This window comes from Neovison vison, chromosome 1 (genome assembly GCF_020171115.1).
Source record: "Neovison vison isolate M4711 chromosome 1, ASM_NN_V1, whole genome shotgun sequence".
Lineage (NCBI taxonomy): Eukaryota > Metazoa > Chordata > Mammalia > Carnivora > Mustelidae > Neogale > Neogale vison.
The window spans coordinates 88,329,682-88,452,275 of NC_058091.1; the positions used below are offsets into that span (position 1 = coordinate 88,329,682).

At 53.8% G+C, this 122,594-nt stretch overlaps 3 protein-coding genes across 7 annotated transcripts; 1 reads left to right on the forward strand and 2 right to left on the reverse strand.

The window, feature by feature from the left end:
- The first annotated feature begins 9,095 nt into the window (after positions 1-9,095).
- Positions 9,096-25,044, forward strand: MDFI (MyoD family inhibitor). 3 transcript variants are annotated; one of them, XM_044250690.1, is made up of 5 exons: positions 9,096-9,296; positions 10,863-10,949; positions 18,741-18,923; positions 21,860-22,084; positions 24,719-25,044. In XM_044250690.1, exons 2-5 carry the CDS (start codon positions 10,874-10,876, stop codon positions 24,973-24,975), a joined length of 741 nt encoding a protein of 246 aa, XP_044106625.1. In that variant the 5' UTR covers positions 9,096-9,296; positions 10,863-10,873; the 3' UTR covers positions 24,976-25,044. The 3 variants fall into 3 exon arrangements, with proteins under 3 accessions (XP_044106625.1, XP_044106636.1, XP_044106631.1); XM_044250701.1 differs by lacking the exon at positions 9,096-9,296 and adding an exon at positions 9,304-9,862; XM_044250696.1 differs by lacking the exon at positions 9,096-9,296 and adding an exon at positions 10,710-10,728.
- A 26,993-nt stretch (positions 25,045-52,037) lies between these two features.
- Positions 52,038-105,111, reverse strand: TFEB (transcription factor EB). Of its 3 annotated transcripts, none has more exons than XM_044250710.1 (9): positions 104,956-105,111; positions 58,505-58,736; positions 58,162-58,416; positions 57,560-57,637; positions 55,719-55,839; positions 55,570-55,626; positions 54,885-54,960; positions 54,142-54,289; positions 52,038-53,186 (listed from the first exon to the last, which is right to left on the reverse strand). In XM_044250710.1, the coding sequence occupies exons 2-9, from the start codon at positions 58,712-58,714 to the stop codon at positions 52,698-52,700; spliced, it is 1,434 nt and encodes a 477-aa protein (XP_044106645.1). In that variant the 5' UTR covers positions 58,715-58,736; positions 104,956-105,111; the 3' UTR covers positions 52,038-52,697. The 3 variants fall into 3 exon arrangements, with proteins under 3 accessions (XP_044106645.1, XP_044106644.1, XP_044106643.1); XM_044250709.1 differs by lacking the exon at positions 104,956-105,111 and adding an exon at positions 59,449-59,458; XM_044250708.1 differs by lacking the exon at positions 104,956-105,111 and adding an exon at positions 58,820-59,261.
- Positions 105,112-106,481: 1,370 nt separating this feature from the next.
- Positions 106,482-115,100, reverse strand: PGC (progastricsin). The gene is made up of 9 exons (XM_044237271.1): positions 115,000-115,100; positions 112,402-112,552; positions 111,984-112,101; positions 110,968-111,086; positions 110,119-110,318; positions 108,677-108,799; positions 107,887-108,034; positions 107,395-107,493; positions 106,482-106,715 (listed from the first exon to the last, which is right to left on the reverse strand). The coding sequence occupies exons 1-9, from the start codon at positions 115,056-115,058 to the stop codon at positions 106,563-106,565; spliced, it is 1,170 nt and encodes a 389-aa protein (XP_044093206.1). The 5' UTR covers positions 115,059-115,100; the 3' UTR covers positions 106,482-106,562.
- Between the last annotated feature and the right edge of the window lie 7,494 nt (positions 115,101-122,594).

A 122,594-nucleotide genomic window follows, 5' to 3' on the forward strand; every position in this document is an offset into this window, starting at 1 on the left:
TCTGCCCATGGGAAGAATGGATGAGAGACGGGAAGAGAGAAGCAGCCTTAGCCACTGCTGCAGGTGATTCCTGAACTGGAGGGCGCTGGGGGAGTCACTTCAGCAGGCAGCCTTGGTGGGCGCGTGAGGGCTCCCTAGGTGCTGCTCAGTGGCAGCTGCCCCCGCTGTAGCAAGAGCAGGGGGGTGGCGCTCCCAGATGCTCAATGCCAAATGAAGCCTGGGGGCTCCAGCCCAGGGGTGTTAGCCCCTTCCCAGCCTCTGAGCACCGCCTCCTCCCTCCCAAGACACCTGTGACCCATTCCCTGTATGCAACCGCCTTCTACCTGAAGCACCTAGAATGGTCTCTGTTTTCCTGATTGGACACTAGTTGTTACAGAGGACAGAAAGTGAGATGATAAATGTGAAAAGGCTCTGTTTCTTATTACTACAAGGCTCAGAGCAGAAGGGAAACTCCAAAACCTAATCTAAACTCTCTAAAACCGAATCTAAACTCTCACTGACTTTCCCCCCTAGTGGGACCCTGATATATTCCCACCCATCAGTGTGACTGCTTCAGGCCAGACCCCCTGCCACCCCAATGGGAGACCATGGGCATCTTCAGGAACCAGGACACCCCCTTCACTTCCAACACCTTTTTCACCCCCTGCCGTCCTGTGTGATTCTTATGGCTATTTGGAAGTGCTTTCTGATTACCTGACTCAGTCTGACTCTGTGTACTTCCCATCTGTTTTGCTTTGTTTGTTCTCTTCCATAATGTCAGACTGCCCTCAAAGACCTCTAGACTCAGAACAGGGCTACAGAGGAGGATAGAATCCTTGCTCCCCACCTCCAAACACCACTCCCTGCAGAAGCCTGACATGCTACTTGAGTGGTCCTTCAGATTAAGGCAAATAATCTTAAATGAAGTTTTCTGGGAGGCTGTGACTCTCCCAAACATGTATTGGAAAAACTATGTTTCTTTGAGGGGGAGTTTTCTGGGGACAGTGCCCATGGTGTTCATCAGATTGTCAAAGAAATAAGGACTCCAAGGAAAGCTACAACCAGTAGGTTAAGACCAGGCTGTCTGTCTATGATATCGATTCCTTCAGGAAGAACAGTGCTTCATGGCCCCCAAAGTGGGATTCAGGAAGGAACACTTGTTTCCATTGACTTCTATTTATACCACATTTATTCTTCTTTTCTCTTTGTCTCACCTTTTTACTTTTCTTTTTTAATATTTTTACTTACCTATTTTTTAAGATTTTCTTTTTCAGTAATCTCGACGCCTGATGCATCGAGATTTTATATTGACACAACAGCACAGGAATATAATGTGTAAGTCAGTAGACACATTGGGACTGGCGTTTAATTTGTTTGCACTGAAAAAGTTGTCCTGTGAACAATTTGGAGGAAGCAGAAGGGTTTATATACCCACGTTCACTGCAGCACTTTCCATAGCAGCTAGAAGACAGGAACAGTCTGAGTGTCCATCAAAAACAGGGATGGGTAAACAATGTGGTCTCTCCATACAGTGGAATATTAGACATAAAAAGGAATGAAGGTCCAACACATGTTGGACATGACTGATCACATGGATGAACCTTGACATCATGCTAAGTAAAATAAACCAGATACAGAAAGACCAATCTTGGATTCCACTTACTTGAAATATCTGGAACAAGCAAATTCATAAGAGGCAGAGAGTACATAGGAGGCTTTCAGGGGCTAGTGGGAGGAAGAAACCAGGAGTATTTTTTTTTTAAAGATTTTATTTATCTGAGAGAGAGACACACACAGAGAAAGAGAGTACAAGCTGGGGGAGTGGGAGAGGAAGAAGCAGGCCTTCTGCCAAGCAGGAGCCCAATTCAGGGATGACCCCAGGACTCTGGGATCATGACCTGAGCTGAAGGTAGACACTTAACCAACTGATCCACCCAGATGCCCCCAAAGAAAGAAGAGTACTATGTATTGAATTGTGTCACCCCAAAATGAGGTGCTGAGGTCCTATCCCTGGGTACCCCAGAATGTGAGTTATCCCTCTTATTGAGAAATAGAGTCTGTGTGGACTGAATGAGGTGGAGGTCATTAGAGCGGGCCCTAATCCAATATGACTGATGTTCTGGGACATTTGGACACAGAGACACACAGACACAGAGGACAGATGATGTGAAGACAGGGACAAGGCAGCCACATGACTAGAGTGATATGTCTCCAAGCCAAGGGACTCCAAGGATTGCCAGCAAGCTCCAGAAGCTAGAAGAGGCAAGGGAGGAATCCTGCCTTGAGCTGTCAGAGAGCGTGGTTCTGCTGACACCTTGATTTCAGACTCTGCACCTCCAGAACTGCAGAGACAATAAATCACTATTGTTTTAAGCCACCTAGTCTTTGGTACTTTGTCATGGCCACCCTGGGAAGCTAATACAGGGAATTACAGCCTTGGAGGGACAGCATTTCTACTGGGAGCCATGCAAAATCTTTGGAAATAGATAGTGGTAATGTTTGCACAATATTTTGCATGTAAGGAATGCCAGTGAATTGCACAATTAACAATAAAAGTGGAAAATTTTGATGTTATATATGTTTTATCATAATTTAAAGCAATTAATGATGGAAGATACCAAAAGTCTTTGAACTGTACATTTTTTAAAAGATTTTATTTATTTATTAGACAGAAATCACAAGTAGGCAGAGAGGCAGGCAGAGAGAGAGAGAGGAGGAAGCAGGCTCCACGCTGAGCAGAGAGCCCGATTTGGGGCTCGATCCCAGGACCCTGGGATCATGACCCGAGCTGAAGGCAGAGGCCTTAAACCACTGAGCCACCCATGCACCCCTGAACTGTACATTTTAAAGAGGTAGATTGTATGGTATATAAATTACATCTCAATAAAGCTATTAAAAATAGTTTGTTTATGGAGAGGCGAAAGACCTAAAACAGCCAACACATTGAAAAAAAGTAAAGTTGGAAGACCAATGCTATCAACATCAAGACTTGCTATAAAACTACAGTGAGCAAGGGGCTCCCGGGTGGCTCAGTCAGTTAGGCATCTGTATTCAGCTCGAATCATGATCCCAGGGTCCTGGGATCGACGGAGCCCTGCACTGGGTTCTCTGCTCATGGGGATCCTGCTTCTCCCTCTGCCGCTCCCCCTGCTCATGCTTGTGTTCTTCCTTTGTCTCTCTCTCTGAGATAAATAAATAAAATCTAAAACACACACACATACACACACACACTAGAGTGACCAAGAAAGTGTGGTACAGCGGAAAGCACAAACAAATAGAACAATGGGGCAGAAAAGAGAAGCCAGAAATAGACCCACGGAAATATTGTCAGTTGATCTTTGACAAAGGAGCAAAGATGGATTTTTCAGCAAGTGGTGCTAGAAAGACTGGAAAGGCAAAAAAAAAAAAAAAAGAAAGAAAGAAAGAAAGAAAGAAAAGAAAAAGAATCTAGACACAGACTTTACACAATTCACAAAAACGAGCTAAAAATAAAACCATAAACCTGAATGAAAACACAAAACCATAAACTCTTAGACAGTAACATAGGAGAAAACCTACAAGACTTTGGATTTGGTGAACACTTTTTATTTTTTTTAATTTTTTAAAAGATTTCATTTATTTATTTGACAGACAGAGATCACAAGTAGGCAGAGAGGCAGGCAGAGAGAGGAGGAAGCAGGCTCCCCGCCAAGCAGAGAGCCCGATGTGGGGCTCGATCCCAGGACTCTGAGATCATGACCTGAGCCGAAGGCAGAGGCTTTAACCCACTGAGCCACCCAGGCGCCCCAAATAAATAAAATCTTAAAAAAAAAAAAAAAAAGAATGAGAAGGCAAGCCATAAGCTGGAAGAAATATTTACAAAAGGTATGTTTGATAAAGGACTGCTATCCAAAATACAAAGAGCTCTTTAAACTCAATAATAAGAAAATAAAACACCCAATCAAAATATGGGCAAAAGATCTGAACAGATGCCTCACTGAGAAAGATCTACAGATGGCAAGCAAGCATATAAAAAGATTCTCCACATCCCATGTCAGTAGGGAAGTGTAAGTGAAAGCAGTGAGGAAATACCAGTACACATCTGGTCCATGAGTCTGTCCAATATCTATTAGAATGGCGAAAATCCAAGACACTGAAAACACCAAATGCTGGCGAGGATGTGGAGAAACAGGAACTCTCATTCATTGCTGGTGGGAATGCAAAATGGTACAGCCACTTTAGAAGACAGTTTGGCAGTTTCTTGAAGAACTAAAATACTCTTTACCATATGATGTAGCAATCACATTCCTTGGTATTTTTACCCAAATGAGTTGAAAACTTACGTTCACCTGACCATGAATGTTTATAACGTCTTTATTTGTAATTACCAAAGCACAAAAGCAACCAAGATGTCCTTCAGGAGGTGACCGAGGAAAATAAATTGTGGCACATCCAGACAATGGAACATTATTCAATACTAAAGAGAAATGAGCTAGCAAACCATGAAGACACACGGAAGAATATTACATACACATTACCACGTGAAGGAAGCTATTCTGAAAAGTCTACAAACTGTATGTTTCCAACTACATGACATTCTTTTTTTTATGATTTTTTTTTAAATTTATTTGACAGAGAGAGAGAGAAAGGTCACGGGTAGGCAGAGAGGCAGGCAGAGAGAGAGGGGGAAGCAGGCTCCCCACTGAGCAGAGAGCCTGATGTGGGCCTTGATCCCAGGACACTGAGATTATGACCTTAGCTGAAGGCAGAGGCTTTACCCACTGAGCCACCCAAGTGCCCTCTTTTTTTTTTTTCTTTTTTCTTTTTTTAAGATTTTTGATATTTGGGGCACCTGGGTGGCTCAGTGGGTTAAAGCCACTGCCTTCAGCTCAGGTCATGATCCCAGGGTCCTGGGATCAAGGCCCGCATCAGGCTCTCTGCTCAGCAGGGCGCCTGCTTCCTCCTCTCTCTCTGCCTGCCTCTCTGCCTACTTGTGATCTCTGTCTGTCAAATAAATAAATAAAATCTTTTTTTAAAAAAAAGATTTTAGATATTTACTTGACGAGGAGAAAGAGACAGTGAGAGAGGGAACACAAGCATGGGAGTGGGAGAGGGAGAAGCAGGCTTCCTGCTGGGCAGGGAGTCTGACACTGGACTCAATCCCAGGGCCCTGGGATCACGACCTGAGCCAAAGGCAGATCCTTAACAACTGAGCCACCCCCGGCACCCCTCTAAAAACTATTTTTTAAAAAATCCAAATTCTAGCACTGTCCCGAAAATTTTAACAGGTTTATTTATAATTGAATTTAAAGTTGAATTACCAAAAATTTTAAAAAAAAAAGATTTTGGAGGCCACCGTAAGAGGACATATATATGTGAATAACAGCCCAGAGTTTACTAACTTACCACTTATCACAGGATGAATGGAAAGAGGTCCTGTGTCAGAGGGGAGGACCAGGGATGACCTGAGCCACCTCCTTTCTCCCAGGGAAGATGGTACCCCGTGGAGGGCAGTGGGCCTGGAGCAAGTTGCTCAACCCCTCTGTGTTTTGGTTTCATCATCTGTGAAATGGGAGAAGTATTTGGTATTTAGTATTACTCGACACTTCCTACTGTGAATACTGATCTCAGTTGTTGTTTTTTTCAAAGATTTTATGTATTTATTTGACAGAGATCACAAGTAGGCAGAGAGAGAGGAAGGGAAGCCGGCTTCCTGCAGAGCAGAGAGCCCGAGGTGGGGCTTGATCCCAGGACCTTGGGATCATGACCTGAGCAGAAGGCAGAGGCTTTAACCCACTGAGCCACCGAGGCGCCCCATCCTACTGTGAATATTGAATTGGTGAATTAATGCAAAGAGCTGTTTGTGCCTGTCACACAGGAAGCACCGTGTCATACTCAGAAGCACAGGCACCGTGCCATCGGAAGCTCCCCTCACCTGCTGCTGGGTGAGCATGGAGGAGGGAAGCATGGGCCAGACTGTGAACATCTACTGAGAGACAGCCATGTTGTACCAGGGCCTCACTTAATCCCTCCCCCTGCTGTGAGGTAGGCACTCTCCTTCCAGAATGGGCCACCCAGAAAGTTCAAGCGATTTGCCCAAGATCACATTGCTAGGCAGAAGTGACTGAACAAGGATGTGGACAAGGTGGGGCTCCACGACACCAAACCAATTCATTTCTACTCTGCCACATACCTGCTATCCCCAGTGAACCAATGAGACAGAGGTGGGCGGCAGAGCACCATGTCTCCATGTTCAGCAAGCTGCTTGGAGACGGTGACACCTTAGGAAGAATGTCACAGGTCCCTCCATGTGCTAAAGGCTGTGTCAGGAATTGGAATGAGCACTGCACATGGCCTCAGAAAACGTGGCACAAGCCCCAGCCGCATCTACTGCTAATTGTGTGGCCAGGAGTAAGTCACTTTACCCGGGCCTCAGTTTCCTCATCTGTAAAATGGGTCTGATAACTATCCAGACCGTGTGGATTTTCAAGGAAGCAACAAATCCAGAAATGTCTAGCAGGGGGGCTGGCCTAGAGAAAATGCCCAACTCATGTTTACTGAATGTGACATACCACCAAGAATAGAAGAGAGGGATAGAACCAGCCCTGGAGGATGAACTCCCCTTATTCTATCACATGCCATTTCTTTCAGGAAGGGCGGGGGTAGTAGAGCCCCTTTCCCCACGCAGTGCCCCTCAGGGAAGGAGTCAGGGAGGGGAGCTGGAGGTTCTCAGCTCCCATCCAGCAGCCTCTCCCACTACACACAAACACATCCCCTTCCACATGGCCCTCTGCTGAGAGGTTGCGCCATAATGTCCTGTCCCCCATTCTCCCGGGCATGGCAGAGACCACAGCTGTGGTCCAGCTGCAGAACCCAGCCCAGCCGCTCCCGACGGGCCCTGTGCCAGAGACAGGAAGCCAGGAAGAATCGTGCACGCCTGCTGGACACTGGGAAAGGGTGGACACCACGGGCTGGAACCAGGCCAGGCTTAGGAGTGCATTGTGTATGCAAGACCAGAAGGGAGAGCTGTGCAGGGTCATTGTCACCCAGGATGGTTCCGGGGGGGAGAGGATTAGGATAAGCCCCAGGAGGCTGGAAAGAGCACTGGTTTGGGAGTCTGGAAACGGGATTTAGTAAAATTTTGCCATTCACTCACTCACTCACTCCCTGTGTGACTTGCATTAGCCCTTATCCCCTTAGGCCTCTTGTGAAACTGGAACTGTCTACTGACAGTCTGGAGCAAACAGGATTCTAGGGAATATACCAGCAGACAAGGCAGAGTCCCCTCTCTCCTGGAGTTTCCTTCTGCCAATAAACAAGCAAATGTAATAGAAAACAGGGTGAAAGGTCTGAGAAGATTAGTGGTGTGAGGGGACAGTGAGGGGTCTGGGATGGCCTCTCTGAGAAGGTGATGCAAGCAGAAGAAATGCGGAAATGAGAAAGGAGACCATAGGAAGATCTAGGGGAAGACATTCTGAGCAGAAAGAAGAGCAAGAGCAAAGGCCCTGAGGCAACCACATGAGGCAAGTAGAAGAACAAACACAGGAAGCAGGGAGCCTGGAAGGGAATGAATGAGAGAGATTGGGGGTGAAGGTAGGAAGAACCCATCTAACGGAGGCCAGAGGCCACTGTAAGGACTTGGCATTTAATACTCTGAACTGATCAGTGGGCCCTGGGAAAGTTAGGCCTGGGCTGGGGAGCAGAGCCCCCCTGGTGGTGTGTGTCAGGGGAAGGGGCAAGTTCAACCTCTGCTCATTTACCCTGGGGTCCTAGCCAGATGCTTCAGGAAGAGTGGTGTACAAGGCCTAGAGTGATCGACATGCTTGGCTCAGGTGCACAGTAATGAAGATAAACAATATTTTCCTGGGGCACCTGGGTGGCTCAGTGGGTTAAGCCTCTGCCTTTGGCTCAGGTCATGATCCCAGGGTCCTGGGATCCAGCCCCACATCATGGGGCTCTCTGCTCGGCAGGGAGCCTGCTTCTCTTCCTCTCTCTCTCTCTGCCTGCTTGTCTGCCTACTTGTGATCTCTATCTGTCAAATAAATAAATAAAATCTTCAAAAAAGGGGGGGCATAATTTAAGTTTATTTTAAAAAACAATATTTTCCTGCAATATGTCTAAAAATCAAAATTAATGCAAAAAATCCACAATGCACTAATTGTGAACATTTTAAATCAACACAGTACCTAGCCCTGCACTTGCATGACCCTGTTTCACTGGCTTCGCTCTTTAACCCCAGTCCTGGTTTCAGTAAAACTTTATTTCTAAAAATAGGCAGGTAGCAGGCAGGACTGTAATTTGCTGATTTGTTGGGTTTTTTTTTTAATACTAAAATACTGGATTAAAGCGTTATTTATCTGGGCACCCTTCTAAATTTTGCTTCCTAGGCAAGTGTCCCATTTACCTCACCCTAGTCCTGGCCCTGGGTAACAGTGAAAGGATTGATTTCCACACCCAGGGCCCCAATATTCATCCCTCCTGAGGCTCAGAGAGATGAACAGACTTCTCCAGGAAGCAAGAGGGCGGTGGGGCTGGAACGTGAACTGTGTCCCTTGCCCTGTGGAGGCCACCTGGCCATCACATCCTACCGGGCTCTGTCCTGGAATGTTGATTTTTTTTTAAAGAATAGGCATACGAAAAAAGCACGTGTGCCTTAAATGTTCACCTTGCTGATTTTTCACAAACTGAGTGCACCTGTAAAAGGGTATGTGGTATTCAATTTAAAGCGTATTTTACATTTCCAGCAAACCAAACATACTAATTAGGACTGGGCTAGATTCCTCGGACTTTGAGCTCAAGCAGGCAACTTCAAGAAAGGATGGGGGACTGAGCGGATCCAGAGTTTAAGGGCGGGGATAAAGATTGAGAAGGGGTGCATCACTAGGGTCTGTGGTTGGGGAGGGGACCGTGTATGCCAGAGAAAACGGAAAGAGAAGGGGGCGCTGCCCTGGAGACAGCGTTCCCCGCCCCCTTAGAGGAGGGCGAGGCCCGTGCCGCAGGCCCAGGTAAGCCGGTAAGAATGCAGCAGTCTCGGAGCCCCGGCGCGGGTGCGTCCTGGTGACTCAGCCCTTGCCAGGAAGGGGGCGTCCACTCTGCTCTCCGGAGCTCTCAGACCGCAGCCAGATCGCGGCTGGCTCCCGGGGCGTCAGGCCCGGGTACCGCAGCAGGCAGCCGGGCCCTGGGAGCGGGACCCCGCCTCCTGGCCCGGGAGCCCCGCTTCCGGCCACAGCCACCTGGGCTCCTCTCAGGTCCGCTGCCGCGGGTGGCGAGAGCTCGGAGAGAGCCGTGGGGCCACGGCGGTCCTGGCCACGACGGCGCCGCAGGGGCCTTGGAGCGGCGTAAGTAGCGACCGCGGGGGCTGGAGGAGGCCAAGGAGCGGCCCCGAGTCCCTCGCTCGGCCCCCCGTGTCCCAGCCCCCTGCTTCGGGCCCGGGCTGGAAGGCGGGACTTGGGGAACTGGCCCGGCGCCGGCGCCGCCGCCGCCTCCCTAATTGCTCACTGGCCGGCGTGGTGGGGCGCCCAGACGCGGCTTCGAGGCGGCCCGGGTCAAGTGTGGCCGAGACGCTGGCACCCCAGCGGCGGCCCCACCTGAGGACCATCCCACCGGCGCGCCCAGAACCAGCCGTTGGGGCGCAGGCTTCAAGCCCTCCCCCATTCTCGGGGACCTGACCCCGGGGTCACGTTGAGGGTCCTCGCCCCCGGGCTGCCTGAAGGCGACCCCTCCCTGTCCCCACGGCCCCGATGAGGGAACCAGCTCACAATTCCAGATGTGCCGTCGGGCTGTCCCTGCCTGGAGGGGCCCCTTCTCTCCTCCTTCCCCGAGCACCCGCAACTTGGAAGGCCTCGGATTCCGGTCTGGAGCCAAAAGAAGGGCTGAACTCGGAGAACCTCTCTTTGCCTCCAAAGTTGGTCTTCTGACACGAATTCCCACGCACAGCTGCAGGGCTGGGGGGATTAAGGATGCTCGGGGCTGCTGCAGGACGCGGGAGGCTAGATGGTCACTAACCGGATTTCCCGGAGGGACAGCTTCTGGAGGGGTGGGCACGAGGTCTGTGAGACCCCCGCCCAGGGCGGAGACCGACAGGGTGTGAGAAGGGTGCCCGAAGACCTTGATCACTCCCGTCTTTAGGACTGCGAGATTTGGGGCCCAATTATTCAGACAATTGGCTCGAGGTGGCTGTGGTTAGAGAGGTTTCTCTCTCTCATTCTCCTGATTCTCCGCAAACTTTTGCAGAGTTTAGAGCAGGAGAAGGCGAAGGCGCAGCTCCTCGGGCGGCCCCTCGGGACGCTGGGCCTGGGCCGAGCGGAGATTTGGGGAGACAGGGGCCCAGCTCCGAGGTCGCGGAGGAAACGCGCGGAGTCGGCTTCCTGTGGGGGCTCGGGCTGCGGCGTCCCAGCGGACAGACGTGTCCGGCCCAGGCAGCGCCGATGCCGGCGCTGGAAGGGACTGGGGGAGGGGGGGAGGGAAGGGAGGAGGGGGCGACGGGGAAGGCGAGGAGGGGGCGGGAAGAGGGTGGGCCTGGGAAGAGGGAAGGGAGAGGCGAGCGGGGGAGGAGCGAGGGGGCTGGAGAGAAAGAAGAAGGAAGGAAGGGGGCGAGCGGCTCGAGCTGGCGCCGAAATGGGAGAAAGGAGCGAGTGAGAGGGGAGGGGGCGCGGGGCGAGCGGCGGGGAGCGGAGCAGCCCCTCGGCTGGGGCGCCCTCAGCAGGCGCGCATGGCAGCCCCAGCGCAGTGATCCCCGCGGGCCGAGCCAGTTGCGCGCAGTTTGCTCGAGTAAGTTGGTCGGTGGCCGCGCTGGAAAGTGGGGAGGCGCGGGTCTGTGGTCGAATCACCCCCTGCGCGTCCCCCTTTCCCCTGCTTGCGCGAGGGGAAGGTCGGCCCCGCCCGCTGAGCCCTCTTTTTGGCAGGTCCCGGGCCGATGTCCCAGGTGAGTGGCCAGCGCCCCCCTCATTGCGACGCGCCCCATGGAGCCCCCAGCGCAGCCCCGGGCCCAGGTAGGACCGCGGATGGAGAACGAGGCTGGAAGGGAGTGGGGCAGGCGGCCCAGCTGGGCCGGGCCGGGGGTGGGGAGGGAATGGGGGTTGGGGAAGTTGGTGGGGGGATTTGCTAATTCTCACTCTTCCTCCCTGAGACGCGGGGACACTGTTCTGGGGAGCTTGGGTGGAGGTGGGAATGAGGAGACTGGGTATCGGGGACCAGGTCCAAGGAGAGTGGAGGGCTGGGGTGATGGGGGCAGGGCCGAATGGAGACAGCGGCTTTGCCAAATTGGCTCCATCTACCCCCACTCCCAACACCAGACACACACACACACATACACACACACACACACACACACACACCCCGCGGTGTCTGTCCGTCTGGGATTTGTGTCCCAGTCGTTTCTGCCCAGTGTGTAAATATTTATGGGGGCCTCAGACGGGGCTTGGGGTGTCTGAGTTTCTCTCCTTCCCTTCCCCCAACCCAACGAGAGCCTAGCGCTTCCCGAAAACTTGTCCGCTGAAAGCAGCTCCAGGACCTGGCCCCTCCCCTCCTTGCCATCTTGTCTCCCTCCTCTTCCTCCCTACCCGGGCCTGGCCTGTCGCGGCTCCCACCCTGCAGGCGCGCGCGCTCCCGCCCAGACACACACACACACACACACACACGCACACACACGCACACACACACGCACACTCACTCCAACTAACTGCCCACAGCCGGAGTGAAATGCCCCTACCCCCAATTCGCAGGGTCTTTAACCCCACTGGGATTTCTGCAGGAGCCTCCCAACCCTGGAAGGCTTTGTGATTCCCTGAGGGGTATAGGATAGGCACTCTGGGGCTGTGGCTCTCGTTCTATTTTCCTGACTGTGCCCATAAAGGCTGAGGCTCACAGTGGCCCGCAGTGCCAGGGAGAAGTCAGGAGCAGCTGGGAATTGTCCAGGAGCAGCGGGGTGGAGAGCAGGAGTCTAGGCCCAGATTTCTAGACTTCAGTCCCAGCAGGTTAGTCTCAGTCTTCTGTCTTCCTCTCACCCACCCCCACTCTCCCTTTCTCCCCTCTTTGAGTCTCTGAATAAGAAGGTCTGGTCCTGGACCTCTGACACTAACTCCTTGCATGGGCTCCGACAGTAGCTTCCCCTTTCTGGCTTCTGTCTGCCCATTGGGCCTGTGTGCCTGTTGGAGAGGCTGTCTGCTCCCCAGGTCTACCTGCTGCACACCCAGCCCCAGCCTGGTGGGGCATCTCCTACAGCAGAGCCAGGACAAGTGGGAGATGGCTGGCCAGACTAATGTGTCTGCTGAGTATCCCCGCTAGCCCTCAGATTCTCTCCTCTTGGTGGGGCCCCTGGAGCAGGGACTTCTGGAGGATGAGCTCCTCCAAGAAGTGGACTCCTTTAGCCTGGAAAGAGAGGTTGGGGCGGGACCGGCAAGGATCTTTCTCTGTGTCTGGGAACATCTCTCCCTTTGGCCTCTCTCACCCCTCCTCACTGTCTGGGCCTCTCCTCTCCCACCCTTTCCCTTTGCTCTGACTTCTTTCTCCACTTATCCTTTTCCTCTGCTCTCTCCCCCACTACCTCCTTGCAAGATCTGCTGCCCGGAGTGACCCATTCTGAGTCCCAGCAGGGAGAAGAAGGACTCCACTTGCTGGGGTAGGGTTGGCCACCTGGAGGGGTAAAGCCCTAGGCCGTAACTTGAGGCGCCCCCTCCCACCCTCCAGGGGCCCAGAGAGCCCCCTCCCCAGCCTGGGCTGGGCCAGACAATGTGGCTTTCATAACTCGAGGAGGCCTGGCTCTGCCGCCTTGGGAGAATGAGCCCTGCTGCCCAGGAAGCCCAAACCGCAGGAGACCCAGCCAAAACCCCACAGACGCCTGAAGCCGAGACCAGAATCCCCCACACTCCCTGCTGAGCACTGCCCCTGGGGGGCTGGCTGGTAGGACAGCCAGGGAGCAAGTCACCCCCGCCCTCAGCTGCCCAAGATGCAGACAGGGTGCAAGGGGACTCAGGACACCTCTGATTGGGGCAGGTGGCCAAGCCCCCACACCTTCGGCTCTCCCCAGTGCCTCCTCCCCACCCACCCCTGCGAGCCCACAGAGAGCCTGGCTCCCTAACCCACAGCAGATTTCTGTCCAGCACTGAGGCGTCACATTCCTGCTTTTGGTTCTAAATTGAATTTCCTGGGGAATTGGAGCCTTCAGACCTAAAATAAAACCAACCCAACCCAGCCTAACTGGCCAGCTCAGGCCCTCTTGAGTCCTCAGCCCAGTGCAGGGACTGTGACTGGTGTATCACAAGGATGCATCCAATGAGACCAAATTCTCGCCTCCTTGGGGTTTGGAGCCAAAAGACACCTCTAGTCCTCACCCCCTCATTCTCTCCTTTGCCCCTGCCCTGGGGCATTTCCAGTTCCAAGATTCTGTCCTTAGCAACAGACACTTGCTGAGTGCCCACTGTGGGTGCAGGGGTGAATTGTGCCACCACCACCCCAAGAGATGGAGCTAGGGAGGGCTGCAGTTTGGCTGAGGGGCCCAGATTTCACTACCAAGTTCTCAGTAACAAGAGCATGCTAAGTGGGTGCCAAGTTCTCAGTCGATGGACCACTCTGAAGAGGGATCGTTGGCTTGAGTATCAAGGGAAGGCTTGCTAGAGGAAGAGGGCAAGCTGGAGCTAGACCCTGAAGGATAGGTTGGATTTGGGGAGTGGGAGAGGAGAGGGTTAGAACCTTCTGGTTAAGAAGAATAACGGAAGCATGGGTGGATTGGTCAGAAGGCCCAGTGGTGACCTGGGACCATGGAATGGTGAGGCTGCCAAGAATACAGGTTTCCTGCCCATTCATCAGGCTGAAGATGTAGACTGAGACCTTGAATGCCAGGCCAAGGAGAGACTGGAGTGTTGGGTTCTAGTCACTGCTCTCTGAGCAGAGAGATCTTGGACCTCTCCAGAGGTATTCAGAACTCCCAGGGGAAGCTTGGATCCAAGATAAGGGAGAGGTCTGGGCTTGAGCAACTAGAGTCTTAGAGCGCCAGAACAAAGGTCCTGTGGGCACTTTCCAGGCTTGGGGTGAACCCATTCCACCTGGAAGAGGTCCCCCCATTCTTCGGCCCAGGAGCACCCCTCACATTGGTGGACAGCAGGCAGCCAGAAGGATCCTACCAGGCTTCTGCCCAAGTTATGAGTCTCTTGGCCTTTCCTCTTGGGCTTCTGAGTTTATTTTTTTATTTTTTTTTAAAGATTTTATTTATTTATTTGACAGACAGGTCACAAGTAGGCAGAGAGGCAGGCAGAGAGAGAGAGAGAGAGAGAAGAGGAAGCAGGCTCCCCACTGAGCAGAGAGCCCGATGAAGGGCTTGATCCCAGGACCTTGGGATCATGACCTGAGCTGAAGGCAGAGGCTTAACCCACTGGGCCACCCAGGCGCCCCTGAGTTTGTATTTTTTAAGATTTTATTTATTTATTTGCTTTAGAGAGAGCATGAGAGAGTGAGCACAAACAGAGGGAAAGGCAGAGGGAGAGAGAGAGGGAGAAGCAGACTCTGCTGAGCAGGGATTGCCCCTGCCCATTCTATGACGAGATGAAAGGATTGAGTCCCAGGACTGGGAGATTGTGATCTGAGCTGAAGGCAGAAGCTTAACCCCCTGAGCCATCCAGGCGCTCCTGGCTTATGGACTTAAACAGCACGTTTCCAGTCTCTCCTGGGAGATCTTTCCAGAACTCAGGGTATTGGCTCCAAACCTATCCCATGTTAGGGAAGAAAGTGCATGGAGGCAAAGTGGCTGCTGCCTTTCTACATTCCCCTCTTGCAGATGGTGACCCTAGAAAGAAGCATGAGGCCGGGGCTTTGGCCCAGAGACACCATCAGCATGTGTGACCCCCTGTGCACATTAGACAAATGTGGCCCTCTGGTCAGACGGAGCAGGGATGTGGCTGGGCGGGTAGATGGCACCCCCAGGGAGGTTGGGGCCCTGATTGAGGGCAGGCACCTTTATGCCACACATGAACTGCACATGCATAGCAGAGCCCTTGGCCTTTGCTGGCCACTGCTTCCTTCCAGCCCTCTCCACCTCTCTATCCTCTGGAACACTCCTCTGGGAGCTTCCCCACCGAGACATTCTCCCCTCTGTGACTGAACGGTGGGGGCTCATGGTCACAGGAAGGAAAGTGGGGCTCCTTTGGTCTCTTGATGGTTGAGGCCTGGAGCTCCACCTGTCGTCCAACTTTTCTGCTCTGTGTGCTTCTAGGGAGAGCTGTCTCTTGGCCCCGGGCCCTCTGGATAGGATCCCTTGTTCAGAGCTCTGGTCTTCCCACCACTTCTTAATGCCTTCTCATTCTGTTTCCGTGTCTCTGCCCACTCAGCACGGGTTCCTCTTCTATCCAGCATCTGCTGGGTCACCTCCTGGCTCCAAGAGACCCGTGTCTCTGTGTTTCCAGGTCAAGGTGACTGGACTGGATTGTCCTTCCTCCCTGATACCCTCCTGAGGTACGAGGCTCACCCTAGAACGGCAGGTTCCCTGCAGGAGGGCCTCCTTGGGACCTGGTCTGGGATGTCTTCTTGTTCCCAAGGCCTCAAGGTCACCAGCCCTGTAGGTGACCTACAAGGAGAGGCTGCCAGAGAGTGTCGACACTGGGGGAGGAGGGCAGAGATCGGGACTGGTCTCCTTAAGCCCTCCGTTCACCTTCATACCTCTCCAACCGTGGATGGGGGCCAGGAGAGCTGCGGTCCTGGCTCCTTCTACAACAGGACTGATGGTGTCATCCCCATGCACCCCAGGGACCTCAGGAGGGAGCCTGGGAAGCCACCACGAGGCCCCAGTTCTCTAGGCTCCCCAGCCTCAACATCACCAAACAGCGGGGCTGCAGCTCCCCTTGCTCATGCGCAGCCACCCACCCACCCAGAGGTTGGCTCCTGCTGCTCTTCTGGAAAAGTCCTTTCCCCCTTCTTTGCTGACCCAATGTGGGCACCACCTTCTCTAGGAAGCCTCCCAGACACACACACACACACACACACACACTCGCACGTGCACGCGCACCCCTGGGATGAGTTCCCCAGGGTCTGTGCCTCCACCGCACAGCGTGCCTTTTGCTCCTCGGTGTATGTGACGGCCCCTCCACCCCCACAGACGACTCCTGGGACAGTGACCTCCTCTTCCTCATTTTGGTGTTCCCAGCACTTGACACATTGCAACGTACATCATAGCTGCTTCATAAATGTTAAACCAAACAGCACAGGAAGGGAGGGAAGGAGAGAGGGGGGGAGGGAGGAAAGGAGGGTGGTGGATGGGAAGTTTCATGAATGGCCCCCTGCATACTTCATTTACTCTTGGAAACCCTGAGGGATAAGCATGAGGCCACCAATCTTTTTTTTTTTTTTTTTTAAAGATTTTATTTATTTGACACAGAGAGAGAGCGAGCACAAGCAGGGGGAACAGCAGGCAGAGGAAGAGGGAGAAGCAGGCTCTCTGCTGAGCAGGGAGCCCGATGCGAAACTTAATCCCAGGACCCTGGGATCATAACCTGAGCCGAAGGCAGACGTTTAACAACTGAGCCACCCAGGCACCCCACCACCACCCTTTACACGCACAGAGTCCTAGTAACTCACCCACACTGGCTACTGGTAAAAGCCAGGGCTTGGCCCTTCCAGCTCCTTGCCAGGCCTTTTTCATCGCACCAGACGGGAGAGACCACGCTGCCCATCAGGGCCACAGCCCGGTGCCTCTAGGGCCAGAGGCTGGAACTGGGCAGGCCCCTCCCTTCCTAGAAATCAGGACCACGATCTTCATGCCAGCTTGCCATTAGCCCCCAGGAGCCCCGGCTGAGCTGTAGCCCAGGCTCTGGGCTGGGAGAGGTACCATCCAGCAGGCATCACTCCGACCTCTCTCCTGCGTGTCATCTCAGCACCCCTGCTCTCCTTGCCGCAGCCCTGTGATCCTCCAAAAGCCATTTGACTCCTGTCTCATGAACCCAGGAGCAAGGGGGCTCTCAACTGACCCCAAGAGTGGATGGGGGCTGGATGGAGCCCACACCTCCCTCCCCGGAGCAGCCGGGGTCACCGGGAGGCGTGCCCACCTGTAACTCTGCCACACACCCCCAGAGCTTGCAGGAGCCCAGGGTCCCTCTCCCGCCCCAGCTCCTGTCTTCGGAAATGGCCTGTTGTTTTCCCAGGCAGGTGTAAGCACGTCCCTCGGGCCTGCTGTCTTTGCGCTACCTGTCTGGGTCCCCTAGGGCCTGGTCCCCCTTGCCATGAAGGACAGGAATCTTTGGAACAAGGATTGCTCAGCCCCCCCCCCGGGGGTGGAGCGGCTGAGCCCCTGGCTGGTCCCCTCCCCTCAGGCTGCTCCCAGCGCCCAGACCTGCCTGCCCCACCCTCACTGGCTCCCCGGATGGGGGCCTCCTGCCTCCTCTCCTGGCTGGGCTTCGTTTGGAGACAGCTCAGACATGTCCAGTGTGTGGAGGTCCCTGTGTTTTCTGTGACTGAGTCGGTTTCTATTTCCAAGACTAGTCTTTGTCTATCTCTCGTCGCCCTGGGTGTGTCTCTTTCGGTCATTTTGTGTGGTGTGCACGGGCGGGTGGTGAACATTTAGTCTCTGGGTTCCTGCCCTTTCTTTTCTTTCTCTGTCCTTCTCTGTCTGCCTGTGGCTCTCCTCTCCCTGTGCCCTTGTGGTCTCTGTGTCTCTCTGAGTCTCTCATTTCTGTGTCTCTCCTGCTCCCAACATGTCATGTGGTGGGGCACCCCCTCGAAGCCCTCGTCCTCCCTGACTGCACAACTGGGAGTCTGATGAGAGGCTTGGGCTGCACCCCACACCATGTGATTGCCGGCCGGACCCTGGGCCCCGGGTCCCTGAGCTCACCCTTCCTGCTTACCCTCAGGCCTTCCTACGGCCCTGGTGGCACTGAGGGATGGGAGCCCAGGCCCCTTTCTGCCTCCCTCCCTCACCTCCCATCCCCCCTCCTCTTCCCCTGGGCCCAGGGGGGCCCTAGTCCTGCTGCCTCAGGAGCTGGGGTTTTGAAGGTGGCTCCATTTCTGCCTTCCGCCCACCCTACGCAGAGGGGCCGAGCTGGTCACTGTAATTACATGTGGCTGCGGTCCGCCTCTTCCCAGCCTCTTGGGCCGGCTCCCTGCCTCTCTTCCTGCCTGGCTGTCCGCCTCAGGCCCATCATTCTCCTCACCCCAGGTCTCTGACTCTCCCACTGTCATCCTCTCTCTGACCTGTCTGTCCGTCTCACCCTTGCCTGCACCGCACTCCCGTCTCTGTTGCCTCTGCTCCTGACTCCACCCTTCCCTGCCTCCCCCTCACTGACTTTCTGCTGAGTCTCCTTCACATCCCAGGCTGTCTGTCCCTGGGTTCCTGGGGGCTCCCTCCTTCGGCACCCAACCCCGCCTTCTGATGCTTGCTTTCTCTGCTTCTGCCTTTCACTGTCCCATTGATTCTTTCCCTCTCCCTCACTCTGGATGCCTGTCCCTGCCCCTCCATCACTGCCATCTCTCTGTCCTTTCCTGCACCATGCTTCTCTCCACGTCCCTTTCTCCTGCCCACCTCTGGCCCCTGTCCTTGACAACCACACAGACAAAAGTGTGTGCGTGCACACACTCATGTCCACACATATACACACATACACTTGAGCACTCCTGCCTTGCCTTTTGGGAGTTTTCCACTTTGGAGCCTGGCACCATTGCCAGATAGGGTAAGGGCTGGGTAGCTGGTACAGAGAGGCAGAGAATGACTGCTCATGGCATTCTGGGCTGCGGGAAGGGGACCAGGGTTGGGGAGACAGGAGGGCACTGGGAAAATATACCTTGGTCTTGTGCTTTTTCTCTAGCCCAGATCCCATCCCTCCTGCCTGGGCTAGAGGTAGTAACCGGATCCACTCACCCTGTGGAGGCAGCGCTAGAGGAAGGCTCCCTGGAGGAAGCGGCACCCCCCATGCCCCAAGGCAATGGCCCTGGGGCCCTTCAGCCCCTGGACAGTACTGACCTCGATGTCCCCACAGAAGCTGTGACATGTGAGTCCTAGGGGTCAGGGGATGGGAGTGGCAACATGTAAGGGTCGTGCCAGGGAATAGTATCCCTTGGGCTGGTGGACATGCAGTGGGTGCCCATGGGAGCCTAGCACTGGGCCAGAACCTTGAAGCTTAGGCAACAGAAAGGTGTAGGTCACGGTCACCGTCCTTTTTGTCTAGGAAAGAGACCTCCACGTACAAAATGATCAGTATAACATTAGTTCACAAAAAGGGTGGACAGGCTCCAGGCAATACGGTTCAAGAGCAGAGGGCGTGGGGCCATATGAAAGGAGGAAGAGATCTGGGGGTGCTGAGGGCTAGGAGCCAGGCCCCATCACAGCCCCACCCTCCAGGGTGTTGAGGATGAAAAGGAAAGAGAGCAGTCCCGGGTTACTCTGAGCAGAAAGGAGCCTATTCCCAGTCTTGGCTTAAGGCGTCCAAGGAGGTCCTAGGAGAGAGAGAACTCTCCTCCATCCCCCTCAGGAGCAGGGGAGGGGGCAGCCAGAGCCGTCTGAAATTAGTAAGATCTACCAAATCTAGAGACACATTTGCACTTTCCAATTTTCTTTCCCTGAATGATCTCACAGACTCTGCAGACCAGCCTGTAGTGAGGCAGCAGGACAGCAAGTGCCAAGCCCATTTTACAGATGAGGAAACTAAGGCACACAGCACCACTCAGCATGGACACAGCTGGGGAACTCAGGTCTCCTGGCACAGGGCTCTTCCCTGTGCCTGCCTCCTCAGCTGGCATGGCTCAGCGGGGAGCCGCCTTCAGCCAGGGCATCTGGGGCTAAGTTGGACTCCCTGGAAGTCAGGGTTACTAAATCCTCCTAGCACACTGCCCTCAGCCTCTTCTAGACACACCCACCAGCCGAATTGAGAGAAAGAGGTCAGTGCCGTTGCCACAGAGGAGGGGGCCTGGCTGGGAGCTGGACAGACACCTCTGTGTCTGTGGGCCCGAGTGTTTGCTCTGTGACTCAGCCCCCACGGCCATCCCCATGGCCATGGCCACAGGCAAGCTCTGTGTCTATCCGAACTTCCCAGCGCCCTCAGCTCACCACACACTCCCACCCTCTGGTCACTGTGCCCATGTTTAGGCATCAGGGTAGGGGGCACGGAAGCTGGCCAAGGACTCAGCCTGGTCTCCCACCGTGGGGCCAAGAAGGGAGCGGGATGATTCAGGTCTGGCTGCTTCCCGTGGCCTTACCCCTGTTTACCCAGATGCAGGCACCAGCCACACCTCAGGGCCAAAGGTTCCCGGCATGGAGCTTCTCCAGAGCCCTGTCTCCCATCCTCCTGACTCCCCACCTGGGCCTCAGCTCCTTTCTCCCAACCTCCATCCCCTCCCTGCTCCACTTCCTAGCTGTGCAAACTCGGCCTCTGTTTTTTTGTCATCTGTGAAATGGGGCCAATGACAGTAGACCTATCGAGATGCGTGAAGAAGCTACTCCACAGAAAGCTCTTGGCACGCTGTTGGACCTAACAACAGCCCGAATGTATAAGGTATGAGTTCTAGGACGAGAGATGGTTGTGATAGCAGCTCCGTCCCTAGTCCTTCCTCTCCTAGCGTCTGCCCCACTCTGCGCTCTGAGTCCCAGCTTTTGGCCTCCTGGCTGGGCCCATATCTGACCCTTTCCAGCTGTGGGACCTCGGGCAGGGTCCTGTACTTCTCTGGGACTCAGTTTCCTCATCTGTGAAAGGTGGATACCACCCCAGGGAGAAACTGAGAGGCTTCGTGAGAGAATGGCATGTGAAGCGCTTAGAAGGGGCGCTGGCAAGCAGGAAGTGCTCCATGATGGGAGGTCACCACAACCATCCCGTAGAAGGCGCAGCCCTCTCAGTCAGGGGAAGCAGTGACGCTGCCTTCCCCTCTCCTCAGCCTCCAGGGCCCCCTCTCCCCCATACCTCCTCCTACTACAATATAAACCCAGAGGACTGGCCTGGAGGGAGCCGGGGACCCACACCCTGGTGCCTAAGAGATGGAAGTGCCCAACATCTGTGCATTTACAGAGGGTCCGACCCAGGAGCCAACAGCCCACCTCTCCTTGTCACCTTCTCAGCCCCCTCCCCCAAACACACACACACATACACACACACACACAACCCCCTCTCTTGCAAACAGAACCATGTCATCCAGGTGAGCAAACCTGAGGTAAGGAGAGGGACCGGGTGCTTTCGGGGGGATCCCCAGGGCCAGCTTCCCTGGATCCACTGGTGAAGCTGGTTTGGACTTTCACCTTGGAATGGGGACTCAGGGAGTTCCTGTCCTCAGGGAGCCCCCACCACGGGTCTCTCCCCCTCACCCAGACCCCCAGGGTCACTCCAGGAGACTTATTCTGCCAGCCACCCCACAGAGGCAGCACAGGGCAGGGAAGCTGGGGTGGAAGAGAAGAGATAGAGGGGCTGCTCTGGAGGCGCCCGTGGAGCCCAGGGCTAGGGCGTTCATCTCTAAACAGATGTTTCCAATAAATCACCCAGCACACCAAGGGCAAAAACAGCTGGGGGCTTGGCAGGGGACAAGGTGAAGGTTAACTGCTTCACTGCTGTCCTTCCGCCCCCCCAGCCAAACAGTCCTTATCCCCTCACCCTGACCACACCGCCACTCTTGCCAAAACCCCAGGATCCCAAAAGCAGGAGAATGGATTTCAAGTGGGGTAAGAAGGTGGGGTCCAGGACTCTGAGCCCCTGTGGTTGCCTTGCACCTCTGTTTCTCCTGGAATGAGCACTGGCCTGGGGGTTATGAGCCAGGCTCAACTCTGTTTCCTTGAGTGCCTCTGACAAGTCAGTGCTGCTCTCTGGGCCTCAGTTTCCCCATCTGCAGAATACAAGGCCAGCTAGATGACCTGTGGCATCTAAGAATGAAGCAGGCAAGATTGGGGCAGAGCTCTGGGAGGCCGTGCACCCCCCACCCCCATTAACCTTTCTCATCATCTCTCTAGGCCAGCCTCAGGGGAACCCCTTGAGCTGCACCCCACTAGTGGCGAATGGCTCAGGCCACCCCTCAGAGCTGGGCAGCGCCAGGCGGGCGGGGAATGGTGCCCTAGGTGGCCCCAAGGCCCACCGGAAGTTGCAGACGCACCCATCTCTCGCCAGTCAGGCCAGCAGGAAGAGCAAGGGCAGCACCAAATCTACTGCCTCCCAGATCCCCCTCCAGGCGCAGGAAGGTAAGCCCCCCTGCCTCCCTGGGAGAGGCCTCCCTAGCCGGGCCCCTCCAAGCATGATGGCAGGACAAGCAGCAGCCTCTTCAGTGGGTCGCTGGTTAGAAGCACAGGCTCATTCCCATGCCAGGCCTCCTGGATCTGAACCTTTGGGTGGGGCCCAGGAGACCGGTTTTAACACTGCTTCCAGGGAACCTGGCCAGCTACACCTGCTGGGGAAAGCTAGGCATACCTGCCTTCTCAAGACCAGCCCCTTCCCGCCCATGCTCTCCCAGAGTTGCTGTAACAAGGAATGAAACCATCTGGGCTGAGCCAGCGTAAGCCACTCCATTTCTGGAAACACAATTTTCCTCAAGGTGTAGACCGCCTGTTTCATGAGAGAGGAACACCTGGCAGAGTAAAAGGATGCAGCATCGGATACTCAACTGGGGGCATGGTGAGGGCCGTGTGGGGCAGTGGGGAGGCAGAGAACCCAGATACATCAGCCGTCGTTCTTGCAATATGGGGGTCCCCTGCGGGGCTTCCCTGGGCAGCCGGCTTCCCTGCCCCACCAGGCATTAATTCGGCATGGGGGACGGCTGCCTGGAGCTCAGTGGTGCTTCACCTTAACCGTTACCCCAAAATGTTTAAGTGCCTCCTGCCCATACTGGGGGACTCCGCGTGGTCTTCTGCAAACAGGATTCTGGGTACTCATTTGGACGTAACGTGTTCATCGGCCTTCCCACAGAACAGATTCTGCCCAATAGTCTGAATTACAAAGGGAATGTCCATTCATTTAAAAATGTACTGGGCATCTGCTGGGAGCCAGACACTGTGCTCCGTGCTGGGCACCCAGTCCCTGGCCTCACAAAGCTCACTTGAGAAAGACACATATGTAATCACCATATGGGGTGACACATACAGTGGTAAAGCCACAGAAAGCAGAAAGCACAGAAAGCAGGGGACACCCACACAAGCCCAGAGAGCTGGGGAAGGGAGTCTGGGAAAGCTCTGGAGGTGTATGGGCCAGTCTCAAATGGTGAGTAGGAACCTTAGCACAGACATGAGAAATGGCTAGCTTGGCTAGATTATGAAATTCTAAGTGAGGAATGGGGGGCGGTGAGACTCCACACAGGCAGGGGCTGTGGGAGTGGGAGACACTTTGTAAACTACACTGGTCTTACACTTCATCTGGAGGGAATGGGGTGCCCAGGTGCCTGAGTCGGTTAAGGGTCTGACTCTGAATTTTGGCTCAGGTCATGACCTCAGGCTCAGAGGATCAAGCTCTGCCTCTGGCTTCGAGCTGGGTGGGGAGCCTGCTTCACCCCCACACACTTGAGGTGCATGCCTGGGCGCTCTCTCTGTCTTAAAAAAGTTTATCTGGATGGCAATAGGGAGCCGTGAAAGGATTTCAAACAAGGTAGTGACTTCATCAGATTTGTACTTGAAGAGAACTGCCTTGTTCCATTTGCAGGTAGAAGGCAGGGGTCCCGGCTGTACGAGACCCCAGTCCCTCCACACAGAAATGGGGTGGGACAGTCAGATCCTCCATGGCAATGTGAGACCCCCATAGGGCCAGCAGCCTTGTGGCAGGGGCCCACCCGGTCAAGGGAACTGGCCACTTCTCTGCTTGCCCAGCCCCTGGAAGGGATGCCAGCTGAGCATCTGGGCCGCCCAGTGAGCAGTTCAGAGCATGGGCTCCAGAGCCAGCCTGCCTGGTTTCAGTTCCCCGCTCTACCACTTCCCAGGTGGCTGCCGAAGGATAGGCTCCCACATTCATTCACTTACCATCTCTTTACTCAGCACCTCAGTGTCAGGCGCCTTCTACGGACTTGTATCACTGACTACAAGGGACAAAGATGCCTGTCCTCTGGAGCTTACATTTTAGTGGGGGAAAAGCCGTGTAGTGTGGTGACAGGCGATAAGTCCTTCCAGGAGAGAGGCGAGGTGGGCCAGAGCTAGGGGCTGAGGGTGCTGGGGTGGGGGATGGTAGGTTGCCGTGCCCAGGGAAGGCCACCGCAGAGTGATCTAGGAGGACAGAGTGCAGAAGGAGACCAGATCTTACTCCTAGAGAGGTGGAAGCCACCAGAGGGTTCTGAGCACAGGAGGGACTCCCTGGAGTGAAGTTTTGCAAGGGTACCTCTGGGCTAGTGCATGGGGGGTAGGTGCAGGGAGGTATAGTCATGGGTGGGGGCTGGGGCAACCAGAGAGACGGTTGTTGCTGTGGGGGGTGGGGGAGATGAGCAGAGTGGTAGGATTCTGGGTGTATTCTGAAGCCACTTCTTTGTGCCTCAGTTTCTTCATCTGTAGAGTGGGGCTAATAGTAGTCAGTTGCAAGTTTACATGAGTTTCATTCATGCCAACACTTAGAAGAGTGCGTGGGACATGCTAGCTAGGACGTGGGTTTGGTAGATGAATGACTCAGGGTGGTGAAACGCAGGGACTCAATCCAGACCACCTGGGCTCGGACCCTCGCTCTGCAGCTAACTGGGCAGGTGCGTGTAACTCTGGGGGTCATCAGCCGGAAAGCTGGGCCCCTCACCATCCCCATGAGTCTGAGCAGTGGGAGGGGAGCCGAGCACTAGGCCGGGAGCCCTCTGCGGCTGGGTCCCTCGCCCCCCGGGCTGTCTCACCAGCCCTGTCCCCCGCCTGTGCCCGCAGACTGCTGCGTCCACTGCATTCTGTCCTGCCTGTTCTGCGAGTTCCTGACGCTGTGCAACATCGTCTTGGACTGCGCCACGTGCGGCTCCTGCAGCTCCGAGGACTCGTGCCTCTGCTGCTGCTGTTGCGGCTCGGGCGAGTGCGCCGACTGCGACCTGCCCTGCGACCTGGACTGCGGCATCGTGGACGCCTGCTGCGAGTCCGCCGACTGCCTGGAGATCTGCATGGAGTGCTGCGGGCTCTGCTTCTCCTCCTGACCGCCGCCGCCCCTGCAGCGCCCCTCGCGCGGTGGCCCCGGAGGTGGGGGAGGTGGGGAGGGGGGCGGGGCCAGCTCCGCGGAGGGGGGCGGGGCCGCCGCAGCTCCCCTCACCCCACGCCTCCACCCGGCCTCGCGGTGCCGGGACTCGCAGCCGCGCCCACAACCTAGGGGGCGGGCCGGGGAGGGAGCCGCGCCTGGCCCCACGGCCTGGGCCGCAGAACACTGTGAAAGTGGGGGGGCAGCAAAGGGGGCGGGGGGAGGCGGGGCCGGCGGGTTGTGCGCTCCTCTACCTCTCACGGCCCCTGCGGCCCCGCCTCCCGCCGCCCAGGCTCAGCAAAATGTGAAGTGAAACATCCCAGCCCGCTCTGGGCCACGCCCTTCCCCAGCGTCTTTACCCGACCCTCGTGGGGGCCTGACTTGTACGGTGACCTCCGAAGTCCTCCAGAGGGCAGGGCTAAGCCAGGAGGGACAGGAACGGTATAGAAAATACTGGAAGGGAGAGGGAGGGAATGGAGGGTGGGCCTGTCCTATTCGTTGCTGTAAATAAAGTTATTTGTCCATCTAAGCACCTATGAGAAGTGTCCATAGAACCCCTAGTCTCAAAAGCAAACACTCCCCCCTCCCCGAACAGACACACACAAAGCCCCCAAATGATGGGGGAGGCCTCCCTGCCCTCTGGGGTCCCTTTCCAACTTCATGTTCCCCTCAAGGCAGTAAGGAGAGAGGTACCGACTCCTCACCATTTTATCCTTCTTCACACCAAAGGCATGGGAAGCCCAGGGAGGGAAGAGTTAACCCTTGGCATAGAATTAATTAACAACAGATGTGTTCGGGGTTTGATTAATTAATCTCTTGCTGACTCCTGCTTCTCGAAGCCCTTCTCTGTGATAGCTCAGAGGCTTGGGTGCTGCCTGCCCGGGCCAGCTCTGGCCCGTTGCAGCCTCGGCTTGCTCCTGGGCTGCTCTGGGAGCAAGTATGGCCTGAGTAGGTGGGTCACGTGGCCCAGCCTCAGCCTCCCGACTGTCAGGGGCCTGATGAAGAAAAAAACTGGCGGGACTAGCCGAAGCCTTGGAGACCATGTGGCTAGCACCCTTGATGTCTGTGGGGAGGGCAGCCCTGAGTACTGCAGGGTTCCCCTGGGGGAGAGGGAGCTCCCACAGTGGGGAGGGCCAGCTGGACTGAGCCCTCCCCTCCCCATCCCGGGCCTGGAGGAAGCCAGGAGGGGTCCAGGGTGAGTGAGAGGACTGTCCCATGGTTGGACTGGGATCATCCTGAGGAGAAGACGGGGCTGAAGAAGGCCTCATAAGGTGGAGAAATTGGTGGGCACTGCTTCCAGACAAAGGCTGGAGTGGCCCGGAGGGATTCTGGAAGGAAGGAGGGAGCTCAGAAAAAGGGCTGATGAAATGGGAGTGTCTCAAGGAAGGCCATAAGGAGGAGCAGCCCGGGACTGGGAGGGGGTCCGGTTGCACCAGAAGGATGTAATAAGGGGGGGTGAGAAGGACTGCCCAGACCAACGCTTGCCTCTCTTACACCCCCCCCCCAACAGGTACACAGCCCTCACTTTGCCAACACCAAGGTTTCCCTGACCTCTAGAATCTCGTAGGACACTCAGGACACAGAAAGGAAAGGACCTGTCCAGGGTCAGAGTCAAGACCAAAGCCAAGAGAGAAGCACTATCTCCTCAGGCCCCCAGTGTTCACTTATCTATCTGTTGATCTGAATACTTGTGTTCAGCGATTGCACACCCAAAGTACAAAAGCCTCAAAAGTCTCACTTGTGCATACACAAGCATATACGCCTATTTTCTCTTCTTTCTCTTTTTTAAAATATTATTTATTTATTTATTTATTTGACAGAGAGAGAGATCACAAGTAGACAGAGAGGCTGGCAGAGAGAAAAAGAGAGAGAGAGAGAAGCAGGCTGCCCGCTGAGTAGAGAGTCCGATGCAGGACTCGATCCCAGGACCCTGAGATCATGACCTGAGCCGAAGGCAGAGGCTTAACCCACTGAACCACCCAGGTGCCCCTATTTTCTCTTCTTTTTCTCTTTTACAAAGATGTCAAAATTCTCTACACATTGTCCTGCCCTGTTTTTATCGCTTGACCATTGGTCCGGGGGATCCTCCTTAGCACAGCGAAGTGTGGCCTGGAGTCCCACAGAAGGACCAGCAGCCACCTGGTTACCCAGCTCCTGCTTAGCCCCCTCCCTTACTCCTCTCTGACCAACAAGGCTGCACAAGCAAGCTGTGTCCGTGGAATATTCCTAACAGTGGGGCTGCTGTGACTCTGACAGGGCCGCCCCATCCAAGTGGCACGCCACGGCTCACAAGGCCACAGGAGCGCCACTTTTCGACAGTGAGAAGGGAGGACGGGGTTGGGAGGGGGCTTCCAGGCAGTCCCTGCTCCACCTCAGTTCTCCCCCAAGGCTGGGGGGCCGGGAGGAGGGGAACGGTGCGCCTGACCAGCTTGAGGTCTGGTCCAGGTGGGCAGGAAGGCCCCCTCCCTGGCCCTCTCCCCTTCTGGGGCCCTTGGCAGGAAGAGGCGCCTCTTCCAACCCAAATAGCGATTTCCTGCTGCAGGCTCCGGGCTGTTTTCTTTAGGACAGTGGCTGAAACCCGAGAGGCTGAGCCGGGTGGGGGCCAGTTGGGGCTGGTTGGGGGTGGGACAGGAGCAGGGTTCAGCCAGCCTTCCCCAGTGTGCGTGCGCACACACACACACACACACACACTCTCTCACACTCACACCTACAGACTCTCTTTATAGTCACGTAGTCACATACATTCCACAAAGTCACACACACCACACTTGGACACACAGCACACGTGCATGTGCGGGCACTCGGAGTGCGCAGCCACAGAAGCCACCGGCAGCCCTGCTCTGCCTGGGGCTGTGCGGCAGAGCCTCTCTCCACCCCTCCCCTCCCCTCTGCCTCCCCCAGCCTGGCCCACGTGGCCCTCAGCTGGGCAGGAAAGCCAATGACATTTGTCTTTGAGGCCACCCACCCACCCAGTCCCGCCCAGATACCCTTCCAGGGCAAGCTGTAGTTCTGGAATCTTCTTCCTCTGCACTCTGTAGCTGTTCTCCGTTGGCTCCCCGATCTGCCTGCACCCTGGCTGGTCTGAGCCTGGAGTCCGTTCTAGCCCCAAGGAATGGGGGTCTCTCCCTTGGCCTCAGTGTCTTTGCATAGACCGTAGAACATCAGTGAGACTTGGAAATGTAACGGTTGCCACGGCGTTCAGAAAAAGAGCCCACCTCTCTGGTTTTCCTTCATCTGTGAATCAGGCGACAAGCCCCGTTTTGGCCTGGGAGATTTCTTGCCTGGCCAATCCTCATGGCCTGAGTTGTCTAACCCAAGACAGGCATTACCACACTTGTGCAAGGAGAAGGTGGTGAGGCCAAGATAAGTTGCCTCTGGCCAGGACTGCCCGTGACCACTGGGTGAGCTTGTGTGCCAGACTCAAAAGACTGTGCCCCAGGACTGAGCAAGCAGCTAAGCTAGTGCCTGGCTAATGAGAGGAGGGGTGGACAGCCGGGCCCTCTGCCTGCATGGCTTCCAGCAGCCTCTCTCCATCCTTTAGCACATTTAATTGATGTTCCCGGTGCTGGTACCCAGACCCAGGCAAACTGAGACTCAGGTTCTGCCAATCCCGTAGCTGCGGGGCTGCCAGGAGGGGACTCCCGGAAGCAGCCTCCCTGCCAGATTGCCCGCAACCAGTCATGCCCTGGGGCCTCTGCCAACCGCCCACCGCCACCACCACTGGGAGATGAGGCAACCGTGGGGGACTGAGGGCTGCTCCCCGAGGCTCTCGGGACAGCTGCTGTAGATAGAGCAGTGGGACGGCGGTGTGGTAGCTCCTGGAACTGGCCCTGAGCAGGAAAGGAGCCTCAGGCAACACATGGGGGCAGCAGAGGGTCCAGAGATGGCAGACCCTGCCCCTTGTCACCTCCATGTTTATGCTCCTTTCTATATCCTGACTCGACTGGAATGATGTGCAGACACGGCATAGTGGGGACCCATGACCCCAGCCCTCCTGTTGACCCAGCCATCCCTTCACCCTTCACCTCCTGCAGAGAAAATCCTCCTCCCAGCCTTCCTTGCTCCTCACTGGTGTTACTACCTCTCCCCAAGCCTGTATTGACCTCCACAGTCCACAAAGGCTGCCATCATTCAGTATGCCTCATCCCCTCCTACTGCAAGTGGTAGGACTCTGGGGGCCCTGGGGCATGAGGAGGGAAAGATAGCCGTGTTCATGTGCTGTGTCTACCCAACCTTTCTCGTTTTACCACCTTGAGGCCCCAGGGTCCTCATCCCTGGGCCAGCCACCTTGTCAAGGGATGGAGGGCTTTGATGGGCCAGACCTCTGTGGCCAGGGACGGCAGGAGACTTGGCTGCCCTTCCAGAACCATGTGGGATCCAGGAGGAGAGGCTTCCCAAAGAGGCAGGGGTGCTGTAACCAAAAAGGGGAGAAGGGCTGGCAGATGAAAACAACAGAAATCACAATGCGGCGGGACTCCTGGATGTGGATCCAGGACGGCACCTGGTTCAGGAAGGCCTGGCTGGAAACCCCAAATTGTCAAGGGCAGCTCAGGGCACTTGGCCAGAGAAGAGAAGTCAAGGACGGCGGCCTTCAAATTATCCAAAGCCCAGGAGGAGACTGAGGCTTATTCTAGGGCTCCAGCAGGTAGAGGAAGACCCAGGAGCAGACATACCGAGAGCTCCCAGCCCCAGCATGAAAATGGCTGTGAGAGTGAGAGCTGTCTTGCCATGGCTGGCCTCCCTCTTCCCAGGACTGTTCTGGGGGAGAGGGTCTAGATCGATCCCTCCCTGGGGTTGACGGGTGGCAGGGAGGACAGATGGTGGCATTGTGTCAGGTGGCCCCCTCAATTTCTGCTAACTCAGACCTTCCAAGGCTCCACAGTGCAGACAGAGATGGGCTGATGAGAGAGAAGCAGAGATGGAAGGGGGAGGGGATAGTGAGGGGACAGTGCAAACAAAGTGTCCACAAGGCCCTGGAGACAGAAAAGCCATGCAGGCAGGCTGCAGGGCCGTCCCTTGGCTCCTCCCAAGGTCGCCAGCTGCGGGCTGTGGGGGCCATGATGCCCCTTATCCCAAGTCCCTCCCGTACTCGGAGCCTTGAGCACCGGGCAGCTTGGCATTCATTAGGGGCTGGCTAATGGCTCGGAAGATTGGCCAGGGGCGCTGCTGAATAGAGACCTCGGTGAGATTTATTCCTAATTATCTCATTTGTCTCCCCCCATTACTCTTTATGGCTGGAATTTATAGGGCCATTAGTGGGGCCCAGCCAGGCCAGGACGAGCTTGAGCCTTGAGATGCTCCATAATAATAACAATAACAATGCTCACCCTGGCCAGATTAATGGGGGGTTTGTCTTCCTGTCCTCCCCACCCCCTGTCCTTGCTGCCCACACATCCCTCTCCCCTCTGGGACCCCTGTCTTCAGCGCCAGGTCCTCAGCCACCTGTGGAATTCAAGTCTGTGGCCTCCCCGCCCCCTCTCCACTCCATTTGGGAGCTTCAGGGTGGTAGTAAGGAGTGTGGATTCCAATGGCAATGCCTCTGGGACAAGCCTGTGTTGGTAATGGATGTAGAGTTTGGTTATTAACAGCCGAAAAACCAAATAAAGGTGGCTTAATCTGTAAAGACATGTATCAACTCCTTACCAAGAAGTACAGAGCTAGGTGACCCTGAGCCGGTCGAGAGGCTCCAAGATGACTCTAAGGAGCCTGGCTTCCATCCTTCTCCTCTGTCATCCTCAGCATGGGGTTCACGTTTCTCCTCCTGGTCACAAAGTGGCTACCATAGCCCCAGGCAGCAAGCTCACACACAGTGTCCACACCAAACAGACAAAAAGACAGATGGGGAAAAGAGGGCTTCTCCTCTCACACCTTTCACCAGGGGAAGGAAATCATTCCTGGAGGCTCCTCACAGGTCAGCCTACACCTCTGCTCAGACTGGGCCACAAGCAGTCTTAGCTGAGGCTCCCCCACAGCAGTCTTAGCTGAGGCTCCCCCAGAAGCAGGCCCTAGACAAGGCAAGTACATATCTTTAGAAGGGGATTTCAGGAAACAGCAGCCGGGAAGCGGCAGAGAATGAGACTGGGAGGGAAGGCAGCCAATAAAGGGTGTGTTCATTGGTTACCCCTGTGAACAACCGGCACCCAGTCCCGGAGGACACATGTGTTCAAGGGAGCAGTCGCTGGCAGAGGGCCGTTCCCAGAGGAGTGTCAATTTTCTGGCCCTCGCTACCCAGTTGCACTGCTGAAGGAAGAGTTCAGGCAAAGGGATGGAGATGCAGGCAGACAGAGGTTGACCAGCAAACACTTCACTCACTCACATAAGGCCTGAGCCAACAGGTGGCCTCATCCCCTGGGTCTGCCAGGATGGGCATCGGGACCAACCTGGACTCACGGCTTGGTAGGGAGAAAGGGGCTAGCCAGCAGGGAGGCTGCCATAGGGTCAGCGCAGCCTTTCCCCATGGCCTCTGTTGTGTAGGCAGAATTCGCTGTCCTCAGCCCTCACTGTGGGACATGAGATTCACCTGGTCGGAGAGGATGGTGCAGAAGACAAGGGCCTCTCCAGGAAAAAGACAGAGCTCCTATTCAGTGAATAAATACGACATTGATTATCTATTGTTATGAAACAAATAAACCCAAACCCAACAGCTTGAAACAATAATGAATATTTATTCTTTCACAGAGTCTCTGTGGGTCTGGAAGGTGGACATGGCCTGAGCTAGGTGGGTCAGCTTCAAGGTCTCTCTGGAGGTCGCAGTCAGGACGTCGACCAGTTCCAGTCATCTGCAAGCCCGATGGGGTGGTGGCTCCTTCATACGGCCAACAAGTCGCTGCCAGCTCTGGGCAGGGACTCTCGGTTGCTTGTGTGTCCACCTCTCCAGAGGTCTGTCTGAGTGCCCTCACATCATGGCCAGCTGACTTCCCCCATGAGTGACCCAAGAGACCAAGGTAGGACACCACAATGTCTGTGATGACTTGGCCTCGGAGTCCCCCACATCTTGGAAGCTGGGTACATATATACTATGAACCAGGGTCCACAGCCTATTTAATCTTCATTCAGTTGTTGTTAGAAACCCACGTCTAGTGCTTATCACATGCCAGGCTCACGCAAGTGCTCAGTGCACATGGCCAGGAATCACTCTCCCCATCTTACAGAGAAGAAAAGAGACTTGGAGAAGCGACATGTTCAGGATGGTAGCTCTCATGAGGCCCAGTGCCAGGCTGGACCTCAAGTTTTCTGGCCCTTGGACTTGTCTCATTTCACCACACTGCTTTCAAGAAAGCAGAATGTGCCCAGAGTCAGGGGTCCTAAGCTATGATTTAGACTCTCTGTTCGCTTGCTGTGACACCTGGGCCATCCTGTCCTGTAGCAGACGTTGTTGATTGCCTGCCTATATTCATTAGGATTAAGTCTGCTGTAAGCTTATTTCTCTGTCATATAGATAAGCTTGGAGACAAGGGTACAGAGCTGGGAGAGTGCTCTGCTCCTGGAGGTTCCCAGAGACCCCACGCTCTTTGGAGCTCACCACTCTGCTATGACCCTTGTTCTCATGGTGCACTGTGGTGGCGTTCGCATTCCTGACAGCAAGTGGGGAGAAGAACAGACAGGAGAGCAAAGGGCATGTGCCAGAAGTCTCTTAAAGAAAATTCCTAGAGGCTGCTGTGTGCAACTTCTGCTAACTTCCCATTGTCTGGGAGTTAGTCACACCATCGTGCTCAGCTTCAAAGGAGGCTGGGAAGTGTACTTTATTCTAGTGTACTCTATGTCCAGCTGAAATTGCTATTATTTTGGAAGAAATGGAGAATGGATATTGGGAGATGGCTAGCTGTTTCAACTACCCTACCCAACAGCCTCTTCCTTTTTTTTAAAAACAGATTCCTGATTAGTTCACTCACCTCCAAGCAGCCATGAGCGTCCATGATAGCGGGCCTTGGCTCCAGGAATTAAATTATGATTGATCAAAGTCAATTATATGGTTTCATTTCCTTGCTAGTGATTGATTTTGAAAAGGGTGTGTGACACCATCTTGGCCAGGGAGAACTGAAAGTAAGTCTCAGAAAGCTCTAGGATGTAAGACGGGAATATCCCCATTTCTGCCCTTAGTGTTTATTGTCTGAATGGAACCTAGGTGGAAAGGGCTACCTTAGGGGTATGAAGGGAGACAATCTAGGAGGTCAAGATTCTGGAGTGGAAAGAAGAAAAATATCTGCTCCTTAATACACCTTTGAGCCACAGATTAACCAACCCTGCAACCACAATACTTATAAATAAGGCCTGTTCTGAGTATCGTCCTATGGTAATTCTTATTTCAGCTGCTGTGATTGGACTTTCTATCATGTATAGCTAAAAACATACCGACTTACGAACACCAAACTGGAGAACCTAAAAATAATGGAAAAACTCTTAGAAATATATAACTTACCAAGACCGAACCAGGAAGAAAGAGACAGATTAATTAATCTAGAGTCTAGATCAATTAGGTAAATTACTAGGAAGAATATTGAATCAGTAATCAAAAATCTCTTGACAAGGAAAATCTCTTGTCAAAAATCTCTTGACTGACCAGGTGGTTTTACTAGTGAATTTTTTTTTTAATTTTATTTATTTACCTGATGAAGAGAGATCACAAGTAGGCAGAGAGGCAGGCAGAGAGAGAGAGAGACAGAGAGAGAGAATCAGGCTCCCCGCTGAGCAGAGAGCCCGATGTGGGACTCGATCCCAGGACCCTGAGATCATGACCTGAGCCGAAGCCATCAGCTTAACCCACTGAGCCACCCAGGTGCCCAATACTTAGAAATAAATTTAACCAAGGAGGTAAAAGATCTCTACTCTGAAAACTAAAAGACGCTGATGAAAGAAACCAAAGAACACACAAATAAATGGAAAGATGTCTCACGTTCATGGATCAGAAGAATTAATACTATTAAAATGTTAATACTACCAAAAGCCATTATAGATTCAATTTAATCTCCATCAAGATTCCTATGGCAGTGTGTCTGGGTGGCTCAGTAGGTTGAGTAGCCTTTGGCTCCAGTCATGATCCCAGGGTCCTGGAATCAAGCCCCGAGTCAGGTTCCCAGCTTAGCGGGGAACCTGCTTCTCCCTCTCCCTCTACTCATCCTCCTGCTTGCACTCTCTCTGTGTCAAATAAATAAATAAGATCTTAAAAAAAAAAAAAGATTCCAATGGCATTTTTTTACAGAGTAAGAAAAAACACTCCTGAAACATATAGAACCACAAAAGACCCCAAATAGCCAAAGCAATCCTGAGAAATAAGAACACTCCCTGGTTTCACCCTAGGAAAGCTGTTAAGACTGTAAATCCTAAGAGCTGTCATCGCAAGGAGAATTTTTTTTTCTTCTTTTCTTTTTATGGATTTATACGAGATGATAGGTGTTGGCTAAGCCTATCGTGGTCACTATTTCACAATATACAGAAATCAAACTATCGGGCAAAATACCATAGAGCAATGTAGATCAATTATTTCTCAATAAAACTGACAAACAAAACCTAGTGACTAATCTCCTTCCTTTCTCTTGGCGCTCATTGTTCGATGAGAGGCGTGGAGAGGTTACCCCGAAATCTCACTCCCGGTGAGGAATCCAGAAAGCTCTATGTCTACCATGCTAGTGACAGAAATCCTATGCAAACCAGCTTAAGCCAAAAAAGATTTTATTGGCTCTCATAGCTAGGAGGAACACTCTGGTGATTTGTAAAATTAAAGAGAGATTTTCAGCAATCAGTGGGAGCAGGGGACCCGAGGCTGCCAGGATTGTCTCTCTCTCTCCTTCCTTCTGTTTCAACTTGGTGACTCCTTGCCTATTGGCCCCAGAGTCTACCATTGCAGACAATTCTTCTCCAGGTTGGTGGATTGGGGAGAGAGCGAGGCAGGGTAGGAATCAAATGTACCAGCACAAACTCAATAGGAAAAGTGTTCTTTATATGGTTTGTCAATCCCAAGAGAGGACTCTGAGGGCTCTCTCGGATCACGTGTCTATTTTCTAGATGAATCCGTTGTCAGGAGCATTGGACATATAGATTGATCGGCCTGGATCATCTGTTTACTTCTGTTGAGAGGGGCATGGTAATTGAGTCTCATCAGAATCACATGCATGGGGAGAGGAACAGTCTCCCAAAGAAGGCGTCTTGTTTCTGAAGAAGCAGGGCAAGGTTGCTGGGAGGCCAAAACTGGACAGGTGCATAAGACGTACCCTATCCCCCTAGGAAGAGAGACCCCAAGTGGTTCTTTTCCACTAAAAGTTGCCGTGCATCTTGCTTATACTTTGAGTGAAAATAACCCCACTCCCCAGAGAAGGGCTTCCTACTGAAAACCTCCAGGGACCACAATTTACTGTGACTCTATGTGATTGGCACCCCTTGAAGCTAGACAGTGTAGGGCAGCCCTGAACTTGATCATGCCTGGTTGGACCAGGGATGGGAGGCTGAGCCACGAAGGAAAGCAGCCGTCTTTTGGGCTCCTGTCCTAAAACTCTGCTATCACTTTGGAGGATGGCTCTATGAGTTAGAACCGGTTAGGAAAATACAGAGTATTGCAAATTGTGTGTGTGTGTGTGTGTGTGTGTGTGTGTGTGTTTGGGGAGTGAGTGAGGGGAGGATTTAATACAGGGAATGGGTTTGATAGGTGGTGGAGGAACTAAGCCAGTGTGATGGGGAGGCAACCCAAAGATTAGCAGCGCTGGGAAGAGATGGAGAGAAAAGAGGAGGAGGTGGTGTTACCAGAACCCAGAAGCCAGGGCCACACGGAAGGAGTGACACCCCTGCAGGGGCCACCTGGGGAAGCTGGAGCCACAGAGGGGACACACTGCCTCTGGAGGGGTCACCCCAGGCAAACAGAGAGGGAGACACATATCCTGGCTTCTCCCTTCCTTCTGTCCTGCCACGTCCCTCCAGTGGTCCTCACTGGCTGAAGTCAGCAGGGAAGACGGAGCCCGAGAAACATGAGGGGCCAAGGCTCATCTTCCCTGTGACATGAGCAGAACAGAGGAAGGGCAAGGAATGCATCTGAGGACAAATAGACAATGACAGAGAGAATGGCCGACTGACCCCATCAGATCCTGTCCCTTGGGAAGAGTGAAGGCCACAAGAGGTCATTTTCATGCCGTCTGCTGACATCCAAGTTCTGGAAGGTCGGGTCCTTGCATGACTACCCACCTGTATCTGCACATTCCTAAGTGTCCCACCGTGATCCTCTGAGAGTTCCTTCCTACTCATCCTCCCAGCCTGGACCTCCACAGTTCTAGGAGTCTGAGCCGCTGCTGCCTCCAGATCCAGCCTGGGCTGACCGGATTGAAGCCAAAGGCAGAGTGTCCCATGACTGGGGAGACAGAAAGCACAGGGCAAGGAGGCCAAGCCCGCCATGCCAGCCCAGGGCCAGTGGCCCTTGGACTGCTTCCTGACCTCACTACCACCACGCTGCTCTCCAGGAAAGATCCTGAACTGAAGGCAAATGAAAATGCAGGTCAACATTTGTAGGGTGCAAAGAACAATTTGGAATCTTACACTATCTGATATAAATCTACAGTCATCAAGACAGGAAAATAGATTGATGGAACAGATAGCCAAACAGATCAGTAGAACAAAATGGAAAGTCCAGAAATAAACAGGAATAATTAATTCATTTTTTTAAGATTTTGTTTATTTATTTGACAGAGACAGAGAGAGCACAAGCAGGGGGAGAGGCAGGGGAAGAGGGAGAAGCAGGCTTCCCACTGAGCAGGGAGCTGGATCCCAGGACCCCGGGATCATGACCTGAGCGGAAGACAGGTGCTTAACCAGCTTAGCCACCCGGGCACAGTCAGTTCATTTTCAACAAAGTGCCAATACAATTCAAATTTCAAAGGTGCCAAGGCATGGATGATCTTTTCAACAAATGATGCTTGAACAACAGCAATTTTTAATAATTTTTCCTGTAAAAATTAAACTTAGACCCATATCTTGCACCACATTTAAAAATTAACTCGAAATGGACCATAGGCCTAAATATAAAACCTCAAACTATAAAAGTTCCAAGAGAAAACATAGGATAAAAATCTTTGTGACTTTGAGTTTGGTAAATATTTCATAGATAGGACAAACAAAAAAGCATGAACCATAAAAGAAAACAAATTGATAAATTTAACCTTATCAAAATTAAGATCTTTTGCTCTTTAAAAGACACACTAGGAGAATGAAAATATAAGCCACAGAATGGCATAAAATATTTGCGATTCACATCTGATAAAGCACTTGTATGGAGAATGTATAAGGAACTCTCAAAACTCAATATAGAGAAGACAAGAAACCCAAAAAAGGTGGAAAATGTTTGAAGAGACACTTCACCAAAGGAGAAAGATAGATGACAAATACACATATCAAAAAAAGTTCAACATCACTAGCCATCAGGGAAATTAAAATTAAAATCACAGTGAGGGGCACCTGGGTGCTCAGTCACTTGGGCGTCTGACTCTTGGTATTGGCTCTGGTCCTAGTCTTAGGGTTATGAGATCGAGGCCCACGTTGGGCTCTGCTTGCAGCACAGAGTCTGCTGGAGATTGTTTCTCCCTCTCCCTCTGCCCACTCCTTCCCCTGCCTGCACACACTCTCTCCCTCGAAAACAAATAAATAAAACCTTTTTAAAAAGTCTCTAGGAGATATCACTATGTATCCTTCAGAATGGCCGAAGGGAAAGGCCGGCCAGACCAAACACTCTGGAGGCAGCGGAGGAGCTGGAATTCTCAGAGGTTGCTGGTGGGAATGTAAAATGATGTGACCCATTTGGAAAACAGTTTGGCAGTTTCTTTCAAAGTTGGACATACACCCACCGCATGGCATGGCCGTTCCACTCATATGCGTTTACCCAAGAGAAATGAAAGCTTGTCCATCTAAAGACTCGTACACAGGCGTTCACAGCAGCTTTATTTACAACAGCCAGACTTTGAAGCCACCCAACGTCTCTCAAAAGGTGGGTAGAGAAAGGAACCGTGATAGAGCCTTACAATGGACTGTTACTCAGCGACAAACAGGAGTCAGGTACGGAGACGCGCAGCTGCGTGGCTGAATCTCTAAATAAGTATGCCTACTGAAAGAAGCCAGAGTGATTCCATTTAAGGAAAATTCTAGAAAATGCCAACTAATCTGTTGTGACAGACAGCAGACTGGTAGTTGCCTGGGAGTGAGGGGTGATGGGTAGGGAGGAGCATAAGGGAGGGATTCCAGACGATCACAGGAACCTTTTGGAGGGGATGGATACATTCACTATCTGGATTGTGGGAGTAATTTCCCAGGTGAAAACATATATCAGACTCTATCAAATTGTACACATTAAATATATGCAATAAATATATACACTGGTAGTCCAGTGTGTATCTCAATAAAGCCACTATAGCAAATGAAGAAGGAATGATGTCCCAGAGGAAACTGAGGCAGAACATCCTTGTGGTGAGGGGCAGTGTGGCACCATCCCCGAGCACATGGCCTCGAGAGCCAGACTATCTGGTTTCGGGCTTGGGTTCCACCTCTTACCATTCGTGTTGGACATTATAAACAACATCGTTATGGACATCTTTGAACATAAAACCTTGAAGCACATCTTGGATGATTTCTTTATGTCAAATTTCTGTATGTTACCTAACCGCTTGGTACCTTGGTTTTTCCATCTATAAAATGGGGGTCACAGTGATCTCCATATAGAATTAAATAAGTGTGTGTGTGTGTGTGTGTGTCCTAGAATAGTTTTCTGGCACTTATTAATTTTCTTATCAAAAGCTGGACGGATGCTAAAAAGGCAAAAATAGAGATGACCCCTATATCCTGTGGTGTTGGCTGGTGGTTTCCAGGATGGGCGGCTCTGGAGATCAGGGACCAGGAAGGGGACACCCAACCAGTGGAAGTCATGAGAAATGGGAAGCGGAAGAGGGAGCTCAGAATATCCAGCTTGTTTTCTGGGCAAAGCCCCCAGGATGAAGAAAACCAAAATGTTGTGAAAACATGTTTCTTCCCCAAATTTCATCCTGGTAGAATTACTGGCCAGTAATTACCTAGCAAATTAGAGAATTTACCAGGACCCCAATTAGATACCTGAGGACATAATTGGTCCCTAATTAGAAAAAGTTGTCAAACGGGAACAATTATCTCTGTTCTGTGTTTCATTCTCTCCTCTCCTCCAGCCTAATCCCTCTGCTTCCTCTCTTCATTGGGTTCCCCTCCCCGGCACCCGCTGCTCATGCTGCTGGCCAGCCATGAGGCTGGAAGTGGAGAAGGCAGAGGCTCCTCTGTGCCCACCTCTAGGGCCAGCCCTCGGGGGTAGAATGAGCAGCCGCCCTGTGTTCCAAGGGCCTATTTACTTGTTTCCTCTCCCACTAAACTGTAGGTTCTCTGCAGGCAAACATTTGTCTTTCTTTAGCTCCTGTCTCCAGACCTAGCCCAGGGTCCGGTTTCCAGAAAATGCTTAGAAAGGATTGTTGAAATGTGGTAATGACCAGGGGTCCCGGAGTGATGATGCTGAGTGTCCCCATCCAAGCACAGCTAGAGCTAGAGGCTTATTGCCTGTCCTAGCCCGGAATCACCATCCCACACACATCGGGCAGAGGAATCCTGGCAAGAGGTGTGATCCTACCCAGCATCCCACATCCTGCATTGCTCCAAAGTTGGAAACCGTGCTTCTGGGTTGAGGAATCAGGGACAGCTGCACAGAACCACTGGTATTTGGTCTGAGAATTTGGAGTTTTGAGGCGAAGCCAACAGAAGCCATTGCAGAGGGTCAGAGGAGGGCAGCTCTGGCAGGTGAGTGGGCTGGGCTGGTGGAATTATTGAGGTCCTCGAGGAAGGAAGGAAGGGAAAGGGGGCAAGGGAGGGAGTAAGGAAAAGGAGGAAGGAGGGAAAGAAGGAGGAGGCAGTGAAGCGTCGAAGACCACCAAGGAGTGTGGGCTTCCCATAAGCATTGGGGGAAAATCCAGCAAAGACATTCCTAGAAATTGAAGTCATGACAAAATCTGGAGGATAGAGACCAAGGGTGGTGAAAGGAGGCGGGGGGCGGTAGCAGAGGGGAAGGAAAAGGGACTAGAAAAAAGGGGGGGGTCACCCCAAATGGCTCCAATGAGATAGTGAAGACAGAAGGGGATGAGAAAGAGATCAAATCAAACGCCCCCTCCTTTGAGAGAGCAATTTCACGTAAGTTTCATGAAATTTATCCTAAAGAAATTATTCAAGATGTACTTGAGGTCTTATGTTCAAGGTCTGATGGCCCTGAAGGTCTGATGTCCATCACAGTATTATTTATAATAGTAGAAAGAGTGGGAGAAACATTATGCTAAATGAAAGAAGACCATATATTGAACAATCTAATTTTTAAAGAAATGTCCAGAATAGAGGTATCTATAGAAACAGAAAACAGATCGGTGTTGTCAGACAGTGACTGCTAATGGATCCAGAGTTCTGTTTTGGGGAGATGAAAATGTGCTAACATTAGATTATGACAATGATCGCACAATCCTTTCGATATACGGAAAACCATTGCATTGTCCATTTAAAATGGGTGAATTTTATGTTTCATAAATTATATTTCAAGAAAGTTGTTGAAAGTTTGAAACAAGGCGGAAGGGAAGGGTTCAGGGCTGGGGGATTCTGTGTGCTGGGAGGGAAGGCTATGGACAGCTCTGGTCCCCAGCTCTGATGCTGCCCAGCTGTTGGAGAAGGGACCCCTCCAGAAAGGGTGTGAAACAGGTTGGAGGGAGCTGGGGAGCCCTGGAAACAGCTGGCTGGAAGCTGAGAGGTGAAAGGGAAACCTGCAGAGCACGACACTCCACACACAACTGTCGTCCCACATGCCCTCTGTGGGAAACACAGAAAGGGCCCCCACTGTCCAGCATAGCACCGAGGCAGCTCGAGCCGCAGCCTCCTGTCTGCAGGGGGTAACCAGTGTTGCTCTGTATCCGGCCAGGTCATGGTCGACTAACAGGGGAAAATGGGGTGCCCAGATGGGGGTCAGAGGAGAGAGAAATTAGGAGAAAGCAGTGATAGAAGGCTCTGGAAAGGAGGCAGTGCAGGAGTGTAACCAGAGATACAGAATGCCGTCTAACCCTTTCCAGGCTTTGGTCCTTCCATCTCCAGGGCTGAGATCTAGAGCCTCCCAAAAGAAGCCCTGCTGGGGTGGGGGCGGGGAGGCAGAGTGGAGGAGGGAAAGGGAAGGAAACACTTATCCATCACCTTCCCTGTGTCCAGCGTGCTTTGGGTCACTGTGGGCATGACGACAGGTCTGTTCGTTCATTCGGTCCACAGACACTCATGGAGAACCTATTCTGTCCCAGGCACTGGGGACAGAGCATGATCACAGAAGCCTCTCTGATATTTGAGCGGAGACCTCAACCAGTGGGCAGGCATGAGCCTCCCAGATATTGGGGGAAGGGGAAGCATCAGCAAGGGCAAAGGGTCCGGGGTCATGTGTGGTTCCTTGCGTGCCATGCACTTGTTTCCCCTGGCTTTGATTTTGAAAGCAGGTCTCAGAGTCTGGCCATCCTGGTGTTTAATCCCAGATCTGCTGCTTAACTGGCTGTGTGACCTTGAATAAGTTACTTAACCTCTCTGGTTCCCAGTGTCCTCATTTTCCTCAAGGGGGAGCAGCTGAAGCTACCTGACAACAAGTGTGGAGAATGGGGTGCAGTGCCTGAAGAGCCCACTTCCACGGAAGTCATGCAGGGGTGTCATCGCTCTGGGACAACCAAACACTGGTAGTGAGGGTCAACCTCACAGGGCCCCCAAATCTCCATGACCAGAGCCAGTGCAGGTAGGGCCAGGGGACAATAAGTCACTGATCCCAGAACTGGAGGAGGTATGACAGGAAGTGGGGCTTCCCTCTACACCCTCCACATCCTCTTTGCATCCACCTCCCCCTTCCATCTTCCATTCCAGAAGCTTCCAGCATGAGGGTCTTTCAGGCTTCTCCGAAGAGGGGACTAATTAAGCCTTAATTGACACAGCCCTAATTAGCTTCTTAATTACACGGAACCACATGATTAGCCATACAGCAGACACTAATTGTTCATTAGGAAGCAGCCTCCCCTCTTTCCTCCCCTTCTCTAGGACCTACCAGTTAAGGTACCTAAGAGGCCTCTGGCAGGCCTCAGCCCCCCAGCCTGGCCCCTGAGCCCATCTTGATGCTGGAGGTGTCCATAGGAATAGTTCCCACTGCCGGGGTGCCTGAACTCTGGCGCCCTCTCTGGTGAGAATATAAATAACACCAACTTCTACCATTTTGAGCATCTTGGAGTCAAGAACCTGCAGCCTTTCTTCTCTAAAACCCCTGGCCCATATCAGGGTGGAAGTGTGTTCTGGAGCCACTTTGGGGTGAGGGGACCCCAGGGCAGGCCCAGCTTGGCCAGTGAGAAGAGGGAAGCAGCAGTCATGAAATGCCCACCTTGCGCCCATTCCCTTCCACAGCTTAGATCTAGAACCTCCCACACCCAACGGAGCAGGTGCTTTCCAGATGAGGAGTGGGCTCTGTGAGGTGGGACACACACCCGAGAGGTTCATAGCTGGTGAGTGTTGGCCCCAGCTTCAAACCTGGGTCTGACTCCAAAGCCAAGCTACTTCCCACTGGTCCCGTGGCCTCCTGCACAATGTCCCAGATGTCCCAGTGTTCCAAATGGGGACCTGGAATAGAAAGGTGCCAGTCCTTGTGGAGCCATTATGTCCCCAGCAACACAGCTTAACTTCTCTGTAGAGCCCGGAGCAGAGTCCTCAAAGAGCAGGGACAGGCTGCCCGAGTCCTAGTCCCAGTTCTGCCCTTCCAAGCTGTGTGACCTTGGGCAAGTCACTCTCAAACTTTCCATGCCTCAACTTCCTCATCTGCAAAACGGGGATAAGAATAGTCCCCACCCTACCTCAGCCTGCTAGGCTGGCTGAGTACTGGAGGAGCTAATGCATGAGAAACTCTGGAACGAGAGCCCGCCTCTGCCAAGCCAGCCACCAAGGCAGCATTTACTGTTTTCTGTAATGGAGGTTGTCGGTACCTCTAGGAGAGCAACTTGGGATTTGGGGTCCCCTACCCCTCTCTCTTACTCTTCGGATTTCCTCTCCACTGTCTACCCTTGCTAGCCATTCTTACGAGCTCCAGCTTCCCCGTCTCTAAGATGTCACCTCCTTCTCCCAAATTTCTGCCCCCAGATGTGACCCTCTCTGCCCCCAGCCTTTTCTGGATCCCAAGCAGGACCTCTCAGCAGCCAAGCTATCTGCCCCTCGGGGACACACAGAGACCCCAACTCATCCTACCGGAGGTGTGGACAGGAAGGGGAGTGACACTGTGTGTGGATGTAGGAACACACATCTTGCTTCTTCTAGAACAGTCCATTTTCACTCAATGCCCTAATGTCACTAACAGTGACTTCTTCCATTCTCAGAGTGCCCCGATCTGGACAACTAACGATATGACCCCCCAGTGGCCACCCCCTCCATGCTCCTTTCATGCCTCTCCTGGTTGGCACGAGGATGCCACAAAAGAAGGGCCTCGTGGGATGAGGAGGGGCAGAGGTTACTCATGGGGGAGCATGGCCTCTGAGTTGGGTCTCAGGTGGGCAGGTCTGGGGCACACTGGGCTACAGGGAAGGTATAAGCAAAGGCACGGCCGAGGGACCCATATTGAGAGAACAGCACCTCGGTTTCTGCAGTCAAGGCTGCCTACTGGGGGAGAAGGCTGGACAGGTGACAAGTGGATTGGGAGTGAGTAAGAGAGAGGAATCTACAGAGACGAAGGAATGGAGGGGCATAAGCCTACTATCCAAAGAACTACCCGGCTACGGGCAACAGATTCCACACTCCATCTTTCTGCCAGCAGCCTCAAGATTTGAGACAGCATGGCAGGGTCCCAAAATGCTTGAACCGAGAGCCTCGTAGAGGCTGGGCCACTTATGCCAGCCTTAGGTATTGAAACAGATGCCACCAGGAGGCAGCCTCTTGCCAACACTAAGGGAGGAAACATCAACGATCTCTTCAGGGATGCTGAGCAGAGGCAGCTTGTCTGTCGGGCCCTGGGAAGGTCTGATGGGCACCAGGCCAGAAGGACTATCGGGCCTCCTGCTAAGCAGCTTGTTCCTTGTTGAGGAGTCCTGGGGCACCAGCACCTTCAGAGTGGGATGGACAGAGATTTGCTCGCTGCCCCTTGTCACCTCCTCCCACAGCTTCTTGCCCTCCCAGAGTCCTTATCAGGTCCCCTTCCAGAGATCTAGGCCTGGTATCCAGGGCCGAGATGCTCCGATGACACACCCCTTCCCCAGCTGGGTCCTGGGAAGGGGAGAGGGTGAAGGTGCCCAGCGCTGCCCCAGCCTTAGCATACTGTGGGCAGCACCGGCCTCCCACACCCCCGCCACGTCCCTGGTGTCACTTCAAGAGACACAGTAAGTAGGTCACAACGTTCTTCCAGATGCTCCCCGGCTTCTCATTATCTGGAAACTGTTACAGTGTGTCAAGGAAAGCCCTCTGGGGTGTTTTCCCATCTGTTGCTCTATTTCTGACACGGGCTGCTCTCCCACCAGGAATTCCCGTGCCCTCTGCTCCTCTTACCTACGCCCGCCTGCCCTTGGACAAGTTATCAAGTCTCCCGGTGCCTCTTTCTCCTTCTGTGTAATGTGGACGTGACAGGACCCACCTCCTGGGGTCACAGACGACTCAAAGGGTTAATTCATACAGAGCACTTACGGCAGGGCCCAGCCCAGAGTAGGCGCTCAGTAAATGGGGGCTACAGTTCTTCTTCAAGGCCCAGCCCAAATCTCTCTTCCTCCAAGAAGCCCTCCCTGACCACCCCAGCCTTAGGTGGGCACTGCCTCTTCCACCTTTGCTGCCCACTCCTTAGTGCTTATCATATCCTGATGAGCACCATTGGCTTAACGGTACATGTTGCCTCCACACTCCCCGGGGCTTCCTGTATGCCAGGTGCTAAGTGCTCTACTCTAGATCTGTTAACTCTTTTAACCCTCACCACATCCCTGTGCTAGGTGCACCAGGTGGGAGGTACACCATCATTATCCCCATTTTACAGAGGAGGAAAATGAGGCACAGATAAGTTAAATAGCCTGCCCAAGGTCACACCGCAAGTAAAGCGATGGACCCAGCCCAAAGACCCAAACAGGCAGACTCCAAAGTCCATGCTTTTATCCTCTGCTATGATCTCAGGTTGGTAAATGTTTGGGGGGGGGCAGTAGGCAGGATATACAGATGACAAGGACAAGTACCCACGGGCTTTGTGGAGTTTCCGGTTTCACGAGTGGGTACCCTCGGGGCCCCACCCCAGGTCTGGGCATGTGTGTTCACGGCGCATGTATGGTGTGCCTGTAGAGACGTGTCTGAAGGCTGCCTGCTGCGCGTGTGGCGTGCGTGCGCACGCGTCCTGTGTATGTGTGCACCCAGCATGTGTTTATGCAAGGGGTCGTGGGAGGGGGCATCTTGCTCCTTTATGTGGCTGTCCCTCTGCCATAACAACTGTTCAATACTGCAGAGGGAAGCGGAATAGCACTCATGGCCTCTTCTTTGGAAACTGAGCTGCTGGAGTCTGGAGTGGTCTCATGGCTAGGGCAGCATGTGTGTGCGGAGTGTGACCATTATGTGATCTAAGCATGCGCACACATGTGTCTATCTGCATGCGTGTGCTAAGTACACCCATGCCTACATGTGTCAGTGGCGTTTGCACGGTGCACTGGACGGTGCATCTGGGTGCATGGAGGAGACACGGGATGTGTGTGCAGGTGTGCATGTGTGTCTGTACATTAAGAGGCACAAGGGCAAGTGTATATGACAGGTAAGGTGGCAGGGGCCAAGATCACCCAGTAAAACAGGCTGAGCACAGCTGCCTCCACCAAAGCCCTGCTGCGCAATCTTGCACGAGTGGCTCCCTCTCCGGAAGCTCAGGGTCTGAGCCATCAAGAGAGAATAGAACACCTATCTCAGATGAGTGCCAGCAGCATCGGAGAGCACGGGCTGGTTGCATAGTAGGCACCGGCTGCATGCACGGCTATTGGAGAGTGTGCTGGGTACACACATATGTGTGTGTGTCCTGAGGATGCATCCATGTGTGTGCACAGAGTGTGCAGTGTATGGGGGGGGCATGCGGGTGAGCAAGTGTGTGAGTGAGTGTTGTGTGCACAGCAGGGGTGCGTGCCCAAGCTGCGGGGGGAGGGGGGTGAAGAGACGGGAGGGGGCGCACAGTGATGTGACTGTAACTCGTGGGACCATGTGTGCCAGGTCACGCACTGTCTGAGCATGCAGCAGCTGCGCCCCTGGCCTCTTGTCCTAGGTGGGGTTGGAGATGAGGGGCTTGCCAGGGTGGAGGGGGGTATCTCTGGCTGTCAGGCCCGCGCTGGGTGGGGGGTGGCCCCGCTGGCAGTGACTGAGCCCCCACTCTCCCACCAGGCCTGCCAAAATACAGCGAGACAGGGTGTAATTACCGGCACTTACCTCGGCCATTACCCCCCTCGCCGCTGCGCGTGACACACGACCCGTCAGCTCCGCGTTGGCACCATTAAGGGGCCTCATTAGCATCCCGGCTCAGAAGCAAAATTACCCTCACTGCTCATTTCAAGATGTCATCAATTTTAATTTAGGGCCCAAAGATAGTACAATGGGAAGGCCCTCCCCAGCCCGCTGCACACGGAGAGGGAGGAGAGGGTGGGGGAGGGGCTGGAGGGGCAGCCAGGGCTGAGGGGGGCACGGAGTGGGAAGGGACGGAGAGGAAAGAGAAATGCAGGGCTGAGCGAGAAGGGGAGAGGAACGCTGGTCTCTGCGTGCCTGGGAAAGGTCTCCCTGCTGGGACTTTTGCTGGCACCAGCTCATGAGGGAAAAGGAAAGACACAAGCAGGGCTGGGCCCTGACCCATGCACCCCTCATCAAGGGAAATCTGAGGCTGTGATGTGGGGAGCCACGACATGGGCAAGATGCTGGGGCCTATCACTTCCTTTCAGTTATTCCTTGATGTCCACAAGAGCCTTTAGATCTTGCAATCCCTCATTACAGGAAAGGAAACTGAGGCACGGAGACCTCCCCCTCTCCGCCCATCAACTAGCAGGGCCTGGCAGAGCCCACATTTAAACCAGGCCTGTTCGGCTTTGCTGCCCCCTGCCTCCCCAGACCCAAAACCTGGTGGCCTTTGGGACAGTCTTCCAGTCAGCCTGCCTGGGCCTTGGGTGGAGGGCATGGCTGGTCTTCTCCTGCTACGTTCAGTGAGAATGTCCCCTCCCTCATCTTGTCAGCCCGGTCCCCATGACTCAGCTTAGTGTCCTCTCTCCCTTTCTTTAAACCTCTGGCTGAATCTTCCCTATGGTTTCTGTGGCTATCTCCCTGTCCCCACCTCCCCCGGGGACTGGCTCCTAGAGAGCACAGGCTGTCCCTTAGCCACCCGAGTATCCCTGGCATCCAGCAGGGGGCCGCTCAAAGTGGGTGCTGAACGAATGAAAGGCCATTGAGCAACCGGGGCTAAAGACGAGGTGGGTGGGGGGCTCGAGAAGGGCTGTCTGGGTCTTCCTATGACGGGACAAGAGCAGGCGTGCCGCAAAGGTGAGTTGTGTGAATGAACGATCGATCCCATGAATGAGTGAACCAGCAGCTGGAAAGCGCCTTGCCCTGGGCGCTTTCAGGTCCCTCTTTGGACAGAAATTGAGCTATTCCTTCTCCAAGCCTGGCAGCAGCTTGACTTATCAGCACTCGTGGGGCATTTCCATTGTACCAGCAGGGCTTGGGCACGTGCCATTCTGAAATGGGGAATTCACAGGCAGCTCCACAGGCCTCTGGCCAGTGGAAGAGATTTTCCAGAAGGCATGGTTTGGGAGGTGTGGTGGGGGTGGGGCAGTCTTCTCATTTCCAGCCAGTTCTGCCGCCCTGGTGGGGCTTACTAGGGCTCCAGGCAACATCCTGAGTTCTGTGGGCCTCGGTTTCTCCAAGTGGAAAGGAGGAGGCCATAACCCAGTCCTCAGCTCTTCAGCAACAAAAGCAGCAGGAGGAGGGCTGGGCCTGTGGACATGGGCTGGGCCTGTGGACATGGGCTGAGGAGAAAGGGCACTGCCAGGGACCATGGCCGCCTACCAGCCCAGGTCCCACCCGCCTACGCTGCTGCCTGCCAGCCCCTCCAGCTCCCCGGCCGCTGTGGGGGTGAGAGGAGCAAGAGGGCCCCATCCTGAGCCCCGAGACAGGGTCCTCGCTGGCGGCAGACTCCGCTCCCCGGCCTCACCGAAGACGGATCGCTCCCTTAATCACTCTGGAAAAGAACCCCAAGCCGATATAATATTATAATTAATTAATTCACTAAAAAGGTATTAAATTTCTCTCCCCCCTGTGGATATTATCTGAATTCATTGACCTTTAGAAAAATCACCCTCTAATTGTAACCAGGTCCAAAAGCATTTGCAGCCCGTCCCTTTTACATTAATAATATCTTCCCGGACTCGGCTCTGGCTGCTTAAATATTGTATAAATTCCACTGCCCCCCTCGGAAAAGAGAGAGCCAAGAAAAAAGATGTGGCTAAAGGAGCAGGAGAGGAGGGTGGGGGCCGGACCCTGAGAAGTGGGGGTCCCAGCAGGTGAGGGACAGGCGCTGACTCCAAGGGCTCTTTAGCTGATATGCCAGGTGGCCCGGAGCAGTGGAGGAGGGCAAGGGGCTCTGAGATGAGGAAGGTGGCATGGGTTAGGAGCAAGAGTGTCACACTTGGGGTTCTTTTTGGGGGGGTATGTGTTTGTGTGGTGGTGGTGGGGGATCCAGAGTGTGTATTGGACTCTTATCCAAGTCAGTTCTCTGAGCAGTGAAGGAAGAATCTCGATTTAAAGGAGCAGCACGTGATAGAAATCCCAAAGAAAACATTCTGAGGTCCTGCTGCTCCCTCCTAAGCTTCGCTCCACTTCCAGCTTCCCAGACAGCCCTGTCCTAGAGATAGCAGAGCAGGCCTCGGGCCAGGGGCTATCAGATGTCCAGGACGACCTGACACTGAGGATGTAGGTACTAAGGAACAGAGAGCCAGTGCCATCCCACCAGACTTCAGCAGGGCCCATATCCATTCCTGGCCACCTGTTCAAACGACCAGAAGGGGAAGTCTCCATGGACGGCAGCAGTAGAAAGCCACTCTCCTGTGTGTTCACACCAGCGAATGTGTGGTGTCAGCCTGTGGGACTCAGGTCCCAGGCGCCTTGAGGTACCAGGAGGTGAGAAGCCAACGGCTGGTAGGGAAAGACAGACAGACACAGAAGTGGAGCTGAGAATGGCGGGATCCTCATGCCCAAAACCTCGCCTCCCACTTTGGGGCCCCACATGGGACCTAGGGTGTGACAGCATCTCATCCTTCCCCCACCTAGCTGGGACCCCTTTCCCACACCCCAAGGCTTGTTCTCAAGGCTTGGGAGGGCTTCTTCAGTGAAATGAGGGGGTTGGACAGGTCCATCTGTGTTTCACAGCAGCCTGTTTACCCACTCTACCTTTTAAAAAACTATTTCCAGGGTGCTTGGGTGGCTCAGTGGGTTAAAGCCTCTGCCTTCGGCTCAGGTTGTGATCCCAGAGTCTTGGGATGGAGCCCCACATTGGGCTCTCTACTCAGCAGGGAGACTGCTGGCCCCCCACCCCCACTCTCTCTCTGTCTGCCTCTCTGCCTACTTGTGATCTCTATCAAATAAGATAAAGTCTTTTTAAAAAAAATTTTAAAATAAAAAATAATATTCCCCTCGTGGAATGGAAGTCTAGGAGGGGCTTGTCTACCAATAAAGAGCCTGAATGAAAGCATTCACTGACTGAACTCTTGTTTAGTCAGAGATGTCCATAACCACCAGTCCGGAGATGTGGGCCTGACTCTGTTTCAGACACAAGCTAAGGGTCATGCAGGCCAGCCTCAAATACACAAACCCTCGAGGCACCTGGGTGGCTCAGTCCCTTAAGCATCTGCCCTCGGCTCAGGTCATGGTCCCAGGGTCCTGGGATCAAGCTTGACATCAGGCTCCTTGCCTGGTGGGAAGCCTTCTCTCTCTCCTACTCCCCCTGCTGGTGTTCCTTCTCTGTCTCGGTCTCTGTCTTTGTCTTTGTGTCTGTCTGTCTGTCTCTCTCTCTGTGTCAAATAAATAAATAAAATATATTTTATAAAGATCTTATTTATTTATTTGAGAGACAGATCACAAGTAGGCAGAGAGGCAGGTAGAGAGAGAGGAGGAAGCAGGCTCCGCGCTGAACAGAGAGCCCGATGCGGGGCTCAATCCCAGGACACTGGGATCATGACCTGAGCTGAAGGCAGAGGCTTTAACCCACTGAGCCACCCAGGCGCCCCAATAAATAAAATATTTTCAAAAACATATACAGAAACCCTTGCTGGTAGCTTGTTGAAATGCTGGAGGTAGCACTTGTGCCTGTCCTAACCAAGCCCGCAGAACTGGCAGGACCCGCCCCACCCCCCACCCCAGGCTCAAGTTAGGAATGTACAATGAAGCTGAGATTCCACTATCCCCCACTAGAGGGCGCCCGCAGAGGCCGGGTCCTGGACCTGTGGCGCACTCTTGCGGTCAGAACCCCTCACACCCTCAATATGGCCCAAAGGCGGGTTCAGACCCTGCTTCCCGGGTTGCTAGCGGTGGCTCCGCTGAAGCACCTAGGGGACCGGAAGCCAGCAGGCAGGCAGAGGGGGTGTAATATAGCAGTCGTGAGGGGTTGCATAAGGAGCCAGAAGGGCAGCTCTCGACTCCATTGACTGAATCCCCAGGATGAAGAACAGGGTAGGAAAGAGTTCTCATTTTGACTCGGGAGTTCCCAGACCCCTACGCCCTCCAGTGGTTCCTAAGGCAGGAATGATTCCCGCAGCAGGGTGGGGCCTCTGGAGGGCGATGCCAGTGCCCCTTGGCTGGCTCAAACTCCACAAGGTCATCCACGGCTCCATCTGACCTTGAGATTAATCCTGCAGCCTCCGTCAGTCCAGCCGCCATCAGCACCCACATGCCCAGCTCCCTTCCCTTCTCTCTTCTCACACGTTAATTGCTCCAATGTTGATTTGATCTCCAGTTCTGCACTGGAGGAAATTGCCCTCTTAGCCATTTTTATCCTGGGAGTTTTAATTTTTTTTAATTAGGCCCCTTGGGCCTCTCAGGGCCCCTTGAGGGGAAAACCATTTTGATGTCTGACTGAAGACTATGGGAAGCTGGGAGAGAACTAGGCAAAGCCCAAAAAGACCCTCTTCTCTCTGCCCCAAGACAGCTGGGGCTCAAGAAGCTGCCATTCAGCCCCTCATTGCCCCAAGCCCATCTCCCCTTCCTGGGTGAGGTCACAAAATCCCAGGATCTCAGAGCAGAGGCACATGGGAACAGAGCCAGAGCAGGGAATAGGGCCCACATCCTTGACTCTACCCAGAGTTGGGGACTCCTGCCTCCTCCCAAATTACTTCCAAATTATTTAGGGAAAGGGAGACCCCCTTTCCCTAAACCCAGAGGACTCAGCTCCTCAGTTACTAAGGAGCCTGTCCTGCTAGAGACACTGTCCAAGAGCAGAGGGGCCAGCTCTGCTGCCATGGAGCAGGCAGCTTGACTTCTCAAGCAGGTGTCAGTCCACCCACCCAGGGCAGGAGAAAAATCTCGAGGGGCGACCACTAGAACAGGCATTCGGGAACAGGAGAAACATGCCCCCCACCCTGGGCGAGGGGCAGTCTGGGCTGAGGGTGCCCCAAAGCAGCAGCTGAGAACAGAAGACTTGGTTTCTGAGCAACCAGAACCCCCACATCACCCAGCTCATCTGTCTCCGGCCACAGCTGGAGGTGCGAACCAGCGATGTTGCAGCGCCATCTTGTGGCCACAAGGAGGGACAATGACCCCCTCAGTCCCCAAGCCCCCTAAGATGGGCTGCCATCTCCAGCTTCCCTTGAGGCAAGTCTGAGAGGTGGGGGAAACCAGGTGATGGGCTTGTTCCCCACTCTCTGTCTTCCCCTACCCTGACCCCCACAAGGGGCATTTGAATTCTAAATTCATTATGGTGTGCACTGAGTTAAATCCTCCAGCTGTGTCCGCCCCAGACCCCTCCAAAGAGACAGGACAAGCAGGTACAAAGCACAGTGTTTACTAAAGGCACAAAGTGGGGAGCCCGGAGAGAGGTGCTCTTCCAGCAGTGACCCCACGCTCGAACAGGAACCCAGCGCCCCCTCTTCCGGCCACCCCCGCCCTCACACCACCTGGTAGAGAGCTGTTAGCACCAAAGGGGGGTGGGGGTGCCAGGCTGGAGGGCAGACTTGTGGCCATCTGAGTCCCAGAAAGGCAGGCCTGGGCACCCCCTGGGCCGGTCGCTGCCTCGGAGAAGGAACTTCCTGAACCCCCTTGCTCTCACATGTCCTTCACGAGCAGGGGCGGGATCAGATCCAGAAGACAGAACCCTCCCAGGACCTCTTCTTACCCCTAGCACACCTGTCCCCTCCCTTCCCCTCATGATTTCGCCTCCAGGACCTGGGCTGAAGGCCTACTCAGACCCAGCCCCATCAAGAGGGCGATCCCTGGGGAGTACTGAGCCGGGTAGGTACTGAGCCTGCCCCCACAGGCTGCCAAGCAGGCACTAAGTCCAAAAGTCCAAACAGGGGGCCAACAGGAAGAAGTGAGGCAGGGCAGTTGGCTACGTCACACACAGAGCAGCCCAAGGAGTGGGAGGGAGGTGGCCCCGGCCCTCCCAGCCCCCAGGTCTGCCCCTGTTCCCCAGCATGGCGGCCGCCCGAGTCACAGCACATCGCCCTCCTCCATACTGAAGCTGCTCCGGCGGCTACTGGCCTTGGAGGCCTCAGGGGACATGGTGGAGAAGAGAGGGTCAGAGGCCAGTGGTAGCAGTGAGTCGTCCAGGAGCATGAGGTCCAGATCCTTCTTGGACAAGTTGGGGAACGGGGAGCCATGCTCTGGCCCCAGAGGCTCGGGATAGACTGGGGGCCCTTCATCGCCCCCACCCCCAAAGCTCAGGCTATGGCTAAAGTCCAGGTGGTGGAATGGGGACGGCGGCTGAGGTGGCTGGGCTGGCAGGGGCAGCGGGGCCTGGGGGGGCAGAACCGGCAGCGGCTCAGGATCCGGGACCTCGGCCTCCAATAGCAGGGCCTCCCCGGGGCCCTCCTCACTGGGCAGCTCCTGCTTCACCACCTGCTGGGCCAGCTCAGCCATATTCATGCCCGACGGCGAGGTGGTGGGCAGGCCATGGACTCGAGCTTGCATTTCCAGCTCCTGCAAGTGGGGGCGGGCAGAGAGAGCAGAAAAAGAAGGCTGGGGGCAGACACCCATGTGTGCCAGCTACCCTGCCTTCCAGGCACCCCCCTGCAGCCCTTGCCCCTCCCCTTGTGGCACCCAAGACCACAGCATGGCTCATGGGGAAGCAGGCAGAGGACGGCTCTAGAGTCTAGACCAGGGGGTTTTCAAACTACAAGTCACAACTCATTTGTGGGTTGTGAAACCACTGTAGTGAGTCTTGACCAGCTCACTCTCTCTTTCTGTTTTCACTGAAACAGACTTGCCTAGACTAGACCAGAACAGAAAGGATCAGAAGGCACTGCATCTATTAAGAATGAGGGCTCTTTCGTGAAACTTTGATTTTTCCCTTGGAGTATGGCCATGCGGGCTGGATGGTAATGCCAGCTGTATTAGCTCCTATGAGAGACAGAGAAGTTTACAAGCTGCCATCCGTGTGCCCTCTGTATAGATGGCCAGCCTCGGATCCAGAGAAGACAGAGACCCTGAGCACAGCCAAGATCAGAACCCTCAGCTCCGGATGGCAGCCAAACAGTTCTAGCTCCCTACCTCCCCACTCGGTAGGTCTGCCTTTTCCCATCCCTTTTGAGGTCTGGTGTAGGCGTGGACTTGTACTGATCAAGGAACTGTGAACAGAAGCAGCAAGTGTCACCTTAAAAGGCGCACGAGGCTTTAAGAGCCGGCTATAGATGTGCCCGTCCACTGGCCTGGGTCCCAGAAGGAAGGGCTCACAGAACAGAACCTCTAGCTGGTCCTTATTGCTCCAAGTCGCTGGGGATGTATTGTTAGCAAACCATTGCGTCCGTCCTCCCTCTTCACGGGCATCCTTCCCATTCCCCCAGTTTCAGAAGTGTAAACACTGCCCCGAAGGTCAAGAGCCAGGCCAACGTCGGGAGTCAGAGCCACCCACGAAGTCCCAATGCAGGGGCCAGACCTGGATGCGGAGCAAGAGCTGCTTGTTGGTCATCTCCAGGCGCCGAGAGTGGTTCTCGAGCTCCCGGGACTTCTGCAGGTCCTTCTGCATCCGCCGGATGTAGTCGACAGAGGCCTTGAGGATGGTGCCCTTGTTCCAGCGCACGTCCCTGCGGGCCGGGCAGAAGTGGAGGCGCGGGCTCAGACTAGTGCCCGAGCATTCACCATGCGCTCCAGGGGTGAAAGTAAAACCCTGCTTGGGTTCCAGAAGCCTCTGCTGCCTGTCCCAGTGTTGCCCACAAACCCCAGATGCAACCAACCCTGATCTGTGGAGGCCCTTCTCCATCTGCACGAACAGACCCTCTCAGCTGACTTGGTCGCCACAACCCACCTCACGAATCTCATGCAAGCCAACAATTCAGAGCAGCCTCCCTCCCTAGGCCTTCCATTCCTGCTGCCAAAACCCACACCTGACCTCCACTCTCACTCCTCCCAGCCCTGGGACCCCTCTGTGCCAGCCCAAGTCCAAAGGTTCCCCGCATAACTCCTCCTCGAGGAAGCCCCCCTCCCTCTGACCCCAGCCTAATTGTTCCGATTGGGGCAAAGGACGGAATCTTCTTTCCCTCATGGATCATAAGCTCTGAGGAGCCACCACCATCACCTCCCACCCCCTGCAACCAGCAATCCCCCAGGTGCAGAAAATACGCATCAGCTGCTGATGCCCCGCCCCCAGCCCCCACACCCCCCACACCAGAAACTGCTCACAGGTCGTTGGCCTTGGGGATCAGCATTCCCAGCTCCTTGATCCGGTCATTGATGTTGAACCTCCGCCTCCGTTCAACTAAAGGTAACAAATCCCGAGGGACCAGTTAGGAGGAGGAGGACCCCCACCAGGGCGAAGGGCCCAGCCCAGGGAGGGTGCCTTGGCCCTTCTGGGAAGGAATGAGTGACCCACAGAAGCGACTGCTATGGGAATGAGGGTCCCGGGCACAGGCCAGAACCACCAAGGGGCTCTTCAAGGCCGAATCTCCAGGTCAGTTGTTAGCACAGCAAAGCAGCCAGTATCCCCACCCCACTACAGGGCTGAGCGTTCCCAGGCTCCACGCCCTAAAGGAAACAATCTGATATGATAAACCCATTCATTCTGAAGTCCTGGGGATTTCATGAATATCGCTTCCCCCAGGGGGCCCCTCTCCTATCCCCTCCTAAAAACAGCCAGTGGGAATTAAGCAGTGAGGGACCCATTCAGTCTCACCAACAGAGGATTTAAGGTCTCTGGTAGGGAAGCCTTTCTAAGAGCAGCTTTTGTTTTGTTGTTGTTGTTGTTGTTGTTGTTTTAAGTAAACTCTACCCTCAACCTGAGACTCAGGTCAGAGAGGCTTTTTAGGCAGCCCTAGCGAGGAGAGCAAGGAAGAGGGAGGCGGGGAGAAGGCGCAGGCCCGGGACTCACTTAGGTTGTGATTGTCTTTCTTCTGCCGCTCCTTGGCCAGGGCCCGGCTCTCGGCATCTGGTCGTCGGGGGAGAAAGAGAGAGGAGCTGGGAGGGAGGAGATGAGGGAGGAATGGGGAGCTGGAGCACTGGGAGATAGGGAGGTGGTACCTGTAAGCTCTCGCTTCTGGGTCAGGTCGGCAGGGCAGGAGCTGCTGGTGACTCCCACCAGGGAGGCAGTGACCTGGGGGTCACCACTGTACACGTTCAGGCGGCTGCTAGACAGGGGCAACTGTGGGGTGAGGTGGGGAGAGGGATGCGGTGAGCAGCCCCCTCTCCAGGGGGACCCCTGCCCGGGGCCCATCATCCCACGGACACCCAGGGGCAGCCGTACAGGGTCCCCCACGCCCCACTTCGAGCCTGAAAGTCCCCACAGCCAGCTCGAGGATGTCAGAATCCACCCTGGGCCTCGGCGCCCAACAATTCATGGAAAAGTCCGTAGGGGTGGAGGCTGAGGAAGGTGTGGCTCCTGCCCTCCAGGAGCAGCCAGCCTGTAGAGCGATCAGACCGGGTCACAGCCCTGAGGGGTGACAGATGAGGGGATTAAGTCCCAGGCACTAGGAAGCCCAGAGGAGAAGCACCTAATCGATTTTGGAGTTTCTGAAAGATTTCTGGAGGGTGTGGAATGTGAATTGGGTCCGGAGCGGAGAAGTGAGGAGGAGCACGACAGGCAAGGGTGGGGAGGGCTGAGCAAAGACGCAGGGCTGGACAGAGCTGGCGGTCGCCCCCAGATGCTCAAGCTGCAGGAGCGGACAGTGTGATGTGGGCAACGCGGGGGACGCCGCCAGTTCCAGATGGGACTTGCAAAGACGCTGGCATTTTGTAATGGGCAGCCAGTGTGGGGTGGAGCAGGGGCCTGGCAGGGACAGACTAGAGCTCTAGAATGATCACCCAGCTCCTGCCACAGGAACCCCACAGAGCAAATCACGAGCCCAGAAGCCTAGGTGGGACACCAGCACCCCACCAGATACACGGAAACCAGAGAGGGGACTAGACACTGCATCCTCTGGCCCTCTCCCTCCTCCAAGCCTTCAGTGCTCAGTGGGAAGCAGGTTTCAGACCCAGGTCCTAGGTACTGTTGCAGGGCAGCAGGGATCCGGGACTGACTCTCTGACTTCCTACTGCAAGATCTAGGGGCTTCCCCTCAGGGGCATGAGCTGGGGCCAGAGTCAGGGTCACAGGGTTCAGGCCCGAGAGGCAGGGACACCCACAATTCTACCTGCTCAGTGCGAGTATCTGTCACCCCGTGCAGAACTAGCCCCCACTCCTTGCCTTATCTAACTTTCCCACAAGGCTGCGCATAGACGGCATCATTCCCGTTTTGCTGCTGAGAAAACTGGGGTTCAGAATAATTAAGGGACTTGCCAGGATCACAACCAAAGCCAGAAGCTCAGCCTCTTGATTCTAAGGCGGGCTTCTTCCCCTTTGCTACCTCACCTCTGCCTGGGAGGCCGAGAGCCTTCACACTGCCAGGAGGCTGCTGGAGGGAGGGGACAAAGCCAGCACCCTATCACTTGTCGCATGGGGTGAGGGCCATAGGCTTGTCCCCACTGCGCCCTATGCTTTGTAGAAGAGGGAAGCCCCAGATCCCAAAGGAATTCATCAGCTCAAGGCCACACTGCTCCCCTCCAGCAGTGCTTTCCCTGCCTTCCCGCTGCTGAGGCCCAGCACCACTACCTCCTGCCCCTTCCCCAACACCCCCCCCCACTCAGAGAGCTTTCCCCAACTGCCCAGCCAGAACTTCCCACTGAAGCCCCATCATGCATGCATGCTAGGCAACTCTCTCTGGAGTCATAATTTTGCTGGGCCGTGGGCTCTGGTCACACTATTTGACAGAGGTGACTTTCATCTCTGTGGCAAGATGGCTCTGCCCAGGTGAGGACCCTGTAGAGCCACCATAGAACCTCTGCCTCCTCCCTCTGACATACCCACCCCACCCTGGCCAGCAGTACCGTGTTGGGCATCTGAGTTTCAGGGTTGATGAAGCCCAGGACATCATCCAGACACATAATATTGTCAATGACATCAAACTGAAAGAGAGAAAGTCCATCTGAGGAGAGCCCACTAGCAGAAAGGGACAGGGAAGGGGCACTGGGACAGCCACTGACCTGAATGGACCTTGGAGCCCACCTCCCCTAACCTGCTAATCTCGGGGGAAAAGGAAAAACGACCAGAGAGGGGATGAGCTGTCCCACAAGCCCAAAGCCAGGGCACTTCCCAAGGAGCAGGTGGCCCAAAGAGACTGCTTCATATACCTTCTGTCTGGACATGACTTTGCAGGTGTGTTGGGCTTTCCTCTATGAGTTTCCTGTTTCTCCCTAGCAAAGCTTTCAAAAGAAGGGAAGAGGCTTCTCTTATGAGACTAGGGTTCACTGGCAGGGCTGTGTCTCCCCTCAGACTGAGGGTCCCTGAGGGCAGGGCTGTGTCTCCCCCCTTAGACTGGGAGGGACTCTAACAGCAGCACCTCGCCTCTGCCATTAGACTAGGAGTCCCAGGAGCACAGTGGTCGGCACGAGCTCTGCTCACCGCAGCCACTGGCCAACCCCTCACTCACCTCCCTCTCGGGGTTGGAGCCGATGTGCAGCATGGCCATGGGGCTGTTGGGAGCACTGTTGCCAGCTGAGGAAGACATCACATGCCCAGCCCGCACCCCTGGGGAGGCCGCCGGCAGGGGCTTTGGAGAGCCCTGGGCCGGGCTGATGTGGGCGGCAAACTTGTTCCCGTAGGTCTCGGACAGGTACTCCCGCACCTTCTGGTCCCGGGACTGCTGCAGGTGGTAGGAGGTGGGGTTCTCCAGGTAGGACTGCACCTGGGAGGGAGGTGGAGAAGGCAAGTGTTCTAGGGATCCAGGAACCGGGCTGGGAGGGGTCCACGCCCTACCTTAGGACAGGCCCTACCTTCAGGACCTCCCCTGGCACAGGTGGCGGAGACTGGAAGTGGACGGGGGTGCTGATGGCTGGAGTGGGCGGCCCGCCCAGCGCCTGCTGCTGCTGCTGCTGCTGCTGCATGTAATGCATGACGGCCTGCTGCTGCATGCGCTCCCGCTGCTCCTCCTGCTGCGCCTGCTCCCGCATGAGCTGCATACGCAGCCCGATGCGCGACGCCATGGCGGCCACCAGCACGGGCTCCCTGTGGGTGGGGGGCGGGGTCAGGGTCTGTGAGATGCAGGCCCCCTGGGTCTCGGGGAGAGGGCCGGGACCAGAGGACGGCACCTGTTGTACAGGAGCAGGCGCCGAGGCCCAGAAGGGAGAAGGGGTTCCTTCAAGGTCACCAAGCAGGAGGGTGACAGAGCTGAGACTTGACCCCAAGTTTCCCACTTCCTGGGCCAGATATGGAGACCCTCTGTTCTCCGTTCATTGCAGCTGGTTGGCCCCAAAACGTAGGAGTCAGTCTTGAGTCCTCTCTTTCCCTCATGCCACATGGTGATCCTGGCAGATCTGACTTCAAATACGTCCCCTCTGCTACCACCTCCCGACCAGACCACTGACATGGGCCCAGCCTGTAGCATGCCTTATCTGGCTTCCTGAAGGAGTCTCCTCACGTTCAGATTCCCTCTTTTCTTGCCCTACAACATTCTACTCGTAACTCAGTAATCAGAGAGATCCTGTTAAACCTTTGTTTAAGTCAGATCCTGTCCCTCCCTCAGCCCAGAACTCTCAATGGCTCCCGCTTCACTTGGAGTAAAAGCCACAGTCCTTCCCACAAAAGGCCCTCTGTGATCCATCCCCACCTCATGATCCTTTCTGACCCCATATGCCCCTGCTTTCTCCCTCGTTCCACCAGCTCTGGCCACCTCGCCAGCCTCCTTATAATCCCCCAAACACAGTAGGCACGCTCCTACCTTAGGGCCTTTGCACTTGCTCTTCCTGCAGTCTGGGATGCCCCTCCCCCAGACATCACTCATTCCTTCACCCCTTCAAAGGCACAAATGTCCTGTTCTTACAGAGACTTTTCCTGACTAACCTATTCAAAACTGCAAAATTCCCACCTGCCCTCCAACACTCCCTATGCCCGTTCCTTTCTTTGTGTTTCTCCAGCACACTTATCACCATCTTAACCATTATGCATCTTTACTTAGTTATTTCATTCACTGTCTATCTCTTTCTCCCTAGGAATGCAAACTCCCCTGAGGGGAAGCACTTTGTCTGTCTTCTTCCCTGCTGTGCCTTCAGCCTTTAGCCCAGGGCCTGGGACAAGGCAGATGTTCTGCAAATGTGCGCAGGGAATGACTACTATTTATGAATCAGGCACTGGTGATACAGCCCCAAACTAACTAGAGTCCCTGAGCTCATGGAGTCAAAAGTCCAGGGAATGAGAAAAGCCACCCGGGATGCCTGGGTGGCTCAGTGGGTTAAGCCGCTGCCTTCAGCTCAGGTCATGATTCCAGTGTCCTCGGATCGAATCCCACATTGGTCTCCTTACTCCACGGGGAGCCTGCTTCTCCCTCTGCCTCTGTCTGCCTGTGCTCTCTCTCTCTCACTCTAACAAACAAATAAATAAATTTTTTAAAAAAGAAAAGCAAGCCCACAGGCATCACGATCCTGGGCAGAGAGGGTCACTGCAGGGTACCTGGGCCTGCAAGGGTCCGGGGAGGGCTCCCCAGACCCAGGATGTCAGCCCTGATCATGGATGGGTCTTGGAGGGCCCCCAGGCCTAGTCTGGAAAGGGGGAGGAAAAGACAGACAGAGCCCAGCTGCAGGCCCTAACTCACAGAGGGACCCTAGCCCATGGCTTCTCTTGGAGGCTTTGTCTCCCTAGGCACAAAATGAAATGGCTGAACTAGGTGATTTCTAAAGTCCCTCCCAGCTAAGAGACTCCCTGAGACTCCCCCAGGGGTTCCCCAACTCCATAAAGGTTCCAGCATTATCAAACAGGGCAGACCTGGGCTGAAATCCTGGCTCTGCCCTATCTGGGCTGTGTGACCTTGGGCGAGTCACTTCACCTCTCTGAGCTTCAGCTTCCTCCTCTGCCAACAATTTCTACGTCAGACATTTGGTGAGCCTGTGAAGTGGAAAGATGGTGTCTTGCACAGAGCCTGGCACTTGGCAGGCTGACGGCGGAAGTAAAGGATAAACACAAGACCGAGAGGGTCAGCTCTAGGACAGACCAGAGCCCAGAGCTGTGCCCGAGGGATCTGAAGAATGAGAGCCAGACCTCTGTTGGGTAGCAAAGGAAAGCAGTATCGCCTCATGCCAGACATCAGACTAAGTCACTAAGTACCTTGTAGAAGGTACTGGCAAATATTCACTGAAAACCACCAACTAGGTCACGGAGATAATAATAATTTGCATCTATTTGCGCATTTACTCTGTGCCCGGCGCTGTTCCAGGCACTTGAACCTCAAACACCCCCACGAGGTAGTTTTGGTTATTCTCCTTTTACAGATAAGGAGAAACAGAGGCACAGGGAAGTTAAGTATCTGGGGACAGAGACAGAGCTGGGACCCAGTCCAGTGTGGCTCCCCAGCCCATCGTGGGGGGGGGGGCGCGGATGGGGCATGGGGGCCTGCTGACCACTGTGTCTCCACACAGAGCTGGGAAGGAGCTTGTCCTGGGTTGCATGTCTGGTTAGCTCAGGGCCACAAATGGAGCCTAGGCCACCAGACCCCAACCTAGGGCTCCCTCTACTACTATAGCTGCTTCCTTGCAAAGCGGGTCCTCACACCTTCTGCCTCGCCTTGGAGCTTTGCACTTTCTTTCCTCCCTTCTTTTTTCCCCCCAGGCCAGAAATTAGTGAATCAGCTCCAAGGGTCTCTCTGCCCAGCTCCCAACAGGACAGTCCCCAGGGAGAAAAGATCAGACAGCCACCCCTTCCCCCTTCTCTGTCCTGCAGCCGGGACCCAGCTGCAGTCTCCACCCCTTTTCTGGGCTCCTACAGAGGATAGCCTGTCTTCACCACGATCCCCCCACCCCTGCAGCCCTGCAGACCTCACAGGCTCTGACCCCAGCCCAGCCCCCCGCCCTGCCTCAGCACGCCCCACACTCCTGCATGCTCACAAATGCGGCGCCAGGCAGCCTGCCCCTCCGGGAACAATCTGACTTCAGTTGGTCCCTGCTGGGGGGAGTGGCACCAGGCCTGGCAGTGCCAGCCGGCACGGGGACGACCGGGGGAGAACGAGCCCCTTGTTTCTCTGACCAAGGGCTGGGTGCCCGTCCCAGGCTGAGCTAGAGCTGGCTGCCGCGGGAGAACCTGGGCTCCATCCCGCTGGGCCTCTCGCTGGCTGTGCCAGCCTCAGTCTGCTCAGTCTGCTGGGTTGGAAGATGCCAGCGGGAATCCTGGCCTGACCAGCCCCACCCAGGGCTGTGCGAGCCTCCTGGGAGAGGCTATCAGAGAATCGTGACCGGCCAGGTGTCCGTGCCTTAAGAGGTGTTGGGAGCCTCAGCCTGTCTACTGTCTTCTGACAGAGGGCAGCCCAGGGGCACAGCAGAGTCAGTCTTCCCCACCCCACCACCCCGCCCCCACTATCACCGCTGTCACCCCAGTCACAGAGCTGATTCCTCACTCCACAGCCCAGCCTCCTCCCCTGGCCCTGTCTGGGTCACTCTGAGCCTGGCCTGGGGGGAGGGATGAGCACAGGGTTAAGGGAGGGCCTTACGGGGATCTGAGGACAGATGCAGTGACCCAGGAGAGCCGCTGGGCGCGCTAACCATTCCCTGCCCAGCCCTCAAGCACTCCTGCTCCCTCTCAACGCCTGAGGGACCATTGCCAGCCTCCCTGGGGGCCCATCTGTCAGGAAGAACCAGGATGAGGGACACAGGAGAACCAAAAGGATCCCCTAGTCCTCCCCCTCATCTGACCTCCAGACCCACCAGGTCTGGTAAGGGCTCCCCAGTCATGCACTCAGTAACAGCGGAAGCCTGGAGTGCCTACTATCTGCAGACACCAGCGCTAGGAGTTTCCCTGCCCCCCCCCACCAGGTAACACCACCTCCCGGAGGGGACCAGGGGGTCTAACACCCCAGAGAAGCCCAGCGTCTCTCCAGTCCTCTAGCAAAGGTAGCGGGGACTGAAGTTTCAGCCTAGACCATGAGAGCGGCCCCTTTCTGCGCCCCCAGAATCCACCAGCCATCCCCGCCTCCCTCACCCCACGGTTCACTCAGAACCTCCCACCTGATCGCCCCTGCCCCAAGCTGCAACTGGGTTCCCGATCCAACAGATGCAGCTGAAGCCCTCCCCCACTGCCATCCCCTGCTGCCTCCATACTGGCCGGGGACTCTGGGAAAGCAACTCTCGTGCCTTGGTTTTTTTCTCTTTGGTCAAATGCGACCAACAAGGGCACCTGCCCCTTGGGCTGTCAAGGAGACGTGGTGGGTGTGCGGCACTCCCTAGCATGTCCTCAGGTATCCCATAACGGACAGATATGCCTCCAAAGCTATGCACGTCTCTGGTTGAGGCCAGGCCAGTTTCAGCCCCTGTGGGGTTCGCCCTCATCAACCCTGTACACGTCAGTATGAACCCGTTGGGAAGCTTTCCTAAGGGAAAGGGGAGACAGGGCAAAGGGAAAGACAGAGAGAAATCACTGGTCTCCAGGAGGGATGGGCACAGAGGGGGAGACTCCCAGAACAGAAAAGCCTCAGCTAGAAGGATCTCAGAGACTGAGGACTGAGTGGAAAATGAAAACTATAGAATAAAATGTATAGCCTGAGCCCATTTAGACAAGAAACAGGGAAACATGTAGAACAGGCTAGGAGCATCAGAAGGGTTGCCCTGGGGCAGGGCTGGTCTCTATGTTTTCACATACTAACTCATCCATTCTTCACAACACCATGAGGTGACTACTATTATTGCCCCCAGTTTTGGGGGGGCAGGGAACTCAGGCACAGAGAGGTGAAATAACTTGTCCAAGGCTGCACAGCGGATGAGTAGCAGAATGCACACTTAAACCAGGCTGCCCGGCTCACAGGCCTCACTCTTGAGCTTCTTTCCCGGGCTCCCCCAGGACCCGCAGCTGCACAGAGTGGGTATCAGTGGGCTGGGGAGTGGTAAACAGTGTTCTTGGAGTTTCTCATTCATTCTTACCTTTTTTTTTTAAGATTTATTTATTTGAGAGAGAGAGAGCAGGCGAGCACACATGGCAGGAAGCGACAGAGGGAGAAGGAGAGAAAGAATCCCAAGCCGACTCCCTACCGAACACACTGAGCCCAAGGCAGGGCTCCATCTCACAACCCTGAGATTAAGACCTGAGCCCAAACCAAGAGTCGGATACTTGACTGCGCCACCCAGGCACCTCGTAGGATTCTTTTCATACAAGGGGAAAAGAAAAGGGCAGTTTCCGGGTTTGTGAGGGCCCCACCTGCTTCTGGTCATATCCAAAGCTGGGGTTCCCTCAGTTTTACCCAGAGTCTGGCCCAAGTCCTGCCCTCCTCAGTGTGATGGTTGTTAAGCCAGCCGAGGACCCTGGGTGCAGACACTGAGTGACCACCAGAGGGTCAGAAGTCACATGCCATTTGAAGCTGAAGGGCCACGACCCAGGTCAAACTCCATTTCCACTACAGCCCCAGACATGAGCCCTCAGAGGGAGCGTGGTCACTCAGTGCCCCTCAAATTGCCCCAAGGGGAGCCAGGAGCCCTCAATTAATTGTGGGGCCTGAACTTCTCTGGGATTTTTCTGCCTCCCAGATGATCTTTTAAAACTTGGAACAGGAAGGAATGCCTGGGTGGCTCAGTCAGTTAAGCTGCTGACTCTTGATTTCCGCTCAGGTCTCGAGGTGGTGAAATCCAGTCCTGCATTGGGCTCCACGCTCAGCATGGAGCTTGCTTGATCTTCTCTCTCCCTCTCCTTCTGTCCCTCTCTGACTCTCGTGAACGCACATGCACGCTCTTTCTCTTCCCCAAAATAAGTAAGTAAAATCTTAAAAAGTAAATAAAAAGAAACCTTGGCTTAGGAAGCAGAAAATATGTACCCCATTCCTAAGTGGATGCCCAACAGGAAAGCATCCATGGGCTCACCAGAGGACACATGCACCAGAAGGTTCACAGCAGCCCTGCGGATAGCGCCCAAGCCAGAAACACCAGACATCCATCACCAGGGAAATGGATAAGGTACACACACACACACACGCACACACGCACACACACACACACACACTGGACTGCTACTCCACAATGAGAGTAAGCCCACTATTGCTACTACACACAACACGGAGGCCTCTCACAGACAACACTAAACAATGCACAAAACACACTGAGCACCACCAACATTTGTGCCGTTCAAACAGGCAAAACGAACGAATCTTCTGTGAGAAGTCAGGATCCCTTGGGGGGACCTTGGGGGGCAGTGCCTGAGAGGTAGCCCAGGGCAGCCGGCCGCGGGGACACTGGGAATGTCCTGTGATGTGATGGACGGTTGGCGATGCAGGAAGTCAAGTTTATGAAAATGCAAGCAGCGACTCACAATGTGTACACTTTTCGGCATGTGTGTTTATAATGTCATTAAAATTTACATACGAATGAGGCCCGACCTTAAATAATTTAAAAGAAGAATGGAACAAATGGCCCTCAGCTCTGCCCAAGTGTGGCTCCGTGGACTTTAAAATGCCTTCATGGGCACCAGGCGACCTCAACACCGCGGACAAGTGTGGGTGCCGCCTCTTTGGAAAAGCAAGAGGGCAATACGGTTCAAAGTCTTGGAGAGCAGCCACCAGCCTGACAAGGTGATCCCACACAGCAGAAAAGGCTTTTCTGCATCAAGATGCCCATCATATTATATAGAGAAAAATGAAAAATACTCTCAATGTCCCGCAGTAGGATGGTTAAATAAATCATGTGGTAGTCCTCCGGATGGAATGTTATGTTTCCAGTTAGTAACCGGGCGGTGGATACATCAAGTATAAAAAGGCAAAATCATACAGAAGATCTGATCATCACCGTGGACAACTATATGCAGGAAACGCTTTGAGGAGGAAATATACGAAAATATCAGATTTCTTTTGATGATGCAATCAGGAGTGTGTGTTTTTAACTTTTACTTTCTGGAATGTAACTCTTTTTCTATCATGAACATGTACATGTTTCTAATCAGAAAATAATATTTTATAATAAGAGTTAACACCAACGGTGCACTTACTACGTGCGAGATGGGCTTAAAGTACCTTATTGGACTATCCTACTTCCTTCCAATACTGTTCGCTCCTTTACCAGCAAGGAGAAAGGCACAGAGAGGTGGTCACTTGCCAAAGGTCACAAAGCTAATGCATGGTGAGGCTAGCCCCTGGGGTTCAGAGTTAGGCCCCTCTGCTTGCATTTGGGGCAAGAGTGGCCACATGTTGTTTTAGGGATTGCCACTGAAGACGCTCCCTACCAGCAAAGGGCTTCAGTCACCCATCTCTTTCAGCCAGCCCAGGGGGCCAGCGGGTGCCTGGGACGATGGAATGGTCTAGAATCCCCAAACGCAAGCAGAAAAGACTCTGCCCTTCCTCAAAGGGCAGAGATAATTTCCTGAATTCCCAGAAAAACACATGTCTCGTGGCTGAAACAACAAAGGGTACAAGCCCAGCCGCCGGGATGCCTGTTTAAACCATTTACTGCGTTCCGTGCCTCTGTGGTCGGAAGAAGTTTCCCTCTGATCCAGGCCCTTACATACTACCAGTTGTGCGGGGAGCCTGCCCAGTGGCCTTGGAGGGGAAATCAAACCGACTGCTAAAGGAAGGCCTCCCGGACAGGTCCTGAGGCTCCCGGAGGCCGGGGAAGGACCCCTTAACCCCCGGCATGACCTTCCAGCCTTGGGAAGGGAAGAGAGGGGAAGATTCCAGGACCTGGTTTGTTTTGTCTTCTCTGAGCTCCCCTCTGGCAGAGGCAGTGGCAAAGGAAGGCCTGATGAACTAAGAAACAGAACAAAAATGTGCACATACTCCCCATGCCTTGGGCCACGGCCATTTGAAATGACTGAGGTGGTCACTGAGGTACCCACAGGGCCTGGGGGTCATCCACTGGCCCAGGCCCAAAGATAGCTGGTGAGGGGTGGAGGGGGGAGGGTAGATAAGATTCCCAGGAGCCTGCCCTACCCGATGCTATGAGAACCTGGCCTCAGAATGCTCGGGTTTGAGTCCCAGCCTCAGGCCTGACTCAATGTCTCAGCCTAGCCTCAGTGTTAAAATCAGTCAAGTGGGGGCACCTGGGTGGCTCAGTGGGTTAAGCCTCTGCCTTCGGCTCAGGTCATGATCTCAGGGTCCTGGGATCAAGCCCCGCATTGGGCTCTCTGCTCAGCAGGGAGCCTGCTTCCCCTCTCTCTGTCTGCCTCTCTGCCTGCTTGTGATCTCTGTCTGTCAAATAAATAAATAAAATCTTAAAAAAAAAAAAAAAATCAGTCAAGTGGGGCTTAGCAGCTAGGACCACCTCTCCCAGAACAGGTGTTGGGATGCTGGGTACGGGAGTCTCTGCAAGGGTAGAAATGTGGGCATGGGAGAGATGTCACCACTTACTGTCCCTTTGTCCATGCCCACCTAGGGCATCCCTGGATCAATCAGTCTCCTCTTCCTGTTGCTCTTAAGTTTCTTTTGAGAAAGGGTCCCATAAACACACACACACAAACCCCATATCAAGACCCCAGGCTGGGGCAGGGCCTAGCAGTCCCCCGCTGCAACTCATCTCTCCTTATAGAACAGGGCAGGAAGGCCTCGGGCCAGCTTTTCCTGTTACTGGGCACCCTCTCTGTTTCTTCTCCAAAAGCCTGGCGTTCTTATAAGATTTTCACTTTCAGAGCTTGGGTATCACCTAATTCACTGCAGTGCAATGGGAGAGGCAGGTGGGTAATAACAAGCCTACCTCCGGGTTCTAAAAAGACCAGGAGTAGGCAGGGTACTCAGCATGGTGCCTGGTACTCTGGAAACACTTCTTAATTCCAGTGGTTTGTTACCTGGTGCAGCGGTTCCCTAGAAGTCAAGCAAGGCAACCTCCGGCTGCCTCCAAGATTGAAAGAGAGCAAATGGAAATCAGCTCTTGGTAAGTGTGCAGTCTTTGAATAGAACATATTTGGTACTAGAAGCAAGAATGGGGTCAGTAGCACATACTTTTAACACTTTTGTTTTATTTTTATATTTTTTATTTAATTTAATTTAATTTTTTAATTTTTAATTTCAATAAGGCCTTTTCCCCTTGAACCAAGATATAATTCACCCCAGCAAAATGCACAGATTTCAAATGCACAGCTCTGTGCACTCTTCCAGGTGTGCACCCCTGTGTAATCACCCCCCAGATCCAAATGGAGGACGTTTTCATCACCGGGGTAAAGTTCCCTCCAGGACCCTCCCCTGGAGGGCATGTCCCATCTCACCTCCCTCCCCTGGCTCAGTGTCACCCAACCTTGGACAGACAGAAAGGCTATGAAGTGGGATGTGGGCCTCTGTCTCTCTCCTGCAACATAATCACTTGGCCAAATGGGACCACTCTTGGCCCAGGCTGAACAATCCCCTGTTTGTGATGAATAAAGACTGGGGAACAAACAGTGAATTCTAAGAGGAAGTGAAAGCTCCAGAAGAGTGGTCTGCACAGAGCACATAAGTGGCAGCCCAGTGAGACTCAAACCCAGGATGCAGCCCACTCAGCACTCAGAGCACCTGCCTCTAGGGGACCCACCCCAGGAGGCCGGGGGCAGGGAGGGCGCTGCAGGGCTGGTAAGGGGAGTGTGAGGGGGGCCAGGGGCTTGTTTTTCAATCTCTAAATGCAGACAGGAGGTGGGGAGGAGGGAAAGGAAGGGGAGGGGAGGCAGAGGGCAGCCACAGCAGCTCCTGGCCTGCTCAGTGGCTTCCAGTGCCCACAGCTCAGGCCCATCAGCCTCACGTCCCAGCTCACATCCCACAGGAAAGGGTGGGAGCTGGCGCCTCCTGGCTGGCCCGCCCGCTGGCCCCGGGGCAAGGCACGGCAATTGTGTGCCACAGGGAGAGGCTTCAAAGGCAATAATCCCAGACCAGAGAGGCGCCCGTCCAGTCCCATAGGGACCAGCCTGGACCCTGGCATGAGGCCTGCCCCAGGAAGACTGCCACTGGGCTTTGGGGGACAGGGGGACATGTAGCCGAGGGAAGCACAGAGAGAAGAAACTAGAAACCTTTCTTCTTTCTTCCTAGTCTACCCTTGTGATATGCACAGACACAGACCAGCCACACAGGCAGACCATCTGCCTGCCTATCTGTCTCTCACACATACCTTGCCATACCCCTCACCCTGCCCCTCAGTGGCAGCAGCCTCTCCCGACCTCTCTCCCTTGCTCCCTTGTCCCCACCATCTGGACACCTGGTCCCCTTGAGCACCCTGCCTGCGGCTATATTGCCTGGTTCTCCAGTGGTTTCCTGGCCACCTACCTGTCTCCCCAGTTACAAGGAAGCTTCCAGAGAAATCAGCTTTCTTCTGAACCTCCATCCCATCCCACCCATCAGAATTCCCAGAACGAGACACGGGGTCCCAGAATGTTGCTTGTCCAATGACCCAGCACAGGCTCAGTTATCCCCTGTCCTCTCACTCAGCAAACACTTCTGAGTCCTTATTCTGGACTAGCTAAGCATGGCCCTCTATCAGATCATCCGTCCCCCACAAACACTTCACAGAACAAATAGCACCTCTGGCAGGAGAGAATGGAGACTCAGGTTAAGTGACTTGTCCAAGGTCACACTGCAAGAACACGGTGAAGGGGGCATGCAAGCCCAGGAGATACGCAATCACCACCGGCTCCTGCCCCAATGAAGAGGCCAGGGGACGAGAGGGAAGACCCCTGTCAACGTCCCCCAAAACTTCCAGGCCTGTCCCACCCCCTGTCACCCTCGGTGAATCCAGGTGCCCAGAGAGGCCTGCATATCTTCCCTGAGGCCCCCAAATGCAGGGCAGACTCCACCTGCCAGCCGAAAACTCTCTTCTGCTTAACAGCCAAGACTGATCCGTTCCCGGGGCTCAGGAGACGGGAGATGTTCATGTCACAGAGGCCGCTCCCATGAGCTGTGAGAGGGTCTTGGAGGGAGGGAGAGATTAAGTTGAGCTGACTAGAGAGAAACGTGATTACACAGCCGGAGGTCTGGCCTGCACTGCAGCAGGGATGGGGGGAGGGGCTCCCCAGATACAAAAGGGGCCTGAAGTGCAGGGAAGGGACTTGAGATTGGGACTCCAAGTGTCCCCAGCCCCCACTGGCCTCCCCCTGCCATCCCAGCCAGCCGGCCCCCCTCTCTCTGCTGAGGGCAGATTGGCTGAGCTTTTGCAGATGCCAGATTGGCCTGTACGGCCCCCCTGACAACCCTCCCTGAGGAAAATGAGACCTGACAGTCCGGACCCTTGGGAATGAGTCTGTTCCAAAAGGGCTCCCTCGGCTCGGCACAAGAAACCTGGATGCTTCCCAAGAACCCGGTGTTATTAGAAGACCTGCACTAGGCTATCCATGGCGCAGCTGTGACCGCAGGCAGGTCCTGTCCCTCTCTGGGCCTTGGAACCTGGCTGATAACATGAGAGGGCAGGACAGCATCCCTGGCAGGCCCCCTCCTGCTCTGTCCGGGCACGCTGAGCCTCCGGACGGCTCAGATGCGGCCAAGGCCACGTGCCCGTGGAGCCAGCCTGCAAGGCAGGAACGGCTCCACACCATCACTCCCACTGCTGCCCAGCATGTGGGAACACCAGGGCTGTGGCAGCCTTGGGGACCCAGCCTGGGCTTTTCTTGCTCCTCAGGGGACGGCAACCCCAGCTGCACGCACACACCCTAGTGCTTCAGCCCCATGCTCGGGCCAGAAAGACTCGGGGCCTCTGGGCAGCACAGAGGAGCAGGCAGCCAGCATGCCAGAGTGCCTTCTGGCTTCCACCTGACGTCTCACTCCCAGCCCGGCCCCGGCACCTGAGCCTCCCTGCCCCAACCCTCCCTGCCCTAGGCCCAGGACCATGGCGTCCCTGACCTGGCTCCTGCCCCGGCTCCTGGGGGGCTCTCCGTCCTTGCTGCCCCAGCCCCACACCGGCCTCTCTATCCCCGCCATGGCTTGGCTCATACCCTGCCAATGAACTACTGACAATCGCACTGCGAGTCCAGAGGGCGCCCTCTGGTCTCCCAGGTACAGACCCTCAGGCGTTCCTGATGACCCGTACTGAGCGCGTACTCCGCACCAGGCCCAGTTCTGAATTGGTATTCATCACCGATTTCATCCTCAAAGCAAGCCCACCTACCTGTGAGGAAGCAGTAACATACCCCCATTTCAGAGAGGGAATAACTGAGGCGCAGAAGAGAGAGACACTTTGCCTGAGATCACACGGCTGGTAGGCACGGGACCCGAGCGCACAGTCAGGAGTCCACATACCCACCCACCTCCAGCGCAGGCTCGCAGGCCCAGGGAGCAGGGCAGTGGGGTAGGTGCCTGTGTGGGGAGTCTGTCTGGAAAGGGGCCTGAAGAGGCAGGTGATGGCAAGCCCATTCGTGGAGGGGCCCCGGTGTAGCAGGGGGGACAGGATGCCAGCCGTACTTAGCTTTCTTCCTTCCAGAATTACTCCCCCTTCGGTCCTTGCTTCCCCTCAGCCTCCTAGGGCTGCCCCCCCATACAGCTTCCTCACTGCTGTGAGCCGTCCCCTCACCCACCCACCTCGGCTGCCACAGTCTGAGCTCTCTGGAAGACATCTGGGCTTTAGTGGAATGCTTATATGTTCTGGACATGGACAGACCAGAGTTCAAGTCTGACTTTGCCACTTACCAGCCGTGTGACCCGTGACAGGAACTTAGTCTCTCAGAGCCTCAGTTTCCCCATCTGTAAAACAGGATGGTGATAATGCCACCTCCCTCAGAGCAGGGGAAGGGATGGAGGAGCTGAAGCCTGGGACGCTCCTGGCGTCCACCTAGGGGGTGGCCGGTATTAGCTCTCCGGCTGGGTGAGCAGCGTCAGTCCGGCGGGAAGTCTAGATGGTTCAGGGCCTTTTAAGTCCTTACCACTCAAAGCAGGATCCCTAGGCCTCACATGCCCTGGGAGCCAGTTGGAAATGCAAGCTCTCAGGGCTACCCGGACTACAGAGTCAGAACCTGCATCTTAACAGAGCATTCTTTTTTTTTTTTTTTTTTTTTTTAAAGATTTTATTTATTTGACAGAGAGAAATCACAAGTAGGCAGAGAGGCAGGCAGAGAGAGAGAGGGGAGAAAGCAGGTTCCCTGCGGAGCAGAGAGCCTGACGCGGGGCTCGATCCCAGAACCCTGGGATCATGACCTGAGCCGAAGGCAGAGGCTTTAACCCACTGAGCCACCCAAGCGCCCCTTAACAGCATTCTGTGTTACTTGTGGGTGCATTAAAGTCACTTGTAGCCGCCTGGGGGCTTGGTCACCTGGTTCCCAGCATGAAAGTGGGTGAGGGGTGGAAGAAGACAGTGGGAGGTACAGGTGCCTGGTGGGGAGAAACACCTGAGGGGACAGCAGGGCTCTTCCCCGAACAAACAGCCCTGACTCTCAGGTGCAGAGACAGAGGCAGAGGCAGGAACATGGGGGCACTCAGCTTGCCCTGGGCCGGAGCAGGACGGTCAGGGGCTATGGGGAAGAAGCCTGGAAACTCATCCAGTTACCAGTTACCCGTTACCGGTTACCAATTACCAGTGGAAAGGCAAGCCGGACAGGCTGCGTGAAACACGCCCACTCACACACCCACCTACAGCATCTCCTACACACACATAGCCTTGTACACACACACACGCTTACCCTCACATTCACATGGCCCCGGGAGGACAGCGTGCACTTGCACGCGGGTGTTCCGTGGTCCACAGGGATGGGGCATGCAGAAGCCCCCGCAGCAGGCCCAGGAGACCACTCTTTCCTCCTTACTGCTTTACCCTTGCTTGCACCTGCCTAAGCCTCAAATCCATCTGAGCCATGAGAAACCCAAGTAGTGCTCACCTGAGGTCGACAGGGACCCACATTCTCATTGGTCACTGGCACCATGCCTGCGGACCACCCCCATGCCTGAAACCTCCCACCCCAGGTGGCTGGGGGAGTAGATAGCAGGGTGAGGCTCTGATCTCAGGGTCCCCCCGGAGGCAGCAACACACAGAGGAGGCCATGCCCATCTCCCAGGCACATGGACACACACAGAACGAGAGCTGAGCCCACCCCCTCTCTGACCACATTGCTTCCCGAGGCACAGGACAGGTGGGGACACGACAGCTCCCAACTCCACACCTCCATGTCTGGTTCAGAAACACACATCTACTGACCTCTTTCACCACCACAGACTGAACTGCCAGAGGCCCCCAGGCTCATGCGGGCTCCAAAGAAACCCTAAAATGTGGGGCCAGAACCTCAAGCAGGCCTAGGATGCCCAAGAAAGAACCATAGATTAGGGGGTCAGTGGGGACTGCTGCAGAGTATGTGGTGTCAAGGGTTCTGGAAAGGCCCTTGGCCCCAAAATATCTGCCCTCTGGGTCTGGAAATCCCTCCCAACCCTCTAAGAGCCGCTGCTGGGAGAAGTGGCCCAATGAAGCCCTTGTAGCTCCCAGCTCTAGAGAGGCTGACAGTTGGCTGAAGGGCGGTGAAAGATGGGCGGGGAGGGCACAGGGAGCTAGCGGCGCCTCGCCAAAAAGCAGACCATCATCTCACCCGGGTGCCCTGCCTGCAGGCTCTGAGCTCCCACCGGGAGGGGGCACTCTGTCCCCCAACACTGGGAGGCTGGCTCCCTAGAAGCCAGCACCTCTGGGCCAGGGAAGGGGTCTGGCAAGGGGAAGGACAGGCAGCGCCCCTGCCCACATTTGCTAGAGGAAATCTAGTCCCAACCCCACTGTCCCCTTGAGGAAGGCAAAGCGCTTGTGGCCAGGAGGGGGTGGGGACCCTGAGAGATGAGAGGTGGGGGACAGGAGGGGAATTAACCAGGTTCCAAAATAGCACAGTTGGTTCTGCCTCGCTTCACCCTGTGCAATGTCTGGCAGCTTCTGCTTTCGGTCTGACTCACGCCTAGTGGGGGCGGGACAGGGCAGCCGGCAGCTCGGACGGAGGCTGCAGGACAGCGGAGGGCTGTCCTCTGCTCACTACACACCGGCCCTCCTCCCCCACCACCCCCATCACCCCGCTGGCTTTCTGGGGACATCAAGAGCAGCACAAAATCAGGGGCTTCTTTGCCTGGGTCCTGTCCAGCCCTTGCCCACCCCAGGGCCTCCCCCATACTGGCCACTGCCCCAGACCCCAAACTCAGCTTCATTTCTGTCCTGCCAGGTACACTCAGGTGGGCACCTTGACCCCTTCTCCATCTGGGAGGACAGAGAAGAACTGGCCTGACAGCCAACCTCTTCCCACCCACCCACCCCCACCCCCGCAGAAGCAGCGGCCCCCACATCACAGCCCATCTACAGAGCAAGGGAGTGGCCTGCACCCACCCCATCCCTGCCACACGAAGAGCTCGGACAGAACAGCAACCTTCTTCTCCAAAGTCACTCAGCAGTTGGCCCACCTTTGCTTTCTGTCCTCAAACACAAGAAGCACCGTTCCCTTAACTGGGCAGAGAGAGGAACCAAGGGCCCTAGATTTTGTGCATGCTGGGCTGGGGGAGGAGCCCGTCACTCTGCTCTCTCCCTTGCGTGATCTCCTACCCACCATGCCCAGCCACCTCCCCAGGTTCCCCCAACCAACAATCCCCACAGAGGTGAGACGTGGGCAGCCACCTGTACCTGCCTTATACCTCCTCCCCAGACCAAAGCCGCTTCAGAGCCACCAACAGAAAGCTTCATCACATAGTCCACCTCTTGGTCCCACGTAAACCATGTCTGTCCCCCTGCCAGCCCTCCTAGCAGCATGCCAGCCCCAAGAGAACAGCCACCCTTCTGTCCAAGTGGGACAGGTGCATAGTAGATGGGGGAGACGGAATGTCAGAGGTCACGAGGTTGGCCCACACGGGCAAACAGACTCCTGCCGCCACACACCCTGACACAACCAGAGGGGAAAGGCCATGGGCAGTGGCTGGAGGGAGAAGCCAAAGAGACGAGGACCTGGCCGGCCTGCCCGTGGCCGGATGCACCCGTCATCAGGCCCAGCACCTGCCCCGTGCCCCGCCCTAGCTGACCTCCCCCCATTCCCACACCTAAGGCCTTACCTACACACCACTTCCCACTCTTAACTCTTCCCATGCCCTGAGCCCCATAAGGCTTGAGACCACAGTGTGACACTGCGGGGTGGGAGGAGAAGTCAGCAGGGAGGAGGCCGCTCTCCAGGAAGCAGGCACCGGGGCGAGCCTTCAGCAGGGACACAGAAGGATGCCCTTGAATAAAGCACCCCCCCATTGCCCCGCAAATTGCATCCTGTTCCTCATAGGGACCCAGAGGGAGGGCACTAGAAGACAACCACGTGGCAGCCATGGGGCTTGTGGCCCCAGGAGGGGAAGAGGCAGGGGCATTGAGAGAAAGGAAAAGGAAGTCAGCAAAACCGCTACAATCACAGTTCAGGATGCTGGGGCTGGGAGGGGACTGAAGGTGGCTCCGGGCTGTTCGCCACCTGGCACCTTGGTCCAGCCCCTAGAGAAGTCCACTTGCCTCCCAGGGGGCCTGGAAATGGCTGCCAGCGTCTGACACTTAGGAAGGACCCCATGTGCGCTGGGTCCCTTTCCTCTGCTGTGAGCGCCTGGAGGGATCCTAACAGCTTCCTCTTTTTATCCATGGCCCTGGGCACACAGTAGGAGCTCCTTAAGTATCTGTTGAACACAATGAATGAGGTGCTGGTGACTGGCTCCAGGGGAAGGGTCTGCCCAGGGCAGCTGGAAGGGGCAGCTTCATGGGCACCGAGAGAAGGGAGCTGTGGAAACAGGGCTTGGCAAGACACATTTTCCAAGGGACAGACGGGACTCCTGGGCCCAGGTTCTGTGAGTGCAGCTGAGGCTGTGAGGGCCCAGCCATACCCCCCACAACCTGCCAGCTGCCAGCACCTGCCTCTGTGTTCGAGCCAGGAACCAGCAGGGCCAGCATCCTGCCTTCCCCAGCAGCCCTTAGCCAGGGGCCCAGGGTAGTGAGAGAATAAACACCCGGTTCCCTGACCCCACCCCATCCCCGGGTCACTCTAAAACAGGGGTCCCCAGTGAGCCTGAGCCTCAGGTGCCCTGCTCCCAAACACACATTGTCCTGGCTTCCCTTCCTTCCCTGTCTTACTTATCCTGTCCCACGGCAGGTCACCTCCTAGATAAAGTACCAGGATTCCCATCCCAGGGATGGGACTGTCCGAGGCAGTCAGTACCTGAAACAGAGCAGATAACTCCAGAGCTTAGAAAGAAAGGCCAGTAAAAGGGGCGGCGTTAGAAGGGGGCTGGCCATCCGGTGGAGAAGCAGAGGTGTGGGTGTGTACGCTGGGGAAGATGGGGCAGTGGCCAAGCGCGTTCCTAGAACTTTCCCACCCGTCAGAGGCAAGCCCACCCTCAGACGCAGATGGACAGAAGCAACAAGGATGAGCCAAGGTTGCACTTTATGTGGTGAAGCCTCCATTTCAGGGGGACATGATGGTAACATGAGGTTACCTAGGGGAAATGCCAAGAGGACTAGAGACCAGCAGTGCCTCCCAGCCCCAAGCTGCACGGAGGAGAGAACTCTAGAGCTGCGGCATTCCGGAACCCCGCACGCCCATTCATTCCACAGCACGGCTGGTAAGGCTGCGCACGGACTAGACACTGAGGACACCAAGGAAGGCCACTTGGTTCCACTTTAAGAACTCAGAACGTGGGGCGCCTGGGTGGCTCAGTGGGTTAAGCCACTGCCTTCGGCTCAGGTTATGATCTCAGAATCCTGGGATCGAGCCCCGCATCGGGCTCTCTGCTCAGCAGGGAGCCTGCTTCCTCCTCTCTCTCTGCCTGCCTCTCTGCCTGCTTGTGATCTCTGTCTGTCAAATAAATAAATAAAACCTTTAAAAAAAAAAAAAAAAAGAACTCAGAACGTATGTTTCGAAGCAGGTGGAGCTGAACATTCCAGATAATGTCGCCTATTGTCTGTGTGTCCTTCAGCAACTCGCTTAACTCCCCCGGCTCTTCCCAGCCTCCTGTGTAAGATGCAGAAAATGGCCATCTTGGAGAATTTCTGTAAGCACTTGATGTAAAGCCCCTAATACAAGTGTTCAGTAAACATCTGACGAATGGATGGATGCCTACATGGGTAGGCAGACGGATGTCTGAAAGGAGAGAGAAAAGGTATCGTAGTTGTCTGCAGTCCGATTCCCATCTGGGTCCATACCCTTGCTGCTAAATTTAGTAACAAGAACACGAAGGCCCATCACTCTCCAGCTTATCTGTTAGACAAATCTGTATCTTCATTTATCAGGCTGACAAATGAGAAGTAAGGTCCTTCTCAGGAGCCCCAGCCACACTCCTGGGGGTGGGTCACTCTCTGAAGGGTGCAGGGAGCTATGTCAGAACGGCGGGTGGGGGGGCGGGCCTGGGTGGCTCAGTGGGTTGAGCCGCTGCCTTCGGCTCGGGTCATGATCTCAGGGTCCTGGGATCGAGTCCCGCATCGGGCTCTCTGCTCAGCGGGGAGCCTGCTTCCCTCTCTCTCTCTCTGCCTGCCTCTCCATCTGCTTGTGATTTCTCTCTGTCAAATAAATAAATAAAATCTAAAAAAAAAAAAAAAGAACAGGGGGCATCCTCCCGGCTCCATCTTCATCATGCCAAGCCCATGAGGTCCTGCCGGGCCCACAGCCCCTCACCCAGGGGAGCCAGGAGGTCAGGGGCTAGGGAGGGGGGAGGGAAGCCAGACAAAGCCGGGCAGGGGGAGCAGGCCGGGATGGTGGACAGAGGAAACCAAGAACAGAGTATGGACATGTGGGAGGGGTGAGCAGGAATCGGACAGAAGGGGCTGAAGAGCAGAGAGAAGGGTTTATTGTCTTTGGAGAAACAAAGAGAACAGCCCTGAGAGAACAAGGGAGTGGAAACAAAATGGACGGAGCAACAAAGAAAAGTCTTTGCCTGCTCCATCACCCCCAATGGCGCCCCACTGTCCGCCAGACAAAGTCCGCCAAGCTCCCTACCAGGCCTCAAGGCTTCCAGAATGCCCTCCCTACATGGCCCCGGGTGGCACTGAGGAGGCCTCCTTACCCCTTCTCCCCAACACAGTTTGGGCTTCCAGCTGCTCCCCTGCCCCATCCCCCTTCCACACAACATCCAACCCCCACCGGTGTCCAGAAGCCCGTGGATGTGTCCACTCAGATGGAGACGTGTTGGCTGGTCGGTGGGAACAGCCTAAAAGGAGAAAGATGAGCCCCAGCGGAGTGGAGAGGGAGATGGGGCTCCAGGGCAGGGTAGGAAGGGAGCTGGCTTCAGTGCCCTTTTCCAGTTTCTCTCTCCTCCACCTGTCCCCACGGCCCAGGCCTGGCCTTGCACAATCTTGTGGTCACTGCAGAATGCCCTGTCCATTTTTAAGAGGGCTGAGGTGGCACCAAAGGAGGGGACCAGGCCCCACGCCTAGGATGACAGGGGACAAGGAGGGTGGGCTGAGCAAAGGGGAGGGGTTTCCGTTCTCCAGCCCCAGGGTCAGGGTTTGTGGGGTAGAGGTGAGCTCAGAAAGTGAGAAACGGAATAGACCCCATAAGAGTGGCATCTGGGCACCGACTATCTTGCCCTGAGGTGCATGCGCATGAGGCAGAAGCGGGAACCCCTCACAGCCTAGAGCCAGGCTGCCCCTGTAGTCTGCCTGGCCTCAGAAGTCCCTTCGGGCTGGGAAACCTGAGGAGATGGGGCAGCTCAGGACGGACTCTCAGAATAGAAGCAACTGGAAGCCTTGGCACCCTGCCCCCAGGGGCATCTAGACTGGGAAAGGGGGGCTTCCCCCCCAGTCTGTGAAGCAGAGGAATAGTGCAAGTGTCCAGGCCCCAGCCCTCACCGCACCTCACCTCTATGTTCCTGTGCCCTCACGAAACGCACAGGAGATACACGGTGCAGGTGGAGCAGGGAAACTGAGGCACAGTGCTGCCTTCCAGCTCTGGAGATCTGCTTTGCCCACCTAGCCACCCACACTGTCCTCAAAAACTAGCTACCACACTTTCACAAGCACAAGGGGATTCTAGCTTCCACCTGGGGAACATAAACTTTCCAGAAGTGGCTGCCGCAGTCCCCAAAGTTGAGCTGTGAAAAGAAGAAGGCCTGCCTTTTCCTGAACCCTGACATGGAAGAAGGTGGTGTAGAGAGCCCAGACTCTGGCCCCAAGGCTGCCTGGGCCCAAGCCCGAACTCCAGCGCCTGGTAGCTGCGTGACCTTGAGCAAGTCACTTATGTGTATCCATGCCACAGTTTCCCGACATGCATGGGGGTGGGTAATGCTCCCTGCTCTTGAAATCCACTCTTGGGGACAGAAACAAATATATTCATTTGGTTCCTCAAGTAGCTGGATGGTCCCAGCTCCTCCACTCAGGACACTCTTACCACCCTGATCACTGGTCCTCCTCCCTCCCCACCAAGGGTGCAGAAGCTCAGGTCCTGGCAGGGGGTGCGGAGGAACTGAGGAGCCACTGCTGTTGATAGAACTGGTGCCAGGCCCACAGCGGGCACAGAGCCCAGGCGTACAATGGGGCTGTGTGTATGCCCAGCGTTACCCTGGAGCAGAGCTGGGCAGGCTGGCATCTGGGGTCAGGCCAGGAATTCGTTTCCCTGGAGAGGGCCTCCCCACCCCTCCTAGGCTGCTCGGCCCCACTGTTGGAGGGGGTGGGTAGGGAGCCGAGCACCACCCACTCCCTCAGTGAGCCCAGGCAGTGGAATGGGGACGTGCTCAGTGCCGGGCACTGGGGAATTAGGGAGTCCTGGATCCAGCTGCCCCACTGGGCTGCTCCCTTGTGAGGCACATTGGACCCATTCTATAATTTGGGGCTGTGACCTCCACTGTGGGCAAAAGGAAGGTAGTCTGCAGGACCAGGAGGAGGTATAAGAAAAGTCCACTGCGACCCTCTCCCCAGAAAGAGAGCCTCCATCCCAACCCCCTCCCCATCCTCACCAGGATCTTGCTGGGGCCCTGGGTGACCCAGGGGAGAGAAGCTGGCTCACTCCCCAGAGGAATGAGTCACCAGCAGGCTGGGCAGGGATGGCAGGGACGGTGGGCAGGTGGAGCCTCTCCTGTCCCCTCCCTGGCAGGTCTTCTCAAGCTGGAAAACCACTGGGCCGGTACGGGGTACTAACCACAGCATCCCAGCCTGGGCCTCTGCAGACTACTTCCTCGGGCTCAGGGGATTACCAAGTGCCTGAAATTGAGGCCTAGAAGCCCCTTGGTCCCCACACTGACTCCCACAGCTGCAGGTGCAGATGAACTACCAGAACCCCCTGAGAGGGGTGTCAGACTGCCAATCAAGGCAGTCCCCGCCCTCTGTGGCAGGGGGAGGGGGAGCACCGGCCTCAGGCAACTAGCTGGGGGCCAGGGGCAGGGGAGGGGAAGGAAGGAAGCCAGGCCACCCCATCCCTTAGGTTGTGGCCAAAATGCAGAGACTGAAGGGCTCCTTTGCATGAAATCCCTTTCCCTTCTCCTCGGAGCCCTGGCAGCTCCTGGCAACAGCAATGCCCTTGCTCCCTCACTGCCCCCATTTACATACCCCCTCACACCCAGGCATTAACGACACAAATATGTGCCCTGTGGGCGGCAGCCCACACTCCCAGAAGGTCACACACAAAAGTCATGGTGGCAGCCGCCGCCCAGTGGACACAGCAGACGCCCACCCTTCCTCTCCCACCCACGGGCCCCCTCATACCCAGCCGAGCCCCAGCTCCAGCACATCATGGCCTGGGGGCCCCATTCAGATCACTGCAGCACCCTGACTCTCACTTCAGGAGAACCTGAGGGGGTTCCTGCCTGGGGAGAGGAAGGAGACCTTTGGCAACCAGGCCCACTTCTTAGAGCTGTGTGAGGGCCTGTGTGTGTGTGTGTGTGTGTGTGTGTGTGTGTGCGCGCGCGTGCCACCTGCACTGAGAACAGAGGCTGGTCACCAGAAGGGACCCTCTGAAGCTGAGCCCACCACCCGCCTTTTACCAATGGTCAAACTGAGGCTCCGACTGAGAAAGTGTCTTTGTTCAAGTTTACGAGCATGGCTGAGCCTGGACCCCAGGGCTGAGGCAGCTTCGGGCTGGTCAAAGAAGCAGGGGACAGGGAAGAAAGAGCGAGGGCAAGAAGGAACAGGAAGGGGTGGGGAGGACCAGCCACCATAGGAGAGGTACTATTTTCCTGGGAGGCTGCCCTGGTATCACTTCATTCATTCTGAGGTATTTGAGCACCTACTATGTGCCAGTGCTGAGGCGAAGGCCTTTCTGCCCCATCTCAGCCCTCGCTCCCTCCCTTGAGAGTCTGCTTCTGGGATTGAGGGTTGTCTTCAAGGCATCCCTGTCCTGTAGGCAGCGAGGCCAGGGCAGTGCTCGGCAGCCCCCCTCTGCGCCCCCACGCCCCGCGGGGAGTCCCGGCACCAGCGCCCACGAGATGCTGGAACCCCCCTGCACAGGTCACCTCCAAGATTCAATGCCTGTCAGAAGACAAGATGCCTGGGAAGTCACCCACCAGAGATCCCCGGGCTGTTTCTAGCCCTAGCTGCAGAACCCTGTTTTCAGATAAAATGGACCTAGTACCTTGATATGTAAACCTCGAGAACGAAGAAGCTCTGTGCAGATGGGGGAGGGCCAGACCACCTGGCCTCCAGCTGGGGGCCTCCCCGTCCTGTGAGCTCAAACAGTCCCCGAATCATTCCCTGGGGTTTGGAGGAAGAGTCTCAAAACCAGCTTTCTCTGGTCTCTTTGCTGCCCCACAGAAGCTGGGGGAAGCCATCGATGTGCACAGATCACACTGCTGAGGGAGAGCCAGGACCACAGGCCCCCTTCGCCAAGCCTCCAGGCCAGGCTCTCCTCCCTGACTCCCCAGGTAGCAGCACCACGTCCCTCTCATGGGAAAGGGCCACAGCAACGCACCCCACCCCGCAGTCTCTCGGGTTCAGCTCCCGCCACGAGCCCAGCAAGAATTCGATGGTCTATTAGCAACACTGTCTTGTGGGGGAAAAAGCGGATGTTCACAAAGGTCAACCAACTCATTCAACCCAGGAAGGGTAAAGCCCACGCTCCGACCCACGTCCTGGCTCTCCAACCTTTACTGCAGCCCTACAGAAATCGCCTTCACGATGCCTGGGTGTCAGCCCCCCCTCTGAGCCCCATCCCCAGCTTCATCTCACTCAGAGCAACGCTTGGAAGCCTCCTACCCAACTCACTCCAACATCCAAAGAGGGCGCACACAGAGCTGCTCATCACTAATAATAACAACAAAAGTAGTAAGATCAGTCACCACCACGTCCTTATATATACACATACTAGCCGACACTTCAACGGTTCTTATCTTCATCCTCAAAACACCAGACTCCCATCCGCAGCCCACAGATAAGGAACGTGAGGTACAAACAGGTGGACAACTGGCCCAAGGTCACCCAGCTGGGAAGGAGCAAAGCCAGGGTTGGCCCCCAGGTGGTCCAGCGGCAAAGCCCGCACACAAAACCACTGAGCGACACTCCTCCCCTATGTCTGCCAGCTCCTCCTCTGGTGGGGGCAACAACAAGGGCCCCGAGCTGGGGGCTTGTCTCCCTCCTCTGAGGCCCCTCTCTGCAGCAGTCAGAAGCCAACTGGAACCTCCAAGTGGTGGGCCTGGGAAAGCCCACCTGAGGAGCACTCATCCCCCTCCTCCCCCACCGCCCTGCCCCAGACACAGGAGCTTCGGACCTGGAAGGATGAGACAGTAGGAGAGCAGTCCAGGCACGAAGCACAAATAGGACACCAACTATGTGCCTGGCTGCAAGTCGTGACAGGTGTGGGAAGTAGAAGACTCTGTCCTCCTCCTCCTGCAAGTAGCTCCAGTCCCTGGCGATGCCCAAAGGGGTTGCCCCTGCCACCCCTATCCCCTTCAGTACTAGCTGCACCAGATGTTGGCAACACTTAGAAACAAGGCTAAAAATAAACGCTCTAATGAGTCAGTGCTAAGAATAACTCAGGCAAACAGCCCTCCAGGAAAGGACACTCTGCCAGGGAGGCTCCATCTCCCTCCACCTCCCAGCCTAGTCTGGCCCATCCCCTGGCCTTTCCCTCAGAGCCCACCACAGTCCACAGGGGGCCTAGGAGATCTATACCCCAATGGCTGGGTTGACAGAGGCATGGACACGCTCACATGCCCTTCCCCTCCACGGGCCAGGTGGCCGGCCACTCAGGTGAATGGCGGTACCAAGGGGCAGGCAGGCCTGGAGAAGGCCACCCAGCTCAACGCAGAGCTGTGCTGAGACTCTGAGATTCTTTCCCCAACTTGAATGGCAACTCCCCCCACAGGAAAGTAGGACACGGTGCTCCAGCACTCACCCATCCTGTCTCACCGCAAAATGGGTCCCAGAGTCAGCCAGACCAGTCCATCTTGTAGGTGATGGGGGGTGGGGGAGCTGGGACCTCAGACGGATAGCAGTAGCCTAAAGGGCAGACAGCAAGTGTGGGGGCTGAGACGGAATTTGGGATTGCAAACGTGCTAGATCCCATGGCCAGGGGGATCTCCTTCGTTTTTTCCATGTTCTTCCCTCATTGCCCCCCAAAGATGATAAGAATAGTTAGACTCGTGGGGATCTGCACATGAATTGAAAACAAATAGCGTACATTCACTTAGGGTGTGAGAGGCGAACCTCTCAGTAAGGATGACAAACCAGATGATGAGTTACCTGACATAGCCGAGGAAAATGGGACTCAAAAAAAAAAAAAAAAAAAAAAAACCAACTAACTTGCTAAGGCCCCGCAGCTGGGGTGCAGCCTAATACTGCCATGTATTAGCCGGGCAAGTAGCTCCCCAGAGCCTGTGTGCTGGGCATAGTCCCATATCCCATCAGTGAATGCCCAGAGGGACTCGGACACGCTCTAATCCTGCTGGCAGCCAGAGGGAAGGGGCCAGAAAAAAGTGAGGAGCCTTCAGGAAGGGAGCAGCACTATGTACAACATTTCTCTGAGGAGAATGGAGGAAGGAGGGAAAGGAGGGGATGTCCTAGGCAAAGAACTGGCCATGCAGTCAGGAGCCCTGGGATCTAGTCCCAGCTTTATCAGAGATAACTGCATGATCTGGGGAAATCATTTTCTAGGCTTCACTCCAGCTCTGTTTCTCTTTCTGGAAAAAGGAGCTTTGAACACTAAGCCTTTGAGATACCCTACGGTATATCACAACCACATACTGGATGTACACAATGAATATCAGCACATCAAAGGCTCTGACAAGTCCTGCAGCAAAGAAAACGATTTGGGGTTTTATTTTCCTTCTTTTTAAAAAAAAATTAATTTACTTAAATTCAATTAATTAACATATAGTGTATTATTTGTTTCAGAGGTGGATTTCAGTGGTTCATCAGTTGCATATAACACCCAGCACTCATTACACCACATGCCCTCCTTAATGCCCTCACCCGGTTATGGCATCCCCACACCCCCTCCTCTCCAGCAACCCTCAGTTTGTTTCCCATAGTTAAGAGTCTCTTATGGTTTATCTCCCTCTCTTATTTCATCTTATTTTATTTCTCCCTGTCTTCCCCTATGATCCTCTGTTTTGTTTCTGAAATTCCACATAAAAGTGAAATCATATGATAATTATCCTTCTCTGATTGACTTCTCTTCCATTTTCCTTTTTTTGACCCCTCGTCTCCCATACCTGCTTGACCACCAAACCCTTCAACAGAACATATCTGGTGAAACCCTGGAGTAGAACTGGGGTGCCCTGGAGTTGATCTGAGGTCACCAACTCAAATGCCTATAAAGGCCAGCAGGAAACATGAAAGTCTGAAGCAGGCCCAAACAAAATGCACCAGGACTCTGCAGTTAGCGGCAAGCCCCTCAAAATTCTGAGTGGCTCTTGGGGTTCAGGGAGTTTGGCACTTTGGTTCTATGAAGGTCTCCCTCATTACCCACTGAGGGTTTTCATCCCAACTGATCCTCAACAAGAGGCAAGTGAAGGAGAGCAAAACATGTCACTTTGGCATATCAATTATTTTGAATTGAAGTTACTTAAGAGACAGCAGGTACAAGAAGGACACCCTGCCCTTCCTTTGTGCCCCTGAGAGCAGGAAATAAATTTCCCACCTGAAAGGTACCCTCCCTCTACCAAGTGGTAGACAGACACTTTTATCGCCAGAAATAGGGAATTCAGGGCCCAGAAGACTGTAGACACAAACCTTGTTACTTCTTTATTAATTAGCTACTCCAAGCCCAAATCCCTTTCTTTTTGTCAATTCTTCACAAATGTATTGTTTCTTAGTCTAAATGGTATAAAAGCTGCCTGCTTGGTTCACTTCCTGGAGCCTCATTTTTGGGGGGGCTCCTGTACATACAAAATTAAATTTGTTTTTCTCCTGTTAATCTAGCCTATGTCAATTTCATTATTAGACCAGCCAAAGAACCTAGAAGGGAAAAGGAAAAAGTTTTCCTCCCCTACAGTTTTGGTCCAACATGGGGCTCTTTGCTGGTTGGACAATGCTCACTCCAAGTGGAGCTGAGAGATTCTGGACCTCTAGCAGGAGTCAGCAGAAGGTAAAAATTCTTAACCACATCAGTCCCCCAGATCTCTGCCTGCTGGGGCTGATGAAAACAAGAGTGGTAAGTCCTTTTCTTTTCTAAATTTAGACTGGGAAGAGAAAGTATTTGTGTCAACCAATTCCTTGGGTATAGTGACTCTAGTAAAAATGTATTATAATACTTTTGTTTTCTATTAATCCTCTGACAGCCCGAGACTGTCACTGTTTTCTTCTGTCTCTGTCTTTTTTGTCGTTTGTCATACAGAGGAGAACCAGGGGTCCCTTTCCTTTCATCTTATTCTATGTCCTGAGAGCTTGGCTTTGTGATCTATGAGAATATCCTCTCTGGTCTTCACCAACAGGAAGGCACATGTCCCGTCATACGTTTGATGGCCAATTGAATAGACTGGGGGTCCAAGACACCAAGCCACAAGCAGCATTCTCTTTGTCTGACAATGCCAACTCTCAGAGCAATCTGTCATAAGTGGGTCTCAATCCAACAAAGGCCTTGGTCATCTCCACCTGCATTGTCTTGGTAGTGCCGCAGAAGTCTCATTCCAGTAGCACCCACCCAGGGTCACAAATTAGCAGGTTTTTCTGTAACTGGAGACATCTGATGTTTCCATGAAGGACCAAAGAGATGCCATTTTTACTATACCGTTATTACCACCTATGATGACAAAGGTCTTTGCTTTCTTAGACTAATGCTGGGTGAACTTCCCAGATCTTGTAAGGGCTGCATCTTTTGCACCCTCTTTAGGAACACCACTAATCCCCATGATTAAGCCATTAAAAGGCTTACTGGTTTGAGTCACTATTAAGATTAATGTAAGATCCTCCTTGTCAATGACTATGGATTCTTTGAACTGGACTAACTTCTATATTCACACACACACACACAATCCGACAGCTCTCATTCTAAATAACTGCCTTATTGGAACCTATGGAAAGATCAAATTAAAAAGACCCAAAGGAATATGGTGGCTAGCTGAAGGACTTTTTCAACAAGGCATAATGACAAAGACCGTTTTGTCTCCACTTTGAGAAGATCCTACCAAATTTAAAGATGAGTGGTCATTCACAACCCCGCTCACAGAGACCTCCGCCACCTACTAAGGAGCATTACTCCCACCTGTGATTATACTATAGTTATCAGACGAGCCAGATGGCCTTCGGGTGGAAGGGAAAAACACCCCTCCCCCTCTTCACAGAGAAAACAGATGACTAGAATTTCTCCCAGGCCCTCCTACAAATGATCAGGAAATGAATCAGTTGGAGGTCGATGTTCAATAATAGGAACAATAATAGAAGCTTCCCCCCCTAAGGTGAATTGGTCCAAGAAGGCCTTTGTTAAATGTTTTACATAGACTTTGAGACACACTGTTTTAAAGCCAGAATCTCTCCGATGTAGAAATTTTCCCATCTCAGTTGGAAATCTCTCTGATATAAAGAAGCAAATTTAGTTGGATAGGCAGGTCAGCCTCTTGATATTCAGGCCACAATCCAGTCCTAAGGGGACTGGAAACAACTGTCTTTGTCTTGCTAATCCCTACAAAGCCAGAAATGTGGCTCTAGACACTTGGAATCCCACCTGTCTTCACCAAACCCCAAACTTACTCATCTCAGAATGCTTGTAGATACTGTAAAAGATCAGGACGTTGGAGAAAGATAGTTATCCTACACTTAAGAAAAAGTAGGAAAAATGTAAATGGTAATTACTCTAGATCTCTGATAAGAGGCAAATATACCCCAAAACTCCTTGGGAAAACTTAGATACATTCTCTGTGCCCTCATGATAGGGATTTTCCAATCCCATCTTCTAAGAGCCATTCTTTGAAATGCAAACTTTAGGGAGAAGTTTTTCATCAGGTGCAGAAAAAAAAGGACCAATTTGAAAATTGGGCTAATGCAAAAATCTTAAGTCTGGCCCACAAACGTTCTTTTAAAAAAGCTTCAGTCATCTGAGTGGGTAAACTTAACCTGTCCCAACCGCTGGAAACACAATTTGGATCCAGCTGTTGTATAAACTCGTGAGTTTTGTATTATGGCACCTGACTCCCGTATAAAATTTTACGACAATGGCTATAAAGCCTGTTTGTGTCTCTCTGTATATTGACATGTGTCTGTATGTATGCTGTAGATATATGACACTTTTCTGCCTCCAGATGTGATGGCCAAAATTAATCTGTAAAAGAGCTCTACTGAGTTGGGGGAACAAGCACTCAGAACTATGAAAACTAACCCCCACTTTTTTTTAAGTTCACACTGATCTGGGATAATCTTTGGGAATTAAAAGCTTGTTGAAACTTGTTGACTTAATTAAAACAGAGGTGGCTTCAGAGTTATGAGCATTAATTATGATGCAAACATTCAACTTCTACTCGACCATGGTTTACCAGTCAAGTAAGTTTATGTTTTCTGTTACAAAATTTGTCAGTGAGAAAAACATTTGGGATGATGTCTGATTTTGTCTAACATCTCATGAAGTTTTTTTAGGTAATCTCAATGTAATGTTTAAAACAAGTAATTTAGATAGATGAATGGGATAAGAGTGTCTATGTAAACTTTTTTTAATGACTTTTTTTTACATACACGTTTCAATAATAATTGTGTTTTATATATGTCTACTTTAAAAATGGCTTTCCAAATTCTTTGATAACTTCCACCATTAGGTCTGCTAAGTTAAATAACAGAAACTCATTGAATATCGATATCCTTTCTAAGTAAGATAAACCATTAATTACTGAACATAAGTTTACCTAATTTTGTCTTCCTATTATGGAGGAATTAAAGATATTTCAGTCTGTTAAACATGTCTAGGCCACATTAAAAGATCGCAGTATTAAAAATGGCACATGTCCTAGAAATTTTAAGACGTATCTACAAATTTGCCAATTTATAGACTGCTGGTATAACATATGGTTCACCGTTGTTTACTTGTTAATTTTCATTATAAGTTAAAATTCTTTTTTTTTAAGATTTTATTTATTTATTTGACAGACCGAGATCACAAGCAGACAGAGAAGCAGGCAGAGAGAGAGGAGGAAGCAGGCTCCCTGCTGAGCAGAGAGCCCGACTTAGGGCTCTATCCCAGGACCCTGGGATCATGAACTGAGCCGAAGGCAGAGGCTTTAACCCACTGAGCCACCCAGGTGCCCCTAAGTTAAAATTCTTAAGGGTTAAACATTTTAACTGATAGTGTAATCACCACTAAATAGTAAGGGAAACAACTCTATGCAAAAAAAGTAAGGTGTGGTTCTTTTGGTTAGAAAAGGTATGAGGTATGAAGATACATTTAGAAAAAATTAAAGGGAGAGTATGACAGAATTTTACCCTGTGCGAATAATCTGGCTAAAATCAAACTGCTACTGGAAGGGTTTTTAAAATTAAGCTTTAATATCAATAGTTTGGCTATTAAAGAACTAAAATTGCTAAAAGGACAAAGTTTTCTTGGACTATTGGTCTGCTCCTGATAAGGGATTATAGAAGGTCTTTTTCTTTTTTTTTTTCTTAGGCTTTTATTATTTTTTCACCCTCCCTGCCCCTCCTTTTCTTTTTCTTTTAATCTTTTACGTTTGTCTTTATTATCAGGCCTTTGATTACTTAAGAAAACTAAGTCTTCTCAATATTAAAAGAGCTAAGTTTTGCTCATAACTATAGAACCTTCTGTATTTGCCTTTAAAATTTTTTTATTGTCACTATTGTTAGTAGGGATCCTGCTTCTCCCTCTCGTTCTGCTGCTCCCCGTGCTTGTACTTTCTCTCTTTCAAATAAACAATAAGAAAACCATGACTTAACAGCAATTTGGTAAATTATACCTTTATAAGTAAAATTGAAACATTTACCTTCTTCTCCCTACCTGATGTCTCCAGAATTTGAAAACTCTTCGTGAGCATTCTTGTTTTCATGACAATATAGTTATTTATACAAGTTCAATAAACATCTATTCTTCTAATAACAGAACACCATTGGAAACATTGGCTATATTACCAAGGCTTTGATTGGAATGTCATGTTTGAGGGAGCCATGCGTAGACTCAGAAATGCCCAGACAGCTTTAAGGAACTAAGGTTGACTTTATGAAGCCAATAAAACCCCTTGGAAAAATAAGCCTGGTACCTTGCTTACAGGCTTCCCAGCAGCCTCACCATGTGAGTAAGGAAGGTCAATTCCTGGCAGGTGCAGAAACCTCAGGATATTTTGTGGACTTTGAGAAAAGAGGGGTTACTGCAAGTAAAGCCTGAAGATAAGTCCTTGGCTCAGCTTCCTAGCCTCAAGAGGCTTGTGAAAGCCCAATCTGAGATTCCTCATGAAAAGTTCCAACAGAGCAGATGAAAGGCTTCTCTATAGTCAGTGGCAAGTTCTTGCTGCCTTTCCATAAATAATAAGTTAAATTTACTCAAACTAAACCTATTTCGCAAACAAGTTAGTCTTACTCTGATGACCTTTCGTAGTTATGGGGATAACCGGAGAGGAAAAAAAATTGTTTTGATGAAAAATGATAGTACATCCTTTGGATATCAGATTCTAGTACTGGGAACAATCAATTAAGTTTTCTTTTCTACCTGTTTCCTCCAATACTTGGCTACAACTCTCCAAACTAACGGCCCCAGTGTTCTTCCACTCTTAATGTAGACTCACCAAGACCAAAAGCTGCCCTTTTCCCTGAAGCCCTACAGAGCGTGAACAATTTGAGGGAAACTGAGAGAAACCACTGAAACCACTCACGCAGAGGTGATCTCTGTGCCTGTTGCTGTGTGGGCCACTCAGAAGAGACCACCAGAGACAATCAAACTGCAAACCAGGAAGACCTAGCAGATCACTCCCGTTCTGCCCTCTCTCCATCTGGAGATGCCTGGAGCTGACATCTCAAAACCTTCTCGACCAGCTGCCTGCAGAACTAAGAAACTGGGATCATAGCCAGCTCCAATCACTCATCTTTGGTTTTCTTTTCTTCCCATAAAAATGCCTTATTAAATACCTGATTTCTCACACGATATGGGCCTTACTTTAAGAGCCCAGATACATCACCACCTCCTAAAATGAAACACAGCTGTTTAACTGAACTGACCTATTTTCAAGACTAATTCGATGAAATAACAAGCACCTCACCAGCTCAGCTTCTAGACTTCGGTAAAACTAAAGGGGAACACAACATCCCACCCCAAAATATGCCGCTCTGGCATAATGATTATTTTGAATTAAAGTTAGTGAAGAGACCGCAGGTACTAGCAAAACACCCTGCCCTTCCTTTGGGTCCCCCAGAGCAGGAAATGAATCTCCCACCTGAAAGTCACCCTCCCAGTAGGAGGAGTCAGACAGACACCCTTAGCACAAGAAACAGGGAATTCAGGGCCCAGAGGGTGTATAAACAACCCTTGTTACTTCTTTACTAATTAAGTTACCCCCAAGCCCAAACCCCTTTTGTTTGTCAATTCTTCACAAATGTATTGTTTCTTTCTCTGAATGGGATGAAAGCTGCCTGCCTGGTTCACTTCTTGGACATTCATATCTTTGGGGATCTTGTACATACAAAATTAAATTTGTTTTTCTTCAGTCAATCTGTCTTATGTAGATTTAATTATTAAGCCAGCCAAAGAAACTAGAAGGGAAGAAGGGAAAAGTTTTCTCCCCTACATGAGGAAGGCATCAGAGGAGACAGCTGGCCTAGGTCACCCAGCAGGTTACTGCTGTGGGCAGGAGAGATGATGAAGCAGGTCTTATTTACTGGGCCCTTATTATGCGCAGCAGCTCACCTTCATTACCTCCTGTAATTCTTGCAATAACCCTTGAGTAAAAGCACTGATGTTATCCCCATCTCTCAGAGCAAGACACTAAGGACCAAAGAGATTCAGTCCCTTGTGTCCAAGGTCACACAGCCAGTCAGTGGCAACCTGAATCCAGAGATCACAGCCTCAACCCAGCTCTGCCACTCACTAGGCTAGGTCACCTTGGCTGACAGACTTCATTCTGGGCCTCAGTTTACTCACCTATAAAACCAGATAATAAAAGAACTGTGTCTTAGGCCATTGTGAAGATTAAATTTGCAAATGTACAAAACCGCTTAACACCCTGTCGGGGAACAGGTGCTCAGTATATAGGACCTTATCATTAGAGACCACATTCTGCTATAGGAGCTCCCATCTGAGCCTCTGGGCCCTGGGTACAGCAGGTGAGAAGCCACCCATGGCTTCCTGGATATTGGCCTCCGCCAATCAGTCCCCAAGCACTGCCCCTCCACCTGGCAACACTTCCAAGCTGGGACTCCGAGGGTGCCCCATGTAGGGGAGGACTCTGGAAGATGGGATTCCCAGACCCAGGTTTGACCTGGGTCTCATCCTCTGAGGCCCCTGAAAGGCCACCTCCCCCTCAGAGCCGGGGATAGTCCCAGCTTACTATGGGTCACAGGCCTCTCTCCACCATTGCCCCACAGCCCCAGGTCACGGGGTGGGGAGGCGGGGGCTCTCCAGCCAGTCAGCTGACATGCTCATGACCTTTCCCAGCTCTCTCAGCCTTAGAGATGATAAGGACTGCCCACCCAGAAGCCTTCACACTTCCTATAGCCGGTTCATCCACACAGGTCACAAGATTAGCATCACCAACCAGAAAGTCGACCGCTCAGGGGCTATTACGCCCACTTTACAGATGAAGAAACTGAGCCCCCAACTGGCCCTGGGCAGAGATCTAAGTAGCGGAAAGGCTTCTGGACCCCGGACCAGGGCTCAGGACTGATCCAGTTTCCAGGCCAGATTCATTAAAGCCAGCTGGGGCAGTAGAGGGGAAAAGGCTCAGGAGGCACCCAAGGCTCAGAGGAGGGGAGGAAATGTCTAAGGCATGGGCCCTGGGTCTTACTGAGTCACTGTAGATCCTGCAAGTCTTGGGGATGGGAGGAGCATCAGTAATCCTAAGTCTTCCTCTACCCCCACCCCACCCTAGCCAGAGAAGAAGGGCACAGCCCTTACCCAGTGCCCTGGGATGACCCCCCCCCCAGTCCCCTGCTCTAGCTAGCATGGACACTCCAGCCAGACCTGGCCCTGCAGCCCTCCACAGGCCCCAGGGACCCCCACCTCCCAAGGTGGCTCTCTAGCTCCAGACCCCGCATCAACCACTCACCCCAGGCACTCTCACCCCCTCCACACACAGTCCCTATCCATGTATGAAGCCTTCTCTGGCCACCTCAGGCTCTGCCTCAGCCGACCCCCCCCCCAAGGGGCCCAATCATCCACATATACCATGCTGAGAATCAGGCCCACAATTCTCAGTCTAGACCCCAGCATGTGGCTCTGGGTCTTGCACTGAGTAGGTGCTCTGTAAACATTGCACAAGAGGGAGATAATCTCTAAGGAAGTGACCATGAATATTTTGACCATGACCTTCAAAAAATATACTTTATTTGGCCCAGTAAACACACACACACACACACACACACACACATGCATAACACACATACACACACATATGAACCTGAAACAAAAAAAGTTGCACAGGGATGTCTGGGTGGCTCAGTGGGTTAAACCGCTGCTTTCGGATCAGGTCATGATCCCAGCATCCTGGGATCGAGTCCCACATCAGGCTCTTTGCTCGGCAGGGAGCCTGCTTCTCCCTCTGCCTCTGCCTGCCTCTCTGTCTGCCTGTGCTCACTCTCTCGCCCTCTCTCTCTGACAAATAAATAAATAAAATCTTTAAAAAAAAAAAAGTTGCACAAAACAACACTTGGCCAAGACAATGCAATACACCTGGATGTCCTCTCTAGATCTTCTTTCTCACTGAAAAAAAAAAAAAATGTTCATTGAGATTCACTAAGCTGACTTCATGGCCAGAAATTAGGGTCCCATTAGTGGCCTTGATCCACAGTTCAAATTATAGCCCTCTAGGGAGATCTGTGTGGCCCAAACTTCCCACCCAGCACATGACCTTCTGTATAATCATCAGACACTCACTCTGGGCCAGGCCTGTGCTCAGCACCTTATCTCATTTTATTCTCACCATCGCCCAAAGAGGTAGGGGCTCTTACTATCCCCATTTTGCGTGTGAGGAAACTGAGGCCCAATGTCATACAGTACATGGTTCAGGCAGAATTCAAAGCCAGATCTGTCTGAATCTGGGGCCACGTTCCCAACTCCTGAGCCACACCGCCCTCCCACCCCCAGCTGAGGGCCTTTAGCCCCTCTCTTGAGTCTGCACACTGGCAGGAAGCTCACTGCAACTCCAAGCACTAAAAAGCCATTCCATGGGTGCATTTAGTTGGCTACTTGATTGGAGACTGGCCTGGGGCCGCAGGTCTGGAGGCAAGCTAGCCTTCTTGCCTTCACAGCAGACCCTGCTCCCTCCTCCCAACCCACCTCCACCTGAACCCAGGAAAGGGGCTGGGATGGGGCAGCAGGTCCCATCTCAGGGCTCCAGCGGACCATTCTGCGCCCCCCCCCTCACTGATATCACTGCCCTGCGGCAAATTCCTCACCCTCTCTGTGCCTCCATGTCCCCAGCCATGAAATGGGGTGATGACACAGCACCCACCCACAAAGGGAGCCTCTAAGGCCTGAGGGGCTACTGCGGGGCAAGCACTTGGCACAGCACCTGAAATGCAGTAAATGCCTGGGAAAGGGGGGCACTTAGTATTATCGTCCCCAGGGCCAACGCAAAGCCCTGCCATCAAAAATAATGACAGGAACAGCAGGCGGGTTTTTGCGGTTCCCGAACATGCTTCTGCGCCAGGAGAAGGGTCACCTGTGCAGAGCACCTACTTACTGCTTGTCAAGCAGTGCGCTGAGCACTCTACGTGAATAAGTCTTTTAGTCCCCAGAATGAACCCACAAGGAGGCACTATGATTGTTCTCTCCATTTTACAGACAAGGACACTGAGGCACCAAGGGACTAAGTGACTTACCCCGGGATCACCTAGCTGCAGAGTGGCGGGACCAGAATTCGAACCCAGAGGGACCGACAGAGTATCTGCTCCCAATCCCTGAGGTAAGGAGGTATGTACTGTGTGGCCTGGCTATGCACCTCATTATCTCCTCACCAGAGCCTCTAAACAAGCCTGGAGATGTGGAGACCAGGCAGGCAGGGCTGGGCTCAGCTGCCCAGGGAGGCAGAGCTCCTCAGAAGTGGGGCAGGAGCCAGCTCCTTGGACTCCTGACCCCCCTGCCTCGCTTTCCACCATCCCCAGTCCCCACCCGGAACCTGGCCAGAGGCCCCTCCTTTGTGCCACCTGCTTCCCCAACCCAGACCCTGCAAGGTATCTCCCCATCCCCTTCAGAAGACACCCTGATGCCAATGCAGGCCTTAGGGCCTCATCTCCACTCACCTGCCTCCCTGAAGACAGGACACACACACACACACACACACACACACACGTGTGCACACACTCCCTCATACCTGGGAGAGGCGAGTCCCCTGGAAGGAGCCCCCGAGAAAGCTCAGCTCCTTGGGGGGCCAGAGCCCAGGGCCAGGCCCCTGCCCGGGGTGCCAGACCCAGTTTCCTCATTCTCCCCAGCACTGCTTCTCACCCAGCCCCCTGCACCTCAGTCTGAGAGGAAGTTGCACAATCCCCTGGGAGCTGCAAGTGTGGCCGAGGATTACTCACAGTGCAGAGGGAACCGCACGCCCGTCCGGAAGGCTTTGCTCACCCACAAGACTACCCAGCGCAGGCAGGCTCCCAACCCGACTCACCCCATCTCACTCACACACCCTGGGGCCCAGGACCCCTACAATGCCCTCCGTCCTCCTGGCCTGAGCCTTTTTCAGACCCCATGAGCCACAGAGCCAAGCCCCACAGGGCACAGACCAAGCCCCCCCCACACCCCAAGATTGAAAGGGGCAAGAATTTTCAAGAATCGTACCAGGTCTAGTGCAGGCCTAGCCCTAACCTGCATACCCTCCCAGCCCCTCCTGGAGGCACAGATCCTTAGCCTGAAGCCCCATAGTCCCCCACCTCCCTGACTGACCATGTTATCTGCCACCTTGCCCTTGGGCCTTCCCAGGGCCTCCAGACACCCGGTTCACAGTCTTATGATATAGCCCACCTGGGAAGGGACCCCGAGACTAAGATGCTTCTAGGAAGTTCCGGGAAGATACGAGCAACCACACAATAATTCACTTGTGAGAACACACTCTTGCTACATGTGATTTCAGAGGTTCCCCAGCCCCCAAAGTACTTCTCTAACAGCCTGTCAAACAAACATTCATTTCACCAGCGTTTCTCTCTGGTGCTTAAGGGATTCCTGCCTTTAACAGGGAAAATCCCTTGTCAAGACAGGCAGGCAATGATGAAGCCACTGTCTGTCACCTGTCCCTCAAGGTGGGCGAGTTTCCTGGGCCCTTCCATGAGAGTATGGCTCAGGAAGGTACAGGGTAGTAGAAAGAAGATCAGGCAGGCCGTGGTTCATGGCGAAGGCCGGAGATGCCACTGAGGCAAAGTGCGCCCTAGAACAGGGAGGTCAGAGAGGCCCAGGGGGCTGAGACCTAGACTCTGACCCAAGCCTGGGCCCTCCCTGGGTTAGCAACTCTGGAAGAACACAGAGGATGAGTAGGAGGCTGGCCTGGGTGTACAGAGCCCCCAAAGAATGACCTCTGGCTTCCACCCCTCACGGCTTGGACTCGAAACAGGGCCTCAGATAAAGAGTATGACAGGCACCTCTTATCACCCCACACAACCTTGGACTCCCACCCAGCTGAGGACAAAGTCAGAAATGGTTTACCTGGGCCCCGGAGCTCCCCAGGGAGCCCCTCATTTCTGCTGCCCTCATCAAAAGGCTGGGGCCCTCGGGGCAGTTCCCCCACAGTCCTGAGGCCTGGAATAGCAGGAACCAGGGCCGAGCTCACAGCTGGTCACCTGACACCTCCAGTTCAGTAGACAGGGAGCACAGTCAAGGGGGAGGGGCTGGTACCACAAAGGAAACAAGGAGCAGATGCCCCTTGGCAGGGATGCCTCCCAAAGTGCCCTTCTCCTCAGTTCTGACAGCAGCCTCGGGGAGGGGGAAGGGCAGCCCCCTCACCACCCTCACTGTCCCTAGCTGGGGACCAAGGCTTCAAGCGCTGAAGTGACTTCCCCAAGGCTATGCAGCAAGTTCATGGCAAATCTCAGTTTCCTGGCTCTGTTCCCAGGTCGGGGTTTCTCAACCTCAACACTGATGCTCGCAGCCAGAGGATTCCTTGCTGGGGGGGCTGTCCTGAGCATTTCAGGATGTTCAGCCACATCCCGGGCTTCTACCCACTAAATGCCAGTAGCATTTCCCGAGTTGTGACAACCAAAAATGTCATCAGACATTGCCAAATGTCCCCAGGGAGGCAAAATGACCACCAGGTGAGAACAACCACCCAAGGAGACCTTGAAAGACAGACACCTACCGATTCTAAGGTGCATGGTATCTACTGAGGGCTCCAGTCCTCAAGCCTTCCGCCTCCGCTGCCAGATGTGCTGGGCAAGAGGGCCTTGCAGAGGCCGCCCCGTTGGGGGGTCCCCTCTGAAGACCGTCTTCCTATCTCCCAACTTGGAGCCCTCCCTGGCATTCACTATTGTCACAGTCTTTCAGCCACAGCTAAAGGTACACGGCTACACGAGTACAAAATTTCGAGCATCCCCAGTACATGCTTCTTTTCTCATAAACTGCTCATAAATACCAATGTATGAATAGATCATGCAGGTCAGCAAACCCCCACAAAAACAGATCAATAAAGAAAGGATGATAAGGGGAATGCAAATTATACCCAAGGAGAGATAGAGCAACATGCACCAGCATGGAAGAAGTTAACAGTTTTTAGCAATACAAAGTGTTGGCTAGAATCCGGAGCAACAGAAACTCTCAGGTGCCCCTGATGAGGAATAAATTGGCACAACCACTTAACAAGGTATTTACTGAAGGTAGGGCTCCCGGGTGGCTCAGTCGGTTGAGCATCTGACTCTTGATTTCGGCTCAAGTCGTGATCTCAGGTTCATGGGATCGAGCCCCAGATCAGGCTCCACGCTCGGCGTGGAGTCTGCTTAGGCCTCTCCCTCTTACACTGTGGGCTCTAGCAATTCCATTGAGGCTTATAGGCACTCTGGGGAAATACATGCACCAGTGCACCAGGAAACACACACAAGGACATTCTTACAAGACTGTTCACAGTAGCAGAAAAAGGAGAGCAACCCCCACGGCCACAAGTAGCAGGCTGGGTACAGCCACACGGTAGCAAGTTCATAGAGGGAAATGCGGCACAGCAGTGAAAATGAACACACAAGAGCTACACATCATAACCTGGACAGATCTCACAAATAAAATGTGGAGCAGAAATAACCTTGACATAAGAACGCATTCAGTGTCATCCTAGCTGTATCAAATTCAAAACCAGGCCAAACTGAACTCTTCTGATAGAGACTGCAGACATCAGTGGTTCCGCGATAAGAAAAAGAAAAAACTAATGACTGGAAAGGTCAGGATCGTGGTTACCTCTGAGGGGAGGGGAGTCGGGACAGAGGTGGGGTGCAGAAGCCTGCTTTCTGTTTCTTCACCCAGGTGGTGGTTACCTGGGTGATTACAGTTGGTTATTACGGCATACATACATGTTTGTGCTCTTATCAGCAGGGATGGCGTATTTCACCATTAAAAGGGGAGGAAAAGGATGGGATATAAATAAATAGAAACAGAAGTTCTTTTTTTTTTTTAAGATTTTATTTATTTATTTGTCAGAGACAGAGGGAGAGAGAGAGAGCGAGCGCAGGCAGACAGAGAAGCAGGCAGACCTGTTGACCCTAAGTGTGCCCCCAGGCCATGGGGTGCTAGTGAGGCTCCCAGGCCTCAGTCCTCTGCTCTCCAAAATATGGGGGAGGCACCAGCTAGCTTCTAAGGCCCCCAGCACCACAGCCCCAGTCAGCCCCCAGCAAAGACAGCCGCACCCTGCTGCACGGGCTGAGAGCACACCTACCCAGAGCTGGCGGGGGACAAGAGGCGACAGGGGCTGGACAGGATAGTGTGTCACCTCCCAGCCACTCTGTACCTCTCAGGGACTTCAGGGGGGAGCTGAGGCAGGTGCTGTCCCCAACCAATTATAAACAAGGCAGAGGACAGGCTGTGACTTCCCTTGGCAAACAGGAGAAAATAAACCGGAGCCCCACCCCAGAGCCCCACGGGTAGCACTGTGAGGGGAGGGGGGGCGGTGGGGAAACGCTGGCAAATTCTCCACAGGAAGGGACAGACTGTCAGCCCTAAACCAGAGTGAAGCTGGACCTGGATCCTGGGGAGAGCAGGTGGCCAGGCGGGGGTGGGGAGAGTGTGGGGAGAGGCAGGGAGCTCCTCCTTGTCTAGCTGTGTGCCCATCCTTAAGTATTAGATGGCGAAGCCGATACCCTGCCCACAGGGCAGAGACCTGTTGTGTCCTCATTTCTGGGCACTTGACGGGGGCTCAATTCACACTCAGGCCCTCACTCCATAAAAACTGACTGAGCTCCTGCTGGATCCCAGGCTCTCTTCTGGACCCTGGGGATACAGCATCACACAAAACAGATCCAGCCTCTGGGCTCAGGGTGCTGGCACTGCTGGGTTCCATCCATCTGTTGCCTGACGTGCTCAGTGGCCAAGCCCACCTTGCCACCTCCCTGCAGGGCCCAAGACCCTGTCACAGCCTCTTCTCACCTCCCATCATGACTTCTCCAGCTTCCAAGGAAGGAGCCACCCCAAGAGCTCAGGGGTGAGCCCCCAAGGTGGCCCAGCTATCTGCTGCCCTCAAGGCCCAGGACCTCCTAGAAGATGATGGAGACACTCCTTCATCTATCAGTGACAAGCCCCCCACCCCGGCCAACATCTCCAGTCTGGGTCAGGAAGGGGAAGGTCTCAGCTGCCTTCTATGTGTGTTTAATCATTTTTATTAGTAGTTAAGAAACACAATTCAACAGTGATGCCATACTTGCCCACCACGGGGTAGGAAAGTCAAGTCACATGGTGGGTCTTTCTCCGGCCTCACTTCAGCAGAGCCAAGGACCACTTTGGACAGCTCCCCACTAACCCAGCAATGGCACTCTGTCCCCAAGTACTTTCACAGGAGCTTTAGACCCCACTCTGTGTTCTGATGCCTCCTGGGGACAGTGCGGTCTTTTGGCGTCTACCTCATCTCACCTTGATCAAGCAACAAGTATTTCCTGAGCACCTGTCCCAGAGGGTGGTGCTGAGACCACAAGGCTGGTCAGTTTAACGGGAAGTGTGGGCAGAGAGCCAAGGTGGGGAAGGCAGCTGAGTATATGATTATACCAGGGATTAGCAGTCACCAAGTGGTGTCACAGTGGTCTCCACCCCTTGGGACCTGGCTTCAGAAAGAAGACAGGCCTCAGAGGCCCAAAGCAACCAGAGACCCAGGAGACAGAAAGGTCCTGCCTGGGAAACTGCAAAGCAGTGAGTTCTCAAACCATGGTCTGGGGCATTCGCATCACCTGAGAACTCACCCAAAATACAAATTCCAGGACCTACTGGAATTTCTAGGCCTACTGATTCTGGACCTACTCAGTCAGGAACCCTGGGGGTAAGGCTTAGCAATCTGTGTTTTAACAACTATTCCGGATGATTCTGATGCCCACTCCAATTTGAGAGTCGCTGCCCTGGAAAAGGGGCATCAGAATCATTTGGGGAATTTTTAACATGGGCTCCTCCTTCAAGATTCAGATGTACTAGTAATTTTTTTTGTTTTGTTTTGTTAAGTAAGCTCTCCACCCAGTGTAGGGCTTGAATTCATGACCCAGAGATTAAGCATGGTATGCTCTACCAAGTGAACCAGCCAGGCATGTTCCAGTATTTTTAAGAGCTCCCCAGGCGATCATAATATCCACCAAAGCTACAGTCATGGACCCATGGACCCATCTCCTGGTCTCCCTGGAAGGTGTGCCCTGATGGACAGAGGATTTGGTTAGAGGGAGAAGCACAGGAGGGGTGGGCAGGAGAAGGGACCAGCATGAACAAGGGACTGGGAGGAGAAAATATGGACCATGGGTTTCTGGAAAACCTGCTGGAATTTTGGATTAATCCCCACGGCATCACATGGTGGGGGTATTAGACCTCCTCTCTCCTCCTCCTCATGCCCACACCTAGGAGCCAGGAAAGAAAACCAGCAATGGCTCTGCCTCATGCCCCTGCCCCTCTGAGGCATCCGCTGGGGGGCGAGCCATGGGTCAGGAGTGGGTAGTGAGTGTCTAGGCCAGATGCTACCCAGGGAATCCCCAGGGGTGGGGCAGGGCAGGGCAGGGGGCTGGAGAGGTGCCTCAAGCACTGCAGTCCATTCGATTTTGTTAACTGTAGGGACCGGGCTGGGTGTGGTCGGTCACCAGGGAACGAAGGGGGGCTGCGGCCACCAAAGCTACAAAGCCCCATGTAAGGCATTGCTTTCGAGGGTGTCAGATGTGCAGGGGAGTCCACCCACAGGTCTTTTTCTCTTCGCTAGAGCGTTCTGTACCTCTATTTCCTCATTTGGGAATGAGAAATAGAAAAATAAAGGAGTTGTAAGAGTCCGTTAACGATTAATAACATCTTTTGAGCATGATGGTATTCTAAGATCATTTGAGCTATTCTAAGTCTCATACCTGCAGCACGTGAAAATACTCAGCCCAGATGGGGTGCCTGGGGGACTCGGTCAGTTAAGCATCTGACTCTTGATTTTGGCTCATGGTCCTAGGACTGAGCCCTGAGTTGGGCTCCATGCTCAGCTCAGAGTCTGCTTGGAATTCTCTCTCTCCCTCTCCCTCTACACCTTCCCCTGCTGGAGTTCTCTCTCTTTCTCTCTAAAATAAATGAATTAAAATCTTAAAAATCAACACTCAGCCCTCCCTGCAGCACTAGTAAGCAGGTGCTAGCGTTTAACACTTGCTTTCCAGTGCAAATGGAGGCACAGTGGGGTTAAGCAGCTGGCCCAGGGGTCCCACAGCTAGGGTATGTCAGAGGTGGGATTCCAAGCCAAGCAGCCTGGCCCTGGAGCTCCCATTCTCAACAATCTCCTGGCGACATGGCACTTAACTCAGGGCTCAGTTCGTGCTGGCTCTGATTATGTCCCAAGAGAAACTGGCTGGTCGTACCCCCCAGGCCAGCCTTAAGCTCATGCTCTAGAGAGTGGACTTCCGCAGTGTCCCCCTCCCCGGAAGCACACGTGCCTCCCTCTGGGGAGCCTGTCCTGCCTGGCTGCCTTTGCCAGAGAGCCATAGAAGGTTCACATTAGAGGGGAAACCGCACCCCCCACCCAGGCTAGGTGATAGGTTCCCAGCCATGGAGACAGGGGCCGAGAGCAGTGGGACCTGAGCGCCCATACCGGCTGGCCGGGAGGGACTCCTGTGTTCTCGGGACTGGTGGCTGTTCATTCTTACTCAATAGCTGCCGCGGCCTTTCCCCACATCTAGTAAACAAGTGCCTAGCGAGGGCTGCACGCAAGTTAATGTGTGAGGTTTCCAAGGAGACCCGGGAAGCCTTGTCTGAACTCCTCTCCTCCCCAAGGCCAGTCAGGAGAGTCCTCACCAGAGGTCCTTTGGTCACCTGTGTCAGCAGAGTTCAGAGGAATAGCCAGGAGACAGGTGTGGCCCTGGGGCAGAGGCCTCAGCCAGTTTACACCCCTGCTCAGAGCAGGAGACCCTGCCTGGGACAAAGAAGGTTCCCAGACCCACACCTGCCTACCTTTTAAGAGAGAACTCCTGAGAAACCCAAAGTGGTCTGCTTGAGAGATTGAGAACATGGATTCTGGAGGAAGCTGGACCTCGGTTAGAGTCCCTACCTCTTCCATGCTGTGTGACTTCAGGCAACTTGCTTAACTTCTCTGAATCTGGATAATGAAAATAATCATTCCTACCTCACTCTAAAGAGTAAATACACAGGACACCTGGGTGGCTCAGTCGGTTGGGCATCTGCCTTTGGCTCAGGTCATGATCCCAAGGTCCTGGGATCAAGTCCCACATTGGGCTCCTTGTTTGGCAGGGAGCCTGCTGTTCCCACTGCTTGTGCGCGCAGGCTCGCTCTCTCTCTCTGACAAATAAGTAAATAAAATATTTAAGGAAAAAAAGTAAAGACACAATAAATGCAACTATTATTTATAGCTAAATTTTCTTAGAACATTGTTCTATTATAGCATAAAGAGACTAGATGAATATTCCATCAACATATCGTGTGGTTATACTCACACAGACACACACACGGACGATTCATCTGTACACATGTACCTAGATACCCATCATCTCATCACCATACACACACACACAAACTCCTCTCAATTACACACACCCCACAGTGAAACATGGAGCAACATTACAGACTCACCACGTACCAGACACTGCTCTACCCTGAACCCTCACAATAGCCTGGAAGGAGGGTTTGTCCTCTTTTTTTCAGAGGACAATAGACACGTTACCTACTTATCCACCTGCAGCATCGTGGGGGGTCGACACTTCTGGCAGTTCTGGAAATCCTGACCTCCCTCCCTCAGCATCAGAGGAGGTCACCCAATTTCCACAGTCATCTCCAGGGCAGCCCCAAGCTGGGCCCCAAGTGCTGACAGCCCTCCATCCCTAGGACAAAGGCCCAACCTGGCTCTCATGCCAGCTGCGGTTGGGGAAACCCCTGCTATGGGCAGAAACCAAGTTGACTTTGAAAAGGAAGAGACAGAAGCCAGGGGGTGGTTGGGCCACTCCCTGTGGGGGCAGGTGCTAAGTAACTCTATAAAACCCCAGCTAATGATACAATTACAGTCATAAACAAAGCCCCAAGAGGGATGAGGGCCAGAAGCCAGACCCCCAAAGGACAGCCAGCTCTGAAGGGTGGGAGGCCCCTCCTATCTACTTTCAAGCCTTGAGGCTCAAAGGGGGCTGACTGGCCATGGGGGTGGGCCGTAGGTAAGCCCATCATCCCAGGCCCTGGCCCACCCCCTGCCCACCTCTGACTGTGAGTCACCCAACTCTCAGCCCTCAGCAGCCCAGCTGGTTCTCCATGGATTTGGTGCTCACTCTAGGCGGGGAGGGGTCCCCTGCCCCATGCCCTGCACCACCTCCACCGGACTGGAACAGGATTCCCATTCGTCCGCACCTACTAGAGCTGAGTTGTAAGCAGTATCAGCTCCCTTCCAGAGAAACAGACAGAGCACAGAGTCACACAAACAGCCTCTCATTTATGCTTTCTAGTGAACTAGCGTCGGGGGGGTGGGGGACAGGCAGAAAGAAGAGGGCCAAGTGAGTTGCTCATTTTCCTATAGCTGGGGAAACTGAGGCATGGTACTAGCATACCAGCAAACTATCACGCAGGGCTCTCCCCTTCAGCCGCGTCTAAGACCAGCCTTTATTGCTGGCATCTCTCCCCTAGACTGTTATCCGCCTGAGGACAGGGCCTGGAGGCTCTCCACCAGGCTGGGCACACAGAGGGCCTCCGAGCAAACAGGCTAAAGAGCTGGGAACTACATTCCGATCTGAGCCAACCCCATCTGGCCGCCCAAGAGGAAACCAGAGCCACCTTCCTCCCCCACCAATTGCCAGGTCCTGGGCCAGTGGAATCTTGGACTGGCCGGGCGCAGGGGTCTGAGCCCACATCTGAGAAGTATCACTAAGGGCCTGCACGGGCCTTGCCCTTTCTCAGCTGGACTAAGACTCCCTCACTCAGGGTGGGGGCTGTGCGGTAATTCACGTACACTTCCTGCGGGCGTAATGCCAAAGGAGGCACTGTGCTCAAATCCAGATCAGAAACAGAGCCGAACCGTCCCCGGAACAGAGAGGCGAGAGAATCCCGGCTGGAGTGGACTGGGGTGGGAAAGACACCGCAGTGAGCGGCCACCAGGGAACGGGGAGGGGGAGCTGGGGACACTAAGGGCGCGCGTGCAGAAGAGCCCCGCCCCGGGAGCCCTCCCTCCTTCCCCGCGGGCGCGGGGCTGGGGCGCGCCAGGCTGCTGCGGCGCGAACCTGCTCGCGCAAACCGGAGCAGCTCCGGGCAGCGGTGCGTGAAGCCAGAACCCCGGGCCGGGAAGGGGCCGAGGGGCGGGGACAAAGCTGGCAACAACCCTCTCTCTTCGAGGAGGGAAGTGCACGCGCTATGCTCCTGTGGCCCACCCGGGTTTGGGGAGGTGGGGAGGAGACCCCGCGCGGATTTCGAGGGCGGGACGTCTCGGGGTTGGGCGGTACGAACTCCTGGAATAAGGGGAAGGGGGCGTGTTTTCCGGGATTCTGGACCGAGAAGGTGGGGGTACTTAGGGGCCGGCAGAAGGCTGGGAGCTCCGGGGAGCAGAAAGAGGGACGCGCGAAGCGTGAGCTCTGGGGTTGGGGTTTCCAGAGGTCGCGGAGTTAATGCAAAGGGGAGAAGAGCTTAGGATACCAGGGGACGCACCGCTTCTTAAGACATCGAGGGGGAGGAAGAGACGGGAAGGGAGGGAGGGATGGTACTTCCACCCGCCCCGCTCCAGCAGCCCAGCCCCGGGGGCGTGGCGCCGTCTCGGCCCTCCCACTCCCCGGGACCATCCAGGTTGGGCCTGGCCGGGGCGAACTCGGCCCCCGCACGCCTCCCGGGCCTCCGGCGCCCTCCCCCATGCCACCCGCCCCAGCCGCCTCCGGTGGAGAAGGAGTAAGCGCAAGGCCCACACGTCCCTCAAACTTGTTGCAAGTTCACTCCCACGCCTCCCGCCCCTTCGACTCCCAGCTCCCGAGTCGGGAAGGCCCATGCCCGCCCCGGCCCCTCCCGCCTGGTTACATAAGGTCGCGGAGAAGCCGCCCCCGGCCCGGGCCTGCAGTGAGGGGCCGGAGGGGCTCCCGGGCTCCGCAGGCAGCTCCGCTCCGGCCATGTGCGGAGAGTCCCGGACTAGACGGACCGCAGAACTGGTGTTGGCGCGGCACACACACTCTCTGTCCCCTCTTCAGCCGGCACCCCCATCCACCCACCTGTCTCCCGCACCCACAATGGGGGCGGGGGAGCCTGGGTCCGAGGTTCCGGGCCCTCCGTGCACCTCTTGCCCCCCGGTCCCGCTCACCTAGCTCTGAAGGTCAATCCGTCCGCTGCCTGTGCCCCGCGGCTCTGGCAACTTGTCCCAAGTTCAGGTGTCCGGCCCGCGAGCTGCGCCTGCCGCCCCCTCCCGGACTCCTCCGGCTCCGCGCCACCAGGGAGGCCCGCCCCGTCCGCCCTTCCAGCTGCCGTCGGCGCCGCCGCCGCCGCTCCCTAGGTCCAGCCCGCGGCCGCCGCCTCTGCTGTCACCGAGCCCCGCGCCCGGCGCCGGGGCTCCCCCTGTCAATCCGCACCCACTTCCCGCCGCGCCCGGCAGAGGGCAGCACACGCCCCCGCGGTCCGCCCCGCCCCGCCCCGCCCCGCCCCTCGCGGGCCTTCCGCGGCGCCCGCGGGGAAATGTAGTCACTCCCGTCGGCTCCGCCAGGAACGCCGGGATTTGTAGTCCCACTCTGTGAGCCCTGGCTTGTGTACGTGGCCATGGCTTTTTGAATTGGAACTTAAGTTCCACTTCGTTTCTGCCTCTTCTGCAAGTTTTTTTTTTTTCTTCTTACTCAGAGATGTCACGAACTACAGCTCACTATGATACACCCCGTGGTTTCTCTGACCCCAAGGAGAGGTGTGCAGCATGCTGTCTTTACTAGAGTCTAGGAAAGATGTAGTAGGGTCCCAGATGGTGGGCTGTTGCTCCAGAAACTACTACGTGGCAAACCTCAGTTTCCCTCGTGTTTTGGAATGGAGTGCCGGACTTAGATCTTGTCTTTCACCCCTGACTCTGAACATAAGGAGCAAGATTGGGGTCAGATGAGTGAAGGATGGGGTGAAAGAAATGTGTACAAGGAGCCTACAACCCTCCCATTATGGTTTTCCAGTAATACCCCTCCTCAAGCCTCATCAGTCCTAGCTTCCTCCCCGCACCCCTCCCCCAGCAGAAGATTCTAGGTGAAAATGTGATCAGTTTCACTCAGCCCAGACCTTTTGAAGCCCTTCTGGAAATAGGTTCTGGGAGCATCACCCCCCTTCCAGAAGGAGCCATGACTGTCACACGTGTACATGGGCATCTAGCATTTCTCAGAAGCTCCCAGTACAAGCTTGATCACAGGGGAGGAGATGAAGGCCTAGGTAGTGGGAGGATGGAAGCCCTCATCACAGTGCTAGTGGGTTTGTCTGGGGTGGTTCTGCCGGTCCTTTGGTCCATTAGATCAGCAGAGCATTTTGGGTTGTGGTAATAGGGCTCCTTGGCGCGTCACAAAGGAATGCCTGCCTCAATGTCACTACCATGAGTAGAGAGAAGTTGTGGAGGGGCCCCGCCCCAAGCTCTGCCTTATGCCCTATCTCTCTTAGAACCTCAGTGACACCCCTCCCCACCCCCACAAACCTCTTAGCTCCTAAGAGAGAACAGGTCCAGCAGAAGCACATCTTCCCCTGACTCCGTCTTCCCTCCCATTCCTGTGACCAGGAGCTGCCTTACAGGCCACATCGGCCCTCGAAAAACAGCATGCTGACCAACATGCAGAAGAACTATTTATTAGGACAGAAAGCCCCAAAGCCAGAGAAAGAAGGCTGAATCCAGAGAAGTAGCGCCTGCAGGGCTGAGGGTGGAGAGGAAGAGGGAAGCCAGGTGTCTAGGCGCTGAGTCTAGGCAGCAGTGGCAAAGCCCACCCTGTTGTTGCCAATGTCGAAGATGGAATAGTAGGACCTGAGGAAGACGCCCCCGAGGATCCACAGGGACTGGCCACTGCTGGAGGGCAGGTAGGTGGCCTGGACCGCAATGGTGCAAACGCCATTTCCCTGCACAACACGGAAGGGCAGCGCTCATTCCTTGGACGGGGCCCTGCTCAGCCCTGAGCCCCAGGCCAGGAGCGCGAAATGCAGAAACGAGGGAGCCAGGCTTGTGACCACAGGCCTGCTGAGCCCCAGAGTAGGAGGGATTTCTGCAGTGGATGAAAGCAGGCTGTGGTGACCGTCTGCAGTCTCCTCTCCCCAAGTTCCCACCCACCTCCCTTTTGCTCCCCATCTGGAGGAGGTCAGCCTGCTGGCGAAGCCTTGAAGCCAGACCAATTCAGCTTCCAACCTGAGCTTCACCCTGACTAGCTGTGTAGCCTTGCGTCTGTTTCTTAACCTCTCTGGACCTCCAAGTTTTCACTTGTAAAATAGAAATTAGCACCCCCTTCCTCAAATGGTCTGACAGTTCAGTGGGATGGTGTAGGCAAAATGCTTCCCATACGGCTTACCCTAGTGAGTACACAACCCCTACTCCAGCGCCTCTCCACACTCATTAGTAATAGTAATCAATAATAGATGGCACTCTTCTGTTTCGCGGCCTCGTGCCAGTGTAGGGGTTTGGAACCAGTGAAGGCAGAAAATAAAGCGGGGCTCACAAAGAGCTGGGGGATGGCATGTGGTGAGGAGACCCGGGATCTCAGGCCCCCGGCCCCTCCTCACAGCCCTTGCGTCCCTACAGACTCACTGTGAAGATGTAGGAGTGGTAGGGCAGGGAGAAATGCACACCGCTGATGAGGAAGGTCAAGGTGGGCAGGTTCTGGATGTTGTTACAGTCCACGGTAAACTGCAGAGAGGAACAAGGCCCCAGGTGCCGCATCGCCCACCTGAGAGGACCTGCCAACCCCCTCCCCTCAGTGCCCTCGATTCCGCTGGGGCCCTGCTTGGTCCCACAGTCCAGTTAGTTTGATCTTACTCCAAAGCCTGGAAAGTGTTTAGCCCATTACTTTGGAAGGGCTGAAGCTCCAAGGAAATTCTGCCCCAATAGTAGCCACCCATTACCCTCCCAGCTCAAGACCCAGCCCCCAGCCCCAGTTCTCCCAGGCCCCCACCCACCCACCTCCAGGACTTTGGGACAACTAGGAGCATGGAGGCCAAGAGTGGGGCTATTCCCAGAAGAATCATAAATGCCTCCCAGGGGGCCTCTCTGAAAGAAGGAGGATGCCTCCACTAGACACACCTGTCCGTACTGGTCAGCCTGGGCCCCTGTAGCCTGCAGAAGGGCGCTCAGGTACTGCTGGGGTACAGTGAGCGGAGATGTGCCTGTGTCCACAATGGCCTGGCAGCCCTGGGAGCACCAGCCCGTGGCATGGCCACCAATGAGGAACCTGAATGGTGAGGAGATGAACGCCTTCAGCACCTCCAGCTCAGGGAATCTAGGAAGTGGGCTTTCTAGGGACCCCCAAGGGACAAACAGCCACAGCCACAGAATTGTGGTATACCTGGAGGTAAGGACTCTGCAGAGGTCCTTCCAACCATCCCCCTGCCTCACACCATTCAGAGTCTATTCAAAGCCACCTAAATGGCCATGGAACGTTGTTATTTAAAGTTCCAAGGAAGGTTCTAGAAACACTGAAAGCCGGTGTCACTGAACGGTTTAACTATGACCACATTAATTCTCCCCCCGCAATACATCATAGTTTCCAATTAGTAAGCACATAGTGTTGAACCACAGGGTTTAGAATGTTTGAGATTCCAGACCTACCCCATTTACATTGTGCCCACCTCACCCACTTTTCCAGGCTGAGCTGGGCCTTCAGTCTCCAGCAGAGGATAGCTGTGGCTTTGTGGGGGAAGACTTCAGGGGTCTCCTATGTGTACCTCCTAGCAGTACCTACCTCTGTGGGATGTGTGTGTGTGTGTGTGTGTGTGTGTGAGAGAGAGAGAGAGAGAGAAAGAGAGTGTCTGTGGGTGCATAACATGAAATGCCTCGAAGTCTGCCAGGTCCTCCAGCTCCAGTACAGACTCACTCCTCAATGCCAATCTGCCAGTAGCGCTCCTGGGTGACGGGGGCCCAGTAGATCGGTCCACTGTGCAGGCTGTGGTCTATCCCTCCAAATATGAGAACTGCTCCATTCTGAGAGCTCATACCTCTGCAGAAGGGAAAGGGAAGGGTGAATCAGGGAAATCGCTATAGAAAAGATTTCCTGTTGAACATTCATCCTCAAAGGGAAATAGAGGTCCTGCCCTGGCTGCCAGCTGGGGGTCCCTAAGAGCATGGCTGTGTCTCCCCTCAGACTAGGGTCCCTGAGGGCAGGTCTATGTCTCCCTTCTTCAGATTGGGGCTCCCTGAGGCAGGGCTGTGTGTCCTCCCTCAGACTGGGCCCCCAAGGACAACACTGTGTCTCCCCGTCACACTAGGCCTGCTGAGGGAAGGAGTTGTATCCCCCTTTATCATTGCAGCTCCAAGCTGAGCCCCTCAGAATTCCCAGTGCCTCTGGTTCCAGAAGCAGGGCCTCAGGGGAAGCTGCTGGCTGTGTGCCCCCCCGCACCCCGATCCCACACACCCTTCTTCTCTCTCTTCCAGTTCTTGCTACTAGTGTCGTATGTCACTGGGAGTCTCACCCTGAGCCCCACTTGTCATTTTTCTGCTGGGACTGGAAGGAGGTAGGGCCTTGGCAAAGAGGAGAGAAGTGTATTCCCTGGTCCTTTCAGCCTCCCCTGGGAGCCGAACCTGAGTGTGGAATTGGGCAGAGCTCCTAAGGGCGAAACTCAGAATGAATTGTAATCAGAGGTGAGACTAAATCAGCAGCATTAAGAACAGGGTGACACTGTTGATAGTCAAACTCAGGAGATTAAGGTGAGAGAGTAGATGCTGACTATCTCCAGAAGGTGGCTGGCTAACTCTGGGAGAGGAAAGAAAGTCCCCCACAGGCCACTGACTCCGCCCCCACCACCTGGCTCCCAGGCACCCACATGAAGCGGCTGCATGGCTTGTGTTTGCGGTGAGAAAAACACCCTATTATGGGCAAACTATGAACTTTGACCAGAAGACTCCAGGACCTGGAGAGAACAATACATCAAAGGAGATGAAGCAATAGATTGTACACGAAAGAAGTGTCCAGAAGGCAGTGAGCTAACTGCAGCTCTGGGCAGGAGGTAAATCCAAGAGGTATCCAGAACGAGCAGCCTACTCAAAGCTAAGTTCACCCAGAAGAGGGAACAATTCTGAACTGGTGATGAAATGTGAAGTCTGAGTGGGCTGGGGACAGACACAGAGATGAGGGAAAGGGTGTGGCTAGGGGGACAGTTGGACAGGAGAGGAGAGCCCAGGAGGAAAGTCCTAGACACAGTAGGAGCTGAAGCCAAATGCCTGATGGGAAGCCCCCGACCCCCAAAGCATTGAGCTGGGGAGGATGGGGGGAGTTGCTTGGGAGCTCAGGAACACCCCCACCCCCAAGCAGTATCTTACCTGCCCAGGTAGAAGCTGAAGACTGGGCTGGAGAGGAGGCCAGCCTGCAGCAGGCCCTGCAGAGCCGTGGCGCTCCTACCCTCTGCCAGGGCTGGGTAGGCCAGGCCCATGATGCCATCAAACTTGAACTGGAGGAAATAGGGACTTGGCTCGTGCTCACTAAGGCCAAACTGCTGGTTGGGGACCTGAGCGCTCTGGACCTGGAAGGGACACAGGGAATGGGAGATGATAAGTGGAACTTCACTCATCTCCCCATACCCTCCCCCACAAAGACCCTCGAGGCTCCCTTGTTCATCCCTCCCTCACCCCAGCCCCTTGCCTTCTTTTTTTTTTTTTTAATTTTTTAAATAAATATGTAATGTATTATTAGCCCCAAAGGTACAGGTCTGTGAATCACCAGGTTTACACACTTCACAGCACTCACCATAGCATATACCCTCCCCAATGTCTATAACCCCACCACCTGCCCCTTGCCTTCTTGACACATCTTGCAAGAGCCAAGTTTTCTCTCAAGTGGCCTTCTCTGGCTGCTACTGCAGCCACACACACCGCCCCCCCGCACCATCTTCTTCCCCCTGACCCCCCTCCCCCGGTTTAAGCTCCTTCACTAAAGGACTAGGTCATCCCCTCCATCAGGGGCACTCAGTGTGGGAAGGGGACGGCATGGAGGGGCACTTGGTGTACTCATCGGCGGATTTGTACTCAGTAGAGCACTAGGTTTTCTCCGTATTCTCAGGTTCTCGGGCTAAACTCCCATCAGACTCAGGTCTGAGAGCTTCCAGGCCAAGTCAGAGCCCTGGGGACAACTCCCACATCCTGGGGCACAGAGTGGCCTGCAGCCCGGCTCACCCTCAGAGTGTCATAGCCGTAGATGCCACGGAGGCTGCCGCTGCCGTACTGCACGGAGAAGGTCTGCCCGTGGCTGGAGTAAGTCGAGGACGCGTTGGGGTTGAAGCGGGAGTGAGTGGCTACAGCGGAAGGAGAGTTTGGGGAGACAGGCCAGCAGGCGGAGGGCTGCCCCCCTGAGTCCCAGCCTGTGTTCCCATCCCGGGGCCCCAGCATCCCAGGACACATGGTCTCGGGGTTCAGGAAGCACAGGAAGGCCTATGTGAGGGTGGCCAGTCTTGGCCTCAAAGCCCCCTCTGATTTGCAGAATCTTGTGTTGTTCTTTGACCGTGACCCTGGGTAGGTAAGTGGCCTAGAATCCTTCTCTGCTTCCCTGCCCCCTCCTTGTAGATCCCCTCCTGAGAAATTACTCATCAGCTGTGGGAGCAAATGAACTTCCAGGGGATCCCTGCGTTCCCTCCACCCTCACCCTGTCAAAAACCTGGACGTGACCAGTGAGGGACTCTGGATTAGAAGTGTCAGGACCCAATCCCCCAGGCTCTGACAGGGACCAAGGCAGCGTTAAGGAGAGGAACTTGGCCTGTCTACAAATACGGCTACAAGACAGGGACCAGGTCTTGCATTGTTCTCCCCTGCGTCTAGGAGACACGCGGTGAGAACTTAGTAAGCAGCGGAGTGGAGTGACATGGAAAGACTGTTGTCGACTTTGGTGAGACGGAATGGTGTCGTCTGCAGGGAACAGAATGGAGCAGAGCAGAGTGGGATGGTTGGAGCTCGGGGGCAGAGGGTGGACTGGAGCAGGTGAAGGAGCATGTGTTGGTGAGAAGGAAGAAGACAAACAGACCACCCAGACCTAGGGCCAACCTCTTCCTTCAGTCTTGCACATGCCCCTTGACCCTGGCCAAGTACCTGACTCTCAGGATTGAAGCCCCCAGACCCCACCATCCCTTGCCCCTTCCCCCCAAAGCAGTCTGCACCCTCCCTTGCCAACCACTCTCCCTAGCGAGCCCTGCACTTACCACAGGCCTGGCTCTGGCACTGGACCGAGGGCACCCACAGGCTGGAGGATCCGGTATCAAAAAGGACCAGAAAGTTCTGCGGTGGGGTCCCGATGGCGATTTCTCCAAGGTACAGACTCTGGGGGGCCATGGAGCAGGCTGTTAGCTCTGGAGGGATACAGAGACCCTCAGGCCCAGCCTCCTCCTTGGACAGAGCTCTTGCTCTACAACCTGCTACAGAGGAAGAGGCCCAAGCCTATCTTCCGTACTTGCCCAGAACACACAGACCCTCAGTGGGGGCTGGCAGGTGTGAGAGAAGGGAGCAGGACGCAGGCGCCAGGTGGGAGGGTACAGAGAGCTAGCTCGGCACACCCCTGGGAGTCCGGCCTCAGTCTTTGGCCCCAAGGAGAGGGAACCCCCACGGAGGGTCAGGACTCACATCCAGATAGGCCAGGGGTTCGTAGGCCATGCCGAGGTCGCCAACGTGGTACTTCTGGGCAGGGTCATTCTTGTGGGTCCTCAGGAACTCCCCCAGTAAGCCCTTCTCCTTCATGGTTGCACGGATAGGCTCTAATTTCCTCAGGGGGACTCTGAAGAAGGCCTGGCGTCAGGGCAGGGCCCTCCCTACTTCCTACAGCACCTCTGACAGTCCTGGTTCCTCCATCCCCCCCTGCCGTGCCACCTCCAACTGCATCCCTCAGGCCCCAGCCCCCGTGTCCCCTGTGCCTATCACTGTGTCTCTGTGTGTGTCTCCCTCTCGCTCCTGCTCTGGCCCCAGCTCCCTCCGTTTCTCTCTGTCTCTATGTCTCTTTCCCTAGGTCTGTCCCTCTGTTTCTTTCTCCCTCTGCTTCTCTCTTTCCCTCTCCCTCTCTTCAAAGCTCTTCGCAGGACTTGTTACACGATTCAGAAAACAAATACCTTCCCCGATGCATGCCCACATCCCATCTCGAGGGTCTACATCCTATCCTGGCCCTTTGCTCTCAGATATCCCATAAATTCCTTCCCTGGAAGGGAAGGAGGACTTTGGCCATTAGCCCTGGCAGGATATGTGCATTGTTTTTATGTAAGCTCTACGTCCAGTGTAGGGCTTGAACTCAGGAGCCCAAGATCAAGGGTCACGTGCTCTACCGAGTCATCCAGCCAGGCGGCCCAGGAGATATGCATTTTAAGAAAGATTTCAGAGATAGCAGAGTTCACCCCAGTCCCCTCCGGTGGTGGCCCTCGGGCACCTGGTCCTGGATGACTAAGACACAGCATGGGTATGGGGGACAGCACTAGACTGGGACTCAGAAGAAAGGATCCTGTGTCTGCCCTTGCCTCGAATTGTCTGGCCTGGGGCCAGTCACTGCTCTTCTCCCGACGCAGGCGCGGTAGAAGTTGGCCTGGGTGGTCTGGAGCCCAGATCCGCCCTGGAATTGGATGAATTGGATGATGAAGTCTGCACTTCTGCCCCCCGTCTCCCTCGGGTTCTCCTCCTCCAAGACCTGCTTGCTGCCATCGCCTCGGAGGTCTCTGTGGGTCCACCCAGGCTCATTCCGGGCTCCAGAAGTCCTGCTCCTTGCATTTCTTTCCCCACCTGATTCCCCATTCCCTCAAGACCCCGCATTCGCCCTCCATTCTGCACGGAACCCATTCACGTTGAGCTTTGAAGACTGATGGTTGCTCCGGCTCGCCGCTTCCCCGGAACTTGCATATCACACACAGGTTTCTTCGAGGAGCCTTGTCTTCAGCAGGTATCGGCATCGGTTCTCATGGGTGAGACTGGTAGCCGTGTGCAGGCCAGGCACCCTCCCAGGTCCTGGGAGCCACGCCTCCTCGCTCTCTTTTTCCTGACGTCTCTGCGGGTGCACGTAACGTTCCTGCTGTCTCTGCTTACATGCCTCTGCCATCTGCTAAATAAATCATGGGCCTTAAGGGAGTTTTTAGCAAACGTCTGCCTATCCTGAAATCATCGTTCCTTTCTGCGGAAGAAAGCACACCTGCCGTTCAGTGTCTATTTGGACAGCAGTCACCCCGACTCTGTCCCAGGTCCATTTTTTCTCATCAGATGGGGAAGCAGCTGTGCTTTTTCCTTTGCCTGGAAGTGCACCCGCTCGCAGATTAAGTCTTCAGCAAGGCATGTAGCCTGTAGTGAAGGATTATGGGGAACACACCAGGGTGCTTTGCTTAAGATAATGAAAAGGAAGCCCGAGAGAGTAAGAAATGAATTAGCCTGCACAATCGCAAAGTGTGTGGCCCCAGCTTTTGCTAACAAAGACAGCATCACTGACACACATTGCTGGGGTGTTTAGCAGATTCAGAGCAGGGAAGGAGAGGGCCACCCAGTCACAGCTGATGAAACCAGACAAACCAGGGGCGCCTGGGTGGCTCAGCCGGTTAAGCATCTGCCTTCGGCTCAGGTCGTGATCCTGGGGTCCTGAGATCGAGTCCCACATCGGGCTCCTTGCTTGGCAGGGAGCCTGCTTCTCCCTCTGCCTGCTTCTCCCCCAGCTTGTGCTCTCTCTCACTCTATCTCCAACAAATAGATAAAATCTTTACAAATAAAAAAGAAAGAAAGAAAGAAACCAGACCAGTGCCAGAAAGACAAGTCATTCAGTCTAGAGGTTGACCCAATCCCTGACCCTTCAGAAGAATCCACTACCTCAAGCCCCTTGTCTCTGATTATTTCCCCCTTAAAAACCGTCACTTGCAAACCATCAGCGCATTCGGGACTTTTGAGCATTATCTCCCCACGCTCCCGGGCAGCACCACACCAATCTTGCTTCATGGCAAAAGCTCGGGGTCACGTTTCTTATTGGCTTACGGGGCATCTGGTGGACAAACTCTCCTTTGGTTCAGTTATAGACATTTCATGAGGGCAAAGCTGTAGCTCATCCGACCTCTGAGTCCCCAGCTTACACCTGCTCAGGAAGCCCTCCCTGTCCCAGCGGAAACTCCGGAGTGGAGCCTGGTGGGACGGCCACTGGCCAGGTTACCCCTCACAGGGCTCCAGACTCCTGCCCGAACTCCTGCTCCAGCAGCCAGACCCCAGACTCACTTGACAACTGCCGCCTCTAAGAGCTGGAAGCTGACCAAGGCCACCACCATCCACTCCATGATGCCGGTTCCCAAATGGCCACAGAGGAAGGGCTGCTCCAAGTTGAGCTGTTGCACTAAGTGGATGCCTGAGCTCTCCTTCTGCCTTTATACCCCCAGGTCCCTGCCTCCCAGCCCCAGGCAAAAGCCTGACTTCAATCCCAGGTGCACCTGAGCTCCGCCTATCAGTTGTTTCTGGGTGTTTTCCTTCCTTTTTTTATTTTTTCCAATTTATTTATTTGAGACAGAAAGAGAGCACACGGGGGGAGAGGGGCAGAGTGGAAGGGGAAGCAGGCTCCGCATGGAGCAGGGGGCCTGACGCAGGGCTCAATTCCAGGACCCTGAGATCATGACTTGGGCTGACAGCAGCCGCTTCACTGACTGAGCCACCCAGGCGCCCCTGTGTGTCTTCCTTCTTGAGGGTGGCCACAGAGGACTTTTCATCTTGTGCACTCTTGAATGCAAGCAGTGGGGGCCAAGAAGTGTGAATAATAGGGGTTTCCATTAAGATGCACTGGTGAGGATTTCTTCTTGTCCAGGAATGGAAGCATGATGTGACAGCTCGGGATGAGGGCCAGAGTCAGGTCCATGGAGGGCCACAGGGCTTCCAGAGATGGATTTCTCAGCCTCCATACTATTGCCATTTGGGAATGTATGATCCCTTGTCGGGGGGCTGCTCCGTGCTGTGGAGATGTTTAGCGCCACCCCTGGCCTCTACCCAGTGATGCCACCAGCGGTCCAAATGTTGTGAACCAACAACGTCTCTGGGCATTGCCCAATGTCCCCTTAGGGGCCCAAATTGTTGAGAGTCACTGGTGCATAGGTGATGCCCTCGGAGGTCTGACTCAAGTCCTGGTTCCCAGCTCCCCCAAACCTTGCGGGAGGCTGATCGGGTGGCTGGGAAATGGGGCCAGTACCTAAGATGCTGGTAATTCCATGGGGGTAGTGAGCCACTGCTGGTGGTGTGGTGACGGCTGGAGCCTTAGCCCTGAGGCCAGTGGTGGGGCTGGCATGCTGATGGCTGAGGTCAGAGCTATTTGCAGCAGCTTTGGAGGCTACCCAGTCCAACGGAGTTCAAATTGGACAGTCTGTCATCATAGCTCAGCAGGTGCTCGGGACACACCCGTGATGTAAATCACACTGGCCTCTGGAACAGCTCAGCAACAACAAGAGGCCTGGGGCAGGGGAGGAGGGGAAAGGCCAGACCTTGCCTCTCTTCCTCCTTGTCTCTCTTCTCTAGCCCCACGGAGGCTCTGCCCCTGTCTGTAGTGCTCCTTCCCCCGTTACTGTCCTCCAAGCCGCCATGTGCCCCTGTCCCGCCTGTAAGTCTGGTCCACCTTTTGCCTCTCTTTCTCTCTCTCTCTCCCCCCAGCCCAACTTGCTTCCCAGCTACAAGTTTCTCATTGGCTGAGATGACCAGGAGCTGGCCCAGTGCCCACCAGCCTAGCACAGGAGAGCTCCCCAGTTTGGGGTGAGTGGAAAAAGCTCCCAAGTTCTCCCCATCTTTGCCACCTTGTACTGCACATGCAGGGCTCCAAACCCTGGTCAGGCCCTCAAGTCCAGGCAGAAGGTCACAGCCAGGCCTGCAAACACGGATATAATCTAGCCATTGGGGGAGATTTGCCTCTGGCTGCCACCAGGCACTGCCCAGCCAGAGCGCCAGAGCCTCCCCTAGCCCTGTGATGGGGGAGGGAGAGAGGACACTAGAGGTCTTCCCAGGACTGGCACAGAATGGGATGGACCTGCCTGATGGTGTCTCAAAGCCAAAGCAGCTCCCATTCCTCCTACAGCCCCCCAGGGACACGCTGGACTCCGGGATGGAAGGCAAGGAGTGAGGGACTGCACTCCATGGAGCAGGGGGTCCGCAGATTCTCTCCCATCTAACGCGTCCAAATTCTGCCCATCCTTCAGTGCCTCTCCCAGATCAGGGGGTGTGCAGTCTGAAGACACCTTAGATGTCATCCATGGCCACTTCCTACCAAGGACACCCAAAAGCTTTTGCACAGCAAAGGAAACAATCAACAAAACTAAAAGGCAGCCTACCGAATGGGAGAAGATATTTGCAAACATCTTATCAGATAGAGGGCTGGTATCCATTGCATCATGAGAAAGTGTGTGGGGCCTGGTATTTCATATTTGTTCCATCAGACAACCCTCACAGCCATTCCACAAGTTGGGTTATCTTATCCCTGTTCTGCACCGGAGGCCATTTCAGCCATCTGTATCTCAAACAGCTGGAACCTGAACTCTGTGTACAGACAGGGAGAAATAGACAGACTGATTATTTCCTCTCTGTTCTATGGACTAACATACTCTCGATCCCTGGACACAACTCACCTGACTGGCTTACGTGGAAAGTTGGAGTGGGGCGGTGTGGGATGGTGGGGGGCATGTCACACTGCCACCCAGGTGCAGGAAGTGGAAGAATGGGGTAGGATCTCTGGGTCAACTGGAAGCCGGCATGCAAACCCCACTAGGCCCTTCCAGCTTCTTCTCATTCCTGCTTTGCTTCTGTCCCCCACCCACTCTCCCACTGCACACCGGCTTTCTCCTCATTACTGACCACAGCCAGCTGACTTGCACACTTCCTGAGAAAGAAGGAAACCAGCATTCCCAGGCGAATTCCTTGAATCCCTGACCCACTCCCGGACCAGCCAACTGCAGCCTGCAGCAGGGCCCTGAGAGAACCTGGAGGCTCCCTTGGGAAGCATTATGAAGGGTGCAGACAGAAGTCCCCAGAAGCAGCGAGGGATGCTTCCAGGCAAATCTCAGAGATGTCCACACACCTGTGTTTCTTATGATATACGGACCCTACCGCGAACTCTTCCTCACCCCTCTTTGCACAAATTAAAGAATGGGACGGTCACAGGTGACATGCAATTCCCTTGAGAAGACCAGTGTCCACCATTTGTTGACCCCCTGTCCCCAGCAATACACTTACCCTTTCCGAGCCGAGCTTCCCTGACTGGGAGTGGGGATAACATCAGCCCCCAGGCTTGCGGCAACCATCTAATAAGGCCTGTGATTGTGAAAGTTCTAGCAGGGGCAGGCCCCCAGGACCTCGCAGCTGAGTCGGAGTCTCTCTCTTAATGGATCAGGGCTGGCGGCGGGGCTGAAGAGGAAAAGGGACCTGGGGAGGCACAGACAGTGTTCTGTTTCTTGACCGGGGCTCCCCTTACAAGGTCTGTTGAAGTCAGCAGAACTCACGTTCTGCACACCTTTCTGTGTGCGTGTAGTACTTCCATTCGTGTTTTATAAAGTCACCATGGGAGCAGGGGGAAGAGAAGAAAGGAGATAGGACACCCGTCATAGGAGAGCCCCCCCCCCAAAATGAAGAAGGGAGGCGGTCCCTGCCAGGGAGTTCCCAACTGATGGGGACCCAGCAGGGTGGTCTGTGATACCACTGTCCCCAGCAGGGTAGAAGAATAGATGCCTTCACAGGAGATAAGGACCAGCATGTATTCTGGGTTGATCATAATACATTTATATTTTTATTTTTCATGACATGAGAGTTTATCGTGAAAGTAAATTAAACAAACAAACATACAGTATGGCTAGTGGTGGCAAAGGCAATCTGGTAGCTTAAGGCAAGTTTTAATGGAGACGAATTTAGACACATGATGCCATGATGTGATTTTTTTAAAATATAGATTATGGAAAAATATCAAATTGTATCAATAACTTAATAAAAGTTTTCAAAGCCTGCACTCATGGAGAAAAAAGACTCTTGATCTTAACGCTGGCATTAAGACAGAAGCAGCAGTGTGCTGAATGATAGGAAAAGTCGAATATTTATGGAAGGATGACAATATGAACATTTAATAGCATTTCTTCTTAATTACTGGTGGAAAAAAGCCCCTAGCTGGAAGCAATAGAGAAAAATGTATCATCATCATCATGTTATTTTTAAAAAATTATGTGCAGGGACGCCTGGGTGGCTCAGTCAGTTAAGTTTCTGTCTTTGGCTCAGGTCATGATCCCAGGGTCCTGGGATGGAGCCCTGCGTCGGGCCCCCTGCTCAGCAGAGAGTCTGCTTCTCCCTCTGCCTGCCACTCCCCCTGCTTGTGCTCTCTTTCTCTCTCTGATAAATAAGTAAATTAAATGCAGAAGTCAAAAACCAAAAAGCTCTGGGGTAAAGTAATCTTAAAATACCATTTCGAGGGCCACTTAAAATGTGATTACCTCAGGGGAAATGAGGGCCCTGATTATGTAAACACGTTGAGTTCACAACACCAAAAACCAACCAAATTCATTCATAGTCCTTAGTTACACAAGATCAGCACGGTCTCTTATGATGCATTATTGTTTATAACAATTTAAACACACTCTTGGGACGCCTGGGTGGCGCAGTTGGTTGGACGACTGCCTTCAGCTCAGGGCGTGATCCTGGAGTCCCGGGATCGAGTCCCGCATCAGGCTCCCAGCTCCATGGGGAGTCTGCTTCGCTCTCTGACCTTCTCCTCGCTCGTGCTCTCTCTCACTGTCTCTCTCTCTCAAATAAATAAAATAAAATCTTAAAAAAAAAATAAATAAACACACTCTTTACCATGCATGACTATAAATATGTAAAAATATTGACTATAAATATGTAAAATCAGATATGTAAAAACATATCTGATACAAGAAATGTTTATGAATTAGAAGACTTATACACATTGAAAGTCACTCCCCCCATCAGTCAAGTATATATACATATATATGCATATGTGTATGTGTTTTACTTGATGACCTTACCTACCCAACGGATACAAACATAGTCATCCAAAGAGCATCTGATCCCCAACGTTTGTAGCAGCAGTGTCCACAATAGGCAAACAATGGAAAGAGCCCAGATGTCCATCAACAGATGAATGTATAAACAAGATGTGGTATACATGTGGTAGATAGAGAGATAGATAGAACTATTACCCAGCCATCAAAAAAATTGAAATCTCAACATTTGCAAAATGTGGCTGGAACTAGGGGCATTATGCTGCGCAAAATAAGTCAATCAGAGAAAGACAACTATCATATGTGGAATTTAAGAAACAAAGCAGAGGATCATAGGGGGAGGGAGAGTAAAATAAAATAAGACAAAATCAGAGAGAGAGACAAACCATAAGAGACTCTTAACCGTCAGAAACAAACTGAGGGCTGCTGGAGGGGAGGTGGGGGGATGGGGTAACTGGGAGATGGGCATTAAGGAGGTCATGCGATGGAATGAGCACTGGGTGTTATACGCAACTGATGAATCACTGAAATCTACCTCTGAAATTAATAATACACTATATCTTACTTAATTGAATTTAAATAAAATAAAATAAAAACATAAATGCGGTGACCTTATTCAGACTTCAGTTCCTTTTCTGAATTGACCATGTCAGTTTTTCAAACCCTTTAAAATAATGCCATTCTGTTATGATAAAATACATTTTTGCAAAAATTCAGAAATGTAATAACATTTAATGAATGCAACCATGAAAAATATTTGTAAAGAGGTACCAATGACTTACCACTTTTTCCAGCGCTGTATGCAAAAAAAAAGTTGCATTCAATCTGACAGTGAGTCATTTTTTAAAACAGTCTTATACTACTTCATTTCAAAAGGTTCTATTAATAGTCCTTTTAGAAAATACCATATGTAGGGCACCTGGGTGGCTCAGTGGGTTAAGCTGCTGCCTTCGGCTCAGGTCATGATCTCAGGGTCCTGGGATGGAGGCCCGCATCGGGCTCTCTGCTCAGCAGGGAGCCTGCTTCCTCCTCTCTCTCTCTCTGCCTGCCTCTCTGCCTGCTTGTGATCTCTCTCTGTCAAATAAATAAATAAAATCTTTAAAAAAAAAAAAAAAGAAAATACCGTATGTATAACCTGTGAGTTTTTTCACAGAATAATTAATGAAGAAAATGTACCCTCTGCACAGATGACATTTTCTCTCTAATCTTATCACCCAGTATTGTTTTTACAAAAGCAAATATTATAAAATACACTTAAAAGCAGCTACCTTAAATACGATTTTAACACAAATTACTGTGGTAGCTGATTCATCAATATCTCCAGTTGTTTTTTTAAAAGTTATTTATTTATTTATTAGAGAGAGAGAGAGCGCACACACAAGTGGGTGGGGGGCAGTGCAGAAGCAGAGGGAGAGGGAGAGAGAATCTCAGATTCTGTGCTGAGCATGGAGTCCGACTCAGGGCTCAATCCCACAACCCCGTGTTCACGGCCTGAGCCGCATTCAAGAGTTGGCTGCTTAACCACCTGAGCCACCCAGGCACCCCTTCAATATCTCCAATCTAATATGCTGTTTCATACATGAAGAAGCTCCACTATCCCTTTTGGGTTGACTTTTTTAAAATCCCTGAACAGAACAGAAGGCAACCTGGTACTTTAGGCGTTTCCATAGAGTATTGCCATCTACGGAGAATATCTCTGCACAGACTCATGATCACACAACAGAAAGTAAAACAGATCTGGGACAGACTAGATTTAATACCAGCTGAAAATGTTTATGTTTAAGGAGGAAAGAAAAAGAATCTGATTAAAAAGGATACAGCAAGGGCTGCCTGGGTGGCTCCATGGGTTAAGCGTCTGCCTTCGGCTCAGGTCGTGATCCCAGAGTCCTGGGATCGAGCCCCACATTGGGCTCCCTGCTCGGGGGAGATCCTGCTTTTCCCTCTCCCTCTGCCTCCCACCCCTGCTTGTGCTCTCTGTCTCTCTGACAAATAAATAACAAAATAAATAAAATCTTAAAAAAAAAAAAAAAAAAAGGATACTGCAAGAGAGAGTCCAAAATAGCAGAGGAGTAGGAGACCTTAATTCCGTCTGGTCCCAGGAATTCAGCTAGATAGCTGTCAAACCACTCTGAACACCTGCAAACTCAGCCGAAGATCGAAAAAAAGAAAAACAGCAACTCTAAAAGGATATTACAGCTTTAACAACTATAAACTTTGTGTTAAAAGGCTGTGGCAGGGGCATCTGGGGGGCTCAGTCACTTATGCATCTGACTCTTGGTTTTGGCTCAAGTCATGATTTCAAGGTATTGAGATGAGCCTCCATGCTGGGCTCCACGCTGGGCCAGGAGCCTGCTTAAGATTCTCTCTCTCGGGGCGCCTGGGTGGCTCAGTGGGTTAAGCCGCTGCCTTCGGCTCAGGTCATGATCTCAGGGTCCTGGGATCGAGTCCCGCATCGGGCTCTCTGCTCGGCGGGGAGCCTGCTTCCCCCTCTCTCTCTCTGCCTGCCTCTCCATCTACTTGTGATTTCTCTCTGTCAAATAAATAAATAAAATCTTAAAAAAAAAAAAAAAGATTCTCTCTCTCCCTCTGCTTGCCACCCGGCACTGAGGTACATGTGTTCTGTGTCTCTCTAAAAAAAATAAATAAATAAAAGTAAAAAAAGGCTATCGTAGACAGCTCCACACCACAAGGTTTCTAGCTTACAAATAATTCAAATGCAATGCCATGGACTACAAAAACTGGGAAACAATTAACTGAACATCGCTACCTAAAATGCAGCTGTGTAACCAACACATCTAAGATTCTAAAAGAACAACTGATCTGGGCTGGGAGAAGGGGGAAGAAACC

Coding starts and splice junctions, on each gene's coding strand:
- TFEB (XM_044250708.1), bottom strand. CDS start 59,115: ATGCTACAGGCTGGGCCCATGTCAGTGGTCTGGTCGGGAGGTGGTAGC. Junction 58,417..58,504: donor TGCCAGGGGAGGTCCTGAAG/GTAGGGCCTGTC, acceptor CCTCCCTCCCAG/GTGCAGTCCTACCTGGAGAA. Junction 54,290..54,884: donor ATCCCCAAGGCCAACGACCT/GTGAGCAGTTTC, acceptor CCCGGCCCGCAG/GGACGTGCGCTGGAACAAGG.
- MDFI (XM_044250690.1), top strand. CDS start 10,874: ATGTCCCAGGTGAGTGGCCAGCGCCCCCCTCATTGCGACGCGCCCCAT. Junction 10,950..18,740: donor CAGCGCAGCCCCGGGCCCAG/GTAGGACCGCGG, acceptor CTTTTTCTCTAG/CCCAGATCCCATCCCTCCTG. Junction 18,924..21,859: donor CCCCACAGAAGCTGTGACAT/GTGAGTCCTAGG, acceptor TCATCTCTCTAG/GCCAGCCTCAGGGGAACCCC.
- PGC (XM_044237271.1), bottom strand. CDS start 115,058: ATGGAGTGGATGGTGGTGGCCTTGGTCAGCTTCCAGCTCTTAGAGGCG. Junction 112,553..114,999: donor TTAGAGGCGGCAGTTGTCAA/GTGAGTCTGGGG, acceptor GGCCTTCTTCAG/AGTCCCCCTGAGGAAATTAG. Junction 106,716..107,394: donor ACCACTCCTACATCTTCACA/GTGAGTCTGTAG, acceptor CGTGTTGTGCAG/GGAAATGGCGTTTGCACCAT.